This window comes from Candoia aspera, chromosome 8, assembly GCF_035149785.1.
Source record: "Candoia aspera isolate rCanAsp1 chromosome 8, rCanAsp1.hap2, whole genome shotgun sequence".
NCBI classification, from domain to species: Eukaryota; Metazoa; Chordata; class Lepidosauria; order Squamata; family Boidae; genus Candoia; species Candoia aspera.
In genome coordinates, this window is record NC_086160.1 from 7,478,511 (window position 1) to 7,598,934 (window position 120,424).

At 39.9% G+C, this 120,424-nt stretch overlaps 1 protein-coding gene across 6 annotated transcripts; it reads left to right on the forward strand.

The window, feature by feature from the left end:
- The first annotated feature begins 9,505 nt into the window (after nt 1–9,505).
- On the forward strand, nt 9,506–102,444 carry TBC1D19 (TBC1 domain family member 19). 6 transcript variants are annotated; one of them, XR_010068397.1, is made up of 22 exons: nt 9,507–9,696; nt 26,931–27,003; nt 28,078–28,123; nt 30,817–30,892; nt 37,994–38,068; nt 38,510–38,573; nt 40,571–40,617; nt 44,415–44,525; nt 45,100–45,172; nt 47,358–47,396; nt 53,143–53,255; nt 65,499–65,573; nt 68,755–68,817; nt 79,560–79,644; nt 80,671–80,715; nt 85,836–85,868; nt 88,509–88,618; nt 89,139–89,230; nt 90,515–90,630; nt 91,740–91,810; nt 100,565–101,849; nt 102,244–102,444. XR_010068397.1 is itself a non-coding variant. In XM_063309935.1 (21 exons), the coding sequence occupies exons 1-21, from the start codon at nt 9,595–9,597 to the stop codon at nt 100,637–100,639; spliced, it is 1,581 nt and encodes a 526-aa protein (XP_063166005.1). In that variant the 5' UTR covers nt 9,506–9,594; the 3' UTR covers nt 100,640–102,444. The 6 variants fall into 6 exon arrangements, 5 of the variants coding, with proteins under 5 accessions (XP_063166005.1, XP_063166003.1, XP_063166008.1 ...); XM_063309935.1 differs by having other exon boundaries at nt 9,506–9,696; nt 45,103–45,172; nt 100,565–102,444; XM_063309933.1 differs by having other exon boundaries at nt 100,565–102,444.
- The last annotated feature ends 17,980 nt before the right edge of the window (nt 102,445–120,424 follow it).

A 120,424-nucleotide genomic window follows, 5' to 3' on the forward strand; every position in this document is an offset into this window, starting at 1 on the left:
TTACAATTAAAGAGAGAGACAGATTACCTATTTAGCGGGTGTCCCCTCATCTACTGTTGTATTCAACATGGCACTCTGCAAAATTTGGTTATTCTAATAATGAGTTGCAAGATATCCAAAGGTAATGTGGGGAGAAGGAATATTTTGAGGTGGCCTAGAAAATTCTGTTAAAAGAAACACAAGTTTAGTTTAGAGACCAATATCAATTATGCAGTGTAGCAGAACATGCCCAGTTGTTTTGACCACACTTAAACCACAGATGGGTGGGTGTTAAACTGAGCTGGAAAATAGGTTCTGTGACAGTTCCTGGAAGACTACTGTGTAAGACTAGTCATGCATCCAGCGATCTTTGGCACATTGGAGTTCTCAGGTTCAGAAGACAGGATGGCAGTGAAGTTCTCCATCAAGGGGAGAAACCTTTCATTTATGGAACATGGAGGGAAGGCAGTAGCAACATGCCTCTGTCTTCTCCAGAGCTCTGACTCTTGCTGTGCCCTAATTGTTTCTCATAATTGCCTCCTTAAGTGCCTTAGGCTGCTGAGCAGAACCTTCCCAGCAATACGATATATAAAGGCACTGGTGGGCTGTGCTCCAAGTGGGCTGTGCTCCAAACCACTGCTTTCTATCCACAATTTGATCCTTCTTTGCTACTGTATCCTAGACAATCTCTGGAGGAGGTACTCTTACCCAGCCTCTTTATTAAGAAATGTCCTTCATATAAAAATATTTGTATTTTTAGAGAAAGGTTCTGAAATCATTTCTGATCAAACGTGTCTAAGTCTTAGGTCCTTCTTAAATGCATTAGGCTGCTGAGCAGAACCTTCACCATAATGGCATCTGTAAAGGCACTAGTGGGCTATTTCTAAAGACTTTACTGTTAGGAAATCTTAGTAGTGTTGTATGAAAGTAAGTCTGAAGAAAGGGAAGGAAGCAGTTGGACAAATTAATCTTGTTCTCATGGCTTTCATTCCTTGGACTTTTGCCTGTTGACTTGTGACACTTTTTCAAACAAATATTTTGAAGAATAACAGAACTATTTGGAAATGCATGAAAGGGATTACATGCATTATCATGCCACCTATATGGAAACCTCTTAGATTTTGTGATTTTTGCAAGAGTCCTCCCCAAGTCCTGCTGTGCTGTCTCACCTGGGTGGGATGAGTGAAGAATGTTGGGAGTGTGTGCCAAGAGGATGGGTTCCCAGCAGGGTCACCCAAGGCATGAGGGTCGTCCCAGCTGCCCAGCTAAACTAAGGCATCTATACTGTATTGGGCAGAAGTGATATAGGAAGATGCTGGCAGCAGATAACCACTGACAGTAGCAAAGGCATCAATTCATACTGGGCAGGAGAAGGCAATGGTAAACCATTCCTGTATGGGTACTACGAAAACTACATGGATAGAAAATATAAAATGATTGACGATATAGTGCTGGATGATGGGCCCCTCAGGTCAGATGGCACTCAACATGCTACTGAGGAAGAGCTGAGGATCTTTCAGAGTACTAATGGTGTTTATGACATGGCTAGATTAAAGCCTTCGGGACGTCTAGTTGCCACACAGGAAAAGAAAATCCAAAACTGCAAAGACAGAATTACAATGGGAACATGGAACGTAAGAAGAATAAACACAGGAAAACTCAACACAGTGAAAGATGCAATGAAACTACTACAGATTGACATCTTAGGCATCATCAAATTGAGATGGACTGGGATTGGACACTTTCATTCAGAGGATCACACTGTTTATTAGTAAGGACATGAAAAACAAAGAAGGAATGGTGCTGCTTTTATAGTTAGGAAGGGTATAATAAGAACAGTACTTGGCTACAATGCAATCAGTGACTGAGTAATATGAATTAGACTTCACGGACAACCTTTTAATATGACTCCAACCACGGATGCAGAAGAAAAGGAGGTTGATAAGTTTTATGATCAAGTTCAATTCAAAATCAAGAGAACATGCAAGCAAGATATGCTGCTTGTGATTAGAGACTGGAGATTGGAAACATTAAAGAGGAAAATATAATAAAGTAAATACATGTATTATAATTTATGTGCAATGTAGTCATCCCAGAACCCTAACCAGAATCACATAATAAAACAAGTGATTATTCATTGTTCTAAAACAAGAGTTGGGGACCATGCAACCACCCTACTGGGAAAATGCGTTCTCTAAATTTAGTGACAAACTATCAAAACATAGAAGATGATTTTGCATCAGAGAAAATAAAAAGGTGGCATTAACTGGACAGGTTGAACATTCCCAAAAAGGAAACCTTCTAACCACTCACAATCTCCATCCACTCACTATGACATCACATGCTACCCATGCCTACTGGGTCCTCACCTGTCCATGTATATGGTGCAACCAATGATCAGAATATTCCTCTGCTTAATATGGGATGGGAAACTGGGTGATTCAAAAAGTATGTTGCAAATAACCTCTTTGTGTTCTTTGATCAGCATTCAGCATAATTCAATTCAACTCCACGTTGTTTTTCCAAGTTAGCAGACTGAGAACTGTAGCCTTAAGAGTCTTTCAATTCAGGTACTGTCTGTTGCAGTCTGACAGTGACGTTTGGCTCTAAATTCACCCATTTAATTAAATATACTGCTGTTCAGAAGAGGAGCTGGCAAGGAGAGAGAATTTCTGCTGCGATATGCCGCAATATTGTATATATTATCTCCTCTGGGCCCAAAAGATTATATCTATAGTGTTAGGATGCAAATCTCATCAGACTGATAGCTAGCAGTTGGTTATGTTAAAGAAGACCTTAAAATGTAAGAAGATCCAGTGTCATGGTCCCTGCAATGAATTTCAGACTAAGGCTGTAGCTTGAAATAAGGAAGTTAATAAGATTTTTTTCCTGAGATAAACAAAAGAAGGGTTTGATATTGAAATGATACAGTGATAAAGTTTACTGTAGAAGGAAGAGAACAAATCTTTTTGGTCTGAATTGACTTTGGGTAAGAATACTGAAACTTCTTGGTAGTGTTAAATGGGGCTACATATCCAACTAGATATGGCTGATGTTGGTGGAAACTGGGGGCACTCCACTTTGGTTGTGTTCCCCTATCCCCATCCATTTTCTTCAGTCTCTCTCTTGTTCAGACTCTCTTCATTCTGTTTGTTGCCCCAATTCAGCCATTAGCCTTTTCCAAGTAGCAGTGTCCTCCGTGCTATCAAAGCCTTTATTAACGGAGCCTCTACTGATATCTACAGAGATTATTGGGAAACCGCTGAGCTGTCGATCGGAAGGTCGGCGGTTCGAAACCGCGCGGCGGGGTGAGCTCCCGTTGCTAGTCCCAGCTCCTGCACACCAAGCAGTTCGAAAACATGCAAATGTGAGTAGATTAATTGGTACCGCTTCGGCGGGAAGGTAACGGCATTCCGTGAGTCATGCTGGCCACATGACCCGGAAGTGTCCTATGGACAACGCCGGCTCCAAGGCTTTGAAACGGAGATGAGCACCGCCCCCTAGAGTCGGACACGACTGGACTTTACGTCAAGGGAAACCTTTACCTTTACCTTACTGACTCAGTAAAAGCTTGGTAAGGATGGTAAGGCTGTATTGCAATAAAGGGGCAACTGGCCTGTGAAGTGGAAGAGATGTATAAGTAGACTTTCTTTCAGATCTTTACTGGTTGTAGCTTAACTGTTCTATTTTTCTCCTTCTGTCTTGTCCTACATTTCTTCTAAGAAACTGGCAATTTAATTAAAATGGGCTGTATCAAATGGTGTGTAAGAGGCAATTCTTAGCACACAGGAAGGTTTCTTATCCCTTCCTCCTCATTGTAGCCAACATGCACCCCAAAGCTTTTACTTTCCAAAGACCCTCAAGAAAAAAAAAATGTAATGTGGAGGAGCGGGGTAAAGTGCATGCAGGGATTGCAGGAAGGAGTAGTGTGATGGAAGCATCACTCCCAAAATAAGTAGAGCCAACTTGTAATGGAAAGGAAGGAAGGAAGGAAGGGAAGGAAGGAAGGAAGGATTTTTTTTCTCATGTAAGCCTTTGAAGTCTGAAGAGGGATTCAGATATTTATTTATTTTATTTTATCTTATCTTATTTTATTTATCTATTATTCAAATTTAATTACTGCCCATCTCCCCCAAGAGAGGGACTCAGATATTCAGTACAATATTTTTTTAGAATGATTGCATTTCAATATCCTGTTTGAATAAATGTGGAAATAATAAATTGCCGTGGAATTAAAATTCTAGAATATGTTCTCTCTCTATTTCTCTTTTGCTTTCCCCAGCTGAATGCCTTCTTCCAGTTGTTGGCTGTGGCAGTCAAATATGTCTTGAGTGTGCTCAGTTAGGAAAAGGGATGCCTGTAGACTGGGGTCAAAATGACAGCTACAATAGTGCAATCAAAGCTCTACCCATTTGGTAGTTACCACCTTGACTTTTTCGATCACACCTTGTGTCTACCCCTAGTAAAGAAGGGCTGTCTGTAGACATGCAAGGCGTATACAAAAGTTTCAAAACCACACTGTGTTCAATCTAAAGCTGGTCACAATAAAAGGGTTTACTTAGATGGAATAATAGAAATATTATTTTATGACAAAATGCAAGTCCAGGAATGGAAATTTTCCAGGAAAGCTTATTCTTATGAAGAAAAACTGCCCAAAGTTGCTGGCAATTGGGCCGCATATAAATTTAACAAATTATTATTATTATTATTATTATTATTATTGAGAAACAGGAGTAATGTTCAATTCAGAAAGATCATGACAAAAATAAATACTTGAAAGGTTTTTTTTTACTTGCCTCTTTTGGGTTCCATGAAAGCTGAGACTTGATATTGGATTACATCATCAGCAGATGAATCAGGGTGATAAATAAGGCTGAGAAATCAATTTAAAAAGTGAAGGAAAAGTCTCAAATTGATTTTCTAACTTTAGAGGACAATGTGAAATGTAATCTGGCAACCAAAGCCATTCTTAAAGCAAAATCACAATTAATTTGAGTTATTTCATTGGAAAGTCAGAGAACCAAGGAAGATACATAAGAGTAAGTTTTTTATTTGTATGTATGTATGTATCTAAGGGACGCGGTGGCACTACGGGTTAAACCACTGAGCTGTCGATCGGAAGGTCGGCGGTTCGAAACTGCGCGGCGGAGTGAGCTCCCGTTGCTAATCCCAGCTCCTGCTCACCTAGCAGTTCGAAAACATGCAAATGTGAGTAGATCAATAGGTACCGCTTCGGCGGGAAGGTAATGGCGTTCCATGTCGTCATGCTGGCCACATGACCCGGAAGTGTCCTATGGACAACGCCGGCTCTAAGGCTTAGAAACGGAGATGAGCACCGCCCCCTAGAGTCGGACATGACTGGACTCTTCGTCAAGGGAAACCTTTACCTTTACCTATGTATGTATCTATGTGAAGTTAAGGGAAGGAAAGATGGAAAAACTTTGATATCATAATATTAGAACTTCAGGCACTTTAGGATAGTAAAAGGAAATGCATCTTCACAAAATGTGTGAAGTGAACACCAAAGAAGAACTGATGGTCACATTAAACTATTTCACTTTAATGGAACTATGAAAACAATTCATGGTGGCTTTAATGACTGTTAGCTACTTAAAAGATAACTTTTAAATCAAACTTGCTTCAGTGTGATGGTTTGATACTAGAAAAGCAGTTGGAAGGCACAGCAAAGTAGCCTGATCTCCTTTGTTGACATTTCCCATAAAATTCCATGAATAAGTCACATTAAAAGCAAATAAACTCAGATAAACAAAAGATGATCAAAAGATCGGCTGGTGAATCTCCAAGACATTCAACTGACCTTTGCCAGCCAAAAATATTCATAGAATTTGGTCTGACACATAAAAACTACCCTGGTCTCTGAAGCTTTGGATTCGTTCTGGACAGAGTGCAGGATTCTGAAACTGCTTTATGATACTGAAACGTTCAAGAAAAAAGGCAATCCTTTAAAATAAATGGCACCTACTACCAACTGTTTTGCTCTGTTTTATTGCTTACACTGATTTAAGTAGAAGGCTTGTTGGAGCTGAATGATATATCCTTTGACATTTAACTGATGACAACAGGAATACTCTTGGTATACATTCAATGTGAAGAAATATACCATATTCTCATATGAGGGACCATTCCTTCAAATTGCCAGCCCAAGTGATTAATGAAGAACTCCACGTTTTGTTCCCTCTGCTATAATAAGAATTCCTTTTCTATGCAACTTGTTCTTCTACACTGAATGAAAATAAGTAAGTATGAGAAGATATTGAGGCATGCTAAAATACTAAAGGAGAAATCATTTTGGTCTATTTCAACAACAATATAAAGCAGGGTTTCTCAACCAGGGTTTGGTGGAATCCTAGGGCTCTGTGAGAGGTCACTAGGGGTTCCCTGGGAGATCATGATTTATTTTAAAAAATTATTTCAAATTTGGGCAACTTCACATTAAAGAGGTAAATTTCATTCTTTATTTTTAGTTTAAGAACACTGTTAATGCATATTTACATACCTACCCATGAAACGAATATAATAATTTTGTAACTTCTCGCCTATATTTGAGCCTGAATGTGCAGGGGTTCCCTGAGGCCTGGAAAATATTTCAAGGGTTCCTCCAGGGTCAAAAGATTGGGAAAGGCTGATTTAAAAAGTCAGAGAATCTGACAATAAGTCATATATTTCCCGGCATCTGGAGTTGAAGCCAACACGAAGGTTTAGGGATAGAGAGAGAGAGAAAGAAGTCCTTTAATGCTAATATTATAAATTCGATATTTTAGTTGTTCTGTCTTCAATCAACATTTTATAGATGCTTTAACATCTATTTAACTATATATATTTTATCGATTGTTGTAAGCAATACAACATTGTTTAAAAGCAAATGTTTAAATGCAAATGTTTAAAAGCAAACATATAATGAAATGAAGTCTGTGGACAGAAGTTCCTTCATTAATGGCATGGAGCATCCTTAACTGTGAATGTCTGTGTGTATGTATGTATTTTTTTATTATTCAAGAGATTTGTAAAACTGCCGCTCTCACTGTTTATGACTCTGGGTGGGGTGCATTAATAAACATCAGAAAAGTACATCAAAAACAAACTAAGAAGAAAACAAATGCTATGCAGAACCAAAATAAGCAGCCAAAGGCAATATAGGGTGCAAAATGCAATAGTAAAGGAGGAAGGCCAGAAGAAAAAATACAGAATGGCTGCTAAGTTAACTTTTTTTTTTAATCCATTCAATTGTGTCCGATTCTTGGAGACTGCCTGGACAAGTCCTTGCAGTTTTCTTGGAAGGGTTTTTCGGAAGTTGTTGGCCAATGCCTCCTTCCTAAGGCTGAGAGGTAGTGACTGGCCCAAGGTCCAGCTGGCTTTGTGCCTAAGGCAGGACTGAAAAACACAGTCCCCTGGTTTCTAGCCTGATGCCTTAACCACTACACCTTAACCTGATGCCTTAACCACTGGCTCTCAGATTAACATTACAGTAATTATAATTATCCAGTCAACCACCATTCGTGATAAGGTTCACATTTTTTAAAATTATGAAAATAAACTCTGCTGATGGAAGCCAGAAAATAATCAAATTTAACTTTTAACTTTAATTCAGTGATTTCAGACTGCATTCCTGTTTTTCAAGTCTTTTGCTCAGCAACTTGAGTAGTAATAGGAGAACAGGGAAATAAATATTTCCCTCTTTTTTAAAAAAAATACCAGGATTTTAAAGTCAGAATAGAGGATGAAGAAAACACAAAGGCAATTAATTAATTTTCATATTTCATTAGTACAGATCAGTGAGGCTGAGGTATAACCATCGTTTTAAAATATCTTTTTGGGGAAAAGGAATATAGTAACAAGTTGCATATGCATTATTTAATCATGGAATTCCACTTTAGAACAGAGAAGCCCTAGAGCTCACAGATAATACACACCGAAATTCATTTTCTTCTCTACCACTTCTTTAAAGAAAGCAGATTAACCTTTAAAATACCTGCTTGGGGTGGGTAGGCTCCATTGTAAGTGTCTGACTAATGTATTTTTTTCCAGTTACTTAAGTTTTGTGTTGAAGGTGAACCAAAGTAGAAACAGCTATTTATCTAACACGAAAACTGCAACATTATCAACTGTGCTTGCTCCATAAATAGCTAGAATATCTTTGTTTGTTTTCTCTAAGGTCTTTCAGGCTTGAAACAGTCAAACTAGTTATTGTTTCTAAAAGTATTATCAGGAGTCATTCATACTTACCTATCCTGCCATAAATATTCTTAGTAATGTTAATGTTATCATGTGCAATGCACAATACTTATTTCATTTTGCATTGCATTACATTTTCAAATGTGCCTGTGTTTTGGAATTAGAGGGTTTTTCGAGGAGGTCTCTCTATGTGGTCGATGGCACATAATCAATTGAAACTTTATTAATAATTTTCCACTGTGAGATATTCTTGTTATTCCCTCAAGGTTCATTGAGTTGGCATTGAATATGCTTTTGGCTGCAGGGATTTTGTATGGAGGAGAATTTTGATCCTTCTTTGAAAGAATAGCTAATGAAATTTTGGAAGTACGTCCTTATGTCAAGAATAATTTCCTCCATAAAAATTGAATGTGATGCAGAGTTTGGAAACCATTCTTGGATTGTAATGTTGTATATGGATTTGTGACAAACACAAAATTTGGGTTCTCTTACTTAAAGAATTGGTTTTTTCCTATGGCTTTCAGCATTGATCTAGCATATTGTTTGCTATTTATGCCTTTGTTGGTGATTTGTATTTGATTCATCAAGTACTGTATTTCAGTTTAGAGTTCAATAGGAACAATTGTTTGCACCTCATTTTCTGTTCTCTTAAATGTATTACATCTTTCTTGCTTATACTTTTTTCATTTATACTGTTTTAATTTTCTTTAAAAAACCGTGTTAATAATAATTAATGAGTATTAATAATTAGGTGTGTTTGGAGGATACATGCATCCTTTTCTCTCCTTTATGAACTGTCAAATCTGCCAAATTATGTCCATGATGCAATTGCAGTCAGAGCTCCTGCAAGAAAGGCAGGATATATAAATCTAAGGAATTGATGAATGAATACAATTTCTCTCTCTTGGATTAATGCCTGATTTGCTTGCTTCCCACAATTTGTCTTTTCCTTTCTTTGCAAAACCTGTTCAGAGAGAAGCCTCCCTTCGCCTCCACTGAATGTATTCCAAAAAGACTGCGCAGTTGGCATGAACCCATCTTGGGCCACGGTCCTGCGAAGTTGCAAATCCCTTTATTTGACCCGGATTGCTTTCATACGGACTCTTATCAGCAGGCGAGGACGTGTGTGTGTGTGTGTGTGTGTGAAATGATTTACACGGTCTCTGCAACTAAAAGGGCAGGTGAGCTTCCTTCCTTCCTCCCACGCTTTGCTCGGCAGGGAGCTGCAAGTGGGCGGAACGTGGCTTTTCCAAGCGCTGTTTCCTCGGGAACGCCTCTCCGCGCACCCGCCCCGCGACGTTGCCCGGCAACGCCAAGGCGACTCGGCCCGCTTGAGCCTGGGCTAGCGGGAGCGTCGCTGAAATCAGTCCCCCCGACCGGCAGGGGCCGAGAGCGAAGAGCCCTCCTTCCTCCGTGGGCACCATGCTAGCCGCGCCGGATGGCGGCCTCTCCCTGACCATCGCCCAGATCGTGGAGAGGCTGAAGGGCTCCGGACTTCACGCCCAGCTGGAGCGACAGGCTCGGGTGAGGCGGCCTGAGCCGCGCTTTAAGGGCCTCCCCCGTTCTCCTGCCCTGCCCTGCCCTGCCCCGCCTCCTCCCTTGCCTCTTTCCTTGCCCAGCTCAGCTCTCAGGCTGCTCTTTCTGCCCCACCTCCCAAAGCTCTCCTCTAACAACAACAGCAACAACAGTAATATCTTTTACTTGCTGCCAGTGCATACATTGTATCTTTTCTCTCTCACTGGTCTAATAACAACAACAACAACAATAGTATCATTTCCTCCCAATGCAGTCATAATAATACTGTTTTTCCCAATGCATTGCAATAGTAATATTAATAATATTATCTTTTTCCTCCCAATGCTTTCCTGTAATAATAATAATAACAGCAAAAACAACAGTAATATCTTTTTCCTGCTGCCAATGCATACATTATAGTATTTTTCTCTCTCTCGCTGCATTCCAATAATAATAACAGTAACAATAATGATAATATTTCCTCCCAATGCATTCGTAATAATAGTTTTTCCCAATACACTGTAATAATAATAATATTTTTCCTCCCAATGCATTAATAACTTTTTCCTTCCAATTCATTGCAATAATAATAATAATTTTTCTTGCCAATACAAACATTATAGTATCTTTTTTCTGTGATTGTATTCCAATAAGAATAAAAAATAATGCCCTTTCTTCCCAGTGCATTCATAATAATATTCATTGCAATAATAATTTTTTCCTCCAAATGTGTTCATAATGCAATTTTTACTTTTTGCAACTGCCTTTGTAGCCCAGGTAGGGTCAAGACTGTTTCAGGAAGTAAGTATGATGCTAGAAGATACAGAGCAATCAATCAGTCATACTCAAGCCTCCTCCCCTTCTCCTAATTTTAGATTTAGGGGGGCCTACGGAATGGACTTTGAAACTCATCTTTCCACTGATTTCTGTGGGCGGCTTTCATTTCCATCTCTGTATAAAAGAAAACTTAGAATGAATGAGAAAAACACCAATCTGTAAACTTTAATCTCTGTCCTTTAAACATTTATGTGGCCTCTTTCTCTATCATCTTCCCCCCACCCCCAAAACCAATCCATTTTATTCCCTTCTTATCCAGTTTTGTTCCTCTCTTGGGTAGTCACTATTCTATACTCCTGTCTTTTTCTTCTACATGGCTATTTCAAACTGGTTGGCTATAAGATGGAATGTCCAGGATCATATCAAAATTAGAGTAGATGGATGTATCATATGAAAGACCAACTCCCTTAGGCGATGTAATGGTATGTGGGGATGACCTTGGGAGATGGGGAGGTGGAGTGGGGAGAGATGCTGCCTAGGGAATGTTCAGATAAGAGAGGATGTGGCCCGCAGCTGCATAACGGACAAAGAAAGAAACTCAGCAAGGAACCTCCCTAACTTCTCAGGCTGTAAAATAGATGGCGGGAGATTTGTATGATCAGACTTGCAAGATTCTGTTAATATGCCCTTACAATAAAGTAGAATTAGCTCATCTGGTAGTGTTTCCTGTTTAGTCTACCTGGGAAGGCTGACAGGAAGTGATTTGTTCAAATAGTGATTTCTTTCAGCAAACACTATTTCTTAGTTTAGATCCATATTTTTATAAGATGCTTTATGGTGATATATATACTAGAATTACCGTGGGAATAATACATCTTATTTTCTGAGTCAACCTAGATAAAATTAGGCTGCAGTATATTATTAATATGAAAAGGGCTGAAAGATTATTTACCAGCTTGCATTGTGCCTGAGTCTTGTGGATTAGTCAGAATTCTGAACATTCTATAGAATATTTAGAAATGGCCAGTTAAATGCTTGTAATACACAATCATCCATTTGTTTCCAGATTCTGTATTCATAAATTCTAACATGCAGAAACTTGATGGCGTTCAGCATGAAGTACTTTAATAGGTGACATATTTATTGACTTGTATTTAAAAGAAATTCCAGAACTATCTGTGGGGTTATTGTCATATAAAAAGACATTTAAAACTTTTGTCACGTTTCTCAGCAGTAAACTGGAGTTACTCAGTTTGGATGGGGGTGGGGTGGGGAAGAGATGTTCCAGAATTCAATGTACTAAAACCAAGTAAACTTTTTTTTTAGCAGTGCTATTGGCACAAACTACAAGATCCAGCTTTCTCTGTGAGAAAGTAACGTTATTATGTGCTGTCCCTAAATAATTAATGGCAAAAGGCAACGGAAGAAAGTGCGGAAGAGAGGACAAATTGCTGTATTTTGGAAAAAACAAGAAGAAAGGGATAGAGTAAATGTTTGCACAGAATACCATCCCTTTCTCTTAACCATAAGCATGTGACAAAAGAGATGAAGAGGCTGTCAACAACTAGCTCTGTATTACAGACAGAGAAAAAACAGCAGAGGAGATAATAGAAAGAGAATGGGGCACGTGGGCTTGAAAACAGAGGAAAGATGCAGAACAAAGAAATTGGGGGAAAAGGAACTATTGTCTCTGAGTAACTATGCTATAAAGTAAAAAACTCCATAATTCAAATCTCACCTACGTTATGGATTTTCAGGTCTTTCAGATTCCCTGCGGTATAGCATGTGATATAAATGTGTGACAGGATGGTTTTCTGGGTTTGAGCACAGAAATAAATGTAGTGGAGGGGGGCTTACATCTTTCATGCAATCATTTTCTGGTTTAAAATGCTCTCCAGAAAGCTGCTATGAGTGACCCAGTTGAAAAACCAAAGTTGCTTCATACTTGTTCCATTTTCCTATCTGGGTTTTCATTTTAAAAATGGGAGGGGAGACAGGACATTGCTGCTCAATCATGTGATACAAAAGTTAAGACAAGGTTCATTCGTAGCCCCAATATGATCTACAGTGGAGCAGGCAGTCTGAAGGGCAGAAGCAGCCCCTGGCTGCAAAATGTGGGTCCCATGGAGTCACAGAGAGACTGTCCACTCCTTCTCAGTAATCCTGCTTGGGACCACTCATCAGTTGACTGGGAGGAGAGTTCTGGTTTCCCATTACTAATGGTAGCAGATTATCCTGAGAGAAAGAGGCACAAAGTTTCACTCCCAAAAACTGTTCTCAGAACTGTTGGGTTTTCCTTAGCAAGAAAATAGAAATCTGCAGGATGAACTTAGAATTGAACTTTGGAGACTCAAGCCCAGTTTCATTGCCTGGAGACAGACAGACAGATGAGAAATGAAAAAAGATCTAGTAGAAGCTGTTAGAAGCCTTGTCGCCTCTGTTTACTGGATAGAGTAGGAGGAAGCTGTGCAGGTGCCCAAGACCAGTATTTCCAAATACAGCTGAGAGAGAACCACAAGCAACTGGGTGTAGTTAGGTTAAACAAATCTGCTTATTTACCTGTCCTCTTCTTGTGGCCAGTGATGGAAGCCAGGGGAAGAAAAGGCATGGTCTCACTCATTTGATGGATGCTTGGAACTGGACCCTAAGGAGTATCTTCCTGGGGACTGAATTAAGGTGCCTCTCAGAAGATCCAAAGCGCATGAGCATACAGAGATTAGTCAGCTTTTGGATGTTAACAATTGTAAGTCACACAATTCACCTGTTTTAGGTTTTCCTTTTAAATACCTGGAAAATAGAGCAGATTATTAGATGCTAAAAAGAAAGGGCAGCAACTTGTCATTTTTAGTGCTAAATTTGTTGTTATGTTTTCCCCCATGGGAGTCCAGTTCAAGTAACAGCACATAGCAGACCTTGGCTGGTTCAAAAAAGTAAGCTGAGTTGGACTGGTTTAGTTCTTGGTGGTGCAGGCTAGGCTTGGAAGTTGACAAAACAGGCTGGAAACAAGCAATAGCAAACCATGCCCACAGTGTCACCAAGAAAGCTTTGTGGATATCCTCCTCTAGGTACCAGTTTGAACTGAGGGAATATTTATCCTTTTCACCCCATTGGAAGAGCTTACATTGATTGATGGAGGGGCTGTTGAAAACAAGGGAATTGTGGGGGGAGGGAGAAAGGGCTGCAGAAGTATATATCTTCAAGATCGGTTTGAAAAAATAAATAACATTGAATGTTTCTTAAAAGTCAGTTTTGTTTGGTTTTTATTTTTCAAAGTCTAAAGCAAAGACACAAGATTTATTTTTTTCTCAGTGTAAATTTTACCATGATATTTAATTTTTTATGTAAGATGTGTAAATACTGATTAATTTACAAAAGTGTGATACCTTTGAAGATTAGCCTGAAGATTGGCATTTACCTGAAAGGGGCTCCTTGGCTGGTGCATTGAACCCTTTTTGTAAGATTTAGAGAGGACTTCTCTCTTTCCTTCCCTATCCAGTTACTTGTTCCCTTTGTCTCAGCTCCATCTGATTGGGTTTTTCACCTTTTATCTTTTCCTTAACCCAGCTCTGTCCTGGTTTTTGTTTTTTTTTTTCCTGAGGGAAGGAGGAATTTCTGCTGAAAGAGGAAGGGGAATGTGGATTAGCATGTTTCTGTGCATAAGGGTGTTTTGAGTGAAAGATAATGGTTGGTATATGGAGAAGGAATCAATTTAATAAATGGGATGCCACATTTTGCAGGCAATGAATTTTATTCAGTTATTAATATAACTCAGATAATTTTATTTTTTCTCTTGACCCTGCCTTTTTGTGAGGGGAGAAGTGTGGCTGCTGACAAATATATACAGTAGGTGTGCATACATAGGTGTGCATAAATATGTTGGGGGGATGAGATCTGATTTGCTTTCAGGTGGAGTTGGCAACTTTAAGTTGACAAAATGGAAAAGCTGCCCAGGATTTTTGCCTGTGTATTTATGATATATATTATTTCTAGTCTTCTATTTTGTTAGGATTGTCTTATTCAGGGTCTTCTTCCCTTTGGTAAACATGATAGAATTCATTGGTTTCTTTATGGATAAAATTTATTCCTGTTGTATTTTCTTTATGCCTTTGGTGTGAATTAATTTAAACAATTGATGTTAGCCACTTTGACATTAATGAATTTTCCTATTCAGCTAATAGAAGCTTCACAGATTGGGTTGATTTTTGTTGAGCCAGTGCAAAAGAAAAGAATGAAGTCCTATGTATTGGAATCTTGTCCCTTTCTCCTGTTCCCTCTTTGCAAATGTTTGAATTCTTCAAAATATGCAAGTTAATTGCTTTTATTTGGGCCATTTCATGAATAGCTTGATGCAAATGTCTTTAGACAAGGAGAGTTTTTTTCCCCACCAGCTGTTTTGGAGCTAATGGTAGGTGCTGTTGTGGTTGCTGCTGCTGTAAATATAAATGAAGATATATTGTCTGAATTAAGCCTTGCCACTTGGCAGTATTTTGTCAGTGCATTCATGTGAATTGTTAGGAAGGGCATCTAGCAATGTCTGCTTATCCTTGCAGAGCTTCAAGCTGTCTAGTATATATCTTCAAGATTGGTTAAAAAAAATAACATTGAAGGTTTCTTAAAAGTCAGTTTTGTTTGGTATTTATTTTTGAAAGTCTAAAGCAAAGACACAAGATTTATTTTTTTCTCAGTGTAAATTTTACCATCATATTTAATTTTTTTAGGTAAGATGTGTAAATACTGATCAATCTATTTGAGGTTGATAAAAACACATTTAATATATTCAGTCAATCAGATCTTTATTATGGTCATAGACCAGCATAAGGAGGGTGGGGTACAGACATTAAAAAGTATAAAGGATCTAAAAATACACACAGAAACTAAAGATAAATATATAAAGTGAAAATCTAAAAGAAGGGGTAGGAGCATTAGCTGGGTGTAGAAGAGCATAAAAAGTTGTTATGTAGAAGACTATATCTATATGATAATATATTATCTGATACATGATATATCTATATATTATATAGATATCTGATATATTAGCTGATAATATATCAGCCCAACTCACCTCACAGGGTTGTTGTGGGGAAAATAGGAGGAGGACAGAGTATTAGGTATGTTTGCTTCCTTGAGTTATTTATACAAATAATAAAGGTGGGATAGAAAATAAAATAAAACAAATAAAACAAATATTTATTAGTCCCCAGTGCCACTGATTTATTATATAAAGAAAATTACCAAATAATAGGTTTGCATTGGCCATTAGGAACTCCAGTGCAGTTATATCTGTCTGTCTGTCTACCTGTGTGTGGCCAAAATAATTAAATACATGAATTTGTAATAATTTCTTTTTTTTTAATGTGATACTTCTGTTATTGAAGAATGATTCCAACTCCACTCTCTATAATAGTTCTTTGTAATACGCCATAAAGTACTTTAATGAACAGACATTAAATCTTTTCCTTCTTTCTTTGAAAAAACTTACTATTTCTGCTTTTAGTTTTGAGCTTTTCTTGCTACTAAGTTTAAATTAGTAGACGTCTGAACTGCAGTAAATATCTGTTACTGGTTTCTATTACTACAACATTAGCTATTCCTGAATAATATTTTACTCAGATGATATGTAAGAGGTAGAATGTGATCATATTTGCAATGCAACATTAGTGGTAAACATAAAATACATGAAGCACAATACAGTTATTTTCTATTTCATTCATTCCTGAATGCCTTTGTTTTAAAGATTGATTAAATTCTTTTAAATAGTTTATTAGACCACTAACTGCTAAAACATTTACAGCAAAAGATGTTCACAGTAAATTGGATGCTCAGTTCTGAATCCACTTAATAACATAAAGTGCATCAAAATACAGATTTATAGAAGTTGGATGTTATTCCATTATGTTCGAAGTGGAAAATAGAGCCATGTATTCTATTGTATAGAGCACCGCACCAAATTTGCAAGATTTAAAAAAGGCAATTTGCTAATTGAAGAAGAAAACTGAACTTGGGGCTAAGTCAGTTTGAAACTTAAAGTGCAAGAACCGTGAAAATTGAGAGTAGGCTCCTGAGGTTGGACATCAACAGCACCTAAAATAATCTACATGTCAGTGAAACGATTAGGGACTTACTTAAAAAAAAAACTCGATTTTTTTTTTCATTTGAAGAACAAGCTTTTTTTTTTTTTTCAAGTACAACATGGACTTTCTTCTATTCTAGGATTGTTATGTGAGATAAGATGCATAATTTTATCATCAAATCAAAGTTGATGTCTTAATCTTTTATAACTTCTAATACAGATTTATAACTGTGTCCACAGAATTTATTGGTCATAATTTAGCAATAGCTAACCTCAAAAAGCGAGCAAATCAACTTTGGGGGATCATATACCTAAAAGATGAAACTCCAAAGGCATTCCAGATTTTTCTTTAATGTCTGTATTGGTATATGAGTCTGTTGTTGCTGTTTTCCCTTTATAGATTTTCACTGATAAAAGTCAGAATATTCTTTTTGGTCTACTAATACTGGCACCCATAGACACACAGTATAAGAAATCTGGGTTGAACTTTTGATGAAGAATACATCTTTCCACATCCTCTGTTTAGTTTTAGCCAAAGTATGTTACAACATGCAAGAATTTGTTTAATATTTCCAGTGCTCTGTCAAAGAATATAAAAGTAATAGATTGCTTATAATTCATATGTGTGTTTATCTGGAAGTTCCATTGTATATTCCCAAATAAGTGAATGTAGGATCATAGCCTCAATTAAGTGCCTTTTTATTTGCAGAGCTTTTTAAAGTAACCTTCCAAGGCTTCCAAATGAATTTGGCAGAAAGTTGGTGTATAGGCTATTTCTCTTAAGACAGGTTTAGCTTCTCCAGCCGTGGAAACAGAAAACTTGAATTCTTGATACTTTTCTCTGATCCCAGGGCAAAGAAAATCGGGGTGACCTTTAAATTAATTGTTCAAGTTTTAATCAGCAAAAAACCAGCTCTCCAGCCAAAAGCCACCAGAGTTTTGCAAATGAAATGGTAGGTTTATAGCACAAAAGTACTCCAGCTAAGCGATTAGAAAAATCAGTCAGCACCAATTGTTAAATCATTAATGCTGAAAATCAGAGTCCATGAGACCTCTAGGTGCAATTTCTAATTAGTGGTTACATTTTTTTTCACATGAATTATTCTTAAATTAGTTTTCTACTGATTGTTTCCTAACCCTATAGAAGCATAATGTGAATCATTTTTGCGTTTCCCACAAAAATGCAGGGATGTACAATAGAAAAGATTGGGGTTATTTATTTATTTATTTTATTTTATTTTATTTATCTAATTTATCCCCGCCCATCTCCTCCCGTCGGGGGACTCTGGGCGGTTTACAACAAATGATTAAAACCATCAGAATAATAAAATACAATAAAAATACTATAAATAGAAATAAAGAATAAAAATCCAAGCGATGAAACTTCTAAAACAGTCCAAGTGTGGGAGGAGTGGTCTATAGCAACCATCCCCGTGTAGCTCTATTCCCCTCTCCACCCCAAGCGAGGCGGCAGAACCAGGTCTTCAGACTCCGCCAAAAGGCCAGGAGCGATGGGGCCAATCTCACCTCCGGGGCAGCATGTTCCACAGGGCGGGAGCTACTGCGGAGGAGGCCCGCTTCCTGAACCCCGCCAGATGAAATTCTTTTACAGACGGGGTCCGTAGCATCGCCCTCTCTGCACGATTGGGTGGGACGGGTTGATGTAATGGGGAAGAGGCAGTCCCTCAGGTAACCTGGTCCCATGCCATGTAGGGCTTTAAAGGTGATAACCAACACCTTGAATTGGACCCGGAAGCAAACTGGTATCCAATGCAGCTCGCGCAGCAGTGGTGTTACATGTGCCCTTCTGGGGGCACCAAAAACAGCTCACGCAGCTGCATTCTGGACCAGCTGAAGCTTCCGGATACTTTTCAAGGCTAGTCCCACGTAGAGCGCATTGCAATAGTCTATCTGAGAGATAGCAAGGGCATGAGTGACTGTTCGAAGGTCCTCCTGGTCCAGGAAGGGGCGTAACTGGTGCACAGCACATAGCTGCACAAAGGCTCTCCTGGCCACGGCTGCCACCTGCACTTTGAGCAGGAGCCGTGAGTCCAGGAGGACCCCCAAGTTGCGCACCGGGTCTGTCTGGGGCAGTGCAACCCCATCCAGAACCAGAGATGTTAATGTCCCAGATACAGAAGAACCATTAACCCACAGCCATTTGGTCTTACCAGGTTTCAGTTGAAGCCTGTTGTTCCCCATCCAGGCCCCCACAGCCCCCAGACACTCGGAGCGGGTGGTCACGGCATCACTTATTTCACCCGGGATGGAGACATACAATTGAGTACCATCAGCATACTGATGATACCTCATCCCATGGTGACGGATGATCTCACCCAGTGGTTTCATGTAGATGTTAAAAAGGAGAGGAGAGAGTACTGATCCCTGTGGCACCCCACAAAGAAGGGGCCGCGGGGCCGATCTCTCCTCCCCTATCAACACCGACTGGGATCGGCCCTGGAGGAAGGAGGTGAACCAGAGTAAGACTACGCCACCCACCCCCAACTCCCTGAGCCGCCCCAAAAGGATACCATGGTCGATGGTATCGAAAGCCGCTGAGAGATCAAGGAGAGCGAGGATGGATGCACTGCCTCCATCCCGCTCCCACCACAGATCATCCATAAGTGCGACCAATGCCGTTTCCATCCCATAACCGGGCCTGAAACCTGACTGAAAGGGGTCTAGATAATCCGTTTCCTCCAGGACCCTCTGGAGCTGCAAAGCCACCACTTTCTCAACCACCTTCCCCAGAAAGGGGAGGTGGGAGACTGGACGAAAATTGTCCAGAACTAGGGTCCAGCGATGGCTTCTTGAGGAGGGGGTGTACCAACGCCTCTTGAAAGGCCGCCGGAAACACCCCCTCTCCCAAGGATGTATTAACCATTGCATGGACCCAACCACATGTGACCTCCCAGCCTGCTTTTACTAGCCAGGAGGGACACGGGTCTAGATGGCATGTGGTGGCATTTACTGTCTGTAGGATCCTGTCCACTTCCTCAGGTCCAACAGGATCAAACTGCTCCCAGATAACTGGGTAAGCCTGTTCCCCTGGTATCTCTCCAGACCACGCCTCACGCCTGGAGTCCAACTTGGAGCGGATCCGAGCGATTTTGTCCTGCAGATGCTCAGCAAATTCCTCTGCACGGCCCTGTAGGTGGGTCGCTGAACCCACCTTCCCCAAAAGGGATCGAGTGATCTTAAACAGGGCCATCGGGTGGCATTCTGCAGACGCAATAAGAGCGGAGGAATATTGACGTTTCGCCGCTTTTATTGCCACAAGATAGGCCTTAATGGCAGCTTTTACCTGTGTTCGGTCGAATTCAGTCTTTGTCTTCCTCCAGCGGCGCTCTAGGCATCTCTTAACCCTCTTCAGCACCCTCAGCTCCTCTGTAAACCACGGGGAGTGCTGGGTTCGATGAGACAAGAGAGGCCGCACAGGCGCAATCCTGTCCAAGGCCCTGGCCGCCTCCCTATTCCAGGCTGCAGCTAGGGCCTCCACTGGACCGTGCAGCAGATCACCGGGTATAACCCCCAGCTCCCTCTGAAACCCTACCATCAGTCGCTGGGGGCGGACCAATCGAATGGGTCCTACCTCCCTGCGGAGGGGGGTGGCATAAGAGAATCTCAGGGCCACCAGGGTATGGTCTGACCATGACAATGGGGACAGATCTATCTCCCCCCTCAGATCACACTGCCACTGCTCTGACAAGAAAACCAAGTCTGGGATGTGACCACTGTCTCGAGTCGGGTCCCGAATTATCTGGGACAGGCCCATGGCTGCCATGGTAGCCATGAACTCCCGAGCTGCCTCTGAGGCATGCCCCAGGGATGGCAGATTGAAGTCCCCCAGAACCATAAGCCTGGGGAACTCCACCGCCAGCCCTGAGACGGCCTGAAGCAGCTCAGGCAGGGAGGTTGCCACGCAGCAGGGAGGTTGGTACAGCAGCAACACTCCCAACTGTTCTCGGGAACCCAACTTGAAGAACAGGGTCTCACAACCAGCCACTTGTTGAGCAGGGCCCCTGAAGGCCACAAGAGACTCTCGGATGACAACAGCCACCCCTCCTCCCCTGCCCTGGGATCTCAGCTGGTGCCATACCGTAAACCCAACTGGGCACATTTCTGAAAGGGGCACCCCCCCTTCCGCGCCCAGCCAGGTCTCGGTAATACATGCCAGGTCTGCCCCCTCCTCAGTGATCAAGTCACATATGAGGGGGGCCTTGTTATTAACTGACCTGGCATTAAGAAGCAGCAGCTGGAAACCAAGGCCCCTATGGATCTGCTGACCAGGGCCTGGGTCTGAGCGCAGAGGGCCGGAACACGCCACCGGTAACAAACACCGGGGGCATCTTCCCTGAAGATGGCCCGCCCTCCGGCTCCCGCCATAACGTCTCCTACCCGTCACCACCTCAATAATGAGCCCCGCCATGTTGCCCCCAGTGACTCCTGATCCATTAGCCCCCACTCCTCGACCTTGGGAGTCTCTGGCTCTAAGTAGGGCTCCCTCCTTCCATTCATACATCCTTACAGTCAATCTCCCACAGGGTGATGGTAGGCCCTCCGGCGCACCAGCTTCCGCTCTCGGAGCTGTCAGAGCCCAACCCTCACCCCTCCATTCACTATGCCCCCCCTCGAACTCTCTCACTGCTCAACAGGGGGCACTCATTCATTCTTCACCCACCCCCTGTTTCTCGGGGTGAGTGCCCTTTCATACAAACACACTCCCAGACTCCCCCTCTCGTCTCTCACCCTGGGGGAGAGTCTCTCATTCACTCTGGAGGGCCCTCACAGCTTCCAGCCACCTCAGGGGTGGTTGGGGGAGGATGGGTAACTTTTTTTTTTTTAACTCCCCACTCCTCACCCACATGGTCTGCTACCCCAAGGCCCACAACCGGTCACTTCTTCTCTGGTGCAGCCCCGAGTCCACTGCTGCACCGTTTTTTAATAGAAAGCCTGCTTTTTACTGGAACAGATGTCTGGGGAATTTGAAATTGTGAAAGAATATTCTTGGTAGTCTCCTAAGTGAGAGAGAGCATAGCAGAACTGTAACAGCAATATAAGATTGGTTCTGAAATTTTCTGATTCCTAGATTGTGAGTGTTCTAGACTGATGTTAGTTCTTAGCTGAAACTATTTGAGGTATCTCCCTCAGATCAGGAATTCTAATTCAAAATGTAAACTATGGGGTGTCTAGTTTGCAATTCATAAAATCTGAAGCAGATGAAGAGAATTTTCAGAATAAATCTGATGTTCAGACTAGAATAGTACAAAGTGCTAATACTTTTGGGGGCCACAGGACTGAAGTAACTGAAATTTTAGAGGATAGTTAGGCAAAATATATCATGTACATACCAATGTGTCATGTTCGCCGTTTCAATGTCTTTGATACATCGTAACGTTTCGCATGTCATTAGCTGGATGCGTGTTTCATCTTTCACGGGAGGATGGGAGGATTTATCTCTTGGCTCTGCTTTTGGAATGTGTTTGGGTTATCTGTTGTGTTCAAGGTTACTTTCCCAGGCTAGCAGTTCTGACGGTTGCCAGCACCTGGGACGGGCGGGGTTGCTGGTAGGGAGGCGGGGTACGTTTGCACCGAGGGTTTTAAGTTTGTATTTGGCGCGCTTTTGCTCATTCTCAGCTTTCTCTGTATTTGTCCTAAGTTCCCTAATAAATCAGATTTCATTTAGCAACCTCTTGTGAGTCTGAGTATTTGGGTTGGGCAATCATTACATAAAGCTGCCACTCACCCCGGTTTGACCGGTTTGCCACCTGCCATGGACCCATCCAACTGTGTAAAGGCGATGGGTCGTTGCAAGGGGAATGTGGGTAGCTCCAGAGCCGCTACCACATCGGGGTGCATCAAACACCTGGAACACCCCGAATCAATCATAGCCCATACTTCTATGGTCTTGGATCGGGAGCCCAACTTTAACTTCACCGTGAGAATACGGTAACTGCCACTCACCGAGGTAGGCTCGCGCCCTTCTTCAGCCACCTGCTTTAAAGGGCGCCGCAGGGCAGGTGGTGGAAGAAGGGCGAGAGCCTACCTCGGTGAGTGGCAGTTACCGTATTCTCACGGTGAAGTTAAAGTTGGGCTCCCGATCCAAGACCATAGAAGTATGGGCTATGATTGATTCGGGGTGTTCCAGGTGTTTGATGCACCCCGCTGTGGTAGCGGCTCTGGAGCTACCCACATTCCCCTTGCAACGACCCATCGCCTTTACACAGTTGGATGGGTCCATGGCAGGTGGCAAACCGGTCACCCATTTCACGGGACGAGTGGCTTTGCAGCTGGGCAGCCATCGGGAAGGGTTATCCTTTGTGGTGGCTCCGGTGGGGGGTCCCTTGGTGGTTTTAGGGGTGCCCTGGTTGGTTCAGCAAAATCCTCAGATAAACTGGGTTTATCGGACTATCACTTTTAAGGATGGATTTTATCAAGCACCAGAAGGGAGGGGTACCCCAGAGGAGGTGGTAGGGGTAGCGGCAGCTGCGACTCCGCATTGCCCGGCCTCTCCTCTGGAAGGTCTGCCGGTTGATTACCAGATGTTTGCTGATGTGTTTGGAGAAAAGGAAGCGGATCAACTGCCCCCTCATCGGAAAACGGATTGTGCCATTGAGCTGGTGCCCAACACCCAATTGCCTAAGCCAAAAATCTATTCCATGACGCAAAAGGAATTAACTTTGCTTAGGGACTTTGTGGACAAAAACTTGGCTCGGGGGTTTATTGAGCCAGCTAATTCACCGGTGGGGGCACCGGTCCTCTTCCGCCCGAAGAAGGATGGGACATTAAGACTCTGTACCGATTTCCGTGGGTTAAATGCAGTCTCAATTTCCAATAAATATCCTTTGCCTTTGATCAAAGACATGTTGTCACATCTGGCGAAAGGGAAAATCTTCTCTAAACTTGATTTAAGAGAAGCCTATTACCATGTACGAATCAAGGAGGGCGATGAGTGGAAAACGGCATTCAATTGCCCGTTGGGTGCATTCCAGTATAAGGTGTTGCCTTTTGGTCTGGCTGGGGCCCCTGGGGAATTTATGCAATTGATCAATGAAGTACTCCATGAGCATCTGTTTAAAGGGGTATTGGTGTATTTGGATGATGTATTGATTTATACTGAAACTATGGAGGAACATGTCTCTCTGGTGAAAAGGGTGCTTGGCAAGCTCAGGAAAGCAGAATTGTATGCCAAACTGTCTAAATGTGCCTTTCACCAGACGCAAATTGACTATTTGGGGTATAGAATTTCAGATAAGGGCATTGAAATGGACCCTGCTAAGGTACAAGCTATCGTGGACTGGGAAAGCCCCCGCACCCGCAGGCAACTTCAAAGTTTCCTGGGGTTCAGTAATTACTACAGATTATTCATAAGGGGGTTCGCTAAAATTGCCTTGCCACTGACAGAATTACTTCGAACCAAAGGACTTGGGGATACTCGAAGAGTAAAGAATCCAGGGGCGCTGCTGCGCTGGACGCCTGCCTGTCAAGCGGCGTTCGAGCAGCTCAAAGCGGCTTTTACCAAAGAGCCAATTTTACAACACCCTGACCCCTCTAAACCTTTTGTGGTTCAGGCTGATGCCTCCGATTATTCCATTGGGGCGTTATTAATGCAAGCCGACGGGGCAGGATGCCTCAAGCCATGTGCCTACCTGTCCCGCAAATTCTCTGAGACTGAAAGGCGTTGGCATGTGTGGGAGAAGGAGGCATTCGCAGTGAAAGCAGCATTAGAAGCTTGGCGGCATTTGCTAGAGGGGGCCAATCACCCTTTCGAGGTGTGGACGGACCATAAGAACTTGGAAGCTCTCAGTACTCCTCGGAAATTGAGCCCAAAACAAGTCCGTTGGGCTCAATTCTTCAATCGGTTTAATTTTCAATTGAAGTTTATTCCGGGGAAAAATAATTTCCTGGTTGACGTGTTGTCACGACAACCCCAGGACTCCGGTGCAGCGCCAGAAGTGGTCAGCACCCTGTGGACAGCGCCCCAATTGGGTATGCAGGCTGTGACGTGCAGCCAAACGCGAGCGCAACAGCCAACCGCTGCGGACCCCGGGCAGCCGACTGCTTTGTCAATTCCTTCCCAGTTGCAACAAAAGTTTCTAAAAGAGTTGAAAACTGATACTTGGCTGCTCGCAAACAAAGACAATGTTACTTTTGACCGGGGTTTTGCTTGGAAATCTAACCGTCTCTACGTCCCTGAGAATTTAAGAAAAGATGTGTTGCTCCGTGCACACGATGACAAAGTAGCGGGACATTTTGGGTTTGTGAAAATGTTGCACCTTGTTCGGAGGCAGTTCTGGTGGCCCGCCTTATGCAAAGACGTCAAGGAGTATGTCGCCTCCTGTTCTGTCTGCGCTATGTCAAAGCGTAAGGCGGGTAAACCTCAGGGGCTGCTGCAGCCTGTGGCTACCCCAGCTTGCCCTTGGGATGAAATTTCCATGGACTTTATTGTTGAGTTACCACCCAGTCAACGCAAAACTGTGATTTGGGTGGTCAAAGACTATTTCTCAAAACAAGCCCATTTCATCCCATGCGTGTCAATTCCTTCGGCACGTCAATTGGCCCGCCTGTTTCTAGTACACGTGTACAGGTTACACGGATGTCCCTCTCGCTTGATTTCGGACAGGGGCACACAATTCACTTCGCAATTTTGGCGGGCGTTCCTCAAACTTCTAGGAACGAAGCAAGCCCTATCCACGGCGTGGCATCCACAGACGGACGGAGCCACAGAGGCTTTAAATTCTACGCTAGAGCAATACCTTCGGGCTTTTGTGAATTACCAGCAAGACAACTGGGTGGACCTCCTCCCTTTTGCGGAAGTTGCTTACAACAATGCGGTTCATCAAAGTACAGGTCAAACCCCATTTCGTGTCGCACAGGGCAGAGACTTTGTACCCATCCCGGATTTACCACAACCTTCGGGTGGGTCAACCTCGCCGGGGGATTGGTCAACGCAACTGGCAGACTCTTGGCTGGTGATTCAAAAAGCATTGGCTGATGCCCAATTGGATTACAAACATTATGCTGATCAGAAACGTGCCCCTCAGCCTGCCTTCCAAGTCGGTGACCTGGTCTACCTATCGACTAAGTTCATTAAGTCATCACAACCTTCCAAGAAATTGGCACCTAAGTTTGTGGGTCCTTTCCCCATTACCGCTCAAATTAACCCTGTAACTTTTAAACTTGACTTGCCACATAATCTGAAACGCTTACATCCTGTTTTTCATTGCAGCTTGCTCAAACCGACTATTTGTTCTGACCGCTGGCATGATCAACCTCCACCTCCAACCCCCATCATGATTGACGGTCAACAACATTTTGAAGTTAAAGAAATTTTAGATTCTAGACGCCTTCGCAATACTCTGCAGTATCTAGTTCGTTGGAAGCATTTCCCTCATCCAGAATGGGTCGCTGCCTCTGATGTAGCTTCTCCTCTCCTTGTTGCCCGTTTCCATTCTGCTTACCCCGCTAAACCAGGTCCCTAAGTTTGTTTTTGGGGAGGCGGTATGTCATGTTCGCCGTTTCAATGTCTTTGATACATCGTAACGTTTCGCATGTCATTAGCTGGATGCGTGTTTCATCTTTCACGGGAGGATGGGAGGATTTATCTCTTGGCTCTGCTTTTGGAATGTGTTTGGGTTATCTGTTGTGTTCAAGGTTACTTTCCCAGGCTAGCAGTTCTGACGGTTGCCAGCACCTGGGACGGGCGGAGTTGCTGGTAGGGAGGCGGGGTACGTTTGCACCGAGGGTTTTAAGTTTGTATTTGGCGCGCTTTTGCTCATTCTCAGCTTTCTCTGTATTTGTCCTAAGTTCCCTAATAAATCAGATTTCATTTAGCAACCTCTTGTGAGTCTGAGTATTTGGGTTGGGCAATCATTACACAATGCTTCTGTTTGTTGTCTCCTTTTTAAAGTACCTCCTTCCTTTAGCTTTTTGTTGGTCCTTGTAACTATGGGTCTTAGACTTCAGGGGGTTTCAAATACTTCCGAGATTTCAGTATTTTAATTCAATCAGGGAGGGCCATAAACTTTTTGTTGTGGTATATGTGAGTGTGTGGCAGGGATTATGAGTATGTACATGTGTGAGTATTATCTCAAAGACAGAAAGCAAAGAAACAGGTTTAGGAAGCTAATAATAGGCTGGGATCTAAAAGTCCTTGACGTTATGCACCCAAAAATTTGAGGTTGCATTTAGCGTTTGTAAAAGCAAGCTAACTTTCAAAAGTGAGTGGTAATAGTGATCCATAAAAATATGTGTTAGTTTAAGCATCTGATATATCCTATTTTATATTTAAAATAGTGTTTTTCAATTTGGTTTTAGCCCTTTTTCTATTTAAATATTGACTCTCATGATTTCTAAAGAACATTGACACTTCTGCCATGTTTATCTTTCTTGTTAGCTCAGTTTACACAGCCCAGAGATTAAGCTACAATCCCTAAAGGAAGATATTAAGGAATATCTGAAGACATCAGGTTTGTGGCTTTTATTCATTACATTTAAAGACATTTGGTTTGATTAAGTGCTGAATATTAGGTATCATCCACCTACTTCAAGTTAATTTTCAGCAGGCGTTTTAAATACATGAACGTAGCAGTTTATAAAAAAACATGTCTCTTTACTCTCCATAAATGACTAATGGTAATAGTCTGTACAAATTGAGTTTACTAATCTTCTGCGCAACTTTTTTGGTATCTCTTGGTTGCTTTAAGCAGATGGCTAACTGAACGGCTGAACCTATTCTTGAGCTAAGTGAGATCTCATGGGATGAAACACTGTCCCATCAAGACAAAAATTAGATGTTTGTATTAACATTTGAACTTTGATCTTTTCAACTGCATGAAAATATGTTGCCATTATATCGTTCAATATTGCTATCCATAACACTCCTGTTTTACCTTCGTATTTTGGCTTGGACTCATATATTGTCTTTTGAAACCTTGGAAGTATGTTTGGATCATTCCAGTGGGATTTGCTGCTGATGAAGAGCCTCTATTCTGAAACAGTAGCTGTGGCTGCATTTAGTCATCATGTGTAGTTTCCAGCATGTTTGTTCTATGCGTGCTGCGGGCATGTACTTAAATCCTTCTTGACTGGGTTTTGGCACAATACCAGAGCTGCTGCTTAATCAGCTCTTGCAGTAGCTTTCTGGAAGTATCTGAATAGGCAGTCACTCAGTGGCTTCTATGTGGCATCAAAATCTGGGGATGGCCTAGGCTGAATGGGAAAGGATGCTTCAAGGCACTGGGAGAATAGATTTTGTGCAGTGGGGATTACAGACTCAAATTGCCATTCTGTGAACCCTTACTTGGAAATCAATTCCAACCTATCACTCATCTTTTGAATTTGGAATCAGTCTCCAGCACATAAAATATATACAAGTGAGAAATGTTTTAAACAAATTAGGAATATATGAGTTACATTCTGTGCTTTAGTGTGCTTTTAATACTAAAAACTCTTTCATACCCTATCCAGTTATTCTCAAGTTTTTAAAATCTGATTTATGCGTTTTCTAATCTTCATTTTTTTTTAAACTCTTATTTTGCCAGGATGGGAAAAGAAGCTACAAAATGCTGTTTATAGAGAAATCAGTATGTGAGTTTGTTTTTGTCTGAATGTTGGTATAACTTTTGCTTCATGTTTGCATGCATTACTTCTTAATGCAGGGTTTTTTGCCATCACACCTCCCATTTAATGTATACACCTCCCCTAAAAACCCAAACACTAAAATGAACACAAATGAACAATAAAAACAATACAATGAAACTTCGGGAAAGATGGATTTATTGTAATGATGTAACTAAAAGGTTCTTGACATCTCCCCTGGATTTTGTCTGCACCTCCCCAAGAGTGGTACACCTCACAGTTTCAGAAATCCAGTCTTAATGTGTGCATCAAAGATGGACTTAAAGATTTTTTTTCCAGATTGTAGGGTTTTTTTCATTTTACAGCAGTGTAAAAAAGGAATAGAAGGCATACTAGTTTCTTGGTATCAGCTGTCTTAATAGTAGTGGCATTTTTTTTCCACTGGACAGAAGGTCTTTAATTGGATGCTTTTCTGGCCTGAGTTGTAGGGCCTGGAAAGAAAGTATAGAAACATTCTCTTCCCCATTTTTCATTTTTTAAATATAGAATTGTAATCACTCTAGGGTGGATTCAGATATTGCACTGTCATGGATTGTTTAATCAAGATTTATTAAGAGTAGATGGGTTCATACTGCATAGTAAGCCTGGTTTAATTTGATGTGCCAATCTAGTCTTAATGTGTCATATAAAGATTTTTGTAAATGAAAAATAGTCTATAGCTTTAGGGAATGATAATGCCTTCGCATAATGGGAGTAAAATCCATGATGCATTTCTGAACCTAGAATAGGGAGTGGAAATCTGTGACCCTCCAGAAATGGCTTAACTTTAGCTAGTCTGATTGGAGTTGGGATCCAAAATCTGGAGGGTTTCAGGGTTTCCACATTTGGCCTAAGGAAAAGATACAGAACCCAGGGGCTCAGAGCAGAAGAAAATCCCTGAATGCAATGAATGTCACTAGAAACCTCCAAAGGTGATTATCAATTTTTTGTTTGTAATGGAAAAGGAAATCTAGAAAGCTGTCCAGTTGGATTGAAAAGTAATAATCTTCACTATATTTATTCTAAATTAAATGTATATTAAATAAAATCAATTTTAGTTTTTGTTCTGGCCCCATGCCCTTCTTTTTGCAGTGCATCTCCTGGCACAAAATTCAAAGTCTAGAGAAGTTACACACTCCTGACCTAAAGAATCTTATCACTTTGCAGGGAAAAGCATATGAGGGTTTTTTGGGGGGGGTTTCTAATGTGGTTTGATTTTTCCTGATGACTTTTGATCTTTCCTAAAGGTTGCAAATGAATATTTTGCCTATACAAAATGAAGGTTTTGAAGCTGTAAACCTATGCACAGTTATTTTATGTCCTTAAAGCAGTAAAATAAGCCTTACATTCAAACTTCCTTTGACCAATTTTTTCTTCATTCAGTAATTGCAATTTTCTTACTTTTTGGCATGTATTTACAGTATATAGTCCCCCCTCCCCCAGTAGCTAAGTATGCTTGCAGTGTTAAATGAAAGAGTTCAAGGAAAGTTTTTCATTTCCCATCCCTGGTCCAAGTTCTTGGAAATATATTATGTGAATTGTAGGGCTACAAAAATCCAGATGACCACTATGTGGCAGCAAAGAAATACAGAAAACTCTTTGTGGACATCTGGTGGTTTTCCATATATTTGCAGTCTGTCTGATAACTCCAGCAAATTGGGTTTTCCTGGCTTGAAATGACGGCTTGGCAAAGTCCAGCAGCTTTTTTATGAAGGTTTCACTTCCTTAAACATGAGTAGCTTAATTGCATCTCCTGGTTTGATGGGTTCGAAGGTAGACATGGGGCAGTACAGTAGCATGTAATGTAATGAACTGCATGATATTTGCAGTCTTTAGGCAAAATTCTAGCACAGCAAAATCTTTTAGCAGTGAGGTAGAAACTGTAATAACTTCTGCCTCCTCGCTTTACAACAGTAATTGGGACTGGAACTCTATTGTTAAGTGATGCAGTCATAAGTTGGAAAACCATGTGACTGTGCTGCTTAGCTACAGTAGTTCTGGCAGTCCAAGTTGTTGCTAAGCGAGGACTGCAGGTTGTTAAGCAAGGACTTCATGTGACTGTGACTTCCAACTTCCTGCCAGCTTCCCCATTGACTTTGTTTGTAGGAAGCCGGCAGGAAAGGTCGCAAATTACGATCACATGACCGTGGGGATGCTGTGACAGCTGTAAGTATAAGGGCCGGTCCTAGCTACCACTCATTCAGCACTGTCATAAGTTCGAACAGTTGCTGAATGAGTGGTCATTAAATGGAGACCACCTGTAAATCTAGTTGCATGAAGAGCAGAGTATAATTTTTTTAATCGGAAGGTTATTGATTTTTAATATAAGAATCTCTAGCATTTGTGAGATTTGAAAAACTGAACAAAGGGTGAATTATCTGGTGTTAAGTCTTCGAAGCACCTATCAGTTCTCAGTATTTCTGATCAATTAAAGTTTTTGTCCCATGTTATTGCCAGGATAAACAGTGAAATATAATTGCCCTTAGCAGTGTTTCACAAGCGGGTGGCCGTAGATTGATCATGACGCCATGGACTGATCATGACACTTATATTGTGCCTGAAAATTCATATAGTTGTAAGAAAAATCTGATCTGTGAAGGCTTATCCAGAAACATGGATCCAAACAGTACTTGCACTGAAACATACCTGTTTTTCCCTTTTAGGTTTCCTTTACCTTTTCCTCCATCAGTGCCTCCTGAACACCTAAAGGAATCTTTGGCCTACATGAGGAAAGCTCAGGTTTGACATGATTAATTTTTACTGTTTGCACTTCAGTATGGATCTATGCAGTGTGTTGAACTGAGTGCCACTTATCCCAAGTAAACACGCTTTGTGTAAAAGCTGGTTTTCAGATCAATAAGAAATGTGGCAGCCATTTCCCAAACAAGCAGCAAAGACAGTCTACACACTCTTCTCAAAAGTAACAAGCTTCCTCCCTTTTATATTAAAAAAAGGACTAGAACTTTCTTGCCCTATTCTGGCTATACATAGGATTCTCATTTTTAGTATTGTTAGCTGCCCAGAGCTATCTGTTTGAGATGGGTGGCCATATAAATCTGAGAAATAAATAGAGTACTTGCTGGAATTCTTGTGACTTTAACCTTCTCAGTGTTACTAATTAGGCCCCCAAAGGCTTATACTTGGAACTAGCTGCTCAGTCCAGGCTGTTACCAGGAGTCTGATGCTACAGCACTTGTTTATTCGTTTAGTCACTTCCGACTCTTCGTGACTTCATGGACCAGCCCACGCCAGAGCTTCCTGTCGGTCGTTAACACCCCCAGCTCCCCCAGGGACAAGTCCGACACCTCTAGAATATCATCCATCCACCTTGCCCTTGGTCGGCCCCTCTTCCTTTTGCCGTCCACTCTCCCTAGCATCAGCATCTTCTCCAGGGTGTCCTGTCTTCTCATTATGTGGCCAAAGTATTTCAGTTTTGTCTTTAATATCATTCCCTCAAGTGAGCAGTCTGGCTTGATTTCCTGGAGGATGGACTGGTTTGATCTTCTTGCAGTCCGAGGCACTCTCAGAATTTTCCTCCAACACCACAGTTCCAAAGCATCGATCTTCCTTCGCTCAGCCTTTCTTATGGTTAAGCTCTCGCAGCCATATGTTACTACGGGGAACAGCATTGCTTTAACTATGCGGACCTTTGTTGTCAGTGTGATGTCTCTGCTCTTAACTATTTTATCGAGATTTGTCATTGCTCTCCTCCCAAGGATTAAACATCTTCTGATTTCCTGACTTCAGTCAGCATCTGCAGTAATCTTTGCGCCTAGAAACACAAAGTTTTTCACTGCCTCTTCGTTTTCTCCCCCTATTTGCCAGTTATCAAGCTGGTTGCCATAATCTTGGTTTTTTTGAGGTTTAGCTGCAAGCCAGCTTTTGCACTTTCTTCCTTCACCTTTGTCATAAGTTTCCTCAGTTCCTCCTCGCTTTCAGCCATTAAAGTGGTGTCATTTGCATATCTGAGATTGTTAATGTTACTTCCAGTAATTTTAACCCCAGCCTTGGATTCCTCAAGCCCAGCACATCACATGATGTGTTCTGCGTACAAGTTGAATAGGTAGGGTGAGAGTATACAGCCCTGCCGCACTCCTTTCCCAATCTTAAACCAGTCCATTGTTCCATGGTCTGTTCTTACTGTTGCTACTTGGTCGTTATACAGATTCTACAGGAGGCAGACAAGATGACTTGGTATCCCCATACCACTAAGAACTTCCCACAATTTGTTATGGTCCACACAGTCAAAGGCTTTAGAATAGTCAATAAAACAGAAATAGATGTTTTTCTGAAACTCCCTGGCTTTTTCCATGATCCAGCGGATATTGGCAATTTGGTCCCTAGTTCCTCTGCCTTTTCTAAACCCAGCTTGTACATCTGGCAATTCTCGCTCCATGAATTGCTGAAGTCTGCCTTGCAGGATCTTGAGCATTACCTTACTGGCATGTGAAATGAGTGCCACTGTTCGATAGTTTGAACATTCTTTAGTGTTCCCCTTTTTTGGTATGGGGATATAAGTTGATTTTTTCCAATCTGATGGCCATTCTTGTGTTTTCCATATTTGCTGGCATATAGCATGCATTACCTTGACAGCATCATCTTGCAAGATTTTGAACAGTTCAGCTGGGATGCCGTCGTCTCCTTCTGCCTTGTTATTAGCAATGCTGCTTAAGGCCCATTCAACCTCACTCTCCAGGATGTCTGGCTCTAGCTCCCTGACCACACCGTCAAAGCTATCCCCGATATTGTTATCCTTCCTATACAGGTCTTCCATATATTCTTGCCACCTTTTCTTGATCTCTTTCTTCTTCTGTTAGGTCCTTGCCATCTTTGTTTTTGATCATACCCATTTTTGCCTGGAATTTACCTCCGATGTTTCTAATTTTCTGGAAGAGGTCTCTTGTCCTTCCTATTCTGTTGTCTTCTTCCACTTCTGCGCATTGCTTGTTTAAAAATTCTTTCCATGAATTGCTGGAGTCTACCTTGCAGGATCATGAGCATGATAACACCAGCCATTAAATTTGTCTGAGCATAAATGTTTGAAGGTGAAGTTGACAATAAAAGCTTAAGACATTTCTGATCTTTTGTAGGCAGTTAAAATAAAATGAAACAAAGAGCCTCATGTGGCACAGAGCGGTGGGCAGCAATATCTCAACCAAAACTCTCCCCACGACCCGAGTTCGATCCCAGCAGATCAGGGAGCCAGCTTAGGTCGACTCAGCCTTCCATCCTTCCAAGGTCGGTAAAATGAGTACCCAGCTTGCTGGGGAAGGTGACGACTGGAGAAGGCAATGGCAAACCACCCCGCTCTATAGTGCACCAAGAAATGTCGCGAAAGCGGCGTCCCCCCAAAGGGTCAGACATGGCTTGGTGCTTGCACAGAGGACCTTTCACCTTTCACAAAATGAAACAAACAAAAAAGGACTGCATCAGTATATTCAGTGAACACATGAAAAATTAGTCTCAACACGTACTGTACTTGCTATATGCTATTAAGCATTGAAAAACCTATTTAACATATATCAACTTGTACACTAAATAGTTGGGTTAATTGCAGTTACAGGAACACCGTACCTCAAATATCTTTTCAGAAATATAGTAGGAAAGGGTTTTCAGTCACCAAAGTTTGCTGGGTAAAAAAATAAAATCAGTCGTCTGTAAAAGTAGAAGCACAGTGTTACCTGGGGTTAATAGTAAATTGTCCCCAGATGAATTGATGTGTGACAGTTCCATTACATTCTTTCATTTTTATTACTGAGATACATATGATACATCATGTAAGTTTGTTATATTTTATATTTTATATTTTATATTTTATATTTTATATATATATATATATATATATATATATATATATATATATATATATAATATATATTGATGCCATGAGCTAAACCGTGAAGGGACACCCAAGACGGGAAGGTCATTACAGAGAGGTCAGACTAAATGCGATCCCGGGGGAAGGTAATGGCAACCCACCCCAGTATTCTTGCTGTGAAAACTAAATGGATCAGTACAACCAGAGATATGTCAGTATACCATCAGAAGATGAGACCCCCAGGTCGGAAGATGGTCAAAATGCTACTGGGGAGGAACAGAGGATGAGTTCAACTAGCCCCAGACGTGATGACGCAGCTAGCTCAAAGCCGAAAGGACGGCTAGCGGCCGACGGTGCTGGTGGTGAACGGTGAATCCGATGTTCTAAGGATCAACACACCATTGGAACCTGGAATGTAAGATCTATGAGCCAGGGCAAATTGGATGTGGTTATTGGTGAGATGTCAAGATTAAAGATAGACATTCTGGGTGTCAGTGAACTGAAATGGACTGGAATGGGCCACCACATCAAACGACCACCAGATCTACTACTGTGGACAAGAGGACCACAGAAGAAATGGAGTAGCCTTCATAATTAATAGTAAAGTGGCTAAAGCAGTGCTCGGATACAATCCAAAAAACGATAGAATGATCTCAATTTGAATTCAGGGCAAGCCATCTAACATCACCGTGATCCAAATATACGCCCCAACCACAGATGCTGAAGAAGCTGAAGTAGAGCAGTTCTATGAGGATCTGCAGCACCTACTGGACAACATGCCTAAAAGAGATGTTATTTTCATCACGGGAGACTGGAATGCTAAGGTGGGCAGTCAAATGACACCTGGAATTACAGGTAAGCATGGCCTGGGAGAACAAAATGAAGCAGGACATAGGCTGATAGAATTTTGCCAAGACAACTCAATGTGCATAACAAACACTCTCTTCCAACAACCTAAGAGACGGCTTCATACAGGGACTTCCCCAGATGGACAACACCGAAACCAGATTGAGTACATCCTTTGCAGCCAAAGGTGGCGGACATCTATACAGTTGGTAAAAACAAGACCTGGAGCTGACTATAGTTCAGATCACAGACTTCTTCTTGCACAATTTAGGATCAGACTAAAGAGATTAGAGAAGACCTACAGATCTGCTAGATATGAGCTCACTAATATTCCTAAGGAATATGCGTGGAGGTGAAGAATAGATTTAAGGGACTGGACTTAGTAGATAGGGTCCCAGAAGAACTATGGACAGAAGTCCGCAACGTTCAAGAGGCGGCAACAAAATACATCCCAAAGAAAGAGAAAACCAAGAAGGCAAAATGGCTGTCTACTGAGACACGAGAAGTAGCCCAAGAAAGAAGGAAAAGGCAACAGCGATAGGGGGAGATATGCCCAATTAAATCCAAAATTCCAGAGGTTAGCCAGAAGAGATCAGGAATTATTTTTAAACAAGCAATGCGCGGAACTGGAAGAAGACAATAGAATAGGAAGGACAAGAGACCTCTTCCAGAAAATTAGAACCATCGGAGGTAAATTCCAGGCCAAAATGGGTATGATCAAAAACAAAGATGGCAAGGACCTAACAGAAGAAGAAGAGATCAAGAAAAGGTGGCAAGAATATATGGAAGACCTGTATAGGAAGGATAACAATATCGGGGATAGCTTTGACGGTGTGGTCAGTGAGCTAGAGCCAGACATCCTGGAGAGTGAGGTTGAATGGGCCCTAAGAAGCATTGCTAATAACAAGGCAGCAGGAGACAATGGCATCCCAGCTGAACTGTTCAAAATCTTGCAAGATGATGCTGTCAAGGTAATGCATGCTATATGCCAGCAAATATGGAAAACACAAGAATGGCCATCAGATTGGAAAAAATCAACTTATATCCCCATACCAAAAAAGGGAAACCACAAAGAATGTTCAAACTATCGAACAGTGGCACTCAATTCACATGCCAGTAAGGTAATGCTCAAGATCCTGCAAGGTAGGCTTCAGCAATTCATGGAGCGAGAATTGCCAGATGTACAAGCTGGGTTTAGAAAAGGCAGAGGAACTAGGGACCAAATTGCCAATATCCGCTGGGTAATGGGAAAAGCCAGAGAGTTTCAGAAAAACATCTATTTCTGTTTTATTGACTATTCTAAAGCCTTTGACTGTGTGGACCATAACAAATTGTGGGAAGTTCTTAGTGGTATGGGGATACCAAGTTATCTTGTCTGCCTCCTGAAGAATCTGTATAACGACCAAGTAGCAACAGTAAGAACAGACCACGGAACAATGGACTGATTTAAGATTGGGAAAGGAGTACGGCAGGGCTCTATACTCTCACCCTACCTATTCAACTTGTACGCAGAACACATCATGCAACATGCTGGGCTTGAGGAATCCAAGGCTGGAGTTAAAATCACTGGAAGAAACATTAACAATCTCAGATATGCAGATGATACCACTTTGATGGCTGAAAGCGAAGAGGAACTGAGGAGCCTTATGATGAAGGTGAAAGAAGAAAGTGCAAAAGCTGGCTTGCAGCTAAACCTCAAAAAAACCAAGATTATGGCAACCAGCTTGATTGATAACTGGCAAATAGAGGGAGAAAATGTAGAAGCAGTGAAAGACTTTGTATTTCTAGGTGCAAAGATTACTGCAGATGCTGACTGCAGTCAGGAAATCAGAAGACGCTTAATCCTTGGGAGAAGAGCAATGACAAATCTCGATAAAATAGTTAAGAGCAGAGACATCACACTGACAACAAAGGTCCGCATGGTTAATGCAATGGTGTTCCCCGTAGTAACATATGGCTGCGAGAGCTTAACCATAAGAAAGGCTGAGCGAAGGAAGATCGATGCTTTTGAACTGTGGTGTTGGAGGAAAATTCTGAGAATGCCTCGGACTGCAAGAAGATCCAACCAGTCCATCCTCCAGGAAATCAAGCCAGACTGCTCACTTGAGGGAATGATATTAAAGGCAAAACTGAAATACTTTGGCCACATAATGAGAAGACAGGACACCCTGGAGAAGATGCTGATGCTAGGGAGAGTGGAAGGCAAAAGGAAGAGGGGCCGACCAAGGGCAAGATGGATGGATGATATTCTAGAGGTGACGGACTCGTCCCTGGGGGAGCTGGGGGTGTTGACAACCGACAGGAAGCTCTGGCGTGGGCTGGTCCATGAAGTCACAAAGAGTCGGAAGCGACTAAATGAATAAACAACAAGATATATATATATATATACACATACATACATACATACATACATACATACATACATACATACATACACACACCATTATATGTATGTAACATTGTTCTCCAGAGTGTTCTTTTTAAAATGTGAGTGATTGCAGGAAGAGAAATTGTGAAATGGAAGATTTACAGAGGAAGATATGCTGTTCCAACCTTTTTCTTCTAGTTGTTTTCCTTCTCAAAATGTGGTAAATTGAGGCTTTATCCCTTTCCTGTTTTCTTTCACAGTAGAAAACATATACCTATTGATATTTTTTTGCTGTTGGAAAAAAAAATCCTGCTTGGCACAGGATTTTAATTGGGAAAAATGACTGAAGAGCAAAAGTTAAACAGCAGATATCTCCTCTTAGTCCTTTTGTTGAAAAGTGGAGCGGTGTGCTCTGTTATGTTGTATATTATATATCTGCTCCATACTCACTGAATATGTATATTAAATTAGAAATATGCAACCTATTCTTCTGTTTCTGAGCAAGAGAAAATTTGCAGGGTTTCTCTGCAAATACCTAAAAACTGCTTCTGGAGTTGTGCATAGTAAACCAATGTTAATGACAGTTGGGAAGTGTGAACTTGTCATTGTCCTGCTTGGAGTAGACAGGTTGGATAGCAACCACTCAATGGATGGTGTGTGTGTGTGTGGGTGTGTGTGCATAATATACTGACATTTAAAATTTAAATTTAAGAAAAAAGAAAAAATACTAACTTCCAAATGAGGTATTAGAAATTATAATTAGAAGGAAAGATGAACTGATTGTCTTGATTTATGTTCTCTGCTCCAGGGAAACTGGGAAAAACGTATTTTGAAGAGTCTAAACAGTATGTGTACAGAACTTGGCATTCCATTATCACAGAAGGTATCCTTATTCACTGCTTTTCCTGTAATTATAAAGTTTAAGTCCCCTATTTTGTGAGGGGAGCTATTTTTTTTTAAACTCTGTTCATCATAGAGTAAAACTATAATTTAATGGGTTGTTTGGGAAGAAAGGGACCTGTTAAATTAGTACATGTGTTAAATCCAAATTTTCTGTATATCAAATGGTTAGTTTCTGTCAATTTATGTCATTTAAATAAGTCACATAAAAATACATCAGTAGTCTGGACTGCTTGGGGAAAAAATGGATGTTGATTATTTGCAAATGAAGTCTAAAGTGAAATTTTGTCTGCTGCATCTGAAGTCTCCTGAATGGAGGTTTGGACAATCAAGGTTTTTCTGTAGTACAATAAAATAAATATTTTAGTGGTCCAATATCTCTAAATATTAGATTTGATTGCACACTGTTTTTTATGTTCCACAGAGATCACTAAATGAGCAAAAAGAACTTTTGAATAAATGGAATGAAATGGGAACAGATGAACCAGGTATATCACTCCTGCATCATGAAAATTAAAATCATACTCAGGCTAATTGCAGTGCATGTGTATGTGTGAACTTATAAATCACTTTAAAAAGAGAATGCTCAAGAGAAGTACAGGAACCCCTGAAACACGCTAGCTCCCTGCCCTAAAGGTAAAAGGTAAAGGTAAGGGTTTCCCTTGACATTAAGTCCAGTCATGTCCGACTCTAGGGGGCGGTGCTCATCTCCGTTTCAAAGCCGAAGAGCCGGCGTTTGTCCAAAGACACTTCCTCCGCGGTCATGTGGCCGGCATGACTACACGGAACGCCGTTACCTGCCTGCTGAAGCGGCCCCTATTAATCCACTCACCTTTGCATGTATTCGAACTGTGAGGTAGAGGATATCAAAAGCTGGTCAGAGATCCAAGGTGTGCTTTCCTTGTCTCTCTCCTCTTATACACTGTAGGAGAAACTTCTCTCGCCAATTTCCCCAAGGGTACAACTGTCCCTTGGAGTACAAACTGCTTATGATGGTACTGGAGGCAACAGAAGCAAACCCAAAAAGGATGAGGGCACAACCCCTCTCTATAGAGTTAGGCAAATTTAGGTTAGACGTATGGCTGGATGCAATCTTACGTATATAGCAACACATCCTGTGTTTAGCAGGGTTTTGAGGTAAAGGTGGAAGTACAAAAGCAATGGTTTACTGAGAGAACAAAGACAATATTCTACGTAGAGAGTTGCTTTTATGGGTTTATTTTATAAAGCTTTTGCTTCCCAGAGCCTATGCTCAGCTCCTAGAATCTTCTCCCAGATTTGTCAACATTCCTCAGCCTTCTAAAATGTTTTATGGCCAAGCTGACCGGACTTGTTGTTTCTCAAGTCCTTGGGGATGTATTTAAGGAGGGGCGTGTTGTGCTGGTCCTAACTGATGCCATAGTTTCATACAAGATTTTATTTTATTTTATTTATTTAAAATATCTGTATGGTCACCCATCTTAAAACAACTCTGGGTGGTTCACAACAACAATAAAACTTTAAAAACCATAAGAACTATATAACAAGAACTAAAAACCCAGAGCCTCAGTCAACCTCCCAGGGTGTCCCACAACTCAGCAGGCTCGAGCACTCTACCTCAGTGCCTGGGTAAAGAGCCAGGCTTTAATGGCCTTCTACAAGATTTAATTACCTGTTTTCTTCCATTATCTTTCCAACATCTTATACTGTGTTATGTGAGTGGGAAGTCCACGGCTTTCCTGGTTGCAGCAACCTCAGAAAGGTTAATATTTCCAGAATAAGCTTATAACTAGACTTGCTTCTGAGCATTAAGCCTGCTATTGTTGTTACTGGAAATTCCATACATGAGACAAGCTGTGAAGCATTTCATATTAACGATGGACAACCAATGCCGACCATTTTTTCCCCTAGCTCTAGTTTTGTAGTTAGAAGTAACGATACTCAATTTGCTAAAAACTGGTGTAGGAATTCCTACGATCAGGCAGAGAGAATAGAGACAGGTTAAGGGAAAAAAAAACTATTTACAGTAGACAGAACGGGAAACACAAAGGAAGTGAAATCAAGAAGCTGCAGATCCCATTTCCGTGTTGTTTTACATTCCATATATCAGGAACTGACGTTTTTGTACTGAGGTTCTGTGCAAGTATTCTGAAATATTGTGTGTTGCTCATCTCTGAACGAGTGCACAGATGTCCTGATTATTTAAGCGTATCATTACCCTTTAATTTTAAAAGAGTTAAAATTGACTGGTCCTAATTATTTATTTATATTTTGTGTGTTCTTTGCTTTTCCATTCAAAAAAACTTTCTAAGGATTGTTTTCAATTATTATTTTAATGCTTTGAATTATCTTGCATGAGATTTGCTCCTTTGGAAATAACCTTGCATATTGTTCTGAACAAATATTGGGATGAGGCTGAAATAAGAAAACATGGTAATTATTGTCAATGGAATGTGTAGCCTAAATAGCTACAGAATACTTAGAGTTAAATAACTTCGTATTTCAGATCTGAGTCTCTTCAGGCCTGTTTACGCACCTAAAGATTTTCTTGAGGTAAGTTTTTGAGAAAAAAAACAGATCAGATTTTAGTTTGGGATATGTATTTCTTTATCCAATAAAATCTTGCAGTTCCCAAGAGTGGATCATTTGAGCCGTTAAATTCACAAATAAGCTTTAATGTGATCTTCAGTATAGATTTTACCATATCAAATGGTTATTTAATTGGAAGAGCATTACTTGGTTAGGGAATTAGTTACAAATCTGAGAAAAGTAGAATTAGGGATCCCCTAAAAGCCAAAAATACTTACGATAGATTCTCCTGGGAGAAGGATAAAACGGCATTCTGCACATTGTAAGGATGTTTTTTTTTTTAATCCGTTCAATTGTGTCCAATTCTCAGAGACTGCCTGGACAGTCCCTGCAGTTTTCTTGGCAAGGTTTTTCGGAAGTGGTTTGCGCTTGCCTGCTTCCTAGGGCTGAGAGAGGGGGACTGGCCCAAGGTCACCCGGCTGGCTTTGTGCCCAAGGTGGGACTAGAACTCACAGTCTCCCGGTTTTTAGCCCAGTGCCTTCACCAGTACACCACACTGGCTCTTGTAAGGATGTGTACTGCATAGCAAACGTAATATCTGATGTTGTTCACACTGCGATTATTTCATAACAGGTTGATTGCTGAAAAAGCTTTTCACACTAAATTTCACACTAATTTCATCTTTCACATGGAGGCACCCATGTATTGCTGAAGACTTTGGGGCACTTTCTCAAATGTACACTCAATTCATGCAGGCTTTTTGCACCTGCTAATTAGGGCTGTGCAAAGCATTTGAAGATGACCTTCACAAAGCATATTAGCCCCAAAGAAGCATCCCCCTCTTGAAGTGTCTTCCAGAAGGCTCAGCACAGCTGCTCTGAGACCTTTCCCAGGTCTTCTCCATACGTATCTATGGGTATAACTGCTTCACTCCTGCAGCAATTCCAGCAGATATATTTTCTGGATGCCCACACATACGCAGGCAACCTTGGAAAGCCCTCAGAACATTGAGGATGTGGCTGCCTCAGTGCTTCAAGGAGGGGTGCCTTGGCTCTGCACAGGCTTACCTACCATCACATTTCAACCTGAAACATAGGTACATATTTCCCTGATAATTGCTGCTGCTTTGATAAAGATCTTCTCAGTGACAAATGCATGAAAAGCTTTCAAGTGTGTCTCATTACTCATTACTCTTTGACCAATATTCTCAGGTTGCAGGCGAGATGGTAGTTTAAAATGCCTTAGAAATATTATATCCATAAAATGCTCTACAATATAAAATAGAGATTCCCTCCCTCCCTCCCTCTCTCTCTTGTGTCAGTTGATTTTGAAAAAATAGTGTTGTCTGTGAGCATTATAGTTACTGTATATTTATTTGAATTCAGAAGTGGTAGAAATTTAGTGGACAGCACCAAAGAAATGGAAAAACGCCAATTGTGATTGAAGCAAGCCATACAAACATGAAGCATAGAAAAGAAATTAAATTCCCCCAAAAAAGGATTTTAGTAGAGGAAACCTCAGTTTAAAGTTTGCAAAATCTGAAAAGCCTTTGAGCATGAAAAATAGGAACTTGTTTTCCTAGAAACATTTTAGTGTGACAGAATACGTCTGAAATAGCTTGTCTAATAAGAATATAAGATCAAAAATAAGTATTTGAATTGCCCATTTAAAAGATAAATCTGTCATATTTGAAACAGTTTTTTTCCAGTTTAGGATTGCAAGTGCCAATACTTCGGTAGAGTCTCCTATTTTAATCTGTATATATAAATGGCAATTATGTAGCACTCATGCAAATATCTAATAGTCAATCTGCTTCATGAGACCCAACTCTTGAACTTTAAATGTTCTTGTGTTCCTTAATTTTACTGATGACTTGAATTATAGTGCACCTGCAACAGTTATCTACAATTAGAACTAATGAAATCTGTCTCATTTCAACTTCATAAAAGCAGTTGCCATAGTAAACAGTGTCTGTTATGCTTCCTGTTTTTTCTGTTGTTATTTCTCCCACCTTATATGTCATTGCTTGGATGTCCATCTTTTAATACAGTATTTGGCCTGCATCAAACTTTCACGGTGCTGTATAAACTTAGAGGAATTCAACAAAAGAAAAGATGAAAAGTATACAGTAGATTATACTGACGCTCTGGCTCTGTGCTTGGAGTCCTCAGGATCACACAAACATTGTCCTTTTCTTAGCATCATAGAATGCTATCAAAGTGATTGACAGTGGCTCCCGAATGATAAATCAGCCACGAGTCCTGGATAGTGTACTGTGGAATAACATAGCCCCAGTTAGAGTTTTCTTAAGGGATTGTCTGTTAGCATAGATACTTGGGTTTTCCGCATGAGCAAATTGAGATTTAAAAAGAAAAGTGAGGAAGGAGATAAGGGTAGACTTGAATCTTTCCTAGCAATTTCCAGTCTTTAAAAATACAGGTATTGCTTTGTTGGATCAGAGCATAATCACAGTCTACTGTGATCACTCTCTATATCTTGTAGTAGATATACCCAGCTTGTTCACGTCTGATCCTCTGATTGAAGAAATACTGAATGTCCGGCTGTGGGTTCTTGATAAAGAATTAATTGTCATGTTTGCACTTTCGCTCTTGTCTTTTCTGTGGATTCTCATGTCCATTGTTTTCATTAACCATAATTTGCAGTGAGTGTGAAATATCAGAGGTTAGTGCTTTGTCCTCAAATCTCAATTTGGAACCAAGATACCACATGTGGTCCTCACTTAGGGACTGTTCAAACTTATGACGGCCGTGAATGAGTGGTACTTACAACAGATCTTGAACTTCTGGCCATTGCAGTGTCCCTGCAGTCATGTGATTGCAAACCAGGAGCGGGGCACCTGGCTTGCAATTACAATGTCCCAATGTCCCACGGTCGTGTGATTGCCATTTGTGACCTTCTTTGCTGGCTTCCTGCAAGTAAAGTCAATGGGGAAGTTGGCAGGAGGTCACAAGTGGCGACCACATGGCATCCTCGCTTAACACCCCACACTGATTCGCTTAACAACAGCAACCAGAAGTGCCGGAATTTCTGTCACTAAGTGGCATGGTCTCATGATGTTGTACTTCACAACTAAGTTGCGTAGCGATGGAAATTCCAGTCCCAATTGCCACGATTACTCGAGGACTACCTGTATTGTATTTTGCCAGTTCATGGCAAAATTAGGGTTAATAAATTTTTGTATTTTGCCAGATTGTGGCAAATTAAGATTAATAAATTCCATAAATTAATAAATTATGGTGGGGAGCAGTGCCCAAAGGATGAGGAGAGAGAATAGATCATGTTGGACAATGGGTATATGCTATGTCCTCTGATCACAGTTTTACGATGCAAAAAAAAAAAATTTCTCCATGATAATGTTTTCTGTTGCTGTTAATGTAGACTAGATGTCCTAACAGTCAGGAATCACACTGAGATGAGGAGTAGGTCTCCAGTGTTTATTACCGCTACATAAGACAGAATCCTAACAAACTGAAGAAGCGTGGGGAAAACTCAGACAGATAAACCCCGAAAGTTAAGGCGGGTCTGATCTGTGTCTCTTTGAATGGCTGCTTAACTCCTCAGTACTACGCATGAGTTTTCCCCCCTGGATAGGGCCCCCCTCCTGCTCGCCATCAGTACTCATGACACTAGAACTACCAGATCTGGGCTGCAAAAATCTGGATAACTTTTGACTCTTGTTATTGCCATTAATAGTCACGTGTAGTTTTGTAGCTCAGCGCTGGTAGCCTTAAGGCAGGCGTCTTAAAATATTTTATTTAGTTCTTACACACCCATACTCATTTCTGTTGTTCTTGTTAAAGGTGCTGATGAACCTTCGCAGTCCAAATTATGACAGTAGTGAGCAACCTAATTTTAGAAATCACCTGGGACTAATTCAGGTCCCACTGAATGTGAAAGATATACCTGAACTGGTAAGCATCCACTACAGTTTCCTTAAAAATGGAGGATAATTAAATTTAACAATACAGTCCTGTTCACTGCCCCAGAGGAGATATGTATAAAATTTTGTTATCAGTTACTAAGTCAGAGAAAGCCTTTAGAGCAGTGTTTCTCGGCCTTAGTAACTTGAAGACGTGTGGACATCAACTCGCAGAATTCCCCAGCCAGCAACTCCCCAGCCAGGAGAATTACTGGCTGGGGAATTCTGCAAGTTGAAATCCACACATCTTCAGGCTGCCAAGGTTGAGAAACAATGCTAGATACAGTGTAGTAACACCTTACTAAATTACGTTTTTAGTAGTAACACCTTACTAAATTACGTTTTTAGTAGTAACACCTTACTAAATTGTGTTTTTAGCCAAGATGGTGGGATTTTAATATTTTGGGGTGATGGAATTTATTATGTGGTATAGTTCTCATGAGACTTATGCTTTGTGTTTAGTTTGCAAATTAAAACAATATATTGATATTTAATGTTGATTTCACATATTGTATACAGTGGCACACCTTGTCCTCTTGGAAAGTGTCTTTTTTTTTTCTCTCAAGAAGGAATATTTTAGTGAATTAGACCTGAACACTGGTCAGATGGATATTGATGATTCTGCACATGTGCCTCCAGGTGAGTGTAGTTGTTTAATTTTCAGTAAAGATAGCTTTTGTTTCTGAAAAGGATTCTTGTAAGGTATATTTATAAACAATAGATCGAGTTAGGACACTTGTGTCCTTATTCACAATGGCGGGGGGAACCAGACTTAATAAATGAGTTAATTCTGCTGGGCTAGAAATTAAACTAGCTAGAAATTAAACTTTAAAACATTGTTATTATTACAAATGGGTATGCAACTTTGGCCTTTAAAATAGAGGCTGGTTGGTTGAGACACCAAAAAAGGAAGGGGGTGGGGCTGGATCAGATTGTGACCAGGGCATGAGTGACTGTCTGATGGGCCTCCCAATCTAGGAAAGGGCACAACTGGTGCACAAGATGAACCTGTGCAAAGGCCTTCCTTGCCACAGCTGCCACCTGCTGCGTGGCCAGAACGACTCCCAAGTTGTGCAGAAGTCTTGACTGGGCAAGTGCAGCCCCATTAAAGACCAGAGTTGGTGACATCCCCGACCTAGGGGGTCAAACAGCGACAGCCATTCAGTCTTCTTAGGACTGAGCTGAAGTCTGTTCTGCCCCATCCAGACCTGAATAGCCTCCAGGCACTGGGTCAATACATTGACAGCTTCACTGTGCTGCTCGGCTAGAGATATAAAGTTGGGTATTGCCAGCAGATAACCTCACCCAGTGGTTTCATGTCAATGTTGAACAGGAGAGAGGAGAGGGTCAAGCCTTGAGACACCCCACACAAAAGGGGCCACTGATGCCATCTCCCTATCAACACAGACGAACCTACCACTGAGGAAGGAGGTGAACCACTGGACCATAGTGCCACCCACTCCTAATCTCTGCAGCCAGTCCAGAAGGATACTGTGGTCAACAGTACCAAAAGCCACTAAGAGATCAAGGAGCACTAGGATAGATGCACCAGATGGGATATGCCTTCATTGTTCTTTCATTCCAAAGATCCCAGCATTCAGAAAACTACTTGACAATTAGGAAATAATATATTTCTATATTTGGAGCTTTTCTGATGGCTGGGGGAAAACATTTTATCTATAGATTGTCATGTTGTCTGAAGTATCCAGGTACAGATTTATCAACTACTGTAAATCAGAACTGGGCCTTACAGCGTGTATGCTCATGAAAGGATGTAATATATTTAATAGAATATATTAGACTGCTACATTTTACCCTTTTAAGTCCCTGAAGTACTTTAACATATTATTGAGAATACAGTAGTTTGTTTAAATATAAGTGGGTTCACAAATAGTGCTAAGCCCAAAGTAACCATAGCACATTATGAGTTTGCATAATATGTGAATAAAGGTATGCTGCACAGATGTAAAATGTTATAGATTGAATATGGGGTTTTTTTTTTGGCAAGTTAGTTTGTTGTGCACGAGTTAGCACTCTACTGAAATGCCCCGATTATTGTTATTGTGGCATGAGTTTTAGTCCTTCGGGTATTTTGGATTCTGTTGATGTTCCTAGCATCATCTCAGGTTATTTTTCAACTGATAAAGGATGGATTTTAATGAGAACTTACATTATAGTTAACTAATGTCTCATAGTATCATTTTACTGTCTAATGTTTATCTTAAGAGCAGCCCTGCATACCTTTATTCAGAGATAAATCCTATTTAACTGGATTTATTGCCAAGTAAGCATGTATAGGATCACAGCCTAAGGCAACACTTATTTGGGAATAAGTCTCATTGACTTCAGTGGCACTTTTGACTGAGTAGACAATGTGTATGTTTACAGTTAAGATAATTGCATCTTTGTTTCCATTGTTTTGCTTATAGGAAGGGCTCATTGCTGACAATACAATTGGAGAGGTTGCTTTGAGACTAACTTTGGTACATAATCAACAAAATTAAAATATCATTGCTATTGGCCTGTAGAGACTTCTTTACTATGACATAAAATGGCATTTTTTAAATCTCTTAAACAGCAATTATACTTTTTTTCCTTCACATTTCAGTTTATAAATTGACTAGGGATTTGAAAAAACAATTCAGAGTAAAATATGAGTGTTGTTTTCTGTGAAAAACTGGTAAACATTTGCATGCATGATTAAGTGTGCTCTTTTGAATCTTCGTACATGTCTGATGCAGTATGTTCAAATAAGGAATTCTGATAAATATTCCCGTAGAACTCAAATAGTTTTTTAATATTTTATTCTTGTTTACTATTCTAGAACTCTTTGAAAATGAGCATGTACGGATTGGTCAAAAAGGTAAGAGTTGAATAGTGGCTTTTAACATACTGCTTTTTTAAAAAAAATAGAATTGCCATTTGTTTCTTTCATTTTATGTTACATAAGGAGCTATCATGCTGGAGTAGTAATCACACTCCTGGAGATAAGTCCTGTTGAAGATTTCCAAGTAAACAAGCTTAGGTGTATGCTGCAGTTGTAGAAAATGTAATGTGACCTCTGCATTTAAAAAGGCAGAATAGCTGGGACATTAAAACCACTATTAGCTACAAATAAAGAGCTTAACATGTGGCTCATTTAAAGCAAAATGCCTTGTGTGTCCCTGCATACAGCTTTTTGTGAGAGCTGAATTCCTGTTTTGAATTTAATTTTAAAATCACCAGAGCCTCTTTTCTCTTCTATGCACCAAAAATCCTTCTTAGCATTAATGGAGTTATGTCCATGCATCAGAAAAGAACATAACCTTAATTCTGCTTGAGGGTTAGTCACTACTGCAGCCCTTGATGAATACTGTAATACTGAGTCAAAATGCAAAATGGTATGTGAGCCATTTCCTTTCCAGTAGTCACTCTACTGTCATTCTACTGTTGAAAGAAAAAAAAATCAACCTCATGCCTTTAATGAACTCGTCTGGAACAGATTATTGTTCTCTGCCTCTGTTTCAGAGCACTCCATGAACTATTTATTTAATATTTAATCCTTAATCAATGTGTTCTCTTACAATGTAGAAAAAGCAAAAAATCAAAGGAAAAAAATCAGAGTGGAGATGGGAGAACTGGAAAAGGGAAGCAAAGTGATTGGAGGTGAAGGAAGGGCAGGAAAGAAAGTAAGGGAGAGAAGGCCTGTTTAGTGATAACAAATACTTACATGGCAAGTAACTCCTCTGACTGGCATTCATGCTTTGCAGCTACAGTGTCTGAGCCATTTGCCCCTGTTGCTCATCCCTTCTGTGGTTATCAGTGAATGCAAGAAACCTCCTTTCCCATTCATAAGTAATTAATTGGAGGATGAAAAAAATCTCATCTTCCAATTGGTATATTTCGTTATTATTTAGTGCATTTATACGCCACTGCAGTTCCTTGTAACTCCCAGTGGTTCACATCAGAAATAAACATGTAACTGAAATGTAAATATTAAAAGAACCAATGCAAACAGTGTAATTCATTTCCCAGTTTCCCTGCAGAACAATTTGGTGTTAAGTATTTTGTGGAAGGCCAGCAACAGAGGTGCAGGAGCCTGGTATTCAGCTTCAGGCTGTTACATCCCATCCAGAACTTAACAGCCTTTAGTCACTGGCTGAAGCCTTTACAGCATCTCAGGCTGAGCCCAAAGTGAAGTACGATAGAGTATCATCAGTACACTAATGGTACCTCATCTTCAGCTGTTGGATGACCTCTCCCAGTGGTTTCATATAGATGTTAAACAGCAAGGGAAAAGAATTGCGCCTGAAGACCTTATAAGTGAAGGCCCACCAGGCTGACTTTAATTCGCACCTGCTTAGGAGAAAGCAAAATCACTGAAGCATAGCACCCCTGACTCCCAGCCTTCACCTGTGGTCTAGGAGGATGCCCTGATCAATGGTAGGAAATAATGCTGAGGGGCCCAAAAGGACTAAGAAAGGTACCCTCCGTCCAGGTCCTGACAACCATCAAGCAGAATGACTTGTGCCATTTCCATCTCTTGATTGGATCTGAATCCAGCAACCTGAAGGACCCAGGAGATGCGTCTCTGAAGTCTAGAAGTGGCAGAGAAGTATCACCCCCACTTTGTCAGAGGCCAGAGGCCAGAAGAGTCCCAGATAACATTGCAAGACATGGGTCTACTCTAGATTCCACCAAAGTAGAAATTATGGTAAACCTTGGCAACTTTGTCAGCAGTGTTGCGCCAACAAATCACAGCAACTAGACAGTAACTGTTCCCGCTCATCATTCCCTGTTGGAACGGACTATCTTAATCAAGGACTCTGGAGAGCAACCCACTGAACGCAATATGAGCAGAGTAGTAAGAGCTACTTCACATTCTTATTGCCATTGTGTGGGCTTATACCCAGATGCTTAATTGCTTCCTTCTCTCCAAGACATGTTTTTCTGAGAAGTGAGCTTTGCTATCCTCATGCATTACTTAATAAATCTATTTTTATGTATTTCAGTTATAATTAATGTTAGCATTCACTGATGGCTGGGCTAAGACCTTAACCTATATACAAGTATACTATGAATACTTTACTTTTTAACGGGACACTCTGCTACTTAATTAATTAGTGTTCCTTCAGTACTTTGCTTAAGTTCAGGAGCACATCGTCTAACAACAATTTTGCTGAATTAAAATCTCCAACATACATTGCTCAAACATCGCTCTCCCCCATTGTTGTTCTGCACTAACAATTGTTTGGAGATATATTCTCCCTAATTCTGAAGGTGTTCTAAAGCCATTTTAAAGTAATAGCATTGCTAGTATTCTTCCCCATGATTTTCAATTTTTAGCGATTTGCCATTTTTATTATTTGTAAGCCACCCAGAGTCATTTTACATGAGATGGGTGGTGGACAAATCTAATAAATAAATAAATAAATAAATTCTAATCCCGGTGGAGAAATTTAATATATATATATATTCATATTCATATTCTAATCCCTCTAAAATCATCCAAGCCATTGTATAATATGAATTCCAGAATTTAGGTATTCTCTATGAAGAAGTAATTCCAGATACACTAGATAACCATTATGACTGGGGGGGAGGGAGACAAATACAAATTTCTGTGCTGCACATACTTTTATACCCTTTTATCATGTCCATTTCTCAGATATTTTAAACAAATAAGTCCCATCTTAGCCATCCTTGTATAGAAAATGAGATGCTTTGAGTAGAACTGTAGGTGGTTTTCAAACTGTCATCACTTCATAGATTTCAAGGTGGAAAAAGAGGGAATCACAGATGAGTCTAGCATGAAAATCTGGGAAGATTCTACAACAGATTGTAAGCAGATCAGTCTGTAAACACTTGGGGAACAATGACATAATTTCCAGGTCATTCTGGATTTGTCAAGAGCACGTCTTTCCAGATGAATCTTATTTTACCTTTCTGATTGGGTAACTTCCTTAGTCAGTAGTGGGTATGTTATAAATGTCATATATCAATGAAGATTTCAGGAAGGTATTTAATGAAGTTCTCTGTGACATTATGGAGAACTGGATAGTTTACTTGTTTAGAATTAGAACACAAATTCTCTGATCTGATATTTTTGAACCACTATAGTTGTATGTGAAACACACACACATAATTACCCATTCTTGAGTTTAGGTTTGAGCAGCAGAGAAAATAATGCCTGCAAATCATATATTAGTGTTCAAATTACTAGCAGATTTATTTTTCCTAACACACTAAGAATTTTCCCTTTTTTGAAATACAAAGAATTGAATGAACTTCAGTGCAAAGTATAGTCGTGATTCTAGGGACATTTATATTCTAAGATTAGAAGAGAGCACATTATATAAGGCCAGTATTATGAACTATGCTCATGTAAAAACAGATCCTATCTGTCAGTCTGTATTTATTGTTTTAAAGCCTAAGCTTTTATCAGAAGGTATCTGTCTTACATCTAAAAGTAAATAGTCTTTCGTACCTCACTCGTTCAGTTTTTGAGACCATGAAAGAGCCATTCAGGTATGGAAAAAAGAAGAAAGTTTATATAGCACAACTCTCCCTTCAAATACAGGGCTGAAATAGGACAACAGCTGATTCCCATCTCCTTTGGCTTTTGGAAAATGAAGAATTAAGCAACATTCTTGGGACTATTTCCATGTGTAATGCTGAAGAGGATACGGAACTTGATCATTAGGGTTTAAGAATAATGTTTTTAGTTAAAAAGCTTCTGGAATGGATCCTATTGATTACAGATTTGGTACAAGAATAGTAGGCTATAAAGTGTTTGAAAGCAACTAATTAGCAACAATGTATGACACAATAATATTGTGTTAAAACAAAGTAATTTTTGTTAGACTATCAAGCTGATGCAGAAATGTTATGTGATAAAAAGTATGTATTTTGTACATGTCCCATTTTTTTTAAAAAAAAATAAAAATAAAGCCAGAAGGGAAGAGTTCTACCACATACAACATAATTATTATACAAAATATTATGTATAATATTATTTATCTATTTATTCAATTTCTATAGCCGCCCATCTCAGCAAGTGACTCTGGGCAGCTTACAACGATAAAAACCATAAAACAATTAAACAATTACAATTATTACAATACAAATAAATATACATGGTTGCCAAGTAAGCAATGTATGGATGTTAATATAGCTAAGAAATGGGACCATTCACACGCTTGGGGCCCCAGGACTGGGCATATAGCCAGGTCTTCACAGCCTTACAAAAGGCCAACAGGGTCGGGGACATCCTAAGTTCTGGAGGGAGGGAGAATGTTCCAGAGGGCAGGCGCTACGGAAGAGAAGGCACTCCTTTTAGTTCCTGCCAACTGACACTCCCTGGCTGACGGGACCCTTAGCATACCCAGCCTGCCAGATCGAATTGGATGGGTAGAAACAACTGGGAGAAGATGGTCCCTTAGGTAACTCAGTCCCAAGCCATGAAGGGCTTTAAAGGTGATAACCAGCACCTTGAATTGCACCCAGAAGCACACTGGCAACCAGTGCAGCTCACATAGCAGTGGTGTTACATGTGTCGAGTACCTGACACCATTTACTATCGGTGGAGCTGCATTCTGCGCCAGCTGAAGCTTCCGAATGCTGTTCAAGGGCAGACCCGCATTACGGTAGTCCAGACAGGAGGTCACGGCATGAGTGACTGAGCAAAGCCTCTCAGTCTAGGAATGGGCGCAGCTGGTGCACAACCCGAAGGTGTACAAAGGCTCTCCTAGCCACAGCTGCCACCTGCTCTTTGAGCAGGAGCCGTGAGTCTACGAGGACCCCCAGCTTGTACACTGGATCCGTCTGGGGCAGTGCAACCCCATCCAGGACCAAAGATGGAAAAACCTTGCCACCGGAAGGCCCACAAACCCAAAGCCACTCAGTCTTGCTTGGGTTGAGTCAAAGCCCATTGCACCCGATCCAGGCCCTTACAGCCTCCAGGCACTGGGTCAGGACATCCGTGGCATCACTCAGGCGGCCTGGGGTAGAGAGATAAAGCTGAGTATCATCAGCATATTGATGGTATCTCACCCCAAACTGTCAGATCACCATCCCCAATGGCTTCATGTAGATGTTAAACACGACAGGTGAGAGAATCGAGCCCTGAGTACCCCACAAAGTAGGGGACGTGGGCTGGACCTCTCCCCCCCATCAACACTGACTGGAACCAACCCTGGAGGAAGGAGGAGAACCAGCACATCACTGTGCTGCCCACCCCCAATTCCCGAAGCCGGTCCAGAAGGATACCATGATCGATGGTATCGAAGGCCACTGAGAGGTCAAGAAGAGCGAGGATGGTCACACTGACCCCGTCTCACTCCCACCAGAGGTCATCTAAGAGTGCGGCCAATGTCGTCTCAGTCCCATAACCCATATTATACAGAAGAAGATTGCCTGGCTTCCTGATTGTAAAATGAATACAGTTCTTGAAGGGCCAGGACTGTTGAGAGGTACTAGTGTATTGAACCAAGAATGAGTTCCAGTGGAAACAAATAGTATTTTTGATATTAGCTGCCTCTTAGGTTCACTTTATATAGTACTGTGAAGTGAAATCTGTGTGTGTATATGTACTTTGCCAATTTATATTCATAACGTCCAATTTCTTGTAGTTCTGGTGGAGCAGGACAGCGCAGCAGCTCAACAGTATGTGCGACAAGGCTGTCCAAATTCCTTGAGAGCAGAGCTGTGGGCACTGATTCTGAATATTTCTAGCCAACCAGAGGTAAGCAGGAAAAGTAGACTGGAAGTATGGATGTTTGCTTGATACACACATAACAGCTGAGGTGTGTATGGTTTGGTTCCAGAATTGAGCATTCTAGAAGTCCGACTTTGCAAGATCGTATGGAGGCATCTGCATTCATTTAACATTTTTGTTCAAACTTCTAACGTTACTTTTCTGGTACTTCGTGGGCTTCCCTTACAGCAACAAATCCTTACGAAGTTGCAGCAGATTGCTACTTCCAGGGACTGTCTGTTTGATACCGTTCCCAGTGTTTAAAGAACCAGCAAGGGCAACTTCCTGCCATTCTGCAGTGATGCATAGGGAAACAGCAGCAGCTCTTCCCAACTCAGGATGAGCTTATGGGGTGAGAGAAAAGCAGTTTTACCATAAATACAGTGTGGGTTAGGGTGGTTCCTCTCTCGAAACGCATTCAGTTTAATCATGTCAAAAAGAATAGCTCCCTGTCCTGTAGAATTTTATCCCTTTTGCTAATAATATCTATTGGTGGGTCACAATCAGTAATTCAAAAGCCTATTTTAATACATCTTATACTCCTGCAGTACACTGAGCATTTCCCACTGCAAAATGCTGAATTCCAACATAATACTGTTATAAAGTCAGGGTGGACCTTAGGAAAGCCGTAATTCTTCTAGTCTTACCCTGGCAATATTAGTAGTACTACTCTATTTTTCACAGTTATTTAATCCTAAAGTTATTCCGACAGTGCTTGTAAAGTAATGGGAGAACTCAAATGTGCTACCAGATTTATTTCTGTGATGCTATAGCCTATAAATCAGTTGTGCAGATATATCTGTAAACGATATGGATTCATGAGGTATTTAATTACACTGCATGTCCACACATGCCTAACTTAATAATTTGCAGTACACCAAGTCTTAAACTGGAAAAATAATTAGTCTCTGTTCAGTTCTCAAACAGTCTTTAGATCCTTATTTAGAGACTAAAGATGATTTACATAGGTAACTATATAAGTGATGATTTCCAAGTCTGTCTGAAAAATAGTTCTGCAAACTTTGGGATTTTACAAATTAACTATGGGATACTTTGAAGCCAGGCCTTTTCCTTTTAGGACTGATGGATACACCGTTAGAAAAGAGTCATGGAAAATTATTTCAATATGTGATTACTGCAGTGAAACTCTTATATGCACAAAGATGGAAAGATTCGGCACACTACCCACCATGGAGGAATGGTTGGTGAAGTTGACAGAACTTGCTGAGATGGCCAAACTGACTTGTTTGATTAGAGATAGGTCATTATTGACATTCATCAATGACTGGAAACCCTTTATGGACTTTTTGTGTAAAAAAGAAAATGATTTTGTGACTTACGGTTTTGGTGATTAGAAATAATAGGTTATAGAAAGTAGGCAATTATGATGTAATCTCAGAGAGAGAAGTTTGATTAGAATTGTATGTATAACTGCCAAGAGGAAGATCGGAAGCCACTTCTTTTTATTTCTTTTCATGTTTTCTGTTCTATTTTTTCTTTTTTTTTTTTCTATCTCCTTTTTTCTTTGTCTCTTTTTTTCCTTCCTTTCCCTTCCCTTCCCTTTCACACTTACTATATCTTTTTCTTTGAATATACTTTTTATTATATATGTAAAATCTTTTAATAAAAACGATTCTTTAAAAAAAGTAATGATAAAGAACTATGGGATGTTAGCTTGACATCCAAGAAAAATCTCTGCTAGAGCTGCCCTCAGACTAATCAGAATTGCAAAACGCAGCCCACAGATGGATGCAAATGCTGCAGAGCTTAAGTGAGAATAGAGTAGTTGTCCATGGTTACCAGTACAGTGATCTGCTTTTATGACACTGATCTGCGTGGAAGAGTTGCCAGAAGGAATCCTGTTCCATGGTCTTATGACAGAAGTCATCATCTAAAGTACAGAGTGAAAATCTTGGTAGCCTGAAGCACTTTGGGACAAAATGCTTTGGATTGATGAAACAAAAATTGAACTGTTTGGCCACAACTGCTCAAGATACATTTGGGGGGGTGGGGTGGAAGAGTGAAGCATTTGAAGAACACCACCTTATTAAGCACGGGAGTGGCTTCCAGATTCTTTTGCGTTGTGTGGCAGCCAGTGGCCCAAGAAGTATTTTGTGAGTGGAAGGAAGAATACATTCCAATAAGTATCAGTGTGTCCTAGAAACTTTTGTCCTACAGTTGGTGAAGCTGTTGAACGGGAAATAATATTGGATTATCTAAACATATCTCCAGATCAGTTATGATCACTTATTTTAAAAAATAATAAGAGATTTTGGAGTTGTCTCATAGACCCAAGATTTGAATGTAATTGAAAATCTGTGGAGAAGTATTAGACGTGCAGTGCGTGCAAGTAGACAGAAGAATATGTCTGAGCTAGAAGTCTTCAAGGAATGGTGGGGAAAGTATTCCCAAAACAAAAATAGCAAGTTTCTTAGCTGGCCACAGGAAAAGTTTCAGAGCTGTTAATTTGTGCCAGAGTAGGTACTGAATGAAAGGGTGTCCAAACTTTAGCACCTGCCATATTCACTATTTTCTTTCTTTGAATCTGTAAACGTCAATATGCATTGAAACGGGCAGAAAAATGTGCTTAACTTTGTACCATATTGTGCCGCTTCTGTTTGCTTAGGGATTCATTGAAACATACAGATTTGACTGGGAGCACTTAGACTTTTGCATGCAGCTGTTGGTGCCACCATTCCACATGTTTGCTGGCCATTACAGCATTTGGGCTCACACAGATGATGTGAAGCCATGACTTGTTTTAACAAGATTTATTTAATTATCTACAGCAGCTGTTTTCAGATAGAATTCATATCCCAAAATCAGCTTACAAACCACTGTGGCTTGCTTTGCACATCATGCAAAGCCAGATCCAGTGCTGTTGATTTGAGCTTCATTTTCTTTATTAATCCATGTCATTTTCATTAACTTCCCTCTATATTTCACTGTCTTCCCTATATTTACAAACATATGACTTTTTGAGCTTCTAAATCAAATTTAGGGAAAACTGTTTTTCTTGTTGAAAGCTGAACGATAGATGCTTTTGGGGGGGACAGTATGAATATTCATGTGCATTTATTTTACTTCAGATTTGTTCCAGTTTATGTTTTTCATATCCGGGATATAGCAGCTAAACTACTGTTGATATGAGGAGTAGGTTGCCTCCATGCATATAGCTCAAAGATAAATAAAATGTTAATTTTATTTGAACTACAGTTGTTTTCTAAAATATTGATTCAAACAAAAACATCTTAAGAGTGCCTTTGAAGTATGTATTCTGTTCTGTATTTCTATATGGAAATCTTCTGTTTTTTTCTTTATTTATAATAGCATATTTACATCATATTCAACTTATAATATGTTTCCCAGTACACATTCTGACACTTTCAGCCACACATTCTAAACTTATTGTACACATTCTGAAAAAACTGCAACATTTCAGGAAGTTTATACTTGTACAACTGTTTGATGATACTGCAAATTTTAACCTGGTAAAAAAACACCAATTTAGACGTTTATTATATTCTTGGCTCTAAATGAATAAGGAAAATAAGACTAAGGAGAATTCTTCAGCTTACACTGTATAGTTATAGTGCTATTTTGTACCTTTAAGTATTGAGAATTCTGTTTTTTAAAAAATGTATTTGTATTTTGTATGGATGGTCATGGAGCATAACTCGGAAAGTATGATCAAAAGGGAAAAAACAAGCAATCTGTTTTATGAAATAGGAAACATTTAAAGTATTATTAAACTGTGTTCCTTTTGTGCACTTCAATATTGAGTGTTTAAGATCAGGTTTTAAAATCTGTAGACTAATTAGGGGCATTAATTTAGTAGGAGCCATTTTGTTGTCATACCATTCTGCTCCAAGGCCTCTAGCGTTTCTCTTAATTAAGGAACTAGTTTAAATCAATTTCTGAGAGTGGATATGGTTTATCTTTTGGAAACTTCAAGAAGTAATTGCAACTGACTTTAAAAACAAAGCACCTAAGTACAGAATGAGTAATTGGGAAATTGTTTGCCTTTGCAGACTGTATTGCAAATAATGAGTTGGATCCATTGTTGCTCTCCCATAGATGGGTGGACTTTATTCTGGGCAGGATTTTGATCCAGCAGTGGAAGAGGAGAATATTCTAGAGATGGCCATGGTCCTTGGAAATCTGCTCTGAAGGGTTAGCGGGCTCTTTGGAGCAGTGACGAGTACTATGCTAAAGAGATTGTATGAATGTAAAATGAAAGTGTGGACCCAACCTATTGTTAATCTCAGTACAACTTTTTAAGGTTCTGAACTTCTTTTGGCTTTTATATTATTGATGAAGCAGTACAAAAATAAATGGGAGGTTCACCTCCCGCCAGCTGCTTTTTGATAAAAACTTACTTGTTCATGTGACTGAGAATGACTCAGTTGAGACCCATTAATTTTTTGAAGGATTGAGCTGAGAAACGTACATTTGAGCATTTTGCTCAAATGCATTTTCCTTTTTCTTTTATACAGTTATTTAGATCCCTGAGGTTAATCAGGGATAGCTTCCAATTCCATCTGATCTAGTGTGTTACCGTGGGACAGCAGGTAACGCACTAGTGCGTGATCTAGTGTGTTATCAGAGACAAGCAGCTCTGGATACTGTGTCTGGGTATCTAAGCTTGGTTCCTCAAACCTAGATCAAATCTGGACCAAGGCAGACAAGCCCTCAGTCCAGGGTGAATCCGTGTGCTCAGTCCTGGAAAAAAAGGAGTTGAATAAGTATAAATGTGAGTGTAACAGCTTTCCCTTTTGAACTGTAACCCTGAATGAATTGATATGCAAACATGGGGAGTAAGTATGAGGACCTTCTAACTCCCCTTTTGGAGATGGTCACCAGAAAAATGGGAAAACTCTGGAATTTCCATAGGATTCCATTTCCTCTTCTTTCATGTGATGGTTTTCTGTTTCAGCTTCCCAAGTAAACAGCCCCCAAATCAGCTACTTAGGGAATTGCTTTGAGAAGGGAATAGGCTGACAAGCTCCCTGCTCTGACCCTCCAGATTCCAGTGCTACTAATACTATTCTACAATCCTCTCTTTCATTAAAAAGGCAATGAAATTGGCCATGTGGTACCAGCCAGGAAAATAATTGCTAACTTTAGAAATAAGATTAGTTGAAGTGTTAAAGTAAGGAAGTTAAAGTAATGTATCATTAGGCAACTTTCTTTAGTATCATTTAGTCTTTCCTCCCTCAGTTTCTTCAGAATTACTGGGAAAAATTGCTAATTGTACAGAAACCATTTTCTTATAAAGCTTCCAGAATTTAAAACAATTATGAGATGAATTTAGCTACTACCTTTTAGAGCTTTTATAAGTTAAGTGGATTTTGCCTCCATCTTTACATAAAATGAACACAGTCGCTTTAGTTCTTAATTTAATTTCTAAAGTATTAATATGCATAAGTGTTTGGTGGACAGTTTTAAAATAGAGGGATTTTTTTTTTTTAACATAGATTTTGTATTTATTTTTTCCCAGGCTTTTCCCCTAGGCATAGGGATTTATTTTATTTATTTTATGTAAAAGATTTGTATAGCCATCCATTTTCGAGCACAACTTGGGGCAGCTCACAACAATAAGAAAACTACAAACCATTAAAACCATAAAAATTGAAACCAAGAACTAAAATAAAACAGGCTGATACTCTCAAGGAAAGGTGGTCCCACAAATAACATGGCCATGTGCCATGTAGGGCTTTAAAGATGATTAGTGGCACCTTGAATTGCACCCAGAAGGAAACTGGGAGCCAGTGCAGCTTGCCCAATGGGAGTAATGTGGGCAAACCTAGAGGCGCCCAGCACTACATAAGCCACTGCATTCTTGACCAACTGTTGCTTCTGGGTGGTCTTCAAGGACTGCCCCATGTAAAGCACATTTCGGTGGTCCATACAGGAAGTGACCAAGGCATGAATGACCATGAGAAGGGCCTCCCAGTCTAGGAAAGGGCGTAATTGGTGCACAAGATAAATTTGGGCAAGGGCCCCCTGGCCACGGCTGCCACCTGCTTCTCAGGAAGGAGCTACGGGTGTAGGAGGACTCCCCCCAAATTGCGCACCAGCTCAATCTGGGGAAGTGCAACCCCATCCAGAATCAAGATGACATATTACCAGACCCTGGGGGAAAGCCACTCTGTCTTGCCAGGGTTGAGTCAAAGTCGGTTCCTTCCCATCCTGACCCTCACAGCCTCCAGACAGTTGGTTAGCACTGGAACAGCATCACCTGCCAGGCCAGGAGTGGAGAAGTATAACTGGGTATCATCAGCGTATTGATAGTAGCACACCTCGTGCTGTCTAATGACCTTGCCCAGTGGTTTCATCTAGATGCTAAAGAGAGGAGAGAGACCCTAGCCCTCCCCCCTCCGACTGGCACCAGCTGTGGAGAAAGGAGGAAAACCACTGCGAAACAGTGCCTCCCGCTCCCATCCTCTGAAGCCTATCCAGAAGGATACCATGGGTGATAGTATCAAAAGCCGTTGAGTGATCCAGGAGGATTGCCCCAGCCATCTCTAAATGTGACCAGTGCCATCTCAGTACTGTAGTTCAGCCTGAACCCAGACTGAAAAGGGTTCTTATAATCTGCTTCATCCAGAGCCCTCTGAAGCTGAGTGCCAACCACCCTCTCAACAACCTTCCTCAAAAAACCCCTAAAGGCCACCAGAAACTCACAGATAACAATCACTCTCCTACCCCTTCCAAGTCATGGCTGGTTTTGTGGTTTTGTTTTTGTATTGAGCCTCAATGCAATTTTAGTTGTTACTTTATTCTACTGACATTGTCTGGGTTTTTTTTAAATTTATTTTTTGCTGCCAGAGCTTCTTAGATAGATAGCTGGCCATATGAATTGGACTAATAAATAAAATAAATGATGCCTCCAATATTTTTTGGAATTACAGGGCAAAATAGAATTCAAGCAAAGGAAATATAAATTAATTTAAAAAGATTTGGTGTAATTCAATTTCCTGGAGCATTTTAAATGATTGAAAACAAACACTGTATAACCAACTATTTGTCATGGAAATGAGTAATTTGAAAATTGTTTCTGGAAATCTGATGAGTTTGACTAGTCACTGTGAAGTCTTTGTGTTGTTATTCTGTACTGTAATTTATTTACCATCATGACTGCTTTGCTTCTTTAGCTTCAAATTAATAATCGAAGCATCCTTCAAGGGATAAACAGACAATAAATATTTAAATAAAAAGCTAACGCATTTTTCCCTCTGTTGCCACATGATGCTGTAGAGAAAGTGACCTTGAAGTCACTGTTGTGAAATTCCTTTGCTTCAAGAGAAAACATTATGAAAGAATATTTGAGAGTTGAAACATAAGATTTAACTTTTCATCAAATGTTTCTTTTATGCACCTCTTTTATTTTATATTAAGCCCCACAGAAAGATGATTGCGTGATTTTGTGTTTGTTAACTAAATGGTAGGACTATACAAATTCTTTAGAGAAGATGCTTCCCAATGCATGGGAGGGTGAATATAGCATCTCTCTTTAAGTCATAAAAGCAGCCATGTCTTTTTCCAGTTGCATGATTTCTCTGGCAACTCCTCTCATTGTCTCCCTCTGTATGTATCTGCCCAGCCACTTCACTAGGAAAAAAAAAGAAGCAGACATGGATGTGCATGTGTGTAAAGACAGCCAAGCCAGGAGGAGCTCCTCAGCAGTACAAGAGCCTGGAAAAAGATGTGACTGCTTTAATGATTCAAAAAGAGGAGCTTTGCTGCTCTCCTGTGTGTTCAATGTCTTGTCTGAAGGATTTGCACAGCCAATTAAATAGAGGGACAGCCCATTTAAAAAATACAACGTGAAGTATCAATTAATGAAAGATACAAATAGAAGAACAGAAAAATCAGCAAGTAGCTCTTTATGGGAAAAGAAAAACAAAATAATTACTATTGAAGAATGGTGGAGGCATTCTCCACAGAAGATTGTATCTTTTATATTCAGAATTTCCAAAGTTAAATCTTTGGTATGTCTTGTAAAGACTTTTCTGAGAGAGGTTGATTAAATAGACAAATGATTTCATCACATGTAAGGTAGTTTTAATATATTTGCAACTTAAAAACACTTTAGAATCTATCTGAATTCAGTTGTACATGTTTGATATATTCAGATTTCTTGCTTCTTCCTTAAATACTTAAGCAGCTTGGTAAAGGAGATGGGAATGCAGTTATTAAACTCTGTGCTCTATTCATTTGTTGAGCAGTAGAGAAAACTATTGCTCAAATAAATGAGGAATCTGCTATCCACTAAAGTTATTTATATTTTAAATAAAAGATTTCAAAATTCTCTCTGTCTAGAGAGGAAAAACAGTGGAGACTACCAACTTTCATAATCATGGCAGTGAACCTAACTGGTTCAGTTATATGATGGAAAAACCAATATAATGATCCATCTAAAAGAAAAAAGAAAAACTGCTGCATGTTCACATAACCAGATTTTTTTTAATGCAGAAATGGAGTGTGGGAAGGGTCAGTTACAAGATGGAGCTTGTGAGCAAAAGGCTTGTGCACATCTTGGCTTATTAAATCAAGATGTTGGACAGTCCAAGGTCCACCTAATTCATGAGATGCTCTTAGAGCAAGATGCTGTGCTGCAGGAGAAGATCTCACAGGCGTTTTTGAAAATGTACCCGAAGCAGCATTAGCATAAATCTGGTCCCCAGCTCTGAAAGAGAATATATTTTAAAAATGCCTTTCTTCTTTCTCCATGTGGTCAGTTTTCTTTTCTTTTCTTTTTTTTCATTCTTTATTACAGTCATAGACCAGTACAATGTGGTCAGTTTAATACTTAAAGTTTGATGCTTTTCTGTTATATCTTAAGTAGGTATTGCAATATCCATTGTCTTAATCCTCCAGCATGAAATCTTAGTTCATCTACAGCAAAGGAAGGATTGAAAAAGGCTGCGTAGCTGTGCCGTTTATTAAATAAATAACCTCACTTTCAAATGTATGTAAAATTAATTTGAAAAACACTGCTGTGGAAATTAGCAAGCTTTGCACAGGCTGCCGCTAAACAGAGATAATGTTTTATCAAACGTTCCTAATCTTTTCTAGTATTTTATTTGCTGTAATAATACTGTTTTAATGTTTCTACTGATTTTTGTACATTTTAATCTATTTTACTAATGTTGGGCCACTTTTGTGCAGGTTTTATCTTATTTGGTATGACCGGTGATCAAAACAATAAATAAATTGATGGACTGAATTTGAAAAACAGGAGCCTAGCTCTTAGCATAACTTGTCTCCAGTTTTCTTACGTGATTGTGAGAGGGCCTTGCATACTTGACAAGAGAGTTATTTATACGTTCTGAATGTGTCTGATTCATTTTTTGTTTTATCTAAGTAGCAATGACTTTATCCTTGCGTAGCTGAATGCGCTGCATATTCTGCCATCTGATAAATAATCTACGTTGCCTAACATTACAGTTAAAATCCTAAAATAGATCGAACTGTGTTTATGGGAAAAAGTGTAAGTGTAGCAAACACAGTATTAAATATGTATGCTATGTAACTACATATTTTCTTGTGCTGTCTTCAAAGGAGAATCATATAGCTCTTATCTTGCTTGCTTTCTCTCTCTCTGCTGAATTGCTTGCCATGACCATGTACAAAAATATGTGAGGTCTCCTGACATTTGAATACCAGATCATTAATTTTATACTTCAAACTGTGGCTTCTGTCTTTTTGAAAGGATCTATGTGAGCTGTGTTTATAGCTATGTGTGCTTATCTTATTATTTCTAGGATTTGCTTGGCAAGCGCCCGCTCATCACTGCCTTGGAATTGTTTGGGAAGAATGGGTTATGGTTCTTCACAACTTGTGCAGAAGGTCATTCATGCCATTAATAATGAAACATTGTTAATGGTTACCTTCCAGTACACTTGATAGTGGCCTGTAAAATTCTTTTTTCCTTTAAGTTGTCTTGAAAAATGCATCATTTTATTGCTCAAAATGCTTATCAAATTATTCGTTGGTTCATTAATGTTTATATGACCCCTTTCAGGTTGTTGTAGGGAGATACCATGGATACTGGATCCCCATAAAGTGGGTATAGTAAAACTAAAATGATAATTTTAATTAATTGCAACTATGTAAATGAGAACAAGTTTGAAATACTGGTTAAGAGCACCAGACTAGAAACCAGGAGGCTGCGAGTTCTAGTCCCACCTTAGGCGTGAAGCCAGTTGGGTGACTTTGGGCCAGTCGCTCTCTCTCAGTCCTAGGAAGAAGGCAGTGGCGAACCTCTTCCAAAAACTTTGCTAAGAAAACTGCAGGCAGAATGCATTTCATTTATCCAATATGGAAGTAATGAAGGCATGAGTAACGGTTCCCACAACCTCCAAATTCAGCTGCAACTGCCAAAGCTGAGCAGAAATGAAGACCACAGCTTCAATTTGCTGATTAGGTAAAACTTAGGCTCAAGAAGTACCCCGAAATTGCAAACACGCTCTTCTGGGGAGAATGTAACCCATTCAGAGCCAGTGGAGTTGCACTCCCCCTATCCAAGCCCTGATGGAAATCACTCACCAAGAGTGATAATTGCTGTTTCAGTCCCACAGCTGAGTCTGAATACTGACTGAAAGGGATCCAAACAATCAGTTCCATCCAGGATCCTTTGTAGCCAAAGTCCCACCACTTCTCCCAAAATCTTAACAATATTGTGATCCTTGGCCTAAAAAAAGGATATATTGTTTTGGATCCATCTGGGCTTTATACACCACCATTAATTTGGTTTTGAAAATAAACAACTGCTGAAGTATAGACGTAAGCTACTCTTTCTGTTATAGGAAAAAATGTACATATTCTGTACCATTTGAAGTTTCCATATCTTTAAAGGCAGTCCCAGAACACATTTCCCAGCATTTTCTTTTGAGCTTGATCCCTCTCTTTGCGGAAAAGATCCACTCTCTGAACCTCATACCAGCCAGAGAAGCCAAATGCATATTATGATCAATAGTCCCTTAGTTGTCAACTGATCCAGACGAACTAGCAGCTTTGCTTTCTTCCTACCTGTTCTCTGGTGGAAATCATCCCTCTGTTTCTCCCCTCGAGTCAGTCCGGATGCCACAATGGAGCTGTTCTCAAAGTCGTCTCGGTATGCTAAGTATGTCTGGATGTGTAACACACACAAACAAATAATGTGTGGTTTTAAATTATAAAATTGTTGTTTTAAATGATAAAATGGTTGGATCCTTATGCAGAGTTTTCAGAAGGCATAGCTATCCAACTCTTAAACATAGTAGGAACTTCATTAGTTATTCTCCTGATACGAAGGAATGGATTTAGGCTACAATCTATTGTCTTTCTTTGAAAAGTCTTTATTTTCTAAAAATGAGAAGATGAAGCAATACATTTCTATACAGTCTAGATTTAATGACAACTTTAAGGATTGAATTCATCCAATATAGATACTAAGTGGATATTATATGGATTTTTTTTAAAAAAAGTTCTTTTCCCCCCTTTCTGCTCTGTTCTCCTTTTAGTTTCTTTTAATCATATAAAAATTCCCTTCTCACCCCTGTGGGTGATACGTATCTTCCTCAATGTTTTTTTAATTGTATAACCACTGCTGTATTTCTTTGTTGTTGGAGCTGGTATTGTTGTTTGTACTTCACTGTTTTAAAAATAGATAATAAAAAATAAAATCCCATCCTACAAAGGCCCATTAACTATCTTTCAAGTACACTCTTGATAACAGTTTCTGTGTGAATGGTAGAGTGTGAATGCTTGTGGAAATGAATCTTACATTTCCTTGTTCTAAAATGTTTATTATTCATTGTTTCGGTATGTATAAAATATATTTATTTTAATGATAAATATCTAACAGTGTTTTTGAGATTGTGTTTAGATATCCTGGATGAACATTTGCCTAGTTTCATTTTATATTTTTAGAACTCATTTATTTAAGAAATTCAGTTCTTTCTTTCCACTACAGAAAAACAGTCAGAGTTGGTTATATAAGAACTTTAGAACAATAATATTTAAAAACACTGACATCACTATTACAGACAAAAACCCTAATATACCAAATCAAACAGGCAATAAATAAAATTAAGTCACAGCAAAGGTAAATATAAAACTTTTTTATTAAGACAAATATACAACATGGAGCTAAGCAAAACTAGCTGGTTTTTAAATTGTGCAGTTTTCAGTATCATTTGTTGATTGCTGTTCTTATAATTGCTATTATTTTTTTCATTCTAGGATATCTTGTACTATGAACAACTGAAGTCTAATGTGATCAGCTATGACCTTTTGGTGGACAGTCTGATTTATAAAGTGAGTAATTTTGATTTGCATATTTCTGTTGCCAGTAATTACTGCATTACAGTACTCGGCCTTTAGGCTTTATATAGTGAAAAAGAGTGTCAGGAATGTTTGTTATAAAATTAAGCCCTGTGCTTAATTAGTGGTCCTTTTATAATGGTTTACCTTAGTAATTGTGTTCTGCCTGCAAGATAGCAGGTAGCATACCAACCCAAGGGCCTTGAATTTCTGGGTAATAGGAAAGAGTAGAATTCTGCATGGTTCTGCTATGATCACCTTTTGAATGTGGTTTTAATGTAGTGGTACTAACAGATGATGCGGTGGTGCTGCAGGTTAAACCGCTGAGCTTGCCGATCGGAAGGTCGGCGGTTCGAATCCGCATGACGGGGTGAGCTCCTGTTGCTAGTCCCAGCTCCTGCCAACTTAGCAGTTCGAAAACATGCAAATGTGAGTAGATTAATAGGTACCGCTTCGGCGGGCAGGTAACGGCGTTCTGTGACTGTCATGCTGGCCACATGACCACGGAAGTGTCTACAGACAAACGCCAGCTCTTCGGCTTTGAAACGGAGATGAGCACCGCCCCCTAGAGTCGGACACGACTGGACTTAATGTCAAGAGAAACCTTTACCTTTACTACTAAGAGATGAACCAGAATCAGCATGACTTGTGCAAAAGGAAATCCCATTCTCTACCTGTTTAGAGTCCTTTGGAATGTGGAATATCTCAGTCTGGCCAATTATAGTCTCAGACTTTCAAAAATTTGATCAGAATCCATTACATTTCCTGAAAAAAAAAAGTCTTATTTTGGACTGTTAACTAGTTAAATAATAAAAACTAGGAATATATGGACATTTGAGGAACATCAGTAGTTGGATCCCACAGTGTTTTGCACTGGGACTTTTTAAGACATAGTCATAAATGTTCTGGAGTTGAAGATCAATAACAAGGTGACCTAGTTTGTGAAGTACATTGGTTTGTTTAGGCTGTTACGTTTTTAACTTTTTGGGGACCCCAGATTAATATTTTGAAACTGGCAAATAATGTTAATACGTTAGTGCTTGCTTTATCTGTAAAAGAGTTTATAGAGTGGAAATAGTATAGAAAGGGGAATAAAACTGATCATGGAGCTGAGATGGTTCTCTGTAAGAACAGTTTAAGCATTTGTGCAAAAGCCTGAAAAAAGATTTATTTGTTTGTTTGCTTGTTTATTATATGGGTTTCCATCTTGTAAAACACAACTCTGGGTGGCTCACAAGATGTCTTTCTGTTCTTCTCCTGTCCTTCTGTATTATTCTTTGGAATTTGGTATAGCCAGGCAGAGAAGGACCCAGTCTTCATACTAGATTAGTAGTACTGTCTACCGTGTCACCCTACCTGCCTGACAGAAACACACTGTAGTCCCTTTGCAAGAATCCTGATTCAGATCTCTGTTTTCCTTTTATAAGAGGAAAACTATAGCTATGCCAAGGCATTCCAGTAAGTGCATTCTTGTGCAAACCCTAAATTTGTTGTTAGCAGTCTGTTGCCTTGTTTGTTTGATTGACTCCAACTAACTCTGGGAGACTTACCTATTTATTTGATTTTGATGAGTGTTGTGGGAGAATGAGTCTCTGCTCTCCTTTTAGTTGCAGGAGAGTATTCTTGGCTCTGTAGCATCTTGTTGAATGTTATGTTTGGGCAGACGATACATTTTTCTGAATCCCTCTGTTTTAGTCTAATTCTGGTGATACATCCTCAGGAAGAACCTGTCTTAGTGTATAGATTCTGTATTTTGCGTTAGTGTATGACCAGTGTGCTTTTTCCAGTAGCTTAAATGAACTAAAGATTTGCACATTTAGATAAGTCATTCTTATTACATGCCATTGTTATTTTGTGGACTGATCATGTGCCATTGTGAATGGCATAGATAGATTTTCTCCATGATGATCTGTCCCTAATCTGGTCTTTCAGGTGCATCCATCGGCACTATAACTCAGTCCAACCACTTACTGCTGGTCATCCTTTTCTTCTTTTTCCTTCCGCCTTTCCCAGCATTAGAGCCTTCTCCAGGGAGCTGGGTCTTCGCATAATGTGCCTGCAGTGGGATAATTTGACCCTGGTCAGTTGTGTCTCATGTGAGAGTCTGGGTTGATATGTTCGATGATCCATTTGATTGTTTTCTTGGAATTCTTTTATGAATTTTCCATGTACTGGTATGATAGGAAGGACATACCAGCCCTTCAAGGTATGCCAGGTCAGGAAACAGACACCACAAGACCTACTGGGACTCTCCTTTGATGTTGCAGTGTATGATAACAGAATCTTGAAAGCCTGCCAGAGTTTTTTTCTGTCCCTCTTATACCATACAGAATTAAGACAATATTATTTTGATTCTCTTTCTCATGCTTTCTCCTTTTACCAGGACTGTGTTGTCGTTTACATTCTCTTTTATTATCTCTTAACCGTTCTGCTAATGAATTCCTTCATCAACTCTCCCTCTGCATTCCTCTACAATATCCTTCATGCATCCTTAGTGACTTCTTAGCTATTAAGCTCTTTTCTTTTGATGGCAGAGGATAGCCATCAGCTTGACTATGCAAGGTCCATTTTTGTATTCAACTAAATATGTCTTGGCTGTGAAGAAGCAGAAAGTAGCTTTTGTTTAGAAATGTGTGCTTGCATGGTAAATTTTGGGGGTTAGGAAAGTTCAAGCACAGGTATTAAGTATCCAAAATTTCCTCAGCATTCCATGAATATAGCAGAACTTTTGCTACAAGAATCATAATTTGTACCTGCAACTAATTTTTCTGCTGCAGAACTTTGGCAGCTATCCTGAGTCTGTGATAGGTAGGCAATACAATTTCAGTGTTGTTATTTCTAAGACAATAATTCCTCTCCCACTAAAAACAGAAAGAAAATGATACAAGGGAAAACTTCCCGTGACAAAAACTAATCAGAAGTGATGTAATCAAGTAAAACATGAGTATATCTGTGCCTGGGTTTCTTTCATTATAGAATAATTGTACTAATAAAATTTTTCAGTGTTTGAAAATTAGAAGTTGATAAGAGATTGAGCTTGATATATGAAAAGAGCAGTCATTAATGCTGCAGCATTACAGTAGTATTGTGCCTTGTTGTATGTTGTACACTGTGGGAGATGCCTGGGTGGAAAAGATGTTGCTTAGCTTCAAACAGTTATGGTTTTTGATTTCAGGATGTGAAACTGACAGCCAGCAATGATGACTATTACTTTGTGTTTGAGGATTATTTATATCAGGTAAGTAATTATTGGTATAGCAATGATACATCACTGGAAGAAGGGACATACGGTGTTTGTTCTGTGTACTTTGTAAGCCAAATAAAACTTGTAATGCAACCCAGCTGTTCTAAGTAGGTTAAGAGTGCACTGCTGTGTATATCTACTCAAGAGTAAATTCCATTATGTTCTGTGGGGCTTACTTTCAAGTAATTCTGTGTAGAATTTGCTTACAGTCCCAAGTGACTATTTATTAATCATTGTATAATAAGAAAACATTCAGTAGTGCCTGTGGATTGTTAACGGTAACCATAGACAGTTCTGAGTGAACAAAGCTAAAGATAATATATCTATTGGATAAGTTCATAAGTTTCTTCAAACTGTTGTTGAATCCCTTGAAAAATCAGTTTCAAAAATGCTATTTATCAGCAGGAAAGTGAAAAGTTTACTTTGTGTATTTGATTTTTGCATATTGATATTCATTCCTTATTGAGTAGGACAACCATATCATAGTGGGTGTCAGCATGATGCTGAAATACGATGGGCTGGTGGGAAAAATAAGGAAAAACCTTATATCACCACCTGGATTCTTTATTTTTACCTTTATTTATATTATTTAGCATTGTATTTTATTCTGTCTGTTTTATGGTTATTGAATTTAATCGATTGTTGTAAACCGCCCAGAGTCCCCCGACGGGAAGAGATGAGTGGGGACAAATATAGATAGATAGATAGATAGATAGATAGATAGATAGATAGATAGATAGATAAAAAACGTTTGAAGAATTAAAAAAAACCCTTCCTCTAGAGTGTTCAGTCAGTGGAAAAACAAAAACAAGTTAGCAGTGCTAAAACTGTAGTTCAAAGCCAAATTCCAGGGGAAAACCACAGGGGTGAATTTCAACTGTGTGATCTGGGAGGGTTCTGGGACAAACACAGTTGTGTGGTTGACATCTCTCTCAAGGTACCTGCTGGCTAAATTTTTGTGAATGAGACATAACAGAAAAAGAAGGAGGGGCATTATAAGGGTAACATGGGGGGGGGGGTGGAGGGCAGAACGTGAAGAGTTATAGTTACAGTTACTGTATGCTAAGGATTTGTTTTTGTTTGCAGTGGAGTTTAATGGGCAGTAGCCTTGGGTTTGGAAGGAAAGGTGACAGTAATGAGAAATTTGGATCTCTGAGGAGTTCTGGGAAGGACATCAAGAAAGAAATAAAAGTTTTAAACATTTAGAGATGACTGTTTAAAGGAACCAGCAATATTTGTTGCGCCCAGTCTTAGAGAACTGACCTTGTCTAATATTTATATTATATAGTTTACCACCATGACCCTTGGGATGACACCCATAATTTATGCATCCATAATTTATTACCTTTGTTTCTACTAAAAGGAAGCTGTCAAGTGTGTGTGGAATTGTCTATGTTGCTTCTTTTAAATCTCTTTAATGAAACCTTATTACATTTGCAAATTTGCTAATGTACATTTGATTACACTGTCAGTATAAATGTCATGGGGTTAGCATCTCATTTTCATGGTACTTTCAACTCAGTTAGTCAAAGCTGTTAGAGGGGTTCTTATATTTTTTTTCTTTGTAGTTGCATCAAACAAGCTTAAGTGTTCCTTTTCCTAGTTGACAGGGTATTCTGTGTATTCTGAGAATAAAGTACAGGGAAAAAACTAATGCTTTCTAAATTATCATTAAAGTATTTTCTAATTGCCTTTCAAGAAAGTTTGCAAAACAGCTGTGATATTGAAAATGCTATCTTAACTAAACCTACAGTCATAACAGTAATAAACCAAAAAACGAACATCTGTTTATTTAAATAAAAGAAGGCTGCATCATCCAAGCTGTAAGACACCAGGATGAACTTTTGCACATATGCCATGCTAGGGCATTCTACAGAGATGAGGTCAGTGTAGAAATAGCTGTTTCTCTTCTGCCTGCCAGCTCAGAATGGGTCTCTGTGACTTAATATTAAAGTCTGGACAGCATTGTATATTTGTAGGTGGGCCTTCAGATAAAATGATCCTAGGGCTTGATAGCAGGGCAACTCAGTAATCCTTGCAAGGGAAGGGATAACTGCACTCAACACCAAATGCAACTTCAAAATCATTTTGATATCAACAGAAAAAGATGGCTGTAGCAAGTCTTGATATAGGGCTCTTCCCTGCATCTCAGAGAAATAAAAATAAATATATTTTCAATCTCAGAATGATATCCACCAGTCTACTAAGTTGACATACTCATTGCTTATCCCCATTGCCTCAATTTACAGCCAGAGGACAGTGTCCCAATTTCCTGTTCAGGAAAGATTGCCTTCTATCCCTTATCAGTGTCACCAATCAGTGGGAGACCTTTCTGCCAATCACAGCATTGCTGTGCTTATTAATCATTTTGACGGACAGCTAGGCTTCAAAGGTTTAGAAATCAGTCAAATAGATGACTGGTATAATTCAGCTTTAACTAATTCCTTATGTTCTGGTCTCCTGAAAAATTGCAAGGCTGTCATGACTTGATGTTATATGACAATTTGGTACAGAGCCATACAGCCATACCCCATTAATAAAAATCCCAAGGGGCCCAGCGGGAGGATTTTAATAAGAGATGGTTTGACCAAGCATTTGCAATAGTAAAAAAAAAAAAAGGCCTGATTAATGCATTCATCTGTCATAAAAGAAATCCTTCAGACAGCTCGAGTAGGGCTATGATGGAAATCAAATAATATAAATGCCTTTTGAGTAAGAGGAAAAGGTTGGCAGCAGCAGTTCCATGGCATCACTGATACAGGCTCTGAAGCTAATGACTCCTTAATTTTCTGGTGATTCTTCATAAATTACCATAGACAAGCCATCTAGGTACCATAGACCTGGTAGTACTACTAGATGCATGGAGATCACACTTCTGATACAGTCCACCAGATCTAGAGACATCCCCATCTTGGATTTGTCAATAAATGACCTGCATTGCTGACCCTCACTGACAGTTGCTGAAGCAAAGCAGCTAATCAACCAGATAAAGTAGGGGAAAGCCCCTGGTAATGATTCTACTCAGCAGAATTAATTAGGTCTTTTGATAGTTGATGGGCCCTGGTTCTTGTCATTTCTGTTTACCTATGATGACAATACAGTGCATATCCTAGTAGATCAGAGTGTTGTAATAGTTGCTCCATTTCAAAAAAGATAAAAAAACTAGCAGGACCATAAGTATTCTGAATATAAGCATGAAGTTATGTGCAAGGCATGTATTCCAGCAGCTCTGTAATTGGATGGAACATACGCATGTTTTAAAAGATGAGTAGGCTGGTTTTCAGGAAGACAGAACTACAGTTGATTATGGTTTGATTCTGTGGCAGCTACTGGTACAGCAATACAGTAGCCATTGTTGATTTAAAAGTGGTCTTTGGTTTGATCACCAGAACCCTTTTAGCTCGAAAATTCCACTATCGACAGTTGCTGTTATTAGTGTCTAAACTGTATCAAAACAATCTCAGGGTCAGATGTGGAAGCGTACGACAATTTTTGGACTCAGTTCCAGCTTCAAATGGAGTGAGGCAAGGATGCATCCTGGTCCCCTTCTTGTTTAATATTTATGAAAACTCTCTGGACGAATGTCTACAAGGCTAGACTTAAGATGCCCTGAAGATGGCAGATCAATTGCTGTCAGTTCCACGTCATGCAGATGTTTCTGCAGTTTTCTCACTCTGGTCCAGCTTTGGAGCTTAAATCACCGAAAACCAGAAGTTACAGTATTGTTTAACTGTATCTAAACTCATAATTGCCACATTGGTAATCAAACAAATGAGCAAATTAAGTGCTTATATATCTTGGTCCTTACTTCTGGAAGCATAGGGTTAGATTTTATGGGCTGGGAAGGAAGAGTGCAGCTGCTCTCTTAAGATTTTGCCAGAGACGGGTGGATACTTTGCCCCAGCTGCAATTAAATTACTCAGTGCAAAATCAGCTGCACAAATACTATGTGGGGCTCAACTGGGACTCAATTCCAGTTTTGTTCCCTGTGAAAAGTCCAGCTTCTGGCTTCCTAAACTCATTAGGAAGTGTCTAACCCTGTGGAGGGTGCCAGATGCAGTCCTGAGGTTGGAGCAAGGCTGCTCAGAATAGTGGCCAGAGTTTGGACATGGATTCTGTTCATCTGGGTAAGTCTAGCCCCAAACGGGCTGTTTTACTAATCACAAGGAATAGTTAGAGACCTAAATAGTAGGTGAACATTCTATGTAAACTGAGTTCTAGTGGCTTGCCACCTTGGTTTTTGCTAACATCAGCCAAAGGAATTATTAGGGAACGGATTGATGAGCCAAGCCAAAATATGAAGATCTGTTGGCCACTTAGTGATGTTTAAAGGCAAATCACAGCAGCAAAATATCTCTTATTCTCTTGCCTATTAAAACTCTCAGTGGACCTTTTTGTGAGCTTACTTTAATTTTTTCCCCTCAACAGTTTTGGAGGGTAGATTCAGTAAATTCTCATTATTATAGAATTAATGACCATGTGGTTCAGGCAAAATTGAATGTGGAACATTCTTTTTTGCATTCTGTATTTTATTCGGGCCTCAGAATAAAAAGCTACATCAACCATTTCTGAAAAAATTGCCCGGTTGACCAGAGACATTTTATCCAAGGTACTTTAGAGCAGACAGAAATCCTAAAGTTACCTACCTAATTGCCAAATTTTGCTTCCGAGTGATAAGGATATGTCGTCAGACGTTAATTGCTGTGGGACTATTTATGGTGACTAATTTGGATATATTGATAGCAGTTTGGATATACACTAAGAGGACAGAATGTTTCCATTTGCGTATACTGCAATTTTAGTTGAGTCTGGTCTATGTCTTCATACCATCTGCTTGGACAACCACTGGTTTAACTATCTATCATAACGCACCTCCCAAATCTCTTTTTTACTTCTTCCAGCCTGTGGATTAGCTGCTCAGGTGGAGAGAGGTGGCAGGTAAGGGTGAGAGGTCTCCAGTCCCAAGGACCAATTATGCTATAGGAGTGGAGGTCCACAGGCTTTGAAAGAGCCCCTCCCCCATTTACTTGTCACCTCTCATAGCCTGAGGATCATCTACCCTGCAGGGAGAGATGGCAGGAGATGGAGTGAGGTAGCCCAAAGAATTGACAGGCATAGGCAAATGGCAGTGGGAGAGCTTTCTCCCTCTTCACTCCTCCATAGTGGCTATCAGCTCTCTGAACACTTAAAAAAAAACAATAATCCCATGTTCTAAAATAGCTGATGTGTGTGTTGGGTGTTGTATGGTGAAATGGAAGAGAAGCAGCTGAGTCAACTCCTATTCCTGTCAGTTACTGTTCGTGTAATATGTGATGGGCGCTGAGAGAGGTTGTGCGTGGTGGCAGAAAGATAGCCAGTTCTCTCCAATTTCACTGGGTAGCTCCCTCCTGTCCTCAGCACAGATCGGTTGCTGCTTAGAGCTGGCCCAAATCTTCACGCTGTGGATCATCTCTGAGACCTGACAGGCAAACAGTTTGAAGGAACTGGATTTTCCCATTGCCCAAAACAGAATGGCCCCAGAGGACAGTTCTCAGAGACCAGAGGGGAAGGGGGAATGCTTGCAAAAGCTTAAGGGGGCTAATTCTATACCTCAGGCATTGCCTAACTTGCTCCCAGGGTTGGAAATGAGACAAGGACAGAGAAGAAAAGAAGTTGCCAAGGCATGTCTGTGCATATGTGCAAGTGGGGACCAGGGCCGCAACTAGGGTCTGTGTCACCTGGGGCAAACATGGATTCTGTGCCCATTTTGGCACCCCCGGCGCTCATTTTGTCACCCTACCAACGTGGCGCCCGGGGCACATGCCCCAGTTGCCCCCCACTAGTTGCAGCCCTGGTGGGGACACTCCCATAGAAAGTACTCCTGATAATGGGTATCACCTGCACTTTCATAGACAGCACAGGGTCCTTGAGAATTCCTTTTTTTAAAAAATGAATTTTATTAACTTTCAAGACAAGGATAAAAGCTACGAAAAAACAAAATACAAAAAGGAAAAAATAACTAAAAAGGTGTGAAAACACAAGAGAATTTTTTTTTTTCAAAATTACAGAAAGTTGTGACTTCTGACTTTTAACAGCAAGGATGTACAAAAATTTCCATAATCAATCTCTTACTCTATTTTAAATCAAAACCACATTATTTCTATAAATCATTCCACTTTAGCACATTATAAAAATCACTAAGTACAGTTACTCCCCCCTTATATTAAAATATGAAAAAAATCATATAGACCTCCTAAACAACTTCCCCCCAAAAGATAACACTTATTTAGTTATTCCCTTCCTACTACTATTCTATACATTTCTGTCTATTATAATAAAAATCAAACTAAAAAAACACATAAATGTCTGCCATTATACTTCGTAGTACAACGGTTTTAATAATCTTAATAAACCCAAAAAACAAAAACAACTCAAAACAGTAGCCTTAAATCAAATCCTTAAAACCATCCAAATAAACATTTATACCCTAATAATCTTACTCCAAATCCTTAAAAGCAAACGTCTGTCAAACCCTTAAAGCAATCCAGATAAACATTTGTTAACCTTTATCCCATTTGAAAATAAACCAGAGCATTTACATATCCCCACAATGTGCACAGAGCTTTTCTCTTGAAAAAATCAAACAGCCCAACTTCCCCCCTCAAAAATTCCAGCTTCCATTCAAAAAAACCTCCCATACATAATGACCCCTTCTATTTCATGGCATTCCACCAGAAAGTCAGTTTCACTTTTTGCTTGCTGAAGGTTCAAATCAGCCAATTCAATGTGTAGGAAAATGTTAATATCTTCAAATTTAATACAAAAAATAGTAACAGGAAGACAATTGTTTAGTCTCTATCCTCTTTTATATTTGGAAGGAAAACGAAATCCAAAACTTAAAAGATTTTTTTTTTAAAAAAGTAATCCCAAAAGTAGCGATAAGCACCAAGAGACCCAGCTTCACCTTGCTGTAGAAAGCCTCTCTTAGGTTACGCACATTTTTTTAAAAAACATAAATTTATTGATTTAAAAATGGGGTGGCCGGTCTTAGTGTCCCTTTAAGGCTACAGCGCGGCTTGGAAAATGACAGCCCTGCCTCCCAGCTAGCTCTTACCAATCGAATGTGAAACATTGTTTGCGATCTTCTGGGTGCAAGCAGCCATCTGGAGGACAGATGGGATGATTGCAGATGTTCTCCTTTACCTGGAGAACGTTCCTGGGCTTCAGGAAAACCTGCCTGAGCTGGAAAAAAATTGCCGCATTGTCAGCTCTGCCCGCTAAACCCACAGGCACAGCTGCTCAGTCCGGTCCATGAGAATTCCCAAGTTGTATTCTTGGTTTTTCAAAGGGGAAAGTGAACCTATTGAACACTGAACATTTACACTTCAGTGTAGATCAGTAGCTTTCTCCAGTAACAATCTGCATCACAGCAGTTTCTTTCTAGATGTCTCATCTAAGATCACCTGGATTTTGTATCCACCATTCACTGTAATGCGTTAGATACTGGATGATACTTATCTGTAAAAAAGGAATCTAGTTTTTAATAGGGATTTAACTACTGATTCTGTCAATGAAATGGGAACCTCATAACGCCCCCAGCTGCTGAAGACTAGATCTAGTATGCCATAATAGCCAAGAGGATGATGATTCAAAGGACAAGCTATGAGGCAAACTATGATGTAATCTGCCATGTATTTTTATCTTAATTTATAGCAGCCCTGTATTCATGAAAAATTACCTAGTAGAATGTATATCCCTGGTGCATCTTGGCCCAAAGTAAATTAATCCGTTACTGTTGATCCCACACATTAGAATGAAGATAGCACAAATACCACCAATAAGTATAAAGAAATTTGGAGACAATTCTTACCAGAGAAAAGCTCACAAAGAACCAAAGGAGAACTGAATGTGCTAATTGATTGTGGAATATTCACTCACTGCTGGAGTGGATGGGGCAGGGAGGGAAGAAGGGGGAGTCTTGAAAAAAGACATAGCTAGAATTCTGAATAGCAAGTCTCTACACTGCCAAAATGCTTATTTATCACTTTGTATAACAGTTAAATTAGTTTTCCTGTATAACAAGCCAGAATGAAAATAGAAACACAGAGAAATAGGAGAAGGGATGGAGCATGGTGAGCAATGGCATGCCAGCTCCTCTCTGTTAGGGTAAATAATTAAATACAGTTCAGAATCCCGAGGTGGGGAGGATAAATATTATGGTAGAGCTTGTTGGTGAATCAATACGAATAATATCCAGAGGAGTAGCATTTAGTCATATTGTTTGAATAAAACTCAGGAAAAGCTTTTGGCAAGAGAGTGACAGTAAGCCTCCTGAGATGTGGTGGTATCATGTTAGTAAACCTGGAATTAGAAAGGATATTAAAATCTATCAAAGTCAATCTCTGTATTTCTGAAATACAATACTGGAAATTTGACAGAAAGTTGTCAAGAAGAAAGTAGAAAACAGTGCACAGTGGTGCTCAGAACCTGGGAAGGTGATTTTGCTTATATTAATTTACCTCAGCTGTGTATATATGTTGATAGAAGTATGCAACACAAAAATAGTTTATAATTTGGGAAAGAAGGTGGTGCTAGCTTAGACTGTCAGTCCATGACTTTTTGCTAAATGTGAAAAACAAATTATGGGGGAAAAATAACTAGATTAGAAAAATAGAGAAGGGGCTGTATCCATGGGAGAGATTGTGGGAAGGTGAAAGGCCAGGTGCTTGGTTTACCTGAGAACAGGCAACTCAGCCCAGATGTGAGAGATGTGGGAAGAAAGCGTTTCAAAGAGCATCTGCCTTAAATGACTCACTGCAGCCAAGCCTGGGACCTTATTCTTACAGTTTTCAAGATTCTACATTTACCCCTGACTAGCATTAAAGACACCTTCCTGAAATCCATGCCATTCCTGCTTTGGTTTTGCCAGCTCCAGAAACCGTTTCACCCATCTGAATAGAACAACTCAGATTAGCTTCTGGTGTGTAGGCCGGGAGCACAGTTTTCTTGGCGAGGATACCTAATAATGAAATTGCTGGTGACTAGCTTATGTGGATTGGGGACGCGGTGGCGCTGCGGGTTAAACCGCTGAGCTGCCGATCGGAAGGTCGGCGGTTCGAAACCGCGCGGCGGGGTGAGCTCCCGTTGTTAATCCCAGCTCCTGCTCACCTAGCAGTTCGAAAACATGCAAATGTGAGTAGATTAATTGGTACCGCTTCGGCGGGAAGGTAACGGCGTTCCGTGAGTCATGCTGGCCACATGACCCGGAAGTGTCTATGACAACGCCGGCTCCAAGGCTTAGAAACGGAGATGAGCACCGCCCCCTAGAGTCGGACACGACTGGACTTTACGTCAAGGGAAACCTTTACCTTTACCTTTACCTAGCTTATGTCAAATGGATACAGTGATGGGCTACCTTGAAACATGATTTGATTCCAATCCGTTGCTTGACCACTGTACCAGTATAATCAGAGATGTGTATATGGGTGTCTGACCTGAGAAGGAAACACTTTGTTCCCTTCATTTTCCTGATTTGCAGCCTCTGCCCGTGTCCCATACAAATCAGTGTCTGAGTTCCCACACTGCTTAAAAGATGAGGTAGACTTGCAGATTAGTTTTTCATACCGAGGAAAATGAAGGCAAAATACCCCTCCCAGTTTTCATTAATGAGATTTTGTTGCTTGCCAACACACTAATTTATAGGGATGTCACAACTCAACTTCCTTCAGACAAGAACAAAGGCAAGACTGTATTGTGTTGTGGAAGGGTACTTACCTGAGTAGCTTATGAGTAGTAGGAAATTGTCCCCCGCTCCCCAGTCTGGGAGGCAGGCAGGAAGAGGTTTCTCTGAACCCATACTCTGAATGGTGCCCAGCACTTTGCTCTTCTTTCCACTGACTTCAGTTGTTATAAACTGGTTTTTAATTTTTCCTGTTTATTATTACTTTGCTGGCTGTGCTATATTTTAAGAGTTTGGATAGGATCACGGGCTGATAAGCAATGCTGACTTTAAAGTGTGTATTTAAGATAAAGGCACTTTGTTGTCTGAAAAAATGTTAACCTGCAAATTAGTAAGTTGTTCAAGAGAGTAAGACCATATCTCTGCTAGAAAATTATTATGTCCTCTATCAGAAGCACAGACAGGTTTTCGAGACATTTCTGCTTTTCTTTGACAAATACAATTTTCGGAAGACTTTGTTTATACAAATATTAAACAGAAAGGTACTATCTGCACAGGTGATACACTGTGAAACATTGTCATGGCGTTAGAAACATTTTGTTTAAAATAAAGGAAGATAAGCTGTGTGTCCTGCATTAGTTTGTTTAGAATTATTTTCAAGCGATGGAACACTCCTGGAAATGAATTTGCTATAGACCGGTATGTTTTCTGCTGCAGGATAAACTACAGTTTGTGTGTGTGTGTGTTTCTGAGTTTATACAGGAAAATTATATGGGAGTTAACTCTTGGCAGGCAATCCAGTCTGACTGAGTTTTTCTACAGCTACCTTAAGTAAAATAGGAAACTGGGTTGTTATTACAGATCTCCATAGAAGTCCAAATAGGAATGAGCATACCTGTTGTCTGAAATGGTTTCTCAAGGGATCCAGAATCATCATTCAGTCTGAAGGGACTAACCGAAACATTTTGCTTTTACTTAAGTGTAGTAAAACCTCTACTTTGCAAGAAATGTATTTTTCGATATTCCTGTTCAGTTAAGAGCGAGCTTATTCACAGAGTACTTTCTGTGTTTTCTGCAGGTGTTACTTTGCTTTTCTCGGGACACTTCAGTGTTGGAACACTTTGTGTACAGTAGTGCTACCCCACCCAAATCATACATTAGAGGTAAAGACACATTTATTTAAAATGCTCAAGCCATACATAGGAGCTGAAGAGACAGCTATAATATTTTATAAATATTACTTGATGGTCATACTGGAGCAGGGATTTGAAATACTCAAACCTTGGCATTTCTGGTCCATTATGCCAAATGCATTTAATTACCACCTCTTGGCAGTGGGACACAAAGTCATAGGAAACGCAAAGCATCTCATACTCTGCAAAATATGATGGATGCGCTTTATTTGGCATGACAGATTAGGTGTGTTGTAGCCCCTGCAGAAGGGGAAATGTTCAGCCTTTTTTCCTCTTCTGTGTAATCCAGCTGTTGAAACTACAGTTGAAGCAAAAAGCTGACAGTGGTGCTAGGAGTAAGCCTGGTTTTCTTTTTTCCTTTTTTTTAAGTGAAAACTGCTGATAATCAATGCCCTACTGAATTTTTTCTGTTGAGAAAAAATATGTATACTTTACCCTACTTTCTGCGGTAGGTTATGTGTGCGTTTCTTATTTTCCTGCTTTCAGTTGCTCTTCCATGAGATGAGATACTTTACATATCTGTAATATTTAGCATAGTTTCCATTCATTTTAAAATTAAGAAATCTACAAATGTATGTTTCCTTCAAAACAGAGTAGGGAAAAAAAAAGAATAGAAATGCACTATTTATGAACTTTGCAATAGATGTGGTTCTTATATGCAGAGGGAAAATAAATTTAATATATGCAAGTATTCTTCTGGAAAAATTATTCTTTAAAATAAACTTTTAAGATGTTTTATTGGTTGTTATTAAAGTTTAATCTATGTTGCATAATACATGAAATAGAGTTAATTAATTATTGGTCCTCGTTCTAGTTCATTACTTTGAGGATGGTTTTATTTTACAGCTTTATAGGGATTGTTATTTTCCTGACCTCTAAATTTCACTCTAATTTTTCACTCTTGTCATTGTGACAGATCTGCATTTTTAATATGGAAAACCTTGCATTCTCTTGCTGCGAATCTGATTCTAGGTTTGCTATTTCTGTTTTTTGTAGGGAAACTTGGAATGGAACAATATGCTGTCTTTTATCCACCGAATGGTAAAGAAGTTATACCGTTGCCTCCTCTAGTGGGAACAGGGGAAACTACACCATTTTTAAGAGTGAATTCTTCCAAATTGTGTTTTCTTTTTTGGGTGAAGAGAAAGAATAGCTGCTCAAAAAGTTGGCAGACTTTTTTTTGCTCTGGAGCATTCCAAGGTCTTCTGGCCATACAGAAGCAGGCTCAGAAGACCAGGGGGTAGTGTATGTGCATTTGGGCTGAAAACAGCCATCCAAGCCTTAGAGCAGCTGTTTTGTGGCCTTGAGGAAAGGATTTGCGGGTATGTCATTGAATGATTTGCACAGGCTTCTAACTCCTTAAGAAGGAGTTAGAGTTATCCTTCTCCAAGAGAAGATATCCAGCAAAACTTTCTTCTTGCATAAGTTTTTCTTAACGTTTTTAACAAGCACAGTAGCATAAAGCCGTGATGTATACAGAAAATAAAATAAGAAAAACATCCACTAAGAGGCAGACAAAGAGAAAAAAAATAATACATACATTCATATTCACTGTGTATCTATTGCCAGTAGTAGATCTGTTGCAGTTAAGGTAAAATATAAAGTCCATCTGAATTTGATAGAATTGTGGCTCCTACCTCTGGTGTTTCATTGTTTTAATTTTATCTGTGACCTCTTCTAACTTGGCGATAAAAGAGACATGGTTAATCCACTCAATTGTTAAATTATCTAAAGTTTTCCAGTGTTGGGCAGTTATAATTTTAGTTGCTAAAATTAAGGAAATAATAAGTTCCTTGTTTTTGAGCGTGAGGTTCAATCCTGTAAATAAGTGCAATAACCCTACCTCTGGGGGAGCATTCAGTTCCTTATTTAGTAATGATTTATTTATTTATATTCAATTTTGATGCTGCCTGACTCCAACTGGCTCTCGGTGACTCCCAACAATAACAGTAGCATAAAAACAACAAAGTACAGAGAATTAACCAGAACAATTACAAAAATGGCTACAAATAATTAGAAGAAGGCATTCCATACAACATAGTAAAACATAGAACATCGCAAGCAGGGGTATTCCATCCACCCTACTTCAGGGTCTGGGTAAAGAGCCAGGATTTCAAGGCCTTCCAGAACGTCATCAGATTTAATGCTGTGTGGATCTTTCTGGACTTCATTCCAGAAGAGAGGCCCTGCTACAGAGAAGGCATGCTTCCTGGGTCCTGAAGGATGACACTGTTTAATCAAGGGGATCCAGAGCACACCCACTCTGCCAAATTGTACCAGACAGGCAGAGACTGCAGAAGGCAGGACGTCCCTGAAATAGCCAGGCCCTATGCCATGTAGGGCTTTATAGGTAATAATCAGCACTTGAATTGCACCTAGTAGCACACTAGCAAACAGCTCGTGGAGCAAAGTCGTCACATGAGCATGCCAAGACAAGCCCATCACTGCTTGTGCAGTTGCATCCTGGATCAGTTGAAGCTTCCAGGTGGTCTTCAAGGATAGCCCCACGTAGAAGACGTTGCAATAGTTGAGTCATGAGGTGACAAGGATGTGATGTCTGGAGGGTCAACCAATCCAGGAAAGCAACTGGCACACCAGATAAAGCTGATCAAAGACCCTCTTGGCTATAACTACCACCTGCTCTTCAGATAGTTGCATGCTATTCCTTACTAGGGAAGTGCAACTCCATCTAGGAGTGAAAATAGAAAATCCTCAGATCTGGGCAGTCCCAACAGCCACAGCCGCCCAGTCTTGGTAGGATTGAGCCGGAGTTGGTTCCTTCCCATCCAGGCCTGCACAGCCTCTAGGCACTGGGACAGAACTGGGCTGGGCTGTGGTCAAAAGATATAATTGGGTATCATCAGCATACTGAAGGTACCAGGCCCCAATCTGGCAGATGACCTCAGCCAGTGGTTTCATGTAGATGTTAAATGTGGTTTCATGTGATGTTTATTTCACCAGAAATTTTACACCAAAAAAGTATAGCTTTATTGCATGACCACCACAGATGAAAGAAATACCTGTTTTGTTGACTTCCTCTCCAACATTTGGAGAGTAATTGTGATACATATGTACCAATCTGACTGGAGTCAAGTGCCAGCGATGTGTAATCTTCCACTGAAGCTGAGGTAAATCCACCAATTTAATATCAGAAAAACCATGGTAACTTGTTACCTATTGGTTACTCTATTCTTTATTAAGAGATTCCCATTGCTATAGAAATCTTTTATTCTGTAAAGACTATATTCTCTGTTCTCAAAGGTTTCACTTAATCAGACCATTGTGATTGTCCTATTCTGGGTATGTTATTAAAAGGGTTAGGGGAGAAAGATTCTTTATCAAGACTATATATTTATTCTTCCAAATTTAGAGAATCGTTTTGGTAAAAACATTTTCAATCTTGTTTTTGAAAAATGTTTGGGTGAAAGAACCATTGATTTATACAGGTTTTTTTAGCACTAATATAGTTTCTGTTTGGATCCATTGTTGGAAGGGTCTTCCAAAGTGAATGGAATCATACGCCTTAACTGCCCAGCTTGATAATATATCCTTCTTGCATAAATATAACATTGTCCTGCTTTTGAAGAAAAGAAAGAAGTGCCTATTGAATTAAGCATCTTTGGCATTAAAAAAAAACCCTACAAATCCTCATGACAAGGCAGTGTGACAATTAGTCAAGGCCTAGGAATGATGGAATGGGAAGAGGTGAGCGGAAGAGTGTCAGACAATATCTAGAAGTGACACTTTGGCTATGGAAGGAATTTAAAGCTGCTTCAGTGTTGGAAAATAATATTTGTATGTGAAAAACTAGAACCCCCTTCTTGATTATTTCTTAGACTGGAAAATAAGGCAGAATTCCTTATGGACATTATTAATGCATTTGCATATTTTACACATGCCTTATGCCTCACAACAACTAAAAACCACCCTATTGCACCAACAAATACATTAAGTGAAATGGCAAAGGTATCAAAATTTCAGTAACCAAGATAGGAATTAAACAGTCTTTGAATCAATCTATAATTATCAAAAGCTGGCCAGGACAGAGATGTTTTCAGTTTCTCCAACTCGTAAAAGCCTTTAGAGGACCTTTAGCCACCTGGAGTGAGTGCAGCTGCCCATTTTATTTGTCTCCCCCATTTTAAAAGGAAGGATTTTTCTGATGCTTATTCTGACTTAAGGTATTTAGAGTTTTAAAGGTGATCATTGAATTGTGCCCAGAAGTAAACTTGCCACGGTCTGGTGTAGTGGAATTGTGACCAGAGTGAATTTTTATCACATTACATCTTGGTATACATCCTGAACCAGTTTTGTCAGATGTTTAAAGTAGCCCATTTAAAGTAGGTCACAGTATGACTAGTTTAACTGAGGCACAGTTGGGCGACTTCTTCAGGAGGAAGTGCATTTACCACATTAAGCTAGCTTAGGCAAAGGCATTTCCAGCAGCCATTGCCAAATGTTCATCCAGTTGCAAAGTTTAGTCCAGAAGTACCCTGAAATGTATGGCATAGGGGCTGGGCATCTGAGAAACCACTTGGCTCCAATCGTTTCTGCCTGCCCACTATGTTCCAGCAGAGAGGGTGTGCTCCAGGTTCCCTCCTTTAAACACTGTCGTCTTGTGGGACCTAGGAAGTGTGCCTTCTCTGTTGCCCCCCCCGCCCCGAACAGCATCTCCCCAGAGATAAGGACAGCGGCCTTTCTTCTGGGGTTCCAGAAAGCTTTGAAAACCTGGCTTTGGTCCCAGGCCTGGGGGTGATGTTTACGATTTGTTCAATGGCCCCTGTTTTATTTTGTTGATTTTGCTGTCCGTTAGATTATTTTAGTCTGGGCTGTCTGTGTGATTTAATGTTTTTGCCTGTTTTTATGTTTCCTCTAGTTTTGCATGCCGCCCAGAGTACACTGGAGTTGGGCGGCCAATAAATTTAAATAAATAAAACTAAGCAATTGAATTTTCACATGAAGCACATTTCCGTCTGAAACAGTTTCATTCCGTACTCCAGAATCAAGCTGCTTCTTGACCATGTTCATGTGTGTCTTCTCTGGTTTAAGCTTTAGTTTGTATGTGCTCATTCAGCCCTTTACTACTAGGGAAGAAATGAAGCTTTAGTTGCTAATGACAAAACTCTCTTATCCCTCAAATGTAGACATTTAGCAGCATGGTGACAGATTTGGTCCTTAACAGACAGCACAGGCCTTCACTCCTCGCAGAAGCTATTGTGATCATCTGCCCGTAAGGAACAATCAGATGCACCATTGGCAGTTGTGGTCAGCATGGCAGGAATTGTCCTTCCCATCTCCCAAAAACCATCCAGTTGACCTTCTGTTGGAGATGAGCCATTGCATCCCCTGTACTAAATGTTGTAGTATCATCTAATCTACTTTACCTCCAGCATTCATCATATTTGTCCATTATAGGAATTTTGAGAGATTTAAGAACGGGTCCTGGATTTGATTATTTTCCCTATCAGATTTTTCTTCTCCTTTTTAAAAAAAGTGTATGTCACAAAGCAGCAACTGTTTTTTTAAATTATTATTATGTAAGCTGCTCTAAACCAGGCTTGAAGCCAAACTGAAATAGATCTAGATAATCCCTTTCATCCAAAAATTCTTGGTGCTAAGATGACTACATGTCGCAGTAATTTGCTGAGAAATAGCAAATTTGACACTGGTTATGGTGGGCTCTCAAGAAATAAAGATCTTACTACAGCCTTCTAAACGTTGACTAGAAATAGATCTTCCTCTAAAGTAGCACAGGCTGCTCCCTTCAACCTGTTGATGAAGTATTTTGTCATAAGGCAGTTTTGTGGCTGCTTTAATTAGCTGAGAAAGAACAAGGATCAAGTGCACATGTTGAATTTGTCGAGTTCTTTAGGCTGTGCAAACTGAATCCCCTCTAATACATCCAGGAAAAGTAGGTGGCAGTGGTGCATTGCTACCAACACAGTATATGTAATTCACAATAAATGCCCCAACTTTGTCCCCATTGTGTGTAGCAAAAGGACCACAGAGGGCATCTGCATCCTTCATTCTAACTCTTTATGCAGCAGAATTTTATGCTGGTAAGGTCTTCTATGGAAAAAGTCTGGAATTTCTTTTTTCAAGTTTTGAATTTCTGAAAACATGAACTATTTTAACAGTAAGTGGAATATTTTTTGCTTTAGGTGTCATTCCTTTCCATGGCTTTTCAATGTATGGTGAGTAGCTTGCCATTACTATCAGAAAAATTATAAATTGTGCATGACAGTTGTATAGGATGACACTAAGGTATGTCAGCTCCATAGGAAGCTGATGTTTCTTTAGCACCTTGATGCCTCCAGTCAAAGGTTATGATTCCAAAAGTGTGCTCAAGAACAACCTTGTACCAGAAGAGCTATGTGTATGTAACAGGATCAGCCATCCACAAAGGGATATTGAACAGAGGCCTATCTGTAATTGATTTAAAGCAGATTTAAAAGTGTTCAAAAGTGCTTTTGCTTCATTTGACTACACATTAGGACTATGTGAAGCCTTCAACAAAGGAGGTTTGTCTTGTACCCTTCTTTAAATCATTAAAGCAGCTGTGTCTCTTGAAAGTGGTTGCTTCAAAAGATGTCTCCTGTTGTCTGCATGTGACCTGCTTACCCAGATAGTATGTCCTGACTAAGCAAAGACCACACCGAGACGAGGAGAAAGTCTCTAGTGTTTTATTTACTGCTATAGTAGACAGAAAATCCTACCAAACTGAAGGAGCATGGGAAAACCCAGACAGATAAACCCCAAAACTCAAGGCGGGTCTGTTCTGGGTTTCTTTGGATGACAGCTCAAAGTCTCTAAACTACGCATGCGTTTTCCCCCCTGGATAGGGGCCTCCTCCTGCTCAGCATCCGTACTCATGACATCATACTTCTCCAGGGATCACCAGTGAAGTGGCTGTGGATGCACACATATGTGCATATGTGGGGATAGTTGGAAATACTTGCTAAGTAGTGTATGAGGCAGCTCCTTTAACGCTTTGAAGAAAGGGGTGTTGCTCATACTAAAATGCTTTGCAAAATGGGGCCATACACACTTGCTTCCAAGTACGTGAATTCCCTTATTGACTGCCAGTGCAATTGTCCTCAAACTTACCAGTTCGTGTATAAGATGTGGCTTCCACTGGTCATTGAAATGACTTGAAAAGGGTTTGCAACTTCAGTCTTGTCACATATGAAGTTAGTTTTTATATGCTAGGACAGAATGCCTTCCCTGTGAATATAGGATGAGAAAGTGGCTCAGTGAAAGAAATAAGAGTGCTGGAAATGGGGGCTAAATACAACAGCAGAGGTCTGAGTTACCTTTAAGGCCTGGTCTGCTGGAACTAAAATTCATAAATAGCATGGGCATTAGGCTAAGTAGGAAGAAAAACAGTGGGGGCTTGGACTCGGGAATGATTTTAAGGTTTAAGATAAATAGGTTCGTGCAGGGAAGTGAAAGAAAAGTTCAGGGGATGTGTTCTTAGGTAATTGATTAGTTTAGTTCTGTTTAATAGAAGCCATGCTATAAAGACAAATACCATAAAGTATTGAAACCACCAAACATAGCTTATTATATTGTTTTATGCTGACCCTCATCATGAGTTGTTAATCCCACATTTTAACTACACTCCCTGGTCATCCTAATCAGTTTTATTTAAAACTCTTACTTTGGACTCAGATGACTCTAGTTCTTTAAGTGTGGCCAAATTTTGTCATGTAATATGTAAAATGCGCAGGAGTTTGACTGATATGCTTACTTAATTAACTAATTCATTAATATTAGTTTTATGGACTTGTCATTAACCACAATAAAGATTCTTTCTATTGTGAAGCATGTTCAGATGATGCTCTGGACTGGAGATGGGAATCCATCAATATTGTGCAAGTTTTACAGTCATGGTTCTGGATTAATCATACAGAGGTGACTTGGCATTTAAACTGGCATATATTGTGTTTGCGTACATCTGGAAGCAACCTGTGGAAGAGATGCATAAATAAGGCTTTTGTCTCTCTGCAGTCTTCCAGAGTGTTGTTCCTGGCAGTCTTTGAAGCCAATGGCTTGGCTGCTTTTTGGGCAAAATGGATACTTGAGTCAAGGTGTCAGAATAACGTCCATGGAAGAATACAAACACAGTTACACAGAATATGTGTCTGAGTTCCTCCATGACTATTGTGATTCATGCATTTCTTCTCAAGTTCCTTCTCGAGGAACATGATTGTTCCTGCATGTTGTGAAGATAGTAAGGTGGGTCACTGGTGTCAAACTCTCCAATTGGTGGCTGTCATTACTAGTAGAGGCTGGGAATTGTCATAGTTGTCAGACAGGTTAGCTTCTGTATTAGGCATACCTCTCCTGGCTTTATAACCTGGGGAATCGCAAGTTGGTCCTGCTTGGATGACTTTTTCTGAGTCTGAAAAAAGACCACATTTGCATGGAGGTGCTATTCTTAGCAGTGTTTATGCACCTGTCAATTTCTTCAGTACTTGCCAGCCCACAAAAACAACACAGCTGCTTTCGAAAGCAGTATGATCTAGTATACACAACTGATGTGATGATCTTCATTCACACAAATGATGCCTTCAGGCAAATCCAGCATAATTTGATATTAGTAGCTATAATACACAGTGACCTATATGTGGTGCTGCTTAATTCTTCCAAATGTTGGTGACCAATATCTGAATGAATCTTAAGAGAAAAGAAAAATTATTATTCCATAAATGTAGTTATTCCAGCATATCTTCTATATTTAAATTCATCTTCATGAAAGAGAGAGATGTTTTTATTAGTATATGGTACATGTTGTTATTTTCCAATGCTAACTAGTATTTTTTATGTTTCAGTTGCTCCGCTTTGTTTTCTATACAATGAGCCTTCCAAGCTGTATCAGATATTTCGTGAAATATATGTGCGTTATTTCTTCAGACTTCATTCTATCTCTTCTCACTCTTCTGTAAGTTTGTTTGGAAAGATTCCTGAATAATGCACAGCAATTTAAAAAATAGAATTTGCATGATGGAAGTGTCCTTGGCTATCCATGAACTATACCTGCCGCCAAAGCTGTTAACCCAGCAAAAGATCTCCCTTGAGGACACCTTCATGGAGTATCCGCATTGGGTTCACCTTTGGAGTGCCTTCTTCTCCTGTCTGATCTTCCCTCTTCCCAAGCAAGTGATTTGGGAAAGAGTGCAGAAAAAAACCAGGGGTGGCCCTGGGTTTCAGTTTTGGGGTCTCACAAAAAGCAATAATTAAAGCAAGTCCTGCCAGAACAGTTATAGGCATTCAGGCAAAACCATTAATGTGACAAACTGCAAATGGCTTCTTGTTATGTGTAAATACAGCCTTTGCGTATTGATGCTTTGAAAATGTAACAGACTGTTATCTATATTGAATATTTTCTAGTGTTTTCAAACCAGTGTAAGAGACGCACCGTCAGGATGTCTGTTATTTTTCTTTTCTTCCTTATTTAAAAGGGGATTGTGTCACTATGTCTGCTGTTTGAGAGTCTTCTTCAAACGCATCTCCCACAGCTGTTTTATCATCTTCGAGAAATTGGAGCACAGCCGTAAGTGTTGTTCTTTAAGTTTAAACATAAGTGTATTGATTTGAGGCACATAAATGTGGCCTGACTTCTTTTTTTTCTTTTAAATTTTTAAAAAGATCTGTGTCTGCTTGCACCAGTGCAGGACATGACCCTGAATTCTAGTTTTCTAAGACAAGTCTGCCAATTTTCTCCAGACCATGTATATTATTTTGTAATTACATCATTGCCTTTTTTTATAAGCTAAATACCCCAAAAGTTTAAATTTTGCTCCAAATGAGCACCTCGATCCTCTGGAGCAGAAAGACATGCAACACAAATGTCCCCATAATTTCATAATAACGAAGATAATATTTGTGACTATTGGTTAATCTTATTTAAAGTGCCCACTTGGCCATTTTCAATCATATAAACAATTAAATGTTTTAATGTATAAAACAGTTTTCAATAATGTGCCAAAATACACTGTTCTGGCAATAAACAAATTGTCCTGAGGCAAGTACAAACAATAGAAATGCATTGAAAAAGCAACTTGCAAAAAAAGTGGAGGCCCTGAACATTGCATGAAGTGTGGCTGCAAACCAGATGGGGAGAGCATGAACATCATAACCTTTAATTTAAGATTTTATTTTAAACTGTAGTCTCTGTCAAGCATACCCACATTTTCCAAGCAATGGCTTCATTGGAATATCACTGGCCCCAATACTGGAGTATTCAATACAGAATATTTAAACTTCAGAGGTGGTGTGTTAGCACAGTCATCCTGCTCAAAAATGATACAGCCTTGGTGTCTTTAATGTGTTGGTCTTTCAGCTGGTAGATCAAACCCTGTCTAAGGATGGGCTGCAAGAGAAAGGTATTGTGTGGGATATATGCTAAAGAAGGGGCCCTTGAAATGCCAGGTAGGTCTTACCTCTGAAAAAGTTGAAGACTCCTGCTTTAAGGCATCTACTCAAAGGTGTAAAATAAAGCTTATCTAAATACACACACATACATTCACTCTTATCTCTAGCACAAGTTCTACATTTAGAACTGATGTTGGATTTTTTTTCAGAATTCTTTAGTTCGGTATGAGATACTACTGTCAGTTTAAGAAGCTGGTAGCAAATACATCTTGAATTAGCCAGCTGGAACTCAGATGCATTGGGTTAAATGTTGTGTTAGAAGAATAGCTGACCTAACAATTAGGGAAGATTTAAATGTTTCAGTGTAGGGTGAAGTAAAAGTATCCAAGCCAGAGGGCAAATCAAAAGAAGTGGTGTATCTGAGGAGAATATAATTCTTTGTGTGTTTTTCACTGTTTTGTAGTCTAAGAATATCATTTAAATGGATGGTACGAGCATTCTCTGGATACCTGGCTACAGATCAGCTGCTGCTTTTATGGGACAGAATTCTGGGATACAACTCTCTGGAAATTCTTGCTGGTAACTTTCTGGGGATGGGAGTTCTTACTGTGGCTGTTCATAGAAGGAAATTCCAAATTTTGGGGGGGGGGAGACTTTGTCCATGCTTGTTGCAGTGGCATTTGTAGTGGCTCCCCATAAGAAAAACTGCAGTGGTCACCATGATAGGCAGCGGCAAAACTCTATTGTTTCTCTGGAAAAGTAGAACGAAATGGAAGAAGAAAAAAAACCTCATGCATTTTACTGGCATTTCCATAAAAAAGTGGGGGGGACAATCTGTTCATGTGTGAATATGCTATACATTATTGAGAGGGAGGATTTTATTCAGCCCTGCAGAAATCTGGAAATCCTTGTTTTATTGAATCTGGGATTATATCAGTGTGATTAAACAGACTTGCTGCTATCGCTTGGTTTGCAGTAACTCTGTAATTTTAGCAGAGTCAAAATGAGCCATCACTTGATTAACATACTTCCATTATCTCAGCCACTTTTGCCAAAGATAAGTACAATTATTGCATGGCCTCATACCAAATTAGCAAAAATGAACCACTGACTATGTCAAAGAAGATGAATATTAATTTCCTTCATGATCAATTAATTAGATTAATTTTATTACTTTACCATTTCATTTGTTTTATTAGAGTAGGAAGGTTAAGCACTTGCCTATCAGCCCTGTTGATGCTATTGGTGTTACTTTGGATAGATCATATCTAACATTGATTGTGAGCTCATAAATGCTCCAGTTGCAAGTTCCTGTTTATACTGAAGGAGTGGGATTGCAGCTGCTATCTCCACCCCACCCCCACAATTCTCTGGGGGCAATAGAGAACCATGGGCATCAAGGCATCCATGTGAATGGTCCTTACCAAATAAAGGAGTAGACAAATGCATGGGTAGAGCATGTATGTCACATAGAGTAATGTGCTTTAGAGAAAACTTGGGTTGTATGTAAATAGTGAACGTTGAAGCACTCTTTAAATATTTTTATACTGCTTTTCTTCAACTGTCACAAATTGGCAGTCGCTTCCCAAACAAGAATATTGAACTGAACTCAAGAATAGCTAGACCAAAGTACCTTTAACAACTAATTAGTATGGCCGCCAGTCTAAATACTGCACATTCTTTTTCAGTGCTGGCAGCTGCTGTGTTTGCTTTTCGAGCAGGGAATCTAATGGAGGTGACATCACTAGCCGCAGCTGAAGTAAGGATAAGTTTCAGTTGTAAAATATGGAAATAATTTTTGATGTTTTGCCAGCTAAAGTAATTTGAGCTTCATGGGCACATAGTATGCAGTGCGAGGCTCTCTGCTGAAATTTTAATCTTGGAAGAAGTTCAGAAGATGTTGTGAAAATATATATTGTAACTCATAAAACTCTTCAACTGTTTTAAAAAAATTAATATGCATTATAAACCTTCCATTTTGGTTGAAATGTTTTTTACAGTTATGCTTGGGGTTTTCATCTTATTTTTGTAAACTTTAATAAAGTCTGCCCAGTTGTTCTACAGAGAATTGTCAAAATTATAGCTAAAAAAGAGAGTTCCACAAATAAGCTTACTATAGCTGTTTCTGCTTTCGGTAATATTTTGTTCTGTATTGTTTCAGAAATGCCTATCACTTTTCATAGGAAGCACTATAGTATTCAATGAGACTTCTTCCCAGCTAAGTATGCTTAGAATTATGACCTTGTTTGTAACAGGAACCAGCCAGTTTGAGAAGTCCATCACTAAAGTATAAAGATAAAAACTGACCACAATATTAAAACTAGTATTTAGCCAAGAATCCAGTTAGCTGTCAGCCCTCATAGCAGGTGATAACTTCCATTGTTTACTTTGAGTAGCCTCTTGGTAGAAAAACAGGATAGAAACCAAATAAATAAATAAATAGCATTAATCTATTTAAAAGAGGAATTAAGAAATTAGTTTTGCATGGGAACTTTAACTTTAACATAAAAATAGTGTAAACCAAAATAAAATTATTAAAAACAGTCCAAATAAAAACAAAAGAGAACAAAACTGTTGGAGTGGGAGGAAATCAGCCCCATCCTTCATAATAAGACCTCCTTATTATTAGAATAAAGAAATACTTTGTCTATTTGGAAGCTACTGGTCATCAGTTTTTTTTGTTGATTATAAATACTAAGCAGAATATCTTGTTTAACCTTTCCACCTGATCTATAATCCTGATCCTGCTTGGTCCTGCAAAAGAATTTGGTTCTATATATGTTTTATGTAGTTAGATGTACACTATGCATTCTTAAATATATAATGTAGTTTAATACCCTCTCAGATTAAATTCAGCACTTATTTTAATTAATTTCTGGAAACCCACTGCTTTTTTAAATTAATGTTACCATTTTTCAAACAGGCATCCAGTATATTTTTGAGTTTAGTGGAGTTAAATGTCACTTCCTATTTCTCAGTTGAAACAATTGAGAAAGTTGTAGCCATCACTAGCATGACATTTTCTGTTCTCTTGAGAAGTCATCATTTTACATGCAAGAAACACAGAACAATGCAACTTTTATATATGAAATATCATGTTCCCTGCAATCATAAGGCTATCAATGATCTGATGCAGCCATATATTGCTGTTTCTTATTCTTACAAAATAATATATGCTTGGCAGTTTCTCATGGCTCTAATACATGTTTTACCTAAATCAGAACAAGAAAAACGGGATGATTTTGTAAGATTTATAGCACCATATTAATAGTTAAGGCAAGTTTTACATCTATGAGATAACAGTAGATAATTATAGATCACTAAATCTTATTTGTCCTGCCATACTGCCTTCCTTAATTTCTAACAACTGGTTGCAGGTAGTATGGAATTGAACATACTCCCAGGTTTTTTCAGTGCCAGCCATAAACCACATCTTGATTCTCTTGTCAAAGCAGTGTATCAGAAGAAGACTCATGTCTCTCTGCTTTTTGGTGACCATTCTAGGTCCTCATATGATGCTTGGTTTTTCACAATCAGTATCAGTTTGATGCAATATTTGATAGAATATTCCTTTCATTCTCAAATTCCACTGGAAGAACAGAATCACATTTCTAATACCAGTGTAAGATAACATGATAAAAGGAGAAGCCATACTATTTATTTTATTATCAGGATTTTTTTTTGAGACAAAAACTTTCTGTTCTTAATTCATCATTGTTTCACTGAATAGATTTTTCTCAGCTTCTCTCAAGCAAAATGCCAAACTGCTCGAATAATAAAACCCATGTTTCAGTTGTTGAACAAAACCTTTGGGTGGGAAAAAAAAATCCCCAAATGTGTCTGCTTGCATTTAACTTATCCAAAGCAATCATGACCACTTACCCAGATGAGAGGAGTGCTTGATATATTGCACAATTCCCAGGCAAGTCAGTGTCAACAGCTATGAAATTGATGTCTTTTTGCCATTTTTGACATGATTGTTCATTTCTACAGTGAAATGGGAACAGGCAGTTCTGTCTCAGTAGAGATGGCAGGTTAATATGTCTTTCAGTCTCACACACTATCATTACCCAGAGAATATTCCTTTTAGTTTGGAGTACTTTATGGCCTTGATAGTTACACTAAATACAAGCCTGAGTGTTAAATCTGACTTTTCCCACTGGTAAATGATAACAGACCATGGAGTTTGGATTTTACACCTGTAAACACAAGTTACATTTGAGCAGACGGTATATTTTGCTTCTGTCATAACCAAGTTTTCTGAAATTTGAAAGAGACCTGCTGTTATCACCTGTGACAGCATTGTAAATTATGTCTTCAAGGTCAATATTACTTTTTCCACACTGGACAACAGATGTGAAGGTGAAAGTTCCCCCGTGCAAGCACCAAGTCATGTCTGACCCTTTGGGGGGATGCCGCTTTCGTGACGTTTTCTTGGCAGACTATAGAGCAGGGTGGTTTGCCATTGCCTTCCCCAGCCAGCTGAGTGCTCATTTTACCAACCTCGGAAGGGTGGAAGGCTGAATCGAGCTGAGCCAGCTACCCAGAGAGAATCCAGCTTCCTCTGGGATCGAACCCGAGTCGTGGGGAGAGTTGCAGTTGCAGTACCCCCGCCTACCACTCTTCAACTTACCATTGGAAAAATAATACTGCTCGCTGCAGTGTCTGTTCTGTTCAGTTTTCCCTATAATGTCCTCACAAGTCAAAAAGTTCAAAGAAAGACATCCAAGCCCGGCTACATTTTGCAAAAAACTACATCAAATCTGACAACAGCATGTGGGAAAATGTGTTATGGTCTGATGAGACAAAGACTGAACTTTTTGGCCATAATTCCAAAAAGTAAATTTGGCGCAAAAACAACACTGCGCATCACCAAAAGTACACCATACCCACAGTGAAGCATGGTGGTGGTGGCTTTATGCTTTGCGGCTGCTTTTCTTCAGCTGGAACTGGGGCTTCAGTCAAAGTGGAGGGAGTTATGAACAGTTCCAAAGATCAGTCAATTTTGGCACAAAACCTTCAGGCCTCTGCTAAAATGCTGAAGATGAAGAGGAATTTCACCTCTCGACAATGACCCAAAGCATACCTCCAAGTCAACAGAAGAATGGCTTCACCAGAAGAAGATCAAAGTTTTGATCTTCAGCCTGGACCTGAATCCAACTGAAAATCTGTGGGGTGACCTGAAGATGACTGTGCCCAGGAGATGCCCTCGCAATCTGACAGATTCAGACCACTTCTGCAAGGAAGAGTGGGCAAAGATTTCCAAGGCAAGATGTGCCATGCTGATAGACTCTTACCCCAAAAGACTGAATGCTGTCATAAAATCAAAAGGTGCTTCAACAGTGTATTTGTTTAAGGGTGTGCACACTTAGTATGCAACCACGTTATTCTAGTTTTTTAAATTTATTTATTTATTTATTTTTGCCCTAAAAGATTTTAGTTTGTTTTTCAATTGAATTGTGTGCCTTGTATGTCACATTAAAGGTGGAAAAAATTCTGAAGTGATTTATCTTAGTCTGATCTCAAAAACCTGGCATTTTAACAGGGGTGTGTAGACTTTTTATATCCACTGTATGAGCTATAATATTTATCTTGCAGTTGATACCCTATGATACTTTCAGTGCGCATCTTATTGATTTTGCAAATAATAGAAATCACCAGAAAGGTGTTTCTCTCAACAACTTGTGCCAGTAAATGAACAGGAAGTAATAATTCAGGGCATCATGTTGCATACTATACTGTCTTCAATTTGGGGGAAGAGTAATACTTAATTCAGAATGGTCTTACAAGTTTTTAAAAATACATTTTCCAGTATTAATGAGAAGTACATCTTCTATCATTTTCTGAACTGTTTCTGAAGTATATTGCCTAGTGCTAGAGGGGCAGAGCTTCTTTCAGGCAAAGGATTAGAATTAGGGTTAGGGTGGCATTGCAGAGCCATTCTCCAAAATGTCTAGGAGAGAGCAGGACTAAAATCGTATTTCATTTCTTTAATTTTAAATTGAATTAAAACAATTTTTTTTAAAAAAAACGAAAACAACTTTGGAAGGTCTCTGGGTCAGTGTTCCACCCCAGAGCCTCTGTATGCCTCTGATCTAGAGTATATTAAAGAACTTTTCTCAACCCATTACCTTCCATGAAATTGGACTTCAATTTCCATCGCCCCAAATATATCACTTGAAAGCCATCAGGCTGGGGAAGGCTAATACAGATTAGTATACCCCTAATATTCTCAGAGTAAGGGACTGTGATATACCTACTCTTAGTAGGCATGGTCCCATTTGTCTGCTTAATATTTCATTTTCTTCATTCTGAGATTGATGTATGAATACCCATACATTTCCAGTTGTCCAATTTGGGTCTTCTGAATAGCTTTTATGTCCCTCTTATTTACGTATTTATGCTTATTTATTTACTTCCCTCTTCACTTTGAAAGATAGACACGATCATTCTGCAAATGCGGCTTTCCCCCAGAAGTTAGTTACTCTGTTACCTTTTTGCTATTAAGGGTCAGTCTTGGTCATTCAGATGGCACATGCATACTCAATTTGTCTCAAAATAACTCCCAGGATCTATACACCAGGACCTTATGCCTTTGATCATCTCCCTACCCAGTGTGTTCAATAGACAGAATTTATGAAAAAGATACCTTGCAGGGCCTGTATTCAGCATCTCCCAGGGTAACTGAAATGATCTCTGAGGACATTTCCTAAAGTCATTGATATCTCAAATGATCACAACCCCTACATTACCTTTCCTGATTGGTCACTGCCAGACCTCATCAGTATAGAAAATACAGTGCATTGTAGGATAATTTTTTTTGCCCCAGAGGCACAAATACATTTTCTTTGCCATGCATCCAGATTCTCTTGTTTTAAAAAAAAACATAGTAAAAATATTTCCATATCTTCCTGCTCTTTTTTATCTGGCTTGTCTAATGATATCTGTCTAAACGTCAGAGTTCAGTCATTACAATAACTCCAGACCTTCAAAAGAGCAGATCCATGGCTTCCAGTGGGAATGGCGGACTGAATGGCTGCGCCCACGGGTTCAGCAGGCAGAGCTAACAATGCAGTAACTTTTGGGGGGCTCAAGCAGGTTTTCCTGAAGCCCAGAAACATTCTCTGAATCAAGAGAATACCTGGAATCATCCCATCTGTCCTCCGGATGGCTGCTTGCAGCCAGATTGCAAACATGTTTCACGCTTGACTTGTAAGAGCAGCCAAGAGGCTGGGACATCACAATTTCCAGGCTGCACTGTAGCCTTAAAGGGACACTAAGACCAGCCACCCCATTTCTAAATCACCAATTTGTATTTTTTTTAAGTATCTGTATCCCAAGAGAGGCTTTCTACAGCGTGGAGAAGCTGCTTCTCTTGGTGCTTAACATTATTTTTGGGATTACTTTTTTTTTTTAATTCTTTAAAGTTTTGGATTTCATTTCCCTTCCAAAGGAAATTCCAAAGATTGAGAGTAAATAATTGCCTGCCTGTTATTATTTTTGTATTAAATTTGAAGATATTAGCATTTTCCTACACGTTTAAGCGGCTGATTTGAACCTTCAGCTTTCTGTTTTCACTTTCCCTTGAGAACTGTCTGCTATCTCACTCTCACTTTATGTAAACGCAATCCGGAACTCTTCCATATCTTCGACTTTTGCTGGTTAAGCTCCTAGGGGGTGCCATAATCTACTGCACGAGACATGGAGGATTTCAAACAGATTTTTTCTGACTTTCACCAGGATTTTAAACAGATTTCTTCTAACTTTTATTAGGCTTTTATGCAAGACATGCAGGACATTGTGGAAAATATGAGATCTAAATTGTGCCATCAGGTTGGGGATGTGGTGGATGAAATTGAGGAATCTAAGAATAATAGGAAGGTTTTTTTATAAAAAACAAATGACTGAGATTGGGATTTTTATCGAGATGCTGGATGAAGATTGGAGAAATCTAAGGGAGAGAGTGACCTGCAAGTCATAAGTAAAATCCATGGTGGAATGCCATGAAAAGGACTTGGAATCTTTGAAGGGGGCAGTTGGGCTGTTTGATCTTTTTCAAGAGGAAATTCTGTGCATATTTTGGGGATATGTAACTGCTCTGGTTTATTTTGAAGTGGGATAAGGGTTTAAGAATGTTCATCTGGTTTGCTTTAAGGATTTGATTGATACTATTTGCCTTTAAAGATTTGGATTTACTGTTTTGAATTGGCTTTGGTAAGATTAAAATTATTAAAACTGTTGTATTAGGGTTAAAGAATGTTTCTTTGGTTTGCTTTAAGGATTTGATTGATGTTATTCCCTTTTAAAGATATGGAATTACTGTTTTGAATTGTCTTTTTTTGGTGTTATTAAGATTGGGATTTAAAAAATTTTTGTACTATTAAGTATAACAGCAGACAACTTATGTGCTTTTTAATTTGATTCTTATTATAGTAGACAGAAATGTATAGAATAGTGGTAGGAAGGGAGTAATTAACTATGTTTTATCTTTTGGAGGGGAGAATGAAGTTTAGGAGGTTTATATGAACTTTTTAAAAAAAATATAAGATGGAGTAGTGATTTAGTGGAAGGAGTACTTAGTGATTTTTAAAGTGGAATGACTTATAGAAATAATACAGTGTTTTAGTTTAATATAGAGTAAGAGATTGATTATGGAAATTTTTGTTTATCCTTGCTGTTAAAAGTCGGAACACATCTTCTTGTAAATTTGAAAAAATTTTCTCTTGTGTTTCTGCATATTTTAGGTTTTTTTGTTTGTAGTTTTTTGGGGGGTTTTGTAGTTTTTATTCTTTTCTTGAAACCTAATAAAATTTACTATTAAAAAATGAGCAGATCCATTTGATTTTATATATATATATATATATATATATATATATATATATATATATATAAATAAACAAAACAAAACAAAACGGTGGGATAAAAATGAAATAATCATCATTATCATCATCTTTGGAACAAACAAAATGCCCACCCCCCTAGCTAGTCATGGCTAGCTTGCTTGTTTTTTATTTATTTCTTATTTCTTCTATGATTATTTTACTGTATTTTCTGTTCTGTTGGTTTTATTGTACGCTGCCCAGAGTCAGTTAGGAGTTGGGTGGTAACTAAATTGAATAAATTAAATTAATTTCTTGCTTCATTGGGGATTTATTATTAATATATATTTTAAAAAGCTAAGATCAGTGTTGTATGGTTTCATTGTTGTGTGGTTTGATGAGATTTATTTTTAAATGTTTGATGAGGTAAGGGGACTGAAGATCTTAGCTCTCCTTATTTTGAAAGCTGCTTCTAAATATGACTACCCATTTTGTTTTTACCACCCCTTTTCCTGACTAAAGCCCTCAGGTTGCTCACTACATTAATACAATTAATCAACATTTACACTTGTTAAACACTGAACATTGTAAATCTTAAATTGTGCAGTCCATGAATAGACACCCCCATTCCAGTGCACGTCCACTAGATATTTGCGGAGAGAAAGGGAGGGGGAACTTTTTCTGCTTCTTCTAAAATGTCTGATCATGCAGATCTTGTTCATTTCCAAAGGAAATGAAGTCCATGATCAAGGAGAAATCTTTATTCCCAGGATTGATCAGCACTGCCTTGGATAATTATGCTAAGTGTGAAAGACCCTTGCTTCCTAAAATCAGAGAACTGGGTAGGGGGCAAAAATGGGACTCTGATGCTCTCTGATATATCTGAAAGTCAATCCAGAGAGGGTATGTATGTATGTATGTATTTATTATTCACATTTCTGTTACTGCCCATCTTCCCCCAAAAGGGGTATGAAAACCTTGTTTTCATACCTTTGTTGTCTTGAAAAAAAGAACATAACGCTTTTAATATTTTCATAACCTGGTTGTTGGCATCTCCATTCATTTCTAACTCTACGTACCTTTAAAGTTTCACAATGCTTTGAAATTAGCATAGCCTAATTTTCCTACTTTAGCCATTTTCATGTCTCTATAAACTCTCCCAAGAATTATCTGTAGGTCTTCCTGGCTTCATGAACATTTTCTTCAGCTTAACAGTGTTCTCTTAAGTTGGTAGTATCCAAGCAGCGGGATAAAGAATTATTTTGAAGTAATATTTTTTTTTAAAAGTAATTGTAATAAAAATGTTACTCTTAAAATGAAAGGACGTAGGTTGAAGCATAATTAAAATCTCAGACTTATAAGACTTATAAGCTAACACAAGCAGGATAAGGATTCGTAACGCACAATTATTTTTAGATACATGGTGAAATTTTAGACTCCCTTCTGCATCAGCGATACCACATATATTTGAACGAGGTCTAAATCCTAAAATAAAAAGTTTACTTGATCACAATGTGTGTACAACCTCTTTTTCAGTAAAGCTCAGAGTTTAACATTGATCAAAATGAAATGCCTTTAAATAAAAATCAAAGCAGTAAATTAACATGTACATTGTTAATGAAGAAGTTATTCACTAGCCTTACTTAAACAAAAAAAACTTTTCTGAAACATCATAATTTCCCTTTTCATTCCAGGCTGTCCTCGCTGATCTTTCGACTCTGAAAGTTATGCCTCTTCTTCAGATTTTTCTCTTCACCGCTGGCTTTTGATGCTCTCCAAAGACACAGGGCTGCACTGCTAGACTTTCAACAGATGCTAATAATAAGCTATGCAACATTCAACTAAAGATTTAATATTTATGTTTTTGCAGAGGTTTTAATATGCAGGTCTTACCTGGAAACCCCTCCAAAGGCTGTTGCATATCACCTTATCACTGCTGCTTGCTGTTGTATTTTAGTCAAACTGCAATACCTGGATGTAGTGCAAATTTTTAAAAAAAGGTTTCCTTTAATGCATGCAGTATTAAATGCAGGAAGATGAGGGGAAAACCCAGTAACTCTAGATCTCAGTGCTGCCTTTCTGCCGTAAAGGTGGAAAGGATTTTTTCAGTAATTATTATCTGTCATCCAATCAAATAATACTTCACCTTATAGTACATCCTGCAATACTTGAAGAAAAGTATTTAAAATATTTAACTTTTAAACAGCTAATTATTATGAAAAAATGTAGCAATACTTCCCTCTCCTACTTTTGGTATCATTTCTGGTGAACTAAGCTGCTTGTTTTAGTCAACTAGAGGCTCAACCAGAAGTTCATACATTTTTAGAGAACTGCAGACAATGTGATAAAGGCATCATGTATTATCATATATACACTTAAGCTTAAGGATCAAGAGGTTTTATAGATTTTTTTTGTAAGCTTAAGAATCAGCCAAACCTATTTTATTTTTGGAAATGAAATTACATTGAAAAGATCTGGGGAAATACCATATCACATATCCTCCATTCTCTAAAAGTTTACGTTCTTTGGTCCTTAGCTGCTCATCCCCACACTTTCTCATAGGTTTTCTCCAATTCTGCTATGAAAAGACACATTTGTCTGGGCACCAGCTTTCTCCAGAATCTGTTGAAGCCTGTCTATGCAGGAGCCAAAACAGTTGCCTGCAGATGACATCAAAAGCTCCCCCTTCCCTCACCCCCAGCAGGCCTTGAGGAGCTGAATGTGCTGCCTTGGCCACTTTCCCCGGCTCTCTTGGTCCAAGATCCTGTGTATCAATTCGCTGTGTTCAAGCTCATATTCCTGAGCGACATGAGTTGTGCTGCTCTTGGGATAGATCGTCTTTCACTGGCGATGAGGCGTTTTTCCCTTTTCTCCAGGGATTCCAGTAAGCCTCCCTAAAAGTGGAATCGATTCCTAGATTATTCTAACTTAACCACATACAGCTGTCAACCAAGATTGGATATCAAGACATTCCTCACGGTAAAGATGTATAATTGATGTACCTGTTACTTTCAGCCTGTTTGTGTCCTTGGGTTCATTGAATTAAAGCAGCTCCAAATGCTTTAAAGATGGAAGGCAAATCACCTTCAACTCTGTCTTGTTCTATCATATATACTATTCAAATCTTTTTTTATTTTTAAACTAAATACTATTTAAACTAAATAGTATTTAATTACAAATCTTGATAGGGCCCCTGAAATACACTGTTTATGTAGACTTGCAGTGACAGATTGTGTAGATGATCCAGTTGTGTACAGTACATATGTTTAGCATTCCTGGAGTTTTGGTGATGTCAGAAAAGCTTTAAAAAATTGTTTCAAATCCAAATTTATGTTATTTATTTATTTGTTTGTTTGTTTGTTTAATTTTCCAGGGCATGGAAGATAGTGGTGACCCAACTGGTCTTATGTGTAGCTATTTTCTGAAAGTATGTTATATCTGAAGGTCAAATTGGATAATTTAACTTGTTTTATTTATTGTAGTAAAGATGGCATTTTTTTTTATTAAGGAGCTTCATTTGCATTCGTACTGGAACTTAACTCCTCCTGTTACCTAAAATAAAAATTTAAACATTCATCATGAATCTGTTGGCTATATGTCTGTTAAATGATTACCTATAATCCTTCTACAGCCCTTCCATAAAGAACCTTATGGCTGGGAAGCAAAACAACTATTCTTTTGTACTGAAATAGACTTGAAATAGACTATATCGGTCAAAAAAAATAAGGCAGTCGAGAAGTCCTCTACTTGAACAGTTTCCCCACTCCTTCCCCTATTCGCTATCATACTGAGACTGGTCCAGGTGGAAATCTATGAAATAAATGAAGTTTGCTATTTTGTCAGTGTGTCCTATAAGCCAGCCATATCTCTTCACTGCTTATTGATGCATTTGATGTTTCAAGGCTGACTGTGACCAGCTCCCTAGGAAAGGATTATTTTCAAGTTCATATTAAGGTTTTATCTGTGAGGGCTAATTCACAAGCGAAAGGCATCTCATAATGAATGGGCACCAACCCCAATTATCCCACTGTTTCAAATGTTGGGACAGTGTGATGGGAAATTATGGCTGTGATTAATTATCATGGATGTACACTTTGACAGATCTTGAGGATAGGAATTGAAAATCCCCTGGCCCTCATTCAGGTATAGGCATACAGTGCAGCTGTCAGAACATTTGTCTAAAAAAGGATGGTACAAAATTATGCTTGCAGAGGAAAAAGCTTCAGACATGAACCAAATTAAATTCTACAGATAGTAGCAGTACCTATCTTACTTTGGGATTAGACGCTAAGCACCATTGGGTCTGGTCTTGGACGGAGCAGGGATTTCTAAGGATGCAGGCTGGACTGGGAAACTGGAAAACACCTTGGATGAAGACCGTGGCTTCAGGCCTGTTGCCAAGAAAATGGCATGGATGTGTCCATAAAGTCACCAGGAGCTTGACTCAGTCGGGCAAAGTTCCTGGGCCACTTACCTTGCATCCTTCTATCAGCAGAGGGACCAAATCTACAAAGGTCAGGATTGCTGTATGTTTAATAGTTAGGCAGAGGAGCACAACTACAGCTGCAAACAAAGTCCCTCATCCACAATGCTTTAAAAAAAGACCGTGGCAATACAGGAATATTGTGGTCACGAGCTGTATCTGAAAGTCATAATTAGAGGGTGGGGGGAAGACTCAAAACATTGGAAGGGTGATAACTCTTGGAACAGACTTTGTACAGAGGGGGTAAGAACTGGAGGTTGGCGCACCCAGAAAGGAACTGGATGCTGCAAATAGTTTCTCATTGTAATTTGGCATTCCATGTGGGTGTGGAAAGGAAGAGATTGACTCTGCTTGAAGGAAAGGGCTGTAATCAGAAGTCCCGCTGGCTGTGTGAACTGGCCATGCTGTTTCCTGGATGCTTGCCATCATCCATTAAATTAATGTGTCCACTGGGGGCTGTGGTTCCTAGGAAAAGAATTTGAGAAACGATCCTCATAAACACTTGCTATGATTCCTGCACTTTTGTTTGTGTTCCAGCATGCAGTTGGTGTGTGATGCTTGGCCAGGTTATTCATATAGCCTGAACTTATAAAGTAGTATATCCAATACGTGCTTATCATTAAACGGAGCTGCCATAGGTCCAGATTCCTAGATGCTCCTGAAATGTTCTCCCCTTACCTGATAGGTTTGTACGTATAGAGGGCCGGTGGAATGCCCACTCAAAAGCTTTCTATCTTGTAGAGTTTTTTGCTTTTCGCCTTGAATTACTGCGTGCAGCCAAAACCAGGAGGAGACAACATCAAAGAACATTTAAGATGAGAAGGTAAATACTAGTGAAAACAAGATAATATGGTAGATAAGTAGAACTTCTCACTGACATAAAATTTCACTGAACTTGAGAGAATGTTGGGGGTTAGGGAGATTCCCAAATATTCACTCCCTTTTGGATTTTCTGAAGTTTTGTATATTTTTGCAGCTGCATGTTACATTAAGCATTCATGCGGGTCCTCCTGATATGTGAAGAGGGAGTCTGAATGAACAAGGAACAGTAAGATTTGATGCTTGCTTCCTTTATTTCATAAACAGAGATATTAAAACAGAACGTGTCCATTTCTTCCTCCCCGGATCAAATTAATGGGAGTAGTTTCACAAACACTTGAAGAGGAAAAACTTCTGAATGACTGCATAGAGGATTTTAAAATAGACGATAGAATGGTGTACCTGGCTGCTCAGTCTGTGTCCTTGGTGAATTGTTCGATTCACAGCTCCAAAGAGAAAAGATAGACCTTCACATGCCCTTTTCCTAATTTCCCTTAGGGATCAGTTAGAGCGCTCAGCTAATTTAGCAGCCTTCTTTTTTTGTGTGTGTACAGATAGTTGCTTATCTTTTATCACTGGGGTTTTTCATTGTTTATTCAGTTTTAATTCGGTTGTGTAATCAGACCTCCCAGAATCTGATGATAGATTCCCAATTCAGTTTCATCCTGAATAAAATCTAGGTCTATTACACTATTTAATCCAAAGTCTGGAACTGCTGTTGAATTTAAGCATCAGTGATTCCATTTTTCCCCTGTGCATCCAGAGCATTTATGAATCTTCACTTGGGTCAGAACCAATGTGGTCTGGATGGGGGAGACCAAAGTTGAAATTCCTATGCAAAGTCAAAGCTTTTGAGATGCTTTTATGCAAGTTTTCCTCTTTCAGTCTAACTTTACTGCTCAGATCAGTAAAGGTGGGGAGATTAAAATGGACAGAAGCTCTCCAAGAGCATTCCTTGAGAAGAGCGAGGGTATAAATGCAATCAATCATTCAATGAGAGTGAAGCCAAAATCTGGTTTCCTAGCAGCTTTCACTTCCTCCAATGTATTTGCTCTGTTTGCTGCTGACAGTTATGTAAGATTTATAGTACTGTGGGGTTTTTTTTAATCAAATTCTATTTTAATTCTGAAAACCACTGCATGGTTTTGGTCAACAAGAAATAATATATAATGTCAGTTGTTAATAACTCTCTACCATTTTTATTGACACCTTGATAAGAGGCTGGATACATTGTTGATTTTGAGATCAGTAGTGGTCCTTAAAAATAGCTGTTGCTCAAGATCTTGGATCAAACTGTTCAGCCATCTTTTCATCAGGATTAGACTGTGACTTTCCAAGTATTGTTGAATTACAACTCGGGGCATCACCATGGGCCAGGGCTGACTGGGTTAATGGAGGTTGGAATTCAGACAGAACTGTATAGTCGTTTGAAAATGTTTGAATCACTCTTGGTTGCTTTCCACACAGTTCCTTCCCTTTCTCCATTTTTTCCCCAATGAGGGGAAAGGAGACATTAGGTTTTAAGATTCTTGAAAACTTTGTGTTGAATTCCTAACCAATAAATGGATGACAAGAAGATAGTCATTATTCTCTTTGTATTCTGATCTATTTGTGACCAGCCAGAAAATCAGACCTTTGTGTTTCTTTACTCTGAACAAACAGCCTGGCTAAGCCCATGGAGTGGAAGGCTAGAGGTCTCAAGAATTTTCTCTATGGACTTCACACACTGGTTCCACCCTCTTGTATTATGGGATGGAGCCTTGGTAGCACCTCACCTGATACCACTCCCCTAACCCCAGTATGTAAGAGATAGGGCTCTCACAACCCTGTGTTTCTTTATTGAGAATTATACAGAAAAAAATGGAAAACATGAAATAATTGGGAACAACATACCAACTAAGTAGGTTTTTTTTTCCTTTTCATACCAGGTGTCCAAATGTTTATGTTAAGCATGAAGGCTGTAATGTTGGTCTGCAATGGTTATGTGAAACATTTCCTTCCAATCTCTTGAACCTCAGTGTGTTCACATCATATTTTTAATTATTTATATTTGTTTATTCAACGTATGTGGCTGCCCAACTTGCCCAGGTGGTTTAATAAAAATTTAAAAATAATAAACAGTACCAATAATAAAAGCAAAATATACATCGCAGGCTGTCAAAGACATCATACACTTTCTGAAAAGGGGACATCTAACATCCTGGCCAAAATACCCTTGTATAGCTATTACTGTATATTATATCCATCCATCCACCCATGTTCTTTGTTCCCATGTCTTTCTTAAGAAATGCACAGGTGACCTCTTGGATACGTCTGAACAGAGAATGCATAGCAATTGTACATGGATGGCTACAAATTTCATGTTTCAAATTCAGATAAACCTAGAGAAGAAGTATATCGCTGACTTTATTCCACAAAGAAAGCAGGTCGATCAAGTCTGTGCTGTGGGAGTTTCTGAGAGTATTGGGCCAAACCAACAGGATGCAAGTCTGTTTAATCGTTATCAGATAGAAAATTGCTTAATATGAAAAATTGCTTCACAGAAATGCCATACAGATGTTCCTTGTTCACACTTACTGTTAAAAGATCAGTGAGATGTTGATAGACAAATGCACAAATTTATTTATTTATTCATTCATTTAATTTTCTATCCTGCCTTTATTTTTATAAATAACTCAAGGCAGCAAGCATACCTTGAGTATGGAGTATACTCCCTCCTCCTATTTTCCCCACAACAACCTTGTCAGGTCAGTTGGGCTGAGAGAGAGGGACTGGCCCAAGGTCACCCAGCTGGCTTTTGTGCCTGAGGTGGGACTAGAACTCACAGTCTCCCGGTTTCTAGCTCATTGCCTTAACCACTAGAGCAAACAAATGCATCATGCACCCAAAATGGCCTTTCGAGGAAAAAGGGGGTGGGCCTTCTGGTATCCAACTCCCTCAAAGGCAGGTTCCTCTTCTTGTCAATCACCTTCCACATGCTTGTGGTTTTTGCGTTTCATTCACATTTACACGTGAAAAGAAGGACTTTTCTATCATTGGTTGCTTTCCTAGGAAGATATAGCGCTCTGTCCTCATTGCTGGGTGGACTCTCAGGAGTTTTATTATGAATTCTTACTACCTTGTTATGTTGTACTGTCCTGTTTTTTTCACTACATTCTGAGGCGGTTCTGTATTTATTTTGCCCATCCCATAGGGTGGTATCTGCTGACAAAGACCTCATGCTGAATTCCTGTAGTTCCTCTTGCATTTGATTGGTTCCTTCTTCTTGTCCATGAGCTGGAATTGGAAGTGTAGCATTTAGGACAGACCTTACATCACAGTTTGTTGATATTTTCTACAGGGCTTGACATCTCTCTGTGTTCTTGTCTATTGAACTTTGTTTTTGTTATCCATATTATCCTTTTATCCTTTCAGTGTTTTCCTAGCCTTGATGTGACCATCACAAAAATTCTGAGACATTCCTCTACTCCTCTACTAAAATGGGGTCTGCTAATTCAGCCCTTTCACCTGGATGTAATTTAAGGTAGAGCCATAGATGCAATGCATATAGGCCTGTGTAAGTCGTCACAACACTACTGTCCCAAAGCCCAAGCATTGTTTTGATTGCAGAGGGAAAGTTACACATATGCAGACCTCTCTCTCTCTCTCTTTCTGTCTCACACACAGACACACTCACTTACTCATTGGAAATCCATTGACCAAAGAAATGTTGAACTTCACTTGGCTCATGATGCAGTTTTAATTTTGGAGATATTGTGAATTATAGTTTGAGCTCAAGTGTCATGTTGGGTGTGTGTCCTTCAGCTCACTTGATCGGATGTCTGATGACCCATTTGATAGCAATCCATGAAAATGTCTTCAAGAGTGTGCTTAGCAGTAATGAAGCATTGTGCATGTGTCCAAATATCTGGCTGTTGTCATCTTGTCTACAGAATGCTGGTCATAAGGCACAGAAACTTGTTAATCAAAGGAACTTCTAGAGAAATGCTCCTTGATTCATAATGTTGAGCCTTTGAGCAGGATGAATCATTTTCATTGGTAATCCAAATACTTGTAACCTGACAGTGTTTTAGAGAATAATACATTGCATTTTTTTTCCTATACTGGAAGTTCTATCTCGTGTACTTTGGGGGAACATAACAAGAGGACAGTGTTTATTTTTGCAGTTTTGTTTATCCAATTTGCTTACTGATTTCATACATTGTTTCTTAGGTGACAATAGTTTTGTCAGTTTCAATTTATACATTGTTACCCTCAAGGTTAAACAACTTATAGTCATAAGCAGTTACCCTTGCGTACACGCTGGTGATGAAAGCAGTAGCTAGTTCAGGATGGGGTGTTGCTTATGTAACAAGAGGAAGCAATTGTGGGAATCTTTAGAATGAATTTTGGGTCCTTGATTTCCTAAACACAATGATGATCCCCATATAGTTATTCCAAATTTAAACTAAACACCATAGGGATTTGGGGGGGAAAGGATGGGTTCAATACTTGCAGTTGGATATGCAAAAGAGTAAATAGCTAAATAAATAAGCAAATGTACTTGGGATTCTTCCTTGTCCTCCTCCTTTCCTCCTCCTCCTCCTCCTCTTTAATGTCCCATTAGAATTCAAGGAACAAATACTGTAGTCCTTCCCACTTTTAGTGAGTCAAGTTAGTTTATAATAATCACAATTTGATGAGAGGAATCTGAAAGGTATCATAAGGAGAAGTGGTGAGCAGAGAAGAAGCACAACTGTTCCATTTTTAAATGGCATTAACCTGCTGTAATCCAGATTAAATGTGTTTCAGGCCGTATCTAAAAGCAATTATATCTTTTAAAGCAAAGATGGAGAAGGAATGACCAGCTAAAAGCTGTTGGAATCAAGCTGACAACTGAAGAAGTAGCAGTCTGATGATGTTTGCAAAACCACCAAGTTCCCCCTTGTTTTATAGATTCATTGGGTGAAGTGGGTTGTATTGCCTCCATATTTTCTTCTAAAATTCTGGATTTCTGTGATGTTAGGACATTCCATTAATATTTGACCAGATACAGTATCCAAGACCACAGGAAATAACTCTTGTTTTAAACTCTCATCATTATTGCTGCTGATGGAACGTAGAAAGTTTTTACAGAAACAGAAATAATAAGGAATAAAAGCATACGAGTGATCTCTCTGAATCAATTAAAGATTTGAATAAAATACAGATACAAGTGTGTGTGTGTGTGTATAAATAAAATGTAGTTATTTCTTAAAAGACATGTACTAATTGTTTGAAGTTGGAAGAGATAATTTTAGGGGTGAGGCAAAAAAAAAGCAACTAAAATTATTGTTGGTGAAACAAAATCTTTGGTATCCCAGCATTTTAAAAAAGACCATGTGATAGAGAATGCTAATGCTAAAAAAGGGGGAAAATCCAAAGCAGTGTCCAGTAATTCCACTGATAACACAGTGTAAGAACATTGTAACATTACTGGAATTATGACATAGCTATTCCTAATCCTTGCCCACAAAAAAACTAAAACAAGCAGACAAAAACAGATGGAACAGTGCAAAACACTTTTTTGGCTTCAATCAGTGTTTTGTATTCATATCACAAACATTTCATTTTGGGGAATTTGACTGCATAACAGAATATTATGTGCTGGGGAGTCACAGGCACCAACCATTTATTAAGAGCCCCCACCCCCCAAAGACTGGTCTGCATTTTTCCTCTAAATATGCTATCCTAAAGGAACAATCCTAAACGCTATTTCTCTCCCCACCCCCATGTTTTTGGACTATTGACCAATAAAACCAGATGGAGGACAACTGAGTCCAGCTTATGTCAATCTCAGAATTTCCTGAAGTAGAATTATGGCTCTTTCAGCAAAAAATATGCTTTTCATGATAAACTCAAAGATTCATCTAGAACATTCTTCCCAAAGGTCCTTTGCATGATGAAATGCAATTGCCTTGTTTCTTGATAGCACGTTGGTTTCCTACGTTTGACAAATACTGAGAGCCAGGTTGGTCTAGTGGTTAAGGTGCTGGGCTAGAAACAGGAGTTTGTGAGTTCTAGTCCTGCCTTAGGCCTGAAAGCCAGCTGGGTGAACTTGGACCATTCTCTGTCTGCCCAAGAGCCAATCAGGCGTGGTATGAGAGTTCTAGTCCCACCTTAGGCATGAAAGCCAGCTGGGTGACCTTGGGCCAGTCCCTCTCTCTCAGCCCAAGAGCCAATCAGGCGTGGTATGAGAGTTCTAGTCCCGCCTTAGGCCTGAAAGCTGGCTGGGTGACCTTGGGCCAGTCACTGTCTCAGCACAACTCACCTCAGAGGGTTGCTTTTGTGGGGAAAATAGAAGGAGGAGCGAGTATTAGGTATGTTTGCCTCCTTGAGTTATTTATAAAAATAATAAAAGTGGGATAAAAATCAAATAAATAAATAAATAAAATACCCTTTTTCGACTCGTACGGTACAGCATCACTGGAGTGGTCCGGCAGCCTCAGCCTTACCATAGGATACCTTATGCTTCTAGGAAAAAAAATGGAAGCTACCTTGGTCAGATCCATATTTAGCATAAATATGTAGCATATTTATACATGTGTAGGTAGAACCAAGCCCGTGAAGAGCATCTAGAGACAGGTGTTCATGACCAGAGTTTATTAAGGAAGGTGCTTTGATGAAAACCTGAATCTCTCCCTGCTTTCTGTCCTCATGGGAGGGAAAGCAGAAGGAAAGAAGTCTTCTGACAGAAGAGGAAAGCCTAAGAGTTCTAATCTTCCCATCAGTGGAAAGCAGAGACAGAGACAAACCACAAGGGAGGAAATCCCTTGCTTGCTGTCTCTGCTTTTAAGGCCACTAGTATTAAGGAGGATAAAATGCTTCGGGAGCTGCATCTCCAACAGCCGTGATCTAAACACCCTTGCCCTGCAGTTCTGTATACTGCAAAATACTGGACCTTGCACTCCTTGATTTGTGTCTCTGAGCTATGGGGAGATGTGGGTTGGAGGATCTTCTATACCTCTCTTTCTCAGTTCTGTAGATAGTCCTTCATATGATGCAAGCAACACCCCTCTCTTAAATATTCCTTGGGTGAATTCCTTCTTGTTTCCTCATTTTTTCCCCCTGAACTTTAGATTTCTGAGATGTTTGGACATTCCACTAGTATCTGAGCAGTTACAGTATCCAAGACAACAGGATTGATGTCCTCTGGCCTCAAGTCATCTTCCACCTGGTTTTATTGGCCAATAATTCAAAAGCATGGATCCTTTCCCTGCTCCTTTAGGACTGTGGATTCGGAGGAGCAGTGGTCTTCCTGCTGGTTGCCTATTGGTTTCCCCTTCTTGAGAAGCTAGCATGCTTCTTCCCTGCTTCCAGCCTGTTGATCAATTTTATTGATAGGAAAGGGAGCAATTGCAAAATCAAAGCAGCAGCAGAGTACTCCAGGAGGCAACAGCAGCCTGAATTTGTCATGGGTGGGTTCACATGGCCTTATTTATTTATTTATCAATCAATCAATCAATCAATCAGTCAGTCAATCAATCCATGAATCATATGGCACATTCACTTCGCAGTTCAATAGAATAAAAACACAGGAGATGAAATACAAGGTATAAAATATAGAGTATAAAATTATAGACGTATGTCTAGATTACAAATATAATTACATTTATATTTCTATAATTATACAAATATAATTTGTAATCTAAACATATGTCTAGATTACAAATATATTTTTTTTATATTACAAATACAATTTTTTGCTTCATTTGTCACAGCCAGGAAATCAGCGAAATCTCTGCCATAGGCTCTGTTTTGACACTCTGTCGCTATACGTTGGATAGTTTGTTTTTCAGCCCCACAGTTGCAATTGGGTGATGTCATTTTGCCCCACTTATAAAGGGCATCAGCACATCTACCATGGCCCGTGTGGATTTTGTTCAATGTTGTCCATATCGCATGGGGCTGGTCAAATCCAGATGGTTTCTCTGAAATGCAGGGTAAGCTTCGACATTGTGGAGGGCAATTTTCTAACCAATACTGTTTCCACATATTGTGGACGTTGAAGTCATCTTCTATAAGTGATTTAGCAGTTGAAATGGCTGGATGTCTAGATCTCAGCCTATTTCGTTCCAGGCAGATTGCATCACTCAATATTGGCAGCTGGGGGTTATCAATAATTGGCAGCTGGGGGTTATCAATAATTGGCAGCTGGGGGTTATCAATAATCTTCCTGTATTCTTGAAGGAGGGCATTTTTCTCTCTTGCATCTGGGGGTGGAATATGACTCAGAACAGGCAGCCAGTATGTGGGAGTAGATCGTATTGTCCCACTAATGATGCGCATTGACTTGTGCAGCTATGCTTCAGTCCTGCTTGTGTGTGGACTGTTAAGCCACACTGGGGCACAATATTCTGCTGCTGAGTACAGCAAGCTGAGCGCAGACCCTTGTAATGTGTCTGCTGCCGAACCCCAGCTAGTGCCACATAGTTTATGCAGGATGCTATTTCTACTTCTCACTTTGGCAGCAGTCTTCATCAGATGTTCTTTGTAGGAAAGCGTCCTATCTAAAGTGACCCCGAGGTCCCCCCGAGGGGGGACAATGACTGTCCGCGTCCGTGACATTCCTTAAGTCACATGTGTCCCCTGGGTGGTGCCAAAGAACAGTCACTTCGAGGTAAACACCTGAAACCCCAAAGTTACGGCGGCCAGTCAATCCTAGTGATCTCCTGGCTATATCACATCGCATTAAAATATGCCCCGAGGCATGAACCCAAATGATGCCTTTCAGGACCTTAGGACATGGCCCAATAAATCATGAACAACGCCAATGCTGGGATCATACAATAAGCCAGCTAGGTTAAAATGAAGCTAGCTAAATTGTGTTGTGAGGGCCAATATAGTAGTGAGAGAACACAAGTGTTCTACCAAACGGGGTGAGGGAAGAACATGATTTTTAGCCTCCTGTTACTATTTTTGGAAGTTATCCGCATAGGTGAAGGAAAGTATGCGATGATGGAATTGCATAAGAGTAGAAACTACCCATGACAGTCAATCTTCCAATACCTTGATTGTCAGGTAGATTCCAGAGTGACGATGTCAGGAGGAAAGAGTCAACATCAGAATAAGGAAGGGTAGGCTATATCATGAACTGGCCATTCAGCACCTACTGAATACAGACACACAAACCTGTGAGGACATGTTTTGCTAGCATACAGCAATGACTGGTGGGATAATTGATCATTATGCTGGTGATTTGTTAGATGATCCAAAAAAGAGCACAAGGACACTCTAAATCACAACTGAGGAAAGATTCAGAAAGTCAAGAGAGGCAGGAGGGCATACAATCCTTCCGATGGTTTCAGATTGTGTCAGGCCCAGCCCAAGACCAATGACGAGTCAGTCCAGCCAAACGTCAGTTCTTTATTTGCTCACACCGTATAGACAGGATCTTGCCAGACTAAAGCCACTCTACCTAATCTAAGGGGACATAACCTGGGAAGCTCTAGGGCGGGGCTATCCTGAATCCCTTCGTTTTCCCACCATCGCTTCCCGGACTGGGCCTCTGCTTACCTCTTCCACCTCCTTGGAATGTGCTCCCTCCTTCCTGAGAACCAGTGGCACTGCTGAAATCCACCACAGATTGGGACAGATCGTGAGCTGTGACTATTGATACATTTGACCAGCTTTTGTTCACTATAAAGCTTCACTATTTGCACTTAGCAATACCTCCATGTTTATTCAGATGCACTGAAGGATTCAAACTGCACTCATTCAAATGTAGATTTCTAGTTCGTTGACTTTAAAGTGAAAGTTAGCCAGTGGAAAAACTGGTCTTGCAGTGTCCTTCCCAGGAAACTCATAATTCTTTTCTGCATTCTACTTCCACATCACAGTGGGATTTTTTCCCCTTAACCTCAGCATTCAGCTTCAGAGACATTATATATCTATTTTTAATCCAGGATGCTTAGAATGCGTTCCTTAGCAGCACAACACCAAGTAACTTTAAATAATATGCGTTCTTAAATCCTACTCCACAATAAGGAGGCTTAGGAAGATATCCAACATAAGAGGCAAACTTGCAACGATACTTTTACACCATTTGTGTCCTGATTACCAGGAAACACACTGAGACAAGGAACTGGTCTCTAATATTTATTGCTAGTACTTAACAGGAATCCTAACAAACTGAAGAAGCGTGGGAAAAACCCAGACATATAACCCCCAAGGGTTAAGGCGGTCCCGATCTGTGTCTCTTTGAATGGCTGAACAGTTCCTCAGTGCTACGCATGCGCTTGACAGTCTGGGTGGGAGCCCCCTGCTCGCCATCCTTACTCATGACAATTTGTGCCTGTGAAATGCAGCTCTGTCTGGGCTGAAAATGTGTATTTTGTGCATGTGTGTAGGTGAATGTTATCTCAACATGTTGTTGTTCTTGTTTATTCGTTCAGTCGCTTCCGACTCTTCGTGACTTCATGGACCAGCCCACGCCAGAGCTTCCTGTCGGTCGTCGACACCCCCGGCTCCCCCAGGGACGAGTCCGTCCCCTCTAGAATATTATCTCAACGTGGATCTCATTAAACCACGGAAGGCGTTGAGGGGACCTCAAAAATCCTCTGTGTTCCAGATCATACAGTTTTGGGAGTCGCAATCATAATCTCAGATTAGGCTGAGATTTGTACTGCTCACTTTGTGAGTATGAAAGGACTAATATCCATTAACTAGGAAAAACAAGTGGGAATCTCTTGAATCTATACATCTGTTTATGACATACAAACATCTCAACTTATACAAAAGGTACCGCAGTACAGTCTTCAATGTACCATTCAGCTTTCTTTATTTCCCCTCTCCCTTTATTTTGTACAACTCAAGGGGCTGTACAAAATGTTCCTTCCTTTTCCTCCTCTCACAACAACAAACAACAACAACAACAACAACAACAACCCTACCAGCTGGGTTGTACGGGGAGAGAATGCCCAAATTTACTCAGCTGGTTTTTGTGCCTAAGAGAGGATTTGAATGCACATGATTGGATTGCATTGGCAGTCCAAATATTACAGCCTGTTGTTAGCTCACAATGTTAATTTAAGGGAAGTCGGTAAAAATGTGCCACATCTTTGGACAAATGTGCTTTGTGTCTCCAAGACTTGGTGAGTCGTGACTGTGTTTAAAACAAAAAACTTGGTGATGTGTTCCTTTGACTGAATTTATTATAGTGCTGTTATTTAAAATTCCACTGGAAGCCTCGTCAAAATTGCTAGGTCGATTTTCTGCCCCCCCCTCCCCTGTAATGAAGAAAGAGCTGTCCACAGTCAAGAGGCACAGGACATAGGCAGAAGTTAGATGCTGGAGGGGCCCCAGCCTTAATTCCTAGGATAATTACTGAAATAAAAATGAGCAAAAGGAAGAAGCAATACCTGCATACACGCGCCCACTTGCAGGGGGAACCCAGGGCTCAAATTAACAAAGACAAGCACTTTTAATATTCTGCAGGGGGCGGGGGGAAGAGCCAGCCTTTGGAGCCTAAAGAGGAGACAAAGGAAGGATTAAATGTGCTGCTTGCCTGCCACTTTGCTAGCCTCCATTATTTGCCGCAGAACCAGTTCCTTTCTCCTGAACTCAAGGAATTGGCCCAGAACGTGTAATTTGGCCTCAAGTCTCCTCATTCATCGGTTGCCAGGAGTCGCAGAGATCCTGCTTTCAACAACAGAACTTAGCTCTGAGTGATTAATAAAGGAGAGAGTCTCTCCAGGCATCCACGGAGTGATGTACGGACCCCGCTCCCTATATTTCAGGATATCACACAAAGCACCTTTGAACCCGGGCGACACTATTTTTGGCCGTTAAGAGCTGAGGATGTCTCCTAATGGACTGAGACACAAAGTTCCCAAACACTGGCCGTCAATCTATGTTTCAGGAAGATGTTTAATATTAATATTTATATGAAAGAGTTCTCTGCATTGGGGAAACTGGCAGAGATCTCCCTTCTGCACTCCCAGAAAAGCGGAGGGGAGGGGGGGGGGGAAGCCTGGAATTTAAATCTGCTGGGGCTCATCCCCTCTGAGGTTTTGGAGTCATCTCTGGAAAAAGAAAGGTATACAAATGTATACATTACACAGCTTTATTCCGCCTCTGCACCCAACTCAATGCATTAATAGACTCGATGGTGTTGTGCAGCCTCTGGAAAGAAAGATCATTCCTGGCTCCATTTCATGACCTAAATGACGTCTCAAAAGGAGCAGTGAATGGTTTTGTCTTGAATGAGTGACTTCTAATGATCAATTAGACAAACCGAACCAGTGCAAGCAGGGAAAGACCTGCTTTCCTTGCAGGAACTGCACTGGTTCCCAATTACTTTTGCCACCCAGTTAAGTCACTGGTGCTTCTTAAGCTTAGGACAAACATTTGGGTCTGATGCCAGGAAGGCAGGAAGAGTGATACAGCTGTGCTGATGGCAACTCACAGCTGGGTTAGCCTCATAAGCTAGCCAGAAAGAGTAATGAAGGCATAGGATCAGGAAACTGCTGGGGCTAAGTGTCCTTTGGATGCCTCTAGGCTGAAGAGCAATTAATCACTAGGAGTGTAAAGGTAAAGGTAAAGGTTTCCCTTGACGTAAAGTCCAGTCGTGTCCGACTCTAGGGGGCGGTGCTCATCTCCGTTTCAAAGCCTTGGAGCCGGCGTTGTCCATAGGACACTTCCGGGTCATGTGGCCAGCATGACTCACGGAACGCCGTTACCTTCCCACCGAAGCGGTACCAATTAATCTACTCACATTTGCATGTTTTCGAACTGCTTGGTGTGCAGAAGCTGGGACGAGCAACGGGAGCTCACCCCGCCGCGCGGTTTCGAACCGCCGACCTTCCGATCGGCAGCTCAGCGGTTTAACCCGCAGCGCCACCGCGTCCCTAGGAGTGTACTCATCACTTTTTCCAAACCTGCTTTAAACTGTACCTTTTCTTTCACTAAGTGGCATTAGAAACACGACCCTTTGTGTTTGGACTCTGTCTCGTCATTTACTTTTCAACGTGTAGGGTTCTAGCTGCAGTGGGTGAACAAGTGAGCCTCCAGTTTAGTGTATCTTTTGATCCTGGGGGATTCCACTCTCTTTGGACTGCACCACTAACTCTTTTAGGCCTTTCATCAGCTCGTCTGATGTCGAGTCTAAGAATTGCCAGCAGGAACTTGTAATAGAAAGGATTATGACTGTGGAAAAACAGAAGCAGGAAGGCTCAAGCAGGTGTTCAGGAATTAACACTGCACATGGGTTATGAAAAGCTTCAGGTCATCTCAGCATTTGCTCCAAAGAGATGTTAAAAAAACAACAACTTGGATTTCAGAAATGTTTGAGTGGCCAAATTATCTGGACTAGGTCATACAGAGGGTCAAGATTCAAATGGGATTTAGGAACATGGTTTCTCTTTGCTCACAGAATGAGATGTTTAAAGTAGATGATCAATCATCTGTAAGACAATGAACAATTTTCTTTAACAGTATTTTCACCATTTATCTAGACATTCTAATTTAAAGGTCGACATGGAGCCTGGTAGCATCTTCCAGACATGCCAGCTTGCTAACCTAACCTAACTTAAGAGTTGGTTAATGTGACATACCAGGGAAAGAGAACTGGTTACCACCAGGCTCAGATCACTCCAAGACTTAAAGAACACTTAAATTTACACTTAAAGAAGAAATGAAGTAGAGTTGGGCATATGATTAAATGGGAGAAGGAAACTGCGCCCTGCTTAGGGTCATCCAATCAGCATGGGCCTGAAGTTGGTGTTTGAAAATGGGAGTAGACCAGCTCATAACACATGCCTTGGAATGCTAGATTTATATTCTCTAATCTATTCGTTCAAATCAGTGGAGCCCAGCTCCCACAGGCTGACATTAGCTAGTTTCAGATTGTGAATGTGACATTGTGGCTAAACAACTGGGAGAAGGAAACTCATGTTCAAGTCCACTGTCAACCATGGAACTCAGTCCCTCTCTCCCAACCTAGTTTACTTGCTGTTATGAGGATAATGGGAGATACTCATATAAGGTGGAGGAAAGTCAAGATATGCATTTAAATAATAGTCATAATATAATCCCACTTCTTTGTGCCCCAGTCTAAGATCGGGAACTTGAATGATCTCATCAATGGCCCAGGCTTAAGAAGGAAGCCTGCAAGCACCACAGAAGATGGTTGATTGTCCCAACGTATCTGTTGCTTGCATCTCTTCCTTGGGTCAATGTGCCCTCCGTCTACCATATTTTCCACATCTTGTGAAACTGAGTAGAAATAAACAAGCTATATTCTTGTAGTTGGGGCTTTCTCATCTTTCTTAGCCCTTCTTAGATCTCTCCTGTAATTGCAGCTCGGTGGGAATGTTGATAAAAACTGTTCTGGGAAGGAATCTTGGCTGTGAAAGAGGATGTTAAATAAATATGCATGTGGGTAATTACTCTTTCTAAACCATCTGTCTGAGCCTCCATTTTGGGCTAGTTACACATTTTCAGTGGTATGAAGGGACAGTGGAATAATCTCTATTTACAATGATCTGAGTAGAAGGCTATGGAATGCTTTTCCAGTCAGCATCTTGCCAACTTTTCTAAAACTTTTTGCTAAGCTAAAAAAAAGGAAGATGATGTCTCCATTTCCTGGCTCAGTAACCAGTTCTGTTTCAGTTCCTTGGTAGAGTATGTGTGTTACTATAGCTAGAAGGAAAAGGACATACACATTTTGCTACTGTCCTCTCTGTTCTGCCTTTAACCTTTGGGGCAGTCTTGTCGGCATTTCTCAGATAAAGACCCACTCTTTCCTAACAAAACTTTCCATTGGGATCAGGACTTGGGCAGAAGAAAAAACTCCCCATTATTTGGACTCATTTGAGAGCACAAAATGCTTTGGTTCTTTTTTTAAAAAAATGTTTCTATACAGCTTTTCACCCTGCAAAGGTCAAAGTTGGAGTTCAGCCTGACTTCTTGGGACTTCATGGATAGACTCCGTGTCAAGATGGGCAGCTATATAAATTGATCAAATAAATAAATAGATGTTGGTATCATTTTCTGGGCTACAAGTGTTGCTGACCTGCTCCCATTCCAGGATACCCCTGTAGGAAGTAACAGGCAGGAAAAATGGCAGCTGAATAATCGTAGCTCTTGAAGCTACCACACGTCTGGGTATCAGTTATGTTGGTCTTCCTCAGGCTTCCAAGCACTGAAAGATGGAAGTCCTCATATTCTTTCTGTGATAAAAATAACAACTTCTTCCATTCCACAGCTGCACATCTCCATCTCAAAGGAAGAAGGAAAGAAACTCTTGATTCTTTGAGGAAACGATGTAGGTGACCTGTATTTCAAAGAACTTTCCATCTGGAATCTGATGGAGGAACCAATTTGGAAAGATTGAGAACCAAGCTGAAAATAGCCTAGGCCAGTGTTTCTCAACCTCTACAAGTTTAAGATGTGTGGACTTCAACTCCCAGAATTCCCCAGCCATGCTGGCTGGGGAATTCTGGGAGTTGAAGTCCACACATCTTAAAACTCGTTGAGAAACACTGGCCTAGATTATAAATGAACTGGTGCAATATGAAAATGGAAAGCAAGTGTTGTGTGGATTCTATAGCAGGTGGACACCCCAAAGAACCTAGCAGTAATCCTTATATGGCACTTAATATTTCTAAGCAATGTTCGGATACTGAGAGAGAAAGCCTACAGGTGCAGATGGGACTAGGCAGAATGGAGAAGGCAGGCAAAGGACAGTCTTTGTCTTCAAAGGGCAGCCCAATTCCAGTCAGGGTTCGTTTGCACGTTGAAATGCCCGACTGCACCGGACTGAAACGTCTCCCGGGCAGATAAGGCGCATGTGGATTTAAAGGTAAACAGCGGAGATTTTCTACGCCGGGGGGGGGGGAAATACCGCATCCGTTAATGGGGGGTTGGCTGCAGTCCCGGGAACACCTTGGAAGGAAGCCCCATTAAACGAAGACAGCTTCCTTCCTGAGCCGCCCAGTTGGGGCTGATGGTTTCTGGGGTAGCTAGAAAAAGCGGAGGGCGACCCGTCCGCGCTCGCCGCCCACGGATCTCTGCGAAGTGAGCAGGAAGGAGCCGAGACGAGCGGAGCTTTCCACGTGGCACAGCGCCCCCGCTTTCCCTGCCGGCCCAGGTCGCAGCCCCCGGCCCCGCCGCGCGGCATCCTCGCCCAGCCGGGCAGGGGACGGGCGCCCCGTCTTCCACGGACGCGCGCGGAGAGGAGCCAGCCGTGGGAACGCTCTCCCCGCACGCGCCCTGCAAAACGCCGGCCGTGGCA

What these genes read in the sequence shown, in the direction of transcription:
- TBC1D19 (XM_063309933.1), top strand. Translation starts at nt 9,595, where the DNA reads ATGCTAGCCGCGCCGGATGGCGGCCTCTCCCTGACCATCGCCCAGATC. An exon ending in GGAATATCTGAAGACATCAG is followed by an intron (nt 27,004 to 28,077) that starts GTTTGTGGCTTT and finishes TTATTTTGCCAG; the next exon opens with GATGGGAAAAGAAGCTACAA. An exon ending in ATATTTCTAGCCAACCAGAG is followed by an intron (nt 53,256 to 65,498) that starts GTAAGCAGGAAA and finishes TTTTCATTCTAG; the next exon opens with GATATCTTGTACTATGAACA.